Source organism: Thamnophis sirtalis, unplaced genomic scaffold (assembly GCF_051295495.1).
Source record: "Thamnophis sirtalis isolate CommonGarterSnake01/CBP01778 unplaced genomic scaffold, rThaSir2_p1.2 scaffold_1, whole genome shotgun sequence".
Lineage (NCBI taxonomy): Eukaryota > Metazoa > Chordata > Lepidosauria > Squamata > Natricidae > Thamnophis > Thamnophis sirtalis.
Genome location: NW_028261381.1, coordinates 161334173 through 161476672, shown reverse-complemented (window position 1 = coordinate 161476672; position 142500 = coordinate 161334173). Strand labels below are relative to the sequence as shown.

The window sequence follows — 142500 nt, the reverse complement described above, 5'->3', positions numbered from 1 at the left end:
TGATTTCTGATGTTTTCCATGATGGTGATGGATATATGCTCAAGATCATATTGTAGAAATCGATTGGCTTTCTTCTTCTTTAGCTTAACTTGCAACTTGCACATGAGCCGCTCTTGATCTTTTCTACAGTCAGCATCCGGCCATGTCTTTGATGCCGTAATTGAACTGCTCCACTTTCTTTTAGCAATAATAGAGTCCATTTGATTTCCATATATTCTATCTGGTGACGTCCACACGTAGAGGTACCATCTTGGTTGTTTGGCTGTTAGCTGTGAAAAATTCATTTCAATGCAGAAATTACGTCAGTCTCCTGCTTCATTTTTCCTAACTCGGACAATCCAGCTATAATATTCCTTTTATTATTTAATATAAAAAACAATGTGATTTGAAAGCGAAACAGAAAGTGTCCTATCCCAGTCCAGCTCAGTTCACCAATGCCTAAGGTGGATAATTTATTTTATTTATCATTTATTTTATATTTTTTACACTTTCTTTACTATTTTAAATAAATAAATCAAGGCAGTGAACATACATAGTATTCCTTCCTCCTTTTTTTTTTCTTTGAGCAATAGCAATAGCAGTTAGACTTATATACCGCTTCATAGGGCTTTCAGCCCTCTCTAAGCGGTTTACAGAGTCAGCATATCGCCCCCACAGTCTGGGTCCTCATTTCACCTACCTCGGAAGGATGGAAGGCTGAGTTAACCTTGAGCCGGTGAGATTAGAACCGCTGAACTGCAGATAACAGTCAGCTGTAGTGACCTTCAGTACTGCACCCTAACCACTGCACCACCTCGGCTCTTTTCAGTTCTTTCCAATTTGTACTTGTTTCATTTTCTCTTCCACCGTGTTGGTTTTTCTCTTGTTGATACTTCCTACATTCCATGTTCACGCTACATTTTTCCCTTTGCAGTTTTGACTTTTCTTTTCCTGTATTGTAACATCAGCTACTAGATGTCCCAAAGACTTTAATCCAGCCACATTATAAACAGCATTGTAACTTGACAGCTTTAAGACTTGCGGGCTTCAAATGCCAGAGTTTCTGAGCCAACATTTTGGTTGCTAAGCAAGAGCGTTGTTAAGTGAGTTTCACCACATTTTACAAGTTGGCCACGCCCACCCAATCACATGGCTGGCAAGCCACTCCCACGTCTGGCAAGCCACTGCCACCCAGTCACATGGCTGGCAAGCCACTCCCACGAAGCAGGCCACACCCACAGAAGAGGTTCTAAAAAAATTTGAAACCCACCACTGCTTTGCCATTATTATTAAAAAGTGATCTGCCTCCAGCATCTTCTTCTATTGCTGATGCCCAAAATCCATGCTTGCTTGCTTGCTTTAGCTGATGAGCTGGGATGACCTTTATGCCTCGGATGACCCTGCAAAGTATATATACCCTTGGCATCAACTCATCCTTCACCAGTCCCTTCCAAGAAGCCTCCCCTGCCACAATGAGGCAACATAACAGAACTTAGAGGCAAGGTGGGTGGGTGGATGGCGGAATGTTGTCGTCTGCAAAACAAAATACCGTGAACTACGCCATAAACTTCTTCCTTTTTTAAACAGTTTATTTATATATTTTCACATTATTACATATATAAGTGCTTAGCGAACAACGTATTGTCTGGATCAGTTTATTTTTATACAATACTTCTCCCACTCCTAATTTCTACCTCTGCTCTCCAACCATTTATAAAACAAACCCCAAGTTCGAAAAATATTCTGAATCTTCTTTTACTTTTACTATTAATGTCGGATAATGGATTAGCAAAAAAAAAAAAAGAGTTAATAAAGAGAACAGGCATTCAGATTGTAAAGAAAGCCAAATATTTAGGGATCCGGCTGACAGCAAGATGTGTAACAGTTAAGGAAGATAACTACTACAAGTTGTTGAAACTATTAATGTCAATCTAACCATTTCTGCACACGATCTGATTTTTTAAAAATTATGTCATCCTTTGTGGACTTTTTGTCATTTTTCCACTGCTGTGGAAATACAATTCTTGCTGCTGTCAAGACATGTACTATTAAATATAGAATCCTTTTATCATACATTTCAGGTATTATGCCTATCAAGAATATTTGTGGCTTATAATCTATATGTTGTTTTAACATTTTATCTACTCATTTTGTCCAATATCTCTTTGCTTTTACACATGTCCACCATGTATGATAGTACATCCCTGATGTCTGGTTACATTTCCAACATTTGGTGGACGTACCTTTAAACCTCTTTGCTAGTCTTGCTGGTGGTAGATGCCACCTATAGAATATTTCATATGAGCCATAAACTTCCAAATTTCTAAAGGGGAGAAGAGAGGGAAGAAGAGGAAGATGGGGAGGGATAGGAAGAGGAGGAGGGAGGGTATGAAGGGGAAGAGGTAGAGAGGAGAAGGGGAGAAGAAAGGGAAGAAGGAAAGGGAAAGAAGAAGAGGAGAAGAAATTAGAGAAAGGAGGGAGGGAGAAAAGGAAAGGAAAGAAAAGTAGGGTGGAGATAAAACAAAATAGGTGTATGGGATGGTAAGCAAAGCAATCCCGATCATATATTTTAATTTCTTATATGGAAAAATGAATGTTTAAAAGTGTTAAAATGTGGTAAGAATAATAACCAAGCGAATGTATACTTGTAAATGTGTGTAGGAAACTAAAAATAAAAAACTTTAAAAAAAAACCTTCTAAATTTCTTTGCCATAGTTATTTTTGAGCTCAATTCAGAGAAGGGAGATGTTCGTCCACCCTGTCTTTTCTCCCCATCCATACCACATCTTTATCTCCTTTGTATTTTTTTTTTAATCACTAAGAAAATAGAAGTTTACCAATCCAAGATTCTTCACACTACAGGAAATAAAGCTGCTCGGTGGTTTTAATTCTGGAGTGAGCAGTCAGCCCCTGCAATGCTATAGATTGTTTTGCACAAACCAGTGGTGAAATTCATTTTTTTTTTACTACCAGTTCTGTGGGCATGGCTTGTTGGGCATGGCAGGGGAAGGATACTGCAAAATCTCCATTCTCACCCCATTCCAGGGAGAAGGATATTGCAAAATCTCCATTACCTCCCCACTCTCCTCCTCCGAAGGCCTCCTCCGAATTCCATCCGCCAGTCAGTGCCGACTGGCGACTACGCGGAGGAGAGCCTTCTCAGTTGCAGCTCCGACGCTATGGAACAACCTCCCCGTGGAGATCCGTACCCTCACCACAGTCCAGGCCTTCCGCACAGCCCTCAAGATCTGGCTATCCCGTCAGGCCTGGGGATAGGATTTATTCTCACCCCGCCCGAATGTTGAATGAATGTTGTGTTTTATAGTTAATTCTTTTATTCACGTTTTTCTTTTATGTCTTGTTTTGCACTCCCTTCCCCCATTGTTGTAAGCCGCCCTGAGTCCCCTCAGGGAAAAGGGCGGCCTATAAATGTTCAATAAATCTACAAATAAATCTATAAATCTACAAAATCTACTCTGGGACGAGTCAGAAGTAGTATTTGCCGGTTCTGCAAATTACTCAAAATTTCCGCTGCCGGTTCTCCAGAACCTGTCAGAACCTGCTGACTTTCACCCCTGGCACAAACTGTGCTAATATCTGAGAATGGGATGGGTGGGTTGAGGCTGAGGTCAGAATACCTCAAGTGCCAGCAGAAATTTTGGTGGTGGGCCATTTTGTTTTCCACGACAACCGACCACCACTTAAATATTTATACTCTACTTTGAACGTCAAACGTGACATGTTTTTGCTTCTATTTGTTTCGAAGCCATTTCATCTGTTGTTTTTAATTGGTCTGTTGATTCTTTTCCTAGAAACTGTATTCCAAATGTCTAAACATTGAATGATCTCTTAACCCGACGACTCTGCTAAAGCAAGCGGCTTAAAAACCATGCCACTTGATACCATGTTGACTAATGCCCTGAGCTTCTCTTCTGAAATATTTCTAGAAGAGCAGAGTTCTCTAACCGGCTGTTGTTGTTGATGATATAATTATGCCTTCTCTTTCCTGACAGCTGACCAAGGTATTAGGACTGCAGCTCCAAAATCCCTTAGCCATGTACTATGGCACAGCATCGTCGGCATTGCAGTCCTAAAATTTCTAGTGGGTATGAGGCAAGGGAAAGCTGCTGTAGAAGTGGTACCAGAATTGCTTGTTTTGGAGGCTGGACAATTAATACTCAAAAACATGGCTGCTACTTTTTTGCCTGCTTGTTGACATTGCGAGTGGGCCAGGAGTGGGTTCCTGCCAGTTCTAACCTCTTCTATAGATCTACCGTGCCATTTAGAACCGGTTCCAGCTCCCTCCCCCCGCCCGTCTGCACCACGTTTGCCCCGCCCACCGCTCACTGATTGGCTAGCTCACCAATCGCCCTGCCTGCCTCTAACAGTCCTATCTAAACCTTAAAGTCTTAAAGCTGTCAAGTTTGAGCATCCCTGGGGGATTTTTCTAAAGGGTTAGGAGTACAAGGGTTTTGTAACTTGACAGCTTTAAGACTTGCACACTTCAATGCCAGAGTTCCTGAGCCAACATGACTGGAGGAGGAATTCTGGGAGTTGAAGTCCACAAGTCTTAAAGCTGTCAAGTTTGAACACCCCTGGGTTTTTTTTTCTAAAGGGTTAGGGGTGTAAGGGTCTTGTAACTTGACAGCCTTAAGACTTGCACACTTCAATGCCAGAGTTCCTGAGCCAACATGACTGGAGGAGGAATTCTGGGAGTTGAAGTCCACAAGTCTTAAAGCTGTCAAGTTTGAACACTCCTGGGGTTTTTTTTCTAAAGGGTTAGGGGTGCAAGGGTCTTGTAACTTGACAGCTTTAAGACTTGCACACTTCAATGCCAGAGTTCCTGAGCCAACATGACTGGAGGAGGAATTCTGGGAGTTGAAGTCCACAAGTCTTAAAGCTGTCAAGTTTGAACACCCCTGAGGGTTTTTTTTCTAAAGGGTTAGGGGTGCAAGGATCTTGTAACTTGACAGCTTTAAGACTTGCACACTTCAAATGCCGGACTTTCTGAGCCAACATTTTGGTTGCTAAGCAAGAGCGTTGTTAAGTGAATTTCACCACATTTTACAAGTTGGCCACGCCCAACCAGTCACATGACTGCCAAGCTACTCCCGCTCAGTCACATGGCTGGCAAGACACTCCTACCCGGTCACATGGCCGGAAAGCCACAAAACACGTACAGAAGAGGTTCTAAAAAATTTTGAAACCCACCACTGCGGTGGGTAATATGTGGACACAACATTATTGGAAAAAACAATCCTAGAATAGATGGATCCTGGCCTAGTCAATCAGTTTTTACTTCAGTAAGTTTTCAACTTTTTGTTTTGTTCCAAAATAACATAATTGGTCTTCTAGTCCAACCCTCTGCTCAAGCAGGAAGCCCTATACCATTTCAGACAAATGGTTGTCCAATCTCTTCTTAAAAACTTTCAGTGTTGGAGCACCCACAACCTCTGGAGGCAAGCTGTTCCACTGATTAATTGTTCTAACTCTTCAGGCGTTTCTTCTTAGTTCTAGGTTGCTTCTCTCCTTGATTAGTTTCCATCCATTGCTTCTTGTCCTGCCATCTGGTGCCTTGGAGAATAGCTTGACTCCCTCTTCTTTATGGCAGCCCCTCAGATATTGGAACACTGCTATCATATCACCCCCCTTAGTCCTTCTTTTCACTAGAGCAGACTTATCCAGTTTCTGCAACCGTTCTTCATAGGCTTTGTATATTAAAAAAATCATTTTTAAAAATTATCGGCAAGACAATGGTTAAGGAAGATATGGTCAATGATAGACTTTCTTACACTTGTTTTCTTCAACCTTTCACTTTCTCCAGCTTGGTATTTCTCTCCCTGCTCAGAGCACGAAAAAGCAGCAACTTCTGTGAAACGGATGGCATCTGGTCTGTTTCATAAAAGCAGCATAAAGGACTGTGGGTGAAGGCCTGAGAGTGCTTTTGCAATGCATAATGCAGAATTTTGTGAGAGCCTGACTAAGCTTATGGAAAAGCTTGAGCTGATTAAGTAGTATTAGAGGCAGGAAATTAGGTGTTTGAACCCTGGAGAGGATATGATATTAGGCAGACGGATATAGACCAAGAAAAAGCAAGCTGTAAAAATCCAGGAAGTTTTTATTCTTATGACTTAAGCCAGAAATGTCTCAGTAGGCAGTAATTGTTGGAACCAAATGTACTGGGTCAGCTTTTTAATTTTTATTTTAATTATTCCTGTTTTTATGCTGTCTGTCTCGCTATCCAAAGCGATTCTGGGCAGCTTACAATATACTGAAAAATAGAGATATAAAACCAATAATAGATATAAACCAGATTAAAAGTGCAGAAGATTACCGGTAAATACAAACTTTAAAAAAAAAAAACAACCATGGATTTAGAATGGCGCAGAGGTGGTAGCTTCTCTGTCACTATACCAACCAGATCCAGCTTCTTCATCGGGCTCCATGCCAACCTGAGTAGCTGGGATTAAGGCTCTTCCTGAAGGCCGGGAGGATGAGGGTGGATCTCGCCTCCAGCAGGAAGAAGTTCTTTTTTTATTATTATTAAAAAAAAATAATTTTTAATTTAAAACAAATACAACATCTTTCCTTACATGCTATAGAAAGTGTATCAGTTGGTTACAAATAGATTTTTGTGCATCTCTTCCACAGTCAGCAAACATAATTCATGTTAACTCAAGCGTTTTAACTCAAATATTCATACATGTCACCATCATCATATATCCATTTTCATTTGACTATAATTGTTATTAAAAATAATAATAATAATAATAATTTTTGTTACTTAAACAACACATGCCCACACCAGGACAAAAAAAAACAAGGCAGGGGGGGAAAAAAGGAAAAAAAAAAAAAGGAAAAAAAAAGATCCCCCCCCCCAAAAAAGAAAGAAAAACAAAACAAAACACAGGTATATATTATAAAAAAAGTATATCAGCTGTTTACAACATGTTTTGGTGCATCTCTTCCATTAATTCATATTAATTCAAATATCTTAACTCAAATGTTTACCATATTAACATCATTATACCTCCACTTTTAGTTAACTACAGTTATTTAAACATCCTTCATCCTTAACTATGCCAAAGAATTAATCCATAACCACATGCTGACATTTCATTTACTTGTTTGTAAAATCCTCTATTAACATCAAATCCTCATATCCTGTTTTAGCTGAACATCCATAATATTTAATACCAAAAATTCCATCTTCCATGCAGTATAGTTTATTATCATTCTCCCTTCTTTATGTAGTTATATCGTATATCATAACATTTTCCCCATATTAATTAACATTTAACTGTATATATTTTATTTTATTTTTTAATAGTGATAATTATTGTGATTAATAACCTTTGTATATAGTCCAAAAATATTTCCAACCTTCCTTTCTCATATCCAATTATTATTTATCATATCAACTCCACATTATATACATTACTATCAATATCAATTATTATTCAGCTATATCTATTACAAATAAGAGTAATTAGATTTAGCTAATTTTCAATTGTATTCTTCCATCTATCAGCCTATGTCTCTCCAATAACAAAACTTCCTTAGTCCTATTGCCATTCTTAGAACAAGTTCCCCAAACGTTTTTATAAGCAAGTCCAAACAGGAATATCTTCGCACCTTTTTGCTTAGGATGCCTCTGATGTAATAACGTTGTCCTTCGCTTGTTCCACTTTTCAATTTGTCTTTGATTTTCAAGGGTGGTATCGAAAATTCTGCAAATAATGTTTCATAAAGTATAGATTCTTTAGTGCTTCTCATTCCTCCTGCGCTCTGTCTTTTGAAATAAATCTTCTGTATGGCTGCCCCCCTTTCAAGCGTTGCATCTCTTTCTCTTTTTCCCTCCAAAGTAAACCAGACGCCCGACGTGTCAGCAAGTTGAGAGACTTCATTTCTGACATTCTTCATTTGTATTTCAGGAGCATTCAAACATTCAACGTTCTCACTTTTTTCTTCATATTTTAATGTTAAAAACAACAAATAGTCCAGTTTTTTTTCAGATTTTTCATATGTGTCAAACAACTTTTGAAATGCGGAGAAAATCATTTGAAATGAATCACTTGAAGCAAGTATAGACGCCATGTTGTGACGCAGAAGATATTTGCAAGTAAGAACACGCTGGGAGCTATGCAATCTTATCTGATCTTAGACCAACACAGCCAAGCAGTAAAAATGTCAAGTTATAAGAAGCCAAATTATAGTAAATTGGTTTACAGCCCACTTAAGGAGAGTCAGAGGGTATGTTGGAGTAAAGTAAACTTTCCTTTATCCACGTAAACAGCATTCAAAACATTTAAGAAATAGGGTAACCACCGGCCATAAACCCATAAAAAAAAAACCAATTCGCCGCTAGATTCTTCTGTTCTTTGGTTTCAATTAGCTTGAATTTTAATGCGGACCGTATCTCTTTGAGTAATAAAATCAGCTTACCAGTTGAAAACACTTCCACCATTCTTAGGGGCAACCTGCAGTTTCGGTTAGCTTCAGCTAATCCAGAAGGAACTGGCAATGGAGGCTAAATTCCAAGCCCCCAGGGACCTTGCGAACGTCTCTGGGGTCACTGGATCTCCCCCAACCTTTCACTGTCTTCTCCGGGACAGCTTGGGTTCAAAAATGAACCGTCCAATTCCTTCGGAATAGAGGAATTTCAGGAGTAGCCTGAAAATCTGTCTTCTCACTGCTAAGCCCCGCCTTCTTGCCCAGGAAGAAGTTCTAAAGGAGGGGGGGTGGGCTCAGCAGAAAAGACTCTTCTGGACCCACCAGCCAGTCGGAGCATTGCGGTCATAACAGGGAGAGGCAGATATGGCGGGGACTTTAGGGCTGGCCATTACCGGGGAAGGAGGGTTCGCTATATATCGCAGAGATCCCTCCTTCCGGCCCTATGAGTCCCACTCCAAGGTCAGATGGTGCGAGCAATCAGGACCTTGGTCTCAGGCTGCTGTCGCTAAATGCCAGGTCTGTTGTTCATAAAGCTCCCCTCGTCCGGGACTTGATTTTAGACGAGGGGGCAGACCTGGCATGTATTACTGAGACATGGCTGGGCACGGAGGGAGGAGTCCCCCTCGTAGAGATGTGCCCAGACGGATTTCAGGTGCTTCATCAGCCGAGAGCCCAGGGAAGGGGTGGCGGTGTGGCTATTGTAGTCCGGGAGTCTTTAGCACCTCGTAGGATCCCTGCTCCGGAGCTTGCCGGGTGTGAGTCCCTACTAGTGAAGTTGGACCTCAAGGGTCAAGTGGGCTTGCTGCTAACGTACCTGCCTCCCAACTGTGTTGCAGCAGCCCTCCCCTCGCTCCTCGAGTCAGTAGCCGAGCTAGCAATTGAGTTCCCTAGGCTCATGGTTCTGGGGGACTTCAATTTGCCTTCGCTCGGTGAACACTCTGATGGAGCGCAGGAGTTCATGGCTTCCATGACAGCCATGGGCTTGACCCAGGTAATCCGAGGCCCTACCCACTCAGCGGGGCACACACTCGACCTCGTATTCCTCTCGGAGCAGTGGAGCTATGATCTTGGTCTGAGGGGAAATGAGACCATTCCCCTGTCGTGGTCAGACCACTGCCTACTGAGGCTAGACTTCCGGAGGCCAAACCCCCACCGTAGGGAGGAGGAACCGACCAGGTGGTTCCGCCCCAGGCGACTTATGAACCCTGTTAGGTTCCAGACGGAGCTTGGGGTTATTCCAGATGCTCTCGCCCACAGTTCGGCGGAGACTCTTGCTGCGGCCTGGCACTCGGCAGCATCAGGGTCTCTGGACCGGATTGCGCCACTACGGCCCCTCCGGGTCAGCGGCTCACAGAGGCCTCCTTGGTTCACCGAGGAGCTCCGGGAGATAAAGCGCTGGAGGAGACGCCTAGAGCACCTGTGGAGGTCCGATAGGTCCGAGTCGAACTGAGCACTGTTGACAGCATGCACCAAGGAGTACATTTGGGCTTTAAGAACAGCCAAAAGATCACACATTGCCTCCTTGGTAGCGTCCACCGAGTCCCGCCCAGCCGCCCTGTTTAGGATAACCCGCTCCCTCCTAAATAGGAGGGAGACGGAGAACCCCCTACAGGGTAAGGCTGAGGAGTATGTTCAGTTCTTGGCGGACAAAGTTGCTCGGTTTCGATCGGACCTGGACTCCACTCCTGCAGATCCAGCCGAGACACAAGGGAATGATTTGGCAGACCATCTCTGGGTTGATGTTGCCTCCGGGGATGTGGACAAGGCTATGCAAGCTGTGAGCGCCTCCACCTGTATACTGGACCCGTGTCCCTCCTGGCTGGTTGCCAACAGCAGTGAGGTGACACGAGGCTGGATCCAGGCGGTTGTTACCGCCTCTCTTCGGGAGGGGTACTTCCCCACTGCGCTTAAGGCGGCGGTGGTGAGACCCCTCCTGAAGAAACTGTCTTTGGATCCAGCAGTTCTTAATAACTACCGTCCAGTCTCCAACCTCCCCTTTGTGGGGAAGGTTGTTGAGAAGGTGGTGGCCTTCCAGCTTCAGCGTACCTTGGAGGAAGCTAACTATCTTGACCTCTTCCAGTCTGGCTTCAGGCCCGGTTACAGCACAGAAACTGCTTTGGTCGCATTGACCGATGATCTCTGGAGAGCCAGAGATGGAGGCCATGCGTCCATCCTGGTTCTCCTTGACCTCTCAGCGGCTTTCGATACCATCGACCATGGTATCCTTTTGCGACGACTGCGGGAGGTGGGGGTGGGCGGCACTGTTCTGCAGTGGTTCTCCTCCTACCTCTCGGACAGGTCGCAGTCGGTGTTGGTGGGTGGGCAGAGATCGTCCCCGAGGCCCCTAACTTATGGGGTGCCGCAGGGCTCGGTCTTATCCCCCCTACTATTCAACATATACATGAAACCGCTGGGCGAGATCATTCGGAGGCATGGGATAAAATACCATCAATACGCGGACGATACACAGTTGTATCTGTCCACCCCGTGCCAACTCAATGAAGCGGTGGACGTGATGAACCGGGGCCTTGAGGCTGTTAAAGACTGGATGAGAGCTAACAAACTGGTACTCAACCCGGAAAAGACCGAGTGGCTGTTGTGTTTTCCTCCCAACAATTTGGCTAATGTCCCATCAATCAGGCTGGGGGGGCAAAATTTATACCCCTCAGACAGGGTCCGCAACTTGGGAGTCCTCCTGGACCCACAGCTGAGTTTCGACCATCACTTGTCAGCTGTGACCAGGGGGGCATTTGCCCAGGTTCGCCTGGTGCGCCAGTTGCGGCCCTACCTGAACCGGGAGGCTCTCACAACAGTCACTCGAGCCCTTGTGATCTCTAGGCTGGAATACTGCAATGTGCTCTACATGGGGCTGCCCTTGAAGAGCATCCGGCGACTTCAGCTAGTCCAGAATGCGGCCGCGCGAGTGATCGTGGGCGCACCGCGGTTCGCCCACATAACACCGATCCTCCGTGAGCTGCGCTGGCTACCTGTTGATCTCCAGGTGCACTTCAAGGTCCTACTTACCATCCACAAAGCGCTCCATGGTAGTGGATCTGGCTATTTGAGAGACCGCCTTCTGCCAATTACCTCCCTGCGTCCCATCAGATCGCACAGGGTAGGCCTCCTCCGAATTCCATCCGCCAGTCAGTGCCGACTGGCGACTACGCGGAGGAGAGCCTTCTCAGTTGCAGCTCCGACGCTATGGAACAATCTCCCCGTGGAGATCCGCACCCTCACCACCGTCCAGGCCTTCCGCACGGCCCTCAAGATCTGGCTATCCCGTCAGGCCTGGGGATAGGACTTTACTCTCTCCCCGCCCGAATGCTGAGTGAATGTTGTGCTTTTATTGTTAATTATTTTTTACTCACATTTTCTTTTATGTCTTGTCTTGCACTCCCCTCCCACATTATTGTAAGCCGCCCTGAGTCCCCTCAGGGAAAAGGGCGGCCTATAAGTGTTCAATAAAACTCTAAAAACTCTAATAAACCAGCCAAAATTCCTTGGCTGATGGGGTCGGCATGTAGGTCCCTTCTGCCAGAACAAGTGGGGTGGGCCAGCTCCCATGGGATAAAATAGTTCCTCAGGTATCCTGAGCATGAAAGTAAGAGCTCTCTCCTGTCACGCCTTCCAACATCTGGAATACATGTTTCTTATGCACATGGTTATAAGATCACCTTATTTTCTCTATGGCCCTCTGCTTTTACACTGTCATGATTTTTGTCATCTGACACAAGCTTTTAATTTTCTAATAAAGGAAAATATTTGTAACTCAGGGTTGAAATGAGGGGTCCTAGGCGCTCTCTGAGCTTGCTTGTTTTCTTGCAGATGTTTCATTACCCTAAATAGGTAACATCATCAGTGCAGGTAATGAAACGTCTGCAAGAAAACAAGCAAGGTCAGAGAACACCCAGAACTGAAGTGACCAGCTGTCCCGCTTTTGGTGGGACAGTCCCGCTTTTGAACAATTTGTCCCGCGTCCCGCGGAGTTTTTAAAAAGTCCTGATATTTTTTTTAATTTTTAATCAAGAACCCCCCCTCCCCCGGTCAATGGTGTCCCGCTTTACCAATGTTAAAATCTGGTCACCTTACCTAGGACCCCTCGTTTTAATTTTCTCACTAATGGAGCATCTACTGCACGTGATTCCTTTAAACAAAATTATTCCTTTTGGTAAGATAGACTGCTTTCCAGATAAGTTCCTTCAAACATACAGGTTGCAATAGCAGCTAAATTCAGAACATGGCTGCACAAGAAAACCTTGGGTTTTCTTCCTGCTGTGGAAAGTTATCACCCAGCCCTCTCCCAGAAAAATGAAATATCCTAGGAAATATTGAAAAGGCAGAATATTATATTTCCCTGGATGTGAAAAGGAGAAATGTTTTAAAGAGAAACTTCCTGCAGCTTCCTGCCTCCCCCAGTCCCACTTTTGTCAATGGGCCATTAAGAAGGCCAAGCCAGTCCCTTTACATAATAAAGAGTTCTCCCCATCAGCTCCAGGGAGGTGGGATTAAGGCATAATAATATTGGCCCTTTACCCAACTCCCCACATAGCATCTGAGAACTCAACCAAATCTGGATTCAAAACGCAGCCTAGAGAGTTGCCCCTCCCCATGGGAGTCTGACAACCAATCAGAATACAAGCTCAAGATCAAAGGCCAGAGAGGGCATAAAGCCAGGGACTTTCAGCATCTCCTTCCTTCCTTCTCTTCTTCTCCACCAACATTGAAGCATGTGATCATCTTTTCTGTTCAGGGCTCAAGCCATATGGTCCTGTCCTCCATTAAAACCATCTTTCCAAGCAGCCTCCAGTGTCTTTTTCCCCACTTGGAGCTGAACCCAGAAGGAAATTTCTTTCAACACTGCTTTGCAGGTGGGGAGTTGAAGCTCGACTTTTGGGACAACTTAAACGCCCCACAATTGTCATTATGGGCTTTCGCCCAAGTAAGCCTCATTTCTCCTACAGCCTGCCAAAATTTTAAGCATCTGGGAAAGGTAAGGTAAAGGCTCCCCTCGCACATATGTGCTAGTTGTTCCCAACTCTAGGGGGCGGTACTCATCTCCGTTTCAAAGCCGAAGAGCCAGCGCTGTCCGAAGATGTCTCTGTGGTCATGTGGCTGACATAATCAAACGCCGAAGGCGCACGGAAGGCTGTTCCCTTCCCACCAAAGGTGGTCCCTATTTTTCTACTTGCATTTTTTTACGTGCTTTCGAACTGCTAGGTTGGCAGAAGCTGGGACAAGTAACAGGAGCTCACTCTGTTATGCGGTGCTAGGTATTCGAACCGCCAAACTGCTGAGCCTTCTGATCGACAAGCTCAGTGTCTTAGGCACTGAGCCACCGCATCCCCCCTGGGAAAGGTAGATTGGCTTAAAATATAGAGGTGCCAAGGAGAATGGAGGATGGGCCAAGTTCACATGCGGTGTGGTGAAGGGGCAGAAAAAACCTCCCACAATCTGAGCTCTGCAAAGAAGGAATCTAATAACAGAAGATTCATATGGTGAAGCTCTGAGAAGCAATTCATAGGAAACTCCCCTACTGAGGACTCCAGGCCACTGTTTATCTCCAAAGGGATCAGATTCAGAAAGAAAGACATTACAACTGACTATCTGTCCTGGGTCCCAGGAAAAGGACCTAAACAACAGGGAGTAATGTGGAGTCTTTCTCCTTCCTGTGAAGGAAAAAAAAAGCGTGGTTGCCTGGCTAAGGAAGATAGGATTCCAAGGTTACAAAAACACAGTGTGTTTTATTTAGCCAGGTGGCAGGCCAATTAAGGAGAAAGCTTTGGAAACAGCTGGCGGGGAGAAAAAAATAGCTTTCCAGACAACCTTGCTGTCTTTATTCAGAAGTGTTTTGTTGTCTAGAATTTTATTCTGATGATGTTTCTTTGATAAGACTTATAAATGTCATTTTGGTTACAATTACATTGGCTATTGGATGGTGGAAACCTGCTAATGGAGTGGCAGTCTCTCTCTCTAAGTGTTAGGATTATAGGACGTTATTATTCCAAATACATGTGGGTCTTATTTTCTTTTTACTCCCGAAATAAGCACTTGACCTTATTTTCGGGGAGGTCTTATTATTTTTGAGGTGCAGGAAGCAGCGAGCATGGTCACCTCATGGCTGCTGCTCTGTTGCATTATTGTCAGGAAGGGCTTATTTTTGGGGGAGGGATTATTTTAGTGCATGCGCTCAAAAGCCTGGTTGGGCTTATTAGCCAGGGAGGTCTTATTTTCAAGGAAACGGGGTATTGGTATCTTATGATCATATTACTTGTTTCTATGTACACTGAGAAATTATGCACCAGAGACCAATTCCGTGTGTGTCTAATAACACTTGGCCAATAACGTATTCTATTCTATTCTAAATGCATGCCTGAGTACTCACTGTATACTCATGATAGAAGAGGCAGGGGTTATACTGAGCGTGGTGGCACAGTGGTTAGAGTGCAGTACTGCAAGCTACTTCTGCTGACTGCCGGCTGCCTGCAATTTGGCACATCAAATCTCACCAGGCTCAAGGTTGACTCAGCTTTCCATCCTTCTGAGGTTGGTAAAATGATTGTTGGGGGCAATAGAGCCGAGGTGACACAGTGGTTAGGGTGCAGTACTGCAGGCCACTTCAGCTGACTGTTATCTGCAGTTCAGCGGTTCTAATCTCACCGGCTCAAGGTTGACTCAGCCTTCCATCCTTCCGAGGTGGGTGAAATGAGGACCCAGACTGTGGGGGCGATATGCTGACTCTGTAAACCGCTTAGAGAGGGCTGAAAGCCCTATGAAGTGGTATATAAGTCTAACTGCTATTGCTATTGCTATTGCTAATATGCTGACTCTATAAACCGCTTAGAGAGGGCTGAAAGCCCTATGAAGCGGTATATAAGTCTAACTGCTATTGCTATTGCTAATAGGATGACTCTTTAAACCGCTTAGAGAGCGCTGTAAATCACTAAGAAGCGGTATATAAGTGCTATTATGACGTTCTTCTCTTTCTTTTCCTTTCGTTCAGTCAAGGAATTACCAACTCAGTAAACCACAGCCTAAATCAAGGAACACCAAAAACATTTCCACCAACAGTTGGGCAGGTGAAGCCACTTGAATATAAACCCAGAGCGAACCCCACTCCCTTCTAGCACTGATGATATTGCCTAGTTGGGTAATGAAAGATCTCTTTAAAAAACAACCAAGTTCAAAGAGGGGCCCCCAGTGCTTTTTTTCTTTGAAGTATTTGGCTTTATGCATATCTGCAGAGGAGAGCTTTGTGAGAAAAGAGTTCCTTTTTCTAAGATAGTTCCTGCCATCTGCTATTTTATAATTGCCTTTACTAACGTTGCTAGGACTATACAGGCTGTACCGTTGTAGCTCATCAACTTTCAAAAAAAATGTTTAGGAAACATCTGTCTTATGCCAAACCAGATTAATTATCTATCCAACCAACCCATCAACCCAGTCCTAATTCTTTTGACTGGCAATGTTTTTGCACAGCAGTAAGTACGGGGACAAAAGCTTTTCTTGCCATCCATTTCCTCATTTTCTTTTTTTCTTTTTTACTTAACTTAATTTTTAAAAATTTAAAAGGAAGATTAAAAACCAACCTGAAATAATATACAGTAAAAAAAGAAAGAAAGAGAAAGCTGAAAGAAGTAAAATAAACACAGAAAAGAAAGGGGGGGGGGAGTTATAAAGAAATAGCTTCTTTTCAGCAGATGTAGGTACAATTATAGGGACATGGTGGCTCAGGGGCTAAGACGCTGAGCTTTGTCGATCAGAAATGCGGGCAGTTTGGCGATTCGAATCCCTAGTGCCGCGTAACGGAGTGAGCTCCCTTTACTTGTCCCAGCTTCTGCTAACGTTGCACTTCGAAAGCATGTAAAAAATGCAAGTAGAAAAAAATAGGAACCACCTTTGGTGGGAAGGTAACAGCGTTCCGTGCGTCTTCAGCGTTTAGTCATGCCGGCCACATGACCATGGAGACGTCTTCGGACAGCGCGCTGGCTCTTCGGCTTTGAAACGGAGATGAGCACCGCCCCCTAGAATGGGGAACGACTAGCACATAGGTGCAAGGGGAACCTTTACCTTATCTTTATAATTCAACACCTCGGGCTTAAAGAAAAGGAAAGTGTTACAACTGGAGATGCTCAAAGAATCTAAAATTGTGATGGATGGAATAAGAATGGAAAGGTCAGAGGATCCTAAGATGTACAGGTACAATGATAAATTCACCTCTTACGCTGCAGTTTGAACATCATTCTCTTCTTTCTATAATCTACCTGTTTCCTCATTTTCTTAGTTATAAATGTCAAGGACTATAACAGATGTGGGGCTATTTGCTTACATCGCAGGTGCTCTGTTGCTGTGTCAACTATCTTTCCTTTTGGTCAAATCACCGTCTGACTTGCACAAATCCAGGGGACTGAAATATACACAGAATAGTGAACAAAACGTGTTTTTTTTTTCCAGGACAGGATGTGCAGAACCTGGATCCGAAGTAATTCTTAAAGAGAGGCTATTTTTAATGGGTGTCTAATCTGCCTGCTGTGCCTTTCACATTTTGGGATAAAGGCAAGCTCTCCCACACTGTAAACCTGAATGTAAAAACAGTACACAGCCCAGCCAAGCCCAAGGACAACTGGCTATGTGTTTACCAGTTGGGTCCTTCCTGCTCTGTCTGGCCCAGACTCCTTGTTTATCTCAGGCTGGAGAATTGGAGGCCCTCCAGATCTAGCCTTTAGGAATCGATGGTGCAGCAGAAAATCAACAAGTCAGCTACAGTAAGCAGATATTCTTGCTCAGCTCTGTCTCCCCCACCACAACCTGGCACATTCTGTTCTCGGGCATGGCCCACACAGAGCATATCCGCCAATCTTAAGACTTTGCAGTTGGGTCGGCTCTTTAATCTTCCCCCAATTCTATTTTCTGCCTGTACCCCAGGCCTTCTGCAAGATTCTTCCCTTATTATGAAGGAATGGGATGGTGATATTGCAAGACCGTAACGTGAAATGTAAGAGCTGAAAATGGTAAAGAATAAATGAATATTATTTAATAAATAAACCAATGAACCAATGAATGAATGAATGAATGAATGAATGAATGAATGAATGAATGAATGTTATGTGAAACCACCAGAAGGGATGGATGTGATAACTCTGAATGGAGGCAGTTTGATTTGTTGAAATCGTTCAGTGATGGCAAATCTTTTTGTAAATGCATGCCAAAATTGTGGGTGCGTGCGAGCACGCGTGCCCACACCGCAATGTACCCTGCCCACCTGCACATGCACGCACGACTCCCCACATGGAGGGGGGAGTTTTTGCCCTTCCCAATCCCTGGAGGCTTTCCTGAAGCCTGGGAAGGGTGAAGACGGCCTCCCCTGGCCCCCCAAAGACCCTCTGGAAGCCAAAAACAGATTGTTTCCGAACATCCATTTGGCCCGTTGGACCTGTTTTTCATCCTCCCCAGGTTCTGGAGGCTTTCCTGAAGCCTGGGGAGGGTGAAAATGGCCTCCCCCCGGCCCTCTGGAAGCCCAAAAATCAGCTGGCCAGTGTGCACATGCGTGCTGGAGTTGATGGCTCGTGTGCCGGCAGATATGGCTCAGCTGGCCACCTGTGGCATAGGTTCGCCATGACAGAAATAGGTTAATGAAGACATACAGAGAAGTGAAGCTCTTGATTTAATTATGAATACAGAATAATAGACTTAGAAGGGACCTTCAAGGTTGTCTAGTCCAACCCCCTGCTCAAGCATAAACTATGTCAGACAAGTGGCTGTCCAGTCTCTTCTTAAAAGCCTCCAGTGTTGCAGCACCCACAATTCCTGAAGGCAAGCTGTTCCACTGTTAATTGTTTTTACTGCTTTAGGCTGTTTATCTCCTTGATTAGTTTCCATCCATTGTTTCTCACTTGCCTCTTGTGCTTTGGAAAATAGGTTGATCCCCTCTTCTGTGTGCAGCCCCTCAAATATTGGAACATTGCTATCATGTCATCCCTGGTCCTTCTTTTCTTTAGACTAGCTATACCCAATTCTTGCAACTGTTCTTCATATGTTTTAGCCAGTGACATGCGGTGAGGTTTATGGCTGGTGAGGCAAGCGGGCAAAAGCCGCCCTATGTCGGACACAGCGGCAGGGTGTTTGGATGCCCCGGAGCTGTGTCCGACATAGAGGCGGGATGCCTCTATGTCGGACAAAGCGCCGTGGCTTTGGCGGGGCTTTCTGAAAACCCTGCCAAAGCCCTGGCGCTGTGTCCGACATAGAGGCATCCCTCATCCCGCCTCTATGTCGGACACAGCGCCGGGGTTTTCTAAAAGCCCCGCCAAAGCCCCAGCACTGTGTCTGACATAGAGGCATCCCGTGGGACGCCTCTATGTCGGACACAGCTGCAGGGCTTTCGGAAGGGCTCTATCACACCAAGGGAGAACCCAAATCCCCCCCTCTCCTACAAAACAGCATCAGAAGGAGAAAGGAGCAGATTATATTAATGAAGACACCCCACACTTAAAGTGGTTCCCCTTAGACAGGGAACGGAAAATGATTATAAACATGCCTGCTGAATGGTCACCCTCCTCGCTTTAAAGGTTTGGGTTGCCAAATTCAACTCAGATACTTCCCAGCTGAGGGATTTCCTACTGCCCAATAAATGTGTTTATTTATGGGAATGGTTCCGAAACATTAAAAGAAGTGCCAGCCCGCGTGCCAGCAGAGGCGGATAACACACACACACACACACACACACACACAAACAAATTACTTACAATAATACAATTACTTACAAATTACATTAATTTTGAATTCCTCCCCCTCCCTCCGACGACATACCTTTTCCAGCTATTTCCCAGAGGATTTCAACTCTGCTCTTGTCTGCCATGATGAAAATGTAAAAATGTAAAAGGAAAAAGGCAAGAGCTGCTGAGGTCAGGCTGGGTTAGCTGCTGCCAGAGTCTCCAATGGATGACTCTGCTTAACTGTTTAAAAAGGCTTCTTAAAAAGCACCCTCTGCAGGAGGAGGCAAGAGAACCAAGTGGCTCATCTACATAAGGAATTTTTCGGATTTTAACCCTTGCTTAACTCTGCTCGAGTGATCATAAAGATAGATTAAATGAGGCATGTGGTTCTCCCGCCTCCTCCTGTAGAGGGCGCTTTTTTAAGAGGCTTTTTTAAATAGTTAAGCACTAAGCAGTGTCATCCACTGTGACTCTGGCAGCAACTACCTCAGCCTTTTTCCTTTTACATTTTTTTTCTTTTCATGATGACAGTGGTGAGGCTTTGCCACCCCTGCCGCCCTTGAGTGCACATCCCTGGTTTTAGCCTCCAGGCCGTTAATCGTTTTAGTTGCTCTTCTCTGCACTCTTTCAAAGTCTCAACATCTGTTTTATAACGAGGTGACCAAAACTGGATGCAGTATTCCAGATGTGGTCTGGATAGTCAGATGCATATCAAATGGATATGTGGATGCATGTGAAAGTAGGAATCTGAGGGTTAATAATAAAGTTTGCTATTATCCATGGACTGTAATAGCAGAAGAGGCAGAGATGAGTTTTAGGAAAAACTCTGCAAGATTGTGAATGAATGTGATCCAAGAGAAACATACCATTCCATACCCAGTTGGATCTGGACAAATTCCATTCCTATCGACAGCCACATTTTGAATGCCGTGTGCTAGGTTTTATCCAGAGCAACAATTGTACCAAGAGAAGTTTGTTTTAAATCTGGAACAGTTAAAGACTGCTTTAAGCTGCCTCAGCTGCAGATGTGATAAAAGCAACTGGACTTTCGGGTTTTTTTTTTCTTTGAAGACCTTTTGCTTTTCATCCAAGAAGCTTCTTCAGCTGAAACCTCTTCAGAGAAAAAACCTGAAAGTCCAGTTGCCTCTTGAAAAAGCACCTTTGGGACAACCATGACCTGGATGACTAAGAATCTCCATAGACATTAGGGCACAGTATTAAATAGCAATTATTAGTCATGTTCATGTCATGGTTAAGAGGGATGAGATAATAGAATGAATGAGAACTGAGTGACAAAACAAATATATGAAGAATGCATTGAGTGAAAGGGAAACATCAAGGAAAGTTGGATTTGAATGGACAAGATCTTCAAAAAGAAGTTAAGCAGTTTAAAAACCAAAAAGCAGCTTGTGAAATGGGACATGGTGGAAATAAAGATTATTTGCAAGGGGTGAAGTGAATTGTCTTGGTATAAACCATCCAGAATCACTTGTCAGTGAGATCGGCATATAAATGAAATAAACAGATAAACATATCTCTGCCCCAAGCTGTATTCCCTTTCCTTTCTCTTCTCTTGTGAATTTATTCTCTTTGGCTCCTTTTCTGTATTTTGCAGAATGGAATGGAATGTAAACAGAAATAAGGATAATAATATTCTTTATTGGCCAAGTGCGATCGCACACACAAGGAATTTGTCTTTGGTTCATAAGCTCTCAGTGTGCACACAAAAACAAAGTCATAAATCATAAGGCACAATAATAAATCATAAGATACAACCAACAAAGTGATCAATCATAAGATACCATGAAATGATACCTTTCCTGGAAAAGAATAGCATAAAGAATATATATTATGAATTATAATGGTTGGAAGATACATCCTAGGGCCGTGATGGTGGAACCTATGTCACACGTGGCAGAAGTGCCATGCAGAGCAATCTCTCCAAGCATGCAAGCTGTTGCCCGTTGCCCTTCCGGGTTCTGGTGCGCTGGCCAGCTGGTCTTCACGCATGCAGGAGTGCCGGAAACCGGAAAAGCAGTCACCCGGTACACATGTGCGTGGTGGGCGGTTGCTCTTCTGGTTTCCAGCACATGCATGCGCACCAGTCAACTGGTTTTCATGCGCGTATGCGTGCCAGAAACCAGAAGGCCAGGGAAACTGGAAGAGCAGCTAGGGAAGATGATCTTTCTGATTTCTGGCACATTTGCACGCTCCCATTTCGGCATAGTGTGCCAAAAAGGTTCCCCAACACTGTCCTAGGGCTACAAGACCCTGTCCTGAAAAGATTCCAGGCAATCTCCAGATATAAGCAATGAGATATGGAAACCTTTGTGAATACAGGCCCAGATCTTGTAGCTCTATATTATCCAAATCCTGCTAAATGGATGTGCTTTTCCCACCTTTCACCTTAAGCCACTTAGGGTAGAGGTAAGACCAGTGATGGGTTCCTACTGGTTCGGATGAACCTGTAGTAGTTTGGAGACCTGGGTCGCGGGAACTGGCAGTGACCCAGGCCTGCCATGCCCCTGAACCGGTTCTCCAGGCAGCGCCATTAGCAGCACCATCTTGTTTTCCGCTTCTGCACATATGCAGAACGATTTTTATTGCACTGCACATATGCACATCAAGTGCGCCATGCGCCCACAAGCGAACCAGCAGTAGTGCCTGCCAGAACCCACCTCTGGATAAGACCCTCAGAGCAATGGACTGAATTTCTGTGCTGAATGTGGTATAGCTATCCCTTGACCTAAGACCACAATTTTGCCCAATATTTCTGTTGCTAGCTAAGAGAAACATTTGTTAAGTGAATCTTGCCCCACTTTGCGACCTACCTTGTCACCATTGTTAAGCGAGCCCCTGCTGTTGTTAAGGCAGCAACACACTTGTTAAGTGAATTGGACTTCCCTATTGACTTTGCTTGTCAGAAGGTTACAAACACAACCCTGGGTCACTGCCAACTGTCATAAATACGAGTCAGTTGCCGCCCGTCCGAATTTGGATCATATGACCATGAGGTGTGTGTGTGCTGCAACTGTTGTAAGTGTGAAAAATGGTCATAAATCACTTTTTCAATGCCGTTGTGACTTTGGTCACTAAAGGAACTGTTGTAAGTCGAGGACTATCTATATTCTTCCTGTTCCTCTGCACAAAGTCAGCAGTTTTGCAAATGAAGCGGTTATCAACCAATAACTGTAGCCAATGCAGCCGCGAGTCCTTGCATGCTCTGTCCTTGAAAATAAAATCGATTTCCCAAAGGCTGCCAAAGCTTTCCCCAGGACTCTGGCACAGCAGAAGGGAAACTACAGAATGAACAACAGCAAGCTAAAAAGAAGGAACAGAAACAGGGAGTTGTGTTTACAGTTTATTTTTAAACAGGTGGGTTCAAAAGTATTCTCTTGTCAAGACCCAAGAACTATAAATATGCATCCTTAGTGGGCCGTGGAGGGGTTGATGTAATCCAATCCATACATGTTTCTGCCACAACCCGGTTCATTTGGGCTGTGATACTGAGTAAACACAGACCGAGTTACTGTTACTGTGACTCAGATTGAAACTGTTGAATGGGGATTGAAGGTGATGACATGATGCTGTCTGGCCACATGATTGCCTTCTGCCTAGCAATTGGAAGCTGCTTGGATGATGCCGACAGGCTGAAAATGTCCTCTCTTTTTTTTATTGAGTTTCATAATGCTCACAAGATATTGGTTTTTGATAAGGCAGCTTGAGCAGTGGATGAATGCAGCCAACTAAGGGTCTTCCTAGAGCAGAGGGGTTAAACTCAAGGCCCGGGGACTGGATCCGGCCCGCGGGATGCTTAGATCTGGCCCACAGGGCCACCCTAGGGACAGCAAAGGACCGGTTTGTGGTGCCTCTGCCAGTGAAAACAGAAAGCATGCAGCCCTCCCAGGCTCCATTTTCAGCTGCGATGGCCTCTTGCCGCCGTGTGCCAGCTGAAAATGGAGCTCGGCGGGGGGGAGGGGGCAGCAGGAGGCCGTCGCAGCTGAAAATGGAGATCTGGAGCTTGTTTTCACTGGCAAAGCACTTGGGCCACCACAGACATTCCAGACACGAGTGATGTCATGCTGGGCACGCCCACCCTGGCCACGCCCACCCTGCCCCCAAGGTCAAACACAACCCTGATGCAGCCTCAATGAAATCGAGTTTGACACCCCTGTCCTAGAGAATTCAGTGGGACTTTCTTTAGGCAGAATAGACCCAGGAAGGATTTTGACAGACTTGAGCATTGGGCCCTAGCCAACAAGATGTAATTCAGTAGTGAGAAAAGTAAAGTCCTGCACTTAATTTTCCTTCCTTTTACAGAAAAAACAAAACAAAAACAAAGGCAGCACCTGACTCAGCAGTAGTAACACTGAGAGGGAATCCTGATGAATCACCAATGACGTATAGCAATAGCACTTAGACTTAGCCCTTGAAGAGCATTCGGAGACTTCAGCTCGTCCAGAATGCAGCCGCGCGAGCGATTGTGGGTGCACCTTGGTACACCCAAGTTACACCTATCCTCCGCGAGCTGCACTGGCTGCCTATTGGTCTCTGGATACACTTCAAGGTGCTAGTTGTCACTTATAAAGCCCTTCATGGTATTGGACCTGGGTACTTGAGAGACCGCCTGCTGCCAATTACCTCCCAAAGACCCATTAGATCACACAGATTAGGCTTCCTTCAGGTTCCGTCTACTAGCCAATGTCATCTGGCTACTACCCGGGGGAGGGCCTCCTCTGTGGCGGCTCTGGCCCTTTGGAACGAGCTCCCCGCAGAGATTCGGACCCTCACCTCTCTCCAGGCCTTCCGAAAAGCCGTTAAAACCTGGCTGTGTCGGCAGGCCTGGGATCGATGAGTTCCCTTCCCCTCTCAAATCGTGTGGCTGTTGGTTGTTTTAAATGCCCTGTACTTTTTGTTGTAGTTCTTGTGTTTCCCTTCCCCTCCTTTGAGGGGAAGGGAATAGGGCGGCATATAAATAAAATGAACCTTGAACCTTGAACCTTATATACCACTTCGTAGTGCTTTACAGCCCTCTCTAAGCGGTTTACAGAGTCAGCCTATTTCCCCCAACAATCCGTGCCCTCATTTTACCCACCTCGGAAGGATGGAAGGCTGAATCAAGCTTGAGATTTGATCTACCAAATTGCAGACAGCTGGCAGACGGCAGAAATAGCCTGCAATACTGCATTCTAACCACCGTGTATGAGCCAGCAATGTGTTGCAGCTGCCAAAAAAGGCAATGCAATTCTAGACTGCATCAAGAAAAGGGTAGCGTCAAGACCACGAAAAGGGATAGTACCAGTGGTGGGATTCAGCCGGTTTGCACCACTCTGGGAGAACCGGTTGTTAACCTTCTCAGCAGTTTGGTGAACTGGTTGTTGGAATAAATCATTTTTCAGTGCTGTTGTGACTTTTGAATGGCCACTAAGTCTTCAAGGAAAAACAAAATCCAGCTGCCTTTTGTAAAACCATCTTTGAGACAACCATGACCTGGAGACCGAGAATCTCCATAGACATTTACAATGAATGGCTAAGACAGGGGTCGGCAACCTTAAACTCTCAAAGAGACATAAAAGTCCTAAACGGAAGCGCTCTATTCAATTCTGGAGCCAATCGGAAGTCCAGTTCCCTCACCATAGAGTCTCTTCCTAGCACTGCATCCTTTTTCCTCTGCTGACCTGAAGTCCAGTTCCCTCACCATAGAGTCTCCTCCTGGCACGGCAGCCTTTTTCCTCTGCTGACCTGAAATCTGGTTCCACCACCATAGAGTCACCTCCTGGCACGCCATCCTTTTTCCTCTGCTGACCTGAAGTCCGGTTCCCCCACCATAGAGTCACCTCTTAGCACGGCATCCTTTTTCCTCTATCTGTCCTAACCAAAAGTCCTATCAATTGTGGGGCCGACCGGCAACAGGGAGCCACAGCAGAGGGATGAAAGAGCCACATGCGGCTCCAGAGCTGCAGGTTGCTGATCCCTGGGCTAAGAGAACTAGGTATGTTTAGTCTGAGAAAGAGAAGGCTTAAGGGGTGACATGATAGCCATCTTCTAATACCTGAAGAGCTGTGACAGGAAAGAGGGGGTCAATTTATTCTCCAAACCACCAGTGGGTAGGACAAGAAGCAATGGATGGAAGCTCATCAGAGGAATATCCAATCAGGAACTAAGAGGAAATTTCCTGATAGAACAATTATTTGATAGTGAGAACAATGGAACTGCATGTCTCCCAGAGTTGCGGGGCCTCCATTGCTGGAGGTTTTCAAGAAAAGATTGGACAACATTTTTTTCCTGGATGGAAGAAGGCCTCCTGCCGTCAGCAAGGGTTTGGACTACAAGACCTCTGTCCCTTCCTTCCAGCCCTATGACTCTATGATATAATTCACAAAATACAGTATATTTCCCTATCTCCCAATCCTTATGCTTCATAGCTGTCTCTCCTGTATGGCGCATGTTATTTCCATTTCTAAATGGCTTATAAGGATTTTATGAGTGTACATTCTTTGAATTGTCATACTGTATTTTTAGGGATCTCCTCCAGCTTCTCAGAAAATAGACCCCTTGTTTGGAGGATGGCTGCTGCTTGTTCTGGGATGTGCTCTGTGCATGCAGGGAATTGTCCTGTTGAGTCACACTATTTCTCCTAGCCCACAATTCTGCTTCCAGCAATGATTAACTTGGCAGAGTTCACAGGCGGGTTTTAAAAGTGAGTGTCACGGCCATCCGTTTGTTCTTTTGTCTCTAAAATTAGAGATAAATAGTGCTACAGTCTATGTAGACCCCATTTAGTGATTATGGTTATTACCCATCCATGTCTCCTTTCTTCCAGGTTACAGTGGCTGCATTTGTGACTAATTACTCAAAAGAATAAATGGCACTTGGAGTTTTAGGCTCATAGGTGATACTAATAGAGAAAGATCCTTATTATTGTATAACCCAGAAGGGAGTTCTACAAGTTATCTCTTTTGACTGCTGAATTATCATGTAAAAACCATATTTCTTCCTCTTCTGCTCTTACAGGAGATTGAGGGAAATAATTGTTGTGTCTTCTCTATGAAATTCCCATCTTCCTTGTGTTGCATCTGTGTCAGGGGTGGGTTTCTCGCCCCGTTCCAACCGGTTCGGTTGGAACGGGGCCGGCGGCGTCCTCGTGCACGCGCGCTGTGCACGCATGCGTACTAGCGTCTGCGGGACGCTCCAGCTGCTCCTGGACGATCGCGGAGGTGCTGTATGCGTCCTGCGCATGCGTGGAAGCGCAGAACTCATCAAAACCGGGTAAGGACCGCGGGCGGGCGGGCGTGCCCTTCGCTGTTCCCGGAAGTTACTTACTTCCGGGTTCGGCGACCAACCGGTTCACAGGGACCGCCGCGAACCGGTTGAAACGCACCCCTGATCTGTGTGTAGCCTTACAGATATTATAAAGTCTTCGGGGAACAGCTGAACTGCTGGTACAGTGCTTTGTAAAGGACTGTGTATGCTGGTTATGCTATACACGTAGTCCTTGACTTACGACCACAATCGAGCCCAAAATTTCTGTTGCTAAGTGAGAAATTTGTTACTTTGCTTATTTTCACCCCGCCCCCAAAATCCCAGGAGCATTCTACAAGCCTCCTAAAGGCTATGCATGCCCTTTTTGACCAAAAATGGGCCCTGTTTTTGCGAAAAACAGGCCATCTTTGGGAGGTATGCAGAGTGCAAAAACTTTTTTATTTATTTGCCTCTTCAAAATCTTGGTGCATCTTATACTCAGAAAAATATGGTAAGTGTCCCATTTTACGACCTTTCTTGCCACATTTGTTAAGGGAATCAGGGCAGTGGTTAAGTTAGTAACACAGTTGTTAAGTAAATCTTCTGACAAGCGTTGACTTTGTTTGTCAGAAGGTCACAAAATGTGATCACATGATCCCGGGGACACTGGAATCGTCATAAATAGGAGTCAAGGAGCCACTTGTGTCTGAATTTTGATGACGTGAACATGGGGATGTTCACAATGTTTGCAAGTTTGAAAAAACACTCCTATGTCACTTTTTCCAGTGCCCTTGTAAATTCAGACGGTCGCTAAACGGACTGTTGTAAGTTGAGGACTGCCTGTACGATAATACAAAGGGAAGACTGGGAAAACTGTGTTGTGTCACAGGGGATAGTAGTTTGACCTGCTGTAAAGGCACCTTCATACACTGAAAAACATTTTGAGTCTGGTATGTTTTCCCTATAAACAGACTTTTCAAAGAAAACAGTTGAAAAACAACGGGAAACACACCCAGGCTAAATGACGCTGATTATTATGGTCCAACAGTGATGCTCTCCACATCCAGCCTGTAAACAACTATCTTTTTCCGCTGTAGCTGTCATTTCTCCTACGGAGACGGCCTCTTTTGGAAGCCGCAGTTGTTTGTTACTATTTTCGTCTTTCCCTGGAGAATTGGTGCTGCAGTCGACGACTTCCAACTGTGGATGAACCTGGATCCTTTCATTTCCAAAACTGTGGGAAAACTCGTGGCCAGGGGAAAAGGGAGAATTCCCTTCCTTCGGGCTCTTCCAGCAGCACTTTAGATCAACAGTTGGCGAGACAGCAGATGTTTGTAATTTTTTTTCCCTTCCAAGCCAAGAGTTTTTGCTTTTCAGTATAGTTTTGCTTTTGCTGCTCGGGGCGATGGTCCAAGAGGCAGATGGAATTGGAGAAAACAATTCATTTCTTTGGTATTTCAATCCGATTAATTAAATCGGTGCAAGACAATTACTTGCCATAAAAGAATCTTGTTATATTTACTGATATAGATGTGGAAATCTGCCCTCTTGCCTTATATTGATTCTGCTCCTGCAGACACAGCTGTTGGTGGCACCTCTACAACAGAAGATGTTGAAGTTCTGGGCCAGGGGTTTTATAAAACCAAATAAAGCAGGGGTCTCCAACCCCCCGGGCTCTGGACCAGCACTGGGTTGTGGCCCACCAAAAACTGGGCCGCACAAACGAGCAAAGATCCATCTGCGCATGTGTGGGATCCAGGCAGTCTTCGTAACCACACTCCCCTGGTCCACCAAAAGAACACCCTCCAAGAAATCGGCCCCTGGTACCCAAACGTTTGTGGGCTGCTGATATAAGGGGTAATATAATTCAACAGGGACGAACAGTGGCTCAGTGGCTAAGACACTGAGCTTGTCGATCAGAGGGTCGGCAGTTCAGCGGTTCGAATCCCTAGTGCCTCATAATGGAGCGAGCTCCCGTTACTTGTCCCAGTCTCTGCCAACCTAGCAGTTCGAAAGCACGTTAAAAATGCAAGTAGAAAAATAGGAACCACCTTTGGTGGGAAGGTAACAGCGTTCCGTGCACCTTCGGCATTTAGTCATGCCGGCCACTTGACCACAGAGACGTCTTCAGACAGCACTGGCTCTTCGGCTTTGAAACAGAGATGAGCACCGCCCCCTTGAGTCGGGAACGACTAGCACATAGGTGCAAGGGGAACCTTTACCTTATCTTTATAATTCAACACCTCGGGCTTAAAGAAAAGGAAAGTGTTACAACTGGAGATGCTCAAAGAATCTAAAATTGTGATGGATGGAATAAGAATGGAAAGGTCAGAGGATCATAAGATGTACAGGGGGTCTCTGACATAGGCAGTTTGTTTAGTGACCATTCAAAATTACGACAGCACTGAAAAAGGTGACTTATGACCGACTTTCACACTTATGACCATTGCAGCATCCCCAGGGTCACGTGATCAAAATTCTGATGCTTGGCAACTGGCTCATATTTGTGACAGCAGAGTCCCACTCCCGGGTTCATTTGATCACCTTTTGTGACCTTCAGACAAGCAACGTCAATTGGGGATTCACTTAACCGTGCAACTAGCTTAACAATTGCAATGATTCGCTTAACAGATGTGGCAAGAAAGGTCGTAAAATGGGGCAAAACCCGCTTAGCAAGCTGTTTCACTTAGCAACGGAAACATTGGGCTCAGGTGTGGTCGTAAGTCGAAAACCACTTGGATTGGGTTTCATATCCCCCTGAATTCTTCACCTTTACTCCCAGGTTGAGTAAGCTTTGACTGTACCTTATACATGTTCAGAGGTACTATTTTTGACTGATTCCCCGACTCCTCCATCAATGAACCTTGTCCCAAATTGAGTTAGCTCCCTATCCAGGCCAAAGGCTGTGAATGTGACCTAAAGCACAAAGGTCCTCAACATGATTCCCATTTCGCTGTAGCCTTATCGTATGTTTCTGGAGGCCTCTTACAAAATGACAGCATCTCCCTTTTCCTAGAGTTGGCAAAGTTTACCTAGAAGTAGCTGTCCACAAACATTGCTCTTCTAGCCAAAAAGCTGCAAGTCACTCGGGTGAGCTGGATTTGTAGCTGGACAATAACGGCTTCTACTGTACTAGAGATTCTGTTTTATGCTGTATTTTCAGGTGCAACCTAGCTGAGATGCTCAGAGCAACATCCCTCCAAAGTCTTAGGTGAAGTGAATGACTTCCCAGAAGCTTTGCATCTTAAGCTGAGGTCTGATATATGGAATGCCCACGTTTGGACTTTGAGCAGTAGGTTCTCCAAGGGAACATCTGTTAATGAGAATGTTTACTTTTAAAGTGGCCAGTTCACTAACACAGACCCCTTAGCTGGCAATATCTCCCTGGCAGGGGTGAGTTCCAGCTTCTTCCACGGCCGGTTCACTCAGGGACCTGCTTCAGGTGCGCGCGCACTTGATGTGCACTCTGTGAGCTTGATGCGTGTTACACACGCATGCCCAGTAAGTAAAAAAGTACTTCTGCACATGTACAAAAGCTAAAAACAAGATGTCGGCACCTACAGTGCCACCGATAGAACCAGTTCGGGGATGTAGCCGGCCAAATTACTACCTACTCGGCCAAACTGGTCCGAACCTGTAGGAACCCACCTCTGCTCCCCAAGACTCTACGCCAGCGATGTCAAACTCAAGGCCCATGGGCTGGATCTGCTTGCGGGGTGCTTAGATCTGGCCCACAGGGAAACAGCAAAGGATCACTCCATGGTGCCTCTGCCAGAGAAAATGGGCTACCGAGCTCCATTTTCGGCTGCAACTGCTTCCTATAACTCTCTGCCAGCTAAAAGGGAGGTCAGGAGGGCAGTGGGCTCTGTTTTTGCTAGCAGAGGGTTGCAAGAGGCCGTCACAGCTGAAAATGGAGCTCAGTAGCCCCTTTTCTCTGGCAGAAGCATCGGCAAATGGAGCTCAGGATCCTGTTTTTGCTGGCAGAGCACTTAGGTCACCACAGGCACCCCTAGTGATGTTAAGCTGGCCACGCCCACCCTGGCCTCCCAAGGTCAAACACAACCCTGATGTGGCCCTCAATGAAATCGAGTTTGACGCCTCTGCTCTACGCAAAGGCCTTCTCCAAGCCAACTATCTGGATCATTCATTTGAAAATGTTAGCTATTGAACCCCAGACATCTGCAGGCAAAGCCTCCAGCCATGTTAAGAACAGCTGCTCTTCAAATGTTCCTGAATAAAGTACTGGCTTTCCTTTCTCAAGCTTTTTATTTGCTTGCCAAAATATATTCGCCCCTTACTTTTCCAATTCCAGAAGGTTTGCAACGCATGCAGTTAATAAACTCCTAAGATCCATTTGCAAAACCAACAATTAATCAGGGCTGTTACAACTGTAAGGAAAGCCACAGAAAATATAAAATGAATCCAAATGCTCTTGAAAGGGGACTGTTTTTGTCATCCTCTGAAGCCTGCGAGGAAATGGTTTTCCAGAGACAATTTTAAAAGTCTCTGGATTCCAGCCCCCTCAATGGATAGGGAGATTTGGTGATATCTACAATGACACGAAACTAAAGATAATAAGCAAATTAGACTTAAAACTACTAGCTATGGAGACTTTGGGAAATTGCAGTTAACCTCAAATCCCCAAATTTCTATCTGCCCAGCCAGGAGCAACTGAAAGAGTTGAGATATTGTGATGGGTGCACCATACAGGAACTGGGCATGGCTAGTCTAGTGAAGAGAAGGACCAGGAGACACATGATAGCAGTCTTCCAATATTTGAGGGGCTGCCACAGAGAGGAGGGGGTCAAGCTATTCTCCAAACCACCAGAAGGCCAGACAGGGAATAATGGATAGTAACTGACCAAGGAGAGATTCAACCTGGAAATAAGGAGGAACTTTCTGACAGTGAGAGCAATCAACCAATGGAACAGAAGTTGCCTTCGGAAGTTGTGGGAGCTTCATCATTGGAGGCTTTCAACAACAGATTGGACTGACATTTGCCAGAAATGGTGTAGGGTCTCCTGCTTGGATGGTGGGTTGGACTAGATGACCTACAACTCTGTTAATCACTGGACAGCCACCTGTCTGAAATGGTATAGCAGGGGTGTGAAACTGGCAGCCTGCAAGCTGGAAATGTCGCACACAGGCCACACCCATCCCAGCTCAACAAATGGGGAAAACATCGCACAACGCCACATGACAACAACATGACATGGTGAGTTTTGACACCCGTGGTATAGGGGGTTGGACTAGAAGACCTCCAAGGTCCCTTCTAACTCTGATAATTCTATTACAAGCTGAACGCATTTAGTAATGAAACATCAGTGAATTTCAGGGACCCTCTCTATATCAGAAGCAAAAAGGACAGCCTGGGTTGCATAAAGATCCCTAGCAGGATTGACCAGTGGAGGTCCCATTCACATTCAGAGAAGAAAATAAAATACAAACTAATCAAATATGGGAGGACATCAGACACATATGATCATCCCTAAATAGCAATGAGTTAGCAAAACAAGATTTAGTGGGCTAATAAAATCCTGAGAGGCTATTATTTTTCATTTTGGATTGCCTCTGATATTATTTATTTATTTACTTACTTACTTACTTACTTATTTATGAGTTTGATATTGCCGCCTATTCACACGTGGCGACTCAAGGTGGCTTTCAAGAACATCAAAACACGATATAAAAACAAGGAAACTCATAAAAGAGAGAATCATATATAATATAATAAAACAACCCCTCAACCCCCACCCCCAGCGACATCACATTACACGAGCCATTTCATGGGCTCCGTCCCATTCTGCATTCCCCTGGCCTGCTGCCAGAACCAGGTCTTCACAGCCTTCTGGAAGAGCATTAGAGAGGGGGCCGTTCTAATCTCTGAGGGGATGACGTTTTAGAGAGAGGGAGCCACCACAGAGAAGGCCCTTCTTCTGGGTCCCACCAGGTTTATCTCCTTAGGACTGTGATGGAGAACCGATGGCACGTATGCCAGAAGTGGCACGCAGAGCCATCTCTCTGGGCACGCCAGCCATTGTTCGTTGCTCTTCAGGGTTCCAGCACGCCAGCCAGCTAGTCTTCACATGTATGGAATTGAAAGAGCAGCAGCCCATGGCACATGCGCACACTGGGAAGATGATCTTCTGGTTTCCGGCACAGGTGCTCTTGCAGTTTCTGGCATGCACCCCTGTTTCGACACTTGAAGAGGTTCACCAACACTGACCTAGGAGATGGGATCCACAACATTCCTTGCCTCCCTGCTCTGATGGGTTGGGTAGATGAGACCAACAAGAGACAGTCCACCAGATAACCTGGTCCCAAGCCATGCAGGGCTTTAAAGGTGACAACCAGCACCTTGAATTGCACCTGGAAGCAAATCGGCAAACAATGCAGCTCCCACAGGAGAGGTGATGCATGTGCACATCGAGGTCTGCACAAAACCAACTGGAGCTTCCGGATGCTCTTCAAGGGCAGCCCCATGTAGAACGCATTGCAATAGTCAAGATTAATTAGTAACTGTTGAATTAACTCTATTTATGAAACTTGCCAGTTGTCTTTTAAAGCCATTCAGGAAGGTGGTAACAGCAAAGTTTAACTGATTTCAAACTGATGCTCCGTGTGGCTTAAATTAAATCCCAGCGTTAGTTACATATTGTAAGTAAAAGTATTTCTTTCCACCTGCCCTGGATCTCCAAAGTGTTTGCTTAGTTAGAGGGTTGTATATATTTTAGGACATGGAATTTTAGACTCTGGCTGGAATTTTGTCAGACCTACATTCCTATCAATAAATGAAATATTGAGTAAATATTGCCTTTCCTCTCCACCTGTGTTCCCGCCTGGTAATCTACCACTTCTCTGAAATCCCAATTATGTTCCTTGGCTAGGGCCTACCTTACCTTGTGATCCCACAAATAGCAAACAAAATAGGGAGAACAGCCAAGGGAGTAATCTGCCTAGTGGGCCAAAGCTGGATTAAGTGGATGTCACATCCCCAAAATGGTATCTTTGCTTTCAGACTTGAAGATACAATTTCCCTGGTACTTTTCCACCTATAACTCTGCAAAGCAGGTTCAGACTTACAATCTGTTTTTCAAGTAGAAACGTTCCCTCCAACGTTATTAGAAAACCACGCTTGCTATTTTCTAATCCTTGAAACAGCAATTCAGAAAGGCACCAAAGCCCATGTTCAACATACTTGGGCCATTCCAACTGACAGCTTGTGAATTTGATGGGGGCGGCAACAGCCGCTGGCTTCCCAAAGCACCAGAAGGCAAGAAACAATGGATAGAAACTGATCAAGGGGAGAAGCGATCTAGAACTAAGGAGAAATTTCCTGACGGTGAGAACAATTAAACCAGTGGAACAGAAGTTGCCTTCAGAAGTAGTGGGTGCTCCATCCCTGGAGGCTTTTAAGAAGAGACTGGACAAGCATGTGTCTGAAATGGTATAGGGTTTCCTGCCTGAGCAGGGGGCTGGACTAGAAGACCTCTAAGAACCCTTCCGACTGTTATTCTGTTAAGGGTCACCTTAGACTTTGCACAGCTTAATAAATAGAAAGGGGCATGATTCTTTTTCTTTTTCTTTTTGTGGGGGAGATTTCAAGACTTTCAAAGCCTGTGATTGTAAAGCTAATGTTGAAAAGGGAGACTGCATCTTCTCTAAACTGATCCCTGTGAGTTGAGAGGGAGGGACCAGTAGTGGGTTCCAGGCGGTGTGGCCCAGTACGGCCGTATCAGTGGTAGCGGGAGCAGCAGCCACCGTACCAGACCGGTGGCTCGTTTGGCCCACCCGCTCGCCCTCATTCCTTACTGGGCTTTGACGCAAACGGGCCAATTGCAGATGCACACACAGCGTATGGCACCTGCGTGACCTCTGCCAAGCAGCTGGGTGTCGCAGGGTGGTGGCGTGCGCATACATGCAGTGCAGGTGCTCAATGATGCCCGTACCGGCTGCGACAGGATCCGGAACCCACTACTGGGGCAGGGGGGGGGCACTTTGACAACCATGAATGGAGGGGTCTGATGCAATCGTGGGACTGTCCCATTTTCTAAACATACTTTGAGTAGCAGCGCGCAAAAGGTGAACGAGTGCAGCAGTAGATTAAGGTTGCAATCTGGCAGGACAATGTAAGCGATTATGGAGGCGAGACTTCCTGTCCTAGGGCCACTGTTCTTTTTATATATATATATATATGTTCCCATTTTGAAGAAGGCATGCTCCAGATGTCTGGAAGTCTGAGCAATCGGCTGAATAGAAGATATTCCCTACCTCAAATGTAAGGCAGAGTGGAGATGGGCGTAACGAGCCAGGGACACCGAGGCCTTAATGCTTGGGAAGCTCAAGTTGTCAAATTATAATTCATGTCTGTGTCACCCTTCCCTAAATAGCAAGTGCTTGGTCACAGTTGAGACCCGTCTGAAGCCTTTGGGACTTCAGGCAGCCCAATTCTCACGCCTGCAATTAGGTGAGAAAGTTGTTCGGTGTTCCCATCCCCACCCTTATTTCTGGAGAGAGAGAGAGAGAGAGCGCATCAACATATCACAAGGTTGTCCATTTATGGTAGCATTTTGGCTTTGTGATCTCGGTGGTGTTTGGGGGAGGGCATGAGACACAGATTCCCGTCCCCCTGAATTAGACACAGCGGTTCCATTTATTAGATTCAGTTAGCAATCTGAAGCATGTCATATAAACTTTCTGGCAACTTTCTACTTTGGACATGGGTGAAAGCTAAGTGGGTTAAGATGGTTTGAATGAAAAAAAAGGAAGGAAGATTCCAGCGATTAAAAAGTTGGATTAATTTAATTGCAAACCTCGTACAAAACTAGGAATTCTGAGAAACACACATTTGCTTTCAAACAGTTAAAGGCAGCCACGTTTATAAAATGCGAACCTAGAAATAGGTTTATGTCAGTATCAAACCAGAGTATACACTATAACAGAAAAGAGGTACAAAAACAAGGCCACCAGTCCCGCACGGGGGCAGAAGCAGGATGTTTACATGCTTAGAAGCATTCGGAATGCATTTGAGGGAGGGGGAATTCACTCCCCCCCCTAATCCTCTTGGGAGTCTAATTAAGACACATTTTGAAATGGGGGAAAAGCATGCTCCCAAATAACTTTTCATACCACCCATTTCTATTCTCCATTTCTGTTGAATTCATACAGCCAACATTCTAAAGGTCTTTTTTCTCTCTAAATTCTGTAACTCAAAGGGTTCGTTTTGAGAATTTAGACCCACTCTAAATGAAATTGCAAAATCAACCACCTGTTACAACCACGTCAACCCTGATAGTACAACGGCAATTCTGTTGCATTAATCAAAAACAAGTCACTCCCCCTGATGTAAGGGAGAAAAAGATGTGCATCCCTTCTGTCCTTCTCAACCATTTTTAGACTGGAGATTCTTCTCCACTCGGCCCCTGACCATTCCCATATGCCTCTGCTTGATGAAATGAAATTAAAAGGAAACCCAGCTGGGTAATCCAAAAAAAAATGTCAGAAGTGTTAATAGCGACACAGCGTCATAAGGCAGGACGTCTTTTAGCCAACTTCCGTCCAAAAGACATTGGTGGAATTCTAGGCAATGGAGCAGAAGCATCTTCTCAGATTCTCAGGGTGAGTGGGTTCCTTCTGCAGCTTCCCTTTACATAGAGTAAAAACCCCCTCTGTAGGTGTAGGAAGGACATAGTGAAATGCACCCAAGGAAAGCACAGTAGATCGGTCTAAAGTTCAAAATGCTTTTGTGCTGATCTTAAAAACAGACACCACTTTATGTGCTGGGGAAGAGCTCTCTTCTCGCTCTTCATCACCAATGCCGATCTAGCTCGCTCGGTTGCGGAGAGAGTCCAGTGAAGGCTTTCTGTGCAGAGCACCGACTAAGAATGGGCACCCCACATTTCTCCTGGGGCAAAGTCTTCTTCACCCCACCGTTGAGCTTCCACTGCGGTCATCTCTCTTATGAAAGGATTTCCTTTGATATCAAGTCAGACAGCGGCTTCCTTCAGCAAGTCATGCAACGCGGACGGATGCTGTTGTCAGAGGGAGGGTTGGGGTCCACCTAGATTTCAAGGAGAACAAGACAAGAGGAAAGTTACCAATAGCTCCTCCATGAAAAATTGATTTGACAAAACACATTTACTAGCAAGTGCTGCGGCCCCCAGCAGAGCTGGCAGCAGATTCGGACAGTGTGGAGGTTGGGGAGGAACATGGGCCAGTCTTGGAATCTGGGGAGGGCTCTGAGGAGGTCTCTGCATCAGAAGCAGAGAGGGGGCCAGAGCCGTATGCTAGTTATCAGCTGCCTTCAGAGTCAGACATCAGTGAGGCAGATAAGTAGCTGGAGCCTGTTCCCAGTGTGCACATGCACAGAGTTGCCAGACGAAGGGAACAGCTCAAGAACAGGGGTCGACGTGAGAGCAAGGCCACAAGTGGACGATGAATTGCCCCTCCCAGAGGAAATAAAAGAGGAGCGAAAGGGGAGTGGAGTTTGCAGGAGACAATTAGTTTGTTTAATTGGTTTGTGACTCTCTGAGACTCCTTGCCAAGTTTTGCAGATATCGGCCTGGCAGCTCCCCAATCCAGATAAGGTCTGTGACTGTAAATCCTCCCTTGAAAGACTTTATTGGATGTGAATGAGCAGAATCCACAGTAAATTAATAAAAGAACTTTGCCAGCAAAACAATGTTGTGCACCAGTCTCCCATGCTCACCTCAGAGTAGAGAGGAGGTGGTCGGAAACGAAATTCTTGGATGTAGGCAAAGAAAGGTCCTTCAAGTAAGGCTGGACACTCATCCTGAAAAGGAGGGGACAGGTTCTCGATGGTTTCTTCACCAGACACTACAGAAGAGTATTCTGGAGGAGCTAAAGAGAAACACAGTAGATTAACCTGAGTGCCTCTTAAGATGATTTCTGGGCTTAAATCTAGATCAGGGCTCTCCAACCTTGGCAACTTTAAGACTTGTGGACTTCAAATCCGAGGAACTCTGGGAGTTGAAGTCCACAAGTTTTGAAGTTGACCCTAAGACCCTTAACTCCGACTTGAGTGGATTCGTGCAAATGAAATTGTATTGCTTTTCACCGTCCCAAGAAAGATGGTATCTGGGTCAGCTCTTAGAATTACAGAAGGTTGCAACTTGCTACCCTGAGAAAGCTTCAATGTCCTAAAGGCACACACCTCAGGAATTCATCCCACCTGCCTTGAACTTCCCTTCCCCCCACCCTCCATAAGCCATGACAAACTTTAATATTTTAGAACAAGCAAAATACAATCCAGTAACACCAAAGAAGTCTGTTTTTTTGTTTTTTTTTACAAAAGCACAATTCTTGGAATTGTACTTGAGGCAGGCCTTCTCGGTAGAGGTGCTACAAATTCAGGACCGCCAACAAGAGAACCATCTTCCTTGCCTATTTCAATCACTCAGTCCCAAAGGTGCTTTTACCAAAACGCGACTGGACGTTGTTTATTTTGTTCCTTTGAAAACGTTTCGTGTCTCGTGCAAGAAGCTTCTTCAGTTCTAGCTGAATTAGAAACAGGGATGGGCTGCTGGGGTTTCTCAGGGGCTCGGGAGAACCTCTAGCTAAGATTCTATGCAGTTTGGAGAACCCCCAAATCCCACTCCTGGCTGGCCCTGCCCACCCCACCCCTCCCCTTCCAGGAGTCCCCAAGCAGCCCGATTTGGATGCAGTAAGTACAGGGCGTGCGTGTAAGCTCAGGGCCTATTGGAAGTTTGGGAAGGCCGGAAACAGGCCCATTTATGGCCTCCAAAGGGCCTCCGGAGCCTGGGAAGGCCATTTTTGCCCACCCGGAGGCTTGAGGAAAACCTCCGGAGCTCAGGTAGGGCAAAAATGCCCCGCAATGGTGCAGGAGGCTGACTAGGCCACGCCCACCATGACCACACCCACCCAGCAACCGGGCAGAGAACCCCTTGCTAAATTTTTTGAAGCCTACCCTTGATTAGAACTGATGAAGCTTCTCGGATGAGAAGTAAAATGTTTTCAAAGGAAAAACTCCCCCCCCCCCCGAAAGTCCAGTTGCCTTTTGGAAAAAGCACCTTTGGGACCACCATGACCTGGATGATTGAGAATCTCTGTAGGCTTTCAATCCCTAGATCTCCCCATTTGTTTCACTCTTCACCTCAACATTAAGCTGCTTACCTTCCGGGCGTTCAGAGATCCCCAACTGTAGCCAATCTATATTGAGGCTGTACTGGCTGCTGATGCTGGAAGTGCGGCTGCCGAAAGGATGCAAAGGAATTGTGCCTATCACTAGTGGCAACTCCAGGAGCAGCTTGGAGGTCCCTGGGATGTCAACACAGACCTGTCGATAATTTTAAAAAAAAAGCCCACCATTAGCTTTTAGGGAAAAAAGCATTTCCATCCAGCATTTCCAGTTTTCCTTAAATAAAGCAAGTGCAGGCTTCTTTGTTCTACATCTCAAAAGCTAAGACTGCATTTCATTTTGCATGCTTTGCAGAAGATAAAGGTAAAGGTTCCCCTCGCACATATGTGCTAGGCGTTCCTGATTCTAGGGGGCGGTGCTCATCCCCGTTTCAAAGCTGAAGAGCCAGCGCTGTCCAAAGACGTCTCCGTGGTCATGTGGCTGGCATGACTATATGCCAAAGGCACACGGAACGCTGTTACCTTCCCACCAAAGGTGGTCCCTTTTTTTCTAGCTGCATTTTTTTACGTGCTTTCGAACTGCTAGGTTGGCAGAAGCTGGGACAAGTAACGGGAGCTCACTCCGTTATGTGGCGCTAAGGATTTGAACCGCCAAACTGCCGACCATTCTGATCGACAAGCTCAGTGTCTTAGCTACTGAGCCACCACGCCCCTTTTTGTTTAGCATTAAGTGAAGACATTAAACATTTTTCTAGTTCTGGGCACTATACCTTAAATAGGATTCAAATTGCAACAGGGGAAAAGGGCAGTGAGAAAGATTGTGGGAGCAGGGGGAGAAACCAAATCCTGTGAGTCTGAGTGAGGATGCTTAGCTTCTATTTTTCCAAATAGCAATAGCAATAGCAGTTAGACTTATATACTGCTTCATAGGGCTTTCAGCCCTCTCTAAGTGGTTTACAGAGTCAGCATATCGCCCCCACAGTCTGGGTCCTCATTTCACCCACCTCGGAAGGCTGGAAGGCTGAGTCAACCTTGAGCCGGTGAGATTAGAACCGCTGAACTGCAGATAACAGTCAGCTGAAGTGGCCTGCAGTGCTGCACCCTAACCACTGTGCCACCTCGGCTCAAAGTGGGACAATGCAAACAAATGCATATTTGCATACAGTAAAAGGCAACTGATTGTGGGGCTGGCAAAGACTGGAGTATTCTTCCCAGGGAAACTCTTTTTATCACCCTAAAAGGAGTCTAGACTAGACCACCCTAAGACGTGTAGACTTCAACCCCCAGAATTCCCCAGACAGCCATGCTGCAAGTCTTAAAGTGGCCATGATTGGACTCCCCTGGTGTGAGATAGGAGAAATCTCATTTAGATATGTGCCTTCAAGTCAGTTTGACTTCTGGAGATTACGTGGACAAGTCCCTGCAGTTTTCTTGGCCACACTTTTTGGGAAATGGTTCTGCCTTTGCCTTTTTCCTGGGCTGAGAAACAAAGGTTGGCTCAAAGTCAGCTGGCTTTGTGCCTTAAGGCAGGATTAGATTTCTTAGCCTCCTGGTTTCAAGACGTGTTTAGGTGAAAAAAGAATATTTCCCCAAAACAGATTTCAACCATTCTTATTTTTCTTCATTTCACTATCCAGCTTGTGAATGATCAATTTTGGCTGCTGTTTTAAGTACCAGATTAAAACTTTGAAATAGTTCATTTCTATGAATAGCCTGAGCTCTTTTTAAGAAGAGGAATGGATGAGTAAACAAAAATGAGGTTTTTCTGGGATACAGAGGGTTAATCGGCATAAACAACCCCAAATCTTTAAACTCTGTTATCTTTACATGGATGGCCTTCTTCACCTCACCTTGAGTGCATATTCAACATGGATGATGCGGCACTGCAGGATGGAGGGTCCAACTGGTGGGATCTTCAGCGCACGGCCATGCCACACTTCTCTTGTCCCTGGTATAATGGAGTCTCCCGCAATGCTTGCCACCACGCATTTCTTCTGTTTTTTAGTGCCTCGGGCAATGAATGTCTGTGTCTGGATGATGGCAGCTTTTGGTAAGATAGAACGGTTGGTGCAGTTGTCAATTTCAGCAAAGATGGGGATGACCTCACCTGCAAAGGGAATGGGAGAGAGGTGGGCATTAGGAGGGAATCCACTACGGTTACTCGCCTGCTCTTTTAAACTTTTCCTCTAACCTTTTGCTGGTCTTTGTGAAATTTTTACAAGGGCATGCATATGTTTTGATGGCAACAGCACTGCTTCTCCCTACCCCTCTCTCTCTCCTCAAGAATTTTGATGGCCTAGTTCTTCATGAAGGAACCTTGAGAACATTTTAGCTAATGCTATGTTCGTGATTTATATAGTTATCAAATTTATACACTTCTCATCTCACCTGAGTGACTTTGGGTGGTTTACAAATAAAAAGAAAGAAAGAGACCCAATTTGGTCCAGTGATTAGGGCACCAGGCTAGAAGCTGAGAGACCATGAATTTAAGTCCCACTTTAGCCATGATAGCCAGTTGGTGACACTGTGCCAGTCTCTCTCTCTGTCTCTCTCTCTGTCTCCTCACAGAATTGTGGGGAAAATTAAGATGAGGAAGGTGTATTGGGTTATTTGTAAAAGTAATAAAAGCTTGAATATAAATTATCTATCTATCTATCTATCTATCTATCTATCTATCTATCTATCTATCTATCTATCTATCTATCTATCAATCATCTATCTATCTATCTATCTATCTATCTATCTATCTATCTATCTATCTATCTATCTATCTAAATGGCTCTGTGTGTGTGTTGTGTGTGTGTGTATGTGTGTTCCAGCATAACTCTGGAACGCCTCTAGCAATTTCAACCAAACTTGGTACACAGATGACTTACTCTCGGGGGAAAAAAAATACTGTGGGAGTAAGACACCCCTAACACTCCTTGGGATGTGTGTGTTCTGTTAAGGTACAGCTCGTGGTGCCTTAAAATGGCTTCTACTGTACTGCCATAAAATGGCTTCTACTGTACAGTGGAGTTGCCATGGTAACGGCTTCACAGTACTCCCTCTGGGGGGCTCCCCCTGGTAAGGGGGGAAATCTAACATTAGAAATTACGTTTGGTCTGGACATTTTCCCCCTTAAAATAAATGCCCGGGGCAACGCTGGGTTATCCACTAGTAAATAAAACCATATTCAAGAGACACAGATGGGGAAAAGAATTTAAGAACAGGACTAGATTTTTAAAAAGTGGAGGGAGTACCATCAAGCCACTGACCACCCCTAGGGTTGCCGCTCACTTTTAAATCCCCATGCCAGCTTTGGCATTTGGGTGACTGCAGCTGTGTAAAAAACGAGCCATTCACCAAAATTCTGCATGTTGGGCACACATCTGGGGTAAAGATAAAAAGAGGAACTATCTCACATTGCAGCCCCCTCCTAAACCATTGCCTAAAAGATCACCTGGTGTGTAGCCTTTCCGATCAATTTTGGCTGAGACCGAAACCTGACCACGGTTACAGTACCACGCTCGCGCTAGCTTTTCTTTGGCACCAGCCTGGGGAGTCTGTTGGGAAAAGTGAAAAGGAGAGAAACACATTAGCAGCAAGAAAAGAAGAATCTGAAGTTTCTTATCCCAAATCAAATGAGGAAGAGGATAAACTTGGAGAAAGATTCACACACAATAGCAGATTCTTTCTAACAAAGCACTTGGAGGGTGAAAGGGTTTTGTTTTTTATTTAGGTTTTTTTGAGTGCTGGATAAATCCCTGTTTCCAGATCCTCAGAAGTATAAAAATAAATGAACCACGGTGTGACAAATTATTAGCGTTTGCTTGTCCTTCGGCATAAATTAAACAAGCTTATGATTGGGTTGCCTAGGAGATACAAACCATGGTATTAGGAGATACAAACCATGGTGATGAGATAAACAGCTCAAAGATTAAGGCTGCAAATATTAGACAGCTCTAAGTTAGGGAAGGCAGGATTATGATATTCAATAAAAGCATGGCAATAAGCTTCACCCTCTTATGACAGAAATCTTAAAAAGGCTTCAGTTTGTTCATATTGTCACCATTCGTCCTCAACATCTCACCAGGATATTGCAGAGAATCATAAGAGAGGCAAACATGATGGGGATGCTTTTGATAAATGAGAGATCTCAGTTAAGTAGCATGAATTGAATGCTACTGAATTAATTTCTGGTGTTAAATATATATTTAAATATATTAAATATATATTTAACACCAGAACAGCTGGGTTCGAATCCCAAAAGGGTATGGCTAGCTCACAAGAGCTAAATAGCTTGAAATAGATCTACACAAATTTTTTATTTCTTTGTCAGTGAATATTAATCTAACACAAAAATGGTTTGTCGTGAAAGCAACTGCCTGAGAAGGTTTCTGGATTGGGGCTGAAAGGCGAAAGCAGAAGCAGTATGCATAGTTGGGTAGACCAGATTGCCCTGATAAAAAAAACACTTACACTTTGTGGTGTTTAAGCAATACGTTTTACACAACCATAACCTAATACTTTGGACACAAGAACAGAACAGCTGGCAATAAACTGTGCAAGGCCATTAAGCAGCTGTAGTTCTTAAGGAGAGTAAGATTGATCTTGACTGGTTTATGAGACTAGATAAGGCCTGATTAGGTCTCTTCAAAGAATTCCAAGGCTGTACCAAGACAGGAAAACTTTAACAATAGTCTGGAAAAAGGCGGCTGCAAACCACTGTTGTATGCATGACAAAACTACATGGCACTATCTGCAATCCAACTACCTCCTAGCCAATACAATCTTTTTTATCAATTGTAAATTGCTAGTGTGAACCAGGTTAGCTTTCTGAGAATAATCTGGAATGACTGTGACATCCTATCTCAGCTTACCAATAAGGCTGGTGTGTTGATATCAATGGGTTCAATGACTGTGAACTCCTTCTTGGCTCGTTTGACGGAAGACCAAGGCCGGTGTAATTTGGCCTTCACCCAGTAGCGGACACTGCCATGCTTGCCTTCAAAGGAGGTGGCCAAGGTCCTGTTTCGATGGGGAAAAAGAAATATTGCGGCTAAGAACAAGGCCAGTGTCAACCGCTCCAGCTAGAAAATGCTTAAAATGGTCACTATTATGAACCCATCCTGTGTTTGGAAAAGACAAGGACTTACCCCGGGAGCTGGAAAGTGAAGGGAAACTCATGCCTTCCTGCCTGGAGGACGGTGACATCTCCATTGTCTGTTAGGGAACAGAAGAAAGAACAAAAGCCCTTTTCAATTATTATTGTTATTATTTGCGTAAAGTTCTGCCAAGCTTTTATGCAATAGCAAACCAACAGAAGTAGGTGAAATTAAACACACATGTGCACATCCAAGAGATAGCAATCGCAACAAAGAACAGTCCAGGTAATATTAACCACAAGGGTGTTTTGTTTTGTTTTTAAAAAAAAAGACAAACAAAGCCTCAAGTCATCAAAGAGATTACAGAGCAAGGCTGGTTTATACATTTTTTCCACAATAAAATTATCCTCCTGCTTTCCACATCATTACACCCAAGGGAAATATCTTGATATACCTGTCAATGGAACCGGTCGAAGCTATACCGAATTCCTACTGGCTTACAAGAGGCATTTGGGAAACTCGCGTTTCACTTGCCTCAAAAAAGTAGGGACTTCGAAGCCAGTCACTCACTTACTCAAGAGAGCAGTGCATAACAATAATGATTGTTTATTGTCAACGCACAACATATGTACAATGAGGTTGGTTGAGCTCCCTCGGTGCAGGTCGTGTCTCTGGGCAGGCATTGCGGGCTTCCTCTTCCCTTGGTGTCCCCCCCCCCCAACATGATATAATGCGCGGTTTCCCAGAAGGGAACTGCCTGATCCAAATTTACCAGTTGCATCCACTCACGTCCGGCACGGAGCTCGGGCAACCGGCCCCGCGGGAGGAATTCTTGCAAAGGGCAGCTCCGCAAAAATCGGAGAAACCCAAGGAGGGGAGGGGGGGGTTAAATTAAATTAAAATAAAGGTCTCTCGGGCAAATTCGCCTTCCCCATTAGACCGAGCCCGTTTGCTCCAAAAGAAGCCGCCTCGGCGCGGTCAGCCAAGACCAGCCCTGCCCGGTTCCTTCTTTTTCGCAAGGAGCCCGAAACTGGTAGGCGTGACGCGCTTCCCCGAGAGTAACGGTAACAAGAGTTGGAAGGGACCTTGGAGGTCATCTAGTCCAACCCCCTCCTGCTCACGCAGGGGAATCCCTACAGTAGGGATTCGAACCGCCGAACTTTCTGATCGACAAGCTCAGATGAAGGAGCCCGGAGAGGCTGGGATCGGGGTCCGTTCCGTCCCAGCTCAGAGCAACCCCTCCCCCGAGTCCGCGGAGTTGCGCTCCGTCTCTACCTGGCGGGGCGAGGAGGGTCTCCCGGTGGTTGAGGAACTCCACCTGGTCGCCGTAGCTCTGCGTGTAGGCGGTGCTGGAACCGGCGCTGCGGGACTCGGTCCAGTGGACCTTGGCGCAGCCCTCAGCGTGGATGTCGAGGGAGCCCAAGCGCGCCTCGCCGGACAGCTCCAGCACGACGCGGCCGGTCACGGTCTCGCCCGAGCTGAAGACCGGCGGAGAGGCCAACTCCGGACAGTCCAGCACGATGGAGAAGCGCTTCAGCCGATCGAACAGCATGGCCGAGAGGAGGAGGAAGAAGATGGGGGGGAAATAACACTGAAGCTCGGGAGGGAGGAAAGCTCGACGTGCGGTCAAGCGGGGCGCAAATCGCGCTTTGGGCTCTCCAGGGCGCACGGCCCCTTTAAATACTCCGGCCGCCCCTCCGCAGCCACGCCCCCAGAGCCCAGAGGCCAATCCGAGGGTTGGAAGGCGGGGCCTAGAAGAGCCCTTTGGAAAAACAAGTTAGCAAGCAGTCGCCCCCGGCTTTGAAAGTTGGCCGGCGGGGCTGCTCGGCTGCCTGTTTGACCCCCCTCGCTTGGCTCTCAAGTTTGCAAACGGGGGTGGCTAGGGGAGAAATTTCCAGAGAGGTCAACTTTCCTCCACTGGGCAAGGGTTAGCTTAGTAAACCGGCCTGAATTTTTTTAAAAAAATGCCTTGCAATTTAGGAAACCCAAAGAGAATTGAAATAGCTCCAAGTCCGAAAAACAACAACACTGTGGGTTGTTTATTGTTGTGACTTTCCGCCTTCTTCCGGCTCGCACAATGCATCTATCCTAGGATCTGGAAGGAAGGTGTGACGTTCACTTTAGTAACAGTAACAGAGTTGGAAGGGATCTTGGAGGTCATCTAGTTCAACCCCCTGCTCACGCAGGAGACCTATACTAGGGATTCGAACCGCCGAACTGACGACCTTTCCGACCGACAAGCTCCGTGTCTTCGCCACTGAGCCACGTAATCAGGCTAAATTAAATGCTACGGTGCTCCTGGATTTGGGACCCGTCTCCCACCACCAACACCATTACCACCATCACCACACCCTCGTTGGTATTCCCCTTAAATGCCAGCGCCCAGTTTTCCTCCGCATCTTTCTATAATTAAGGTGGATGCTCGCCAGACCAGATCCGACTAGAATTTCTATTTCAGTCAACCGAAAGTGTAACTGTATTGCCCTATCTTGCCCTGAGGCTGAACCAATACGCATACCTTTATGGATACTTCCTTTTCTTTCCAGGGGAATTAACTCTGGAAACTCCCCTCTAGCTGCTTTTCCATTCCAGAACTGACTTAATCTAGTTCCCCAGCAAATGTCACTTCTGTCATTCTCTGATAAAGACCTTAGTTGGCTGGGGAAGAATTGGACTCTGATCCCTATAGAAAAAGGCTGGCTACACCTTTTTTTTTCATCACTGATTTTTGCAGCCTTTCCTTCCAACCCCCAGAGCATGCATCCAGGGGTTTTCCAGCATTAGTTTGGGAAATCCAAGGGGGAAAATAGAAAGGCTGCCTGATCCAAGGAAGGAAATTTTATTTTCTTACAAGCTCCAGTATCAAACTTAGATCTGAATCTGGGACGCACACAAGTATAGATTTCGGGTAAAAATCATCATTACTTTTTGGAAATTTGGCACTATTGTTCCTATAAATTTTTTCCCGCAAAAAGATCAAATGCAGAATGGTACAATCTCCCTCTCTCTCCAAATTTTTGGCAGGCTCACCTGGGCTAAGGAGAAACCTGCAACTTAAAAAGCAGCGTGTAGAATTGTAATGGAGAGGAGTGACAAGAATGCTAAAGATTTCCTCCTGCTTAGCTCCTATGTCGAAGAAGAACTCAAAAATTGCCAGTGGAGGATTATAAGGAAAAAGGGAAAGTAACATTCCGAGGGCTTTATCCCCTTGAATGAACATATAAGAAGGCTTCGAGTTATTGGGGTCAAATATGTGCTTTAACTCAGATAATTCTTATTAAAATGTACAATTGAAACCAGAGGTTTTACATTGGAGGGAGAAGTAGTTGAAGAAAAAAATATGGGATTGTTTATATATATGAAAACTGCAATGAGACTTTTGTATTCCCAGAGATGGAAAGATTCCCACAATGGAAAAATAGATGAAGTTAAAGGAACTGGCTGAGATGGCAAAATTGACTACTTTGATTAAAGAAAACATCTTTTGTAACTTTATTTCTAGGTGGAAATCATTTAAGATGTTTTAATAAAGATCAAAAGAAATACAGCATTAATTTTGTGATTTGAAAATTAGAAATGTTTATGATTATAGAAATACTGGGTATTATTGAATTTTAGATCAAAAAGTTAATTTATTTTATATTTCTGTTGAAGAAAATTGGAAGTTACTCTTACTTTATTTCTTTCCATTTTTCTTTGTTCCTTCCCTTCCCCTATTTTTTTTCCTTCTTCATAATTTTTGTCTGTTTTTCATATTTTATAGAACTTTAATAATAAAAAAGGGAAGGCAACAATCTTCTCATCTTGGACATCTGGTATTCAGAAGTAAACAACCTTAAGGACACGGAGATTTCTGAATACCAGGAAATATTACAAGCATTCTGGCAGTCACTTGAGCATAAAAACACCCATATTTTGCTCATAGGACATGGTCATGCCAGAGAAAAGGAAATGTCTTGCAATTTTTGGCATACACTGCCATCATATGGGGACCAGGGGGAATAACAAGTACATTTTGCATGAGGTTTTTTTTTTTTTGATTAGGTTATATATAGTTAATGGCCCAGAAATAAATAATCATAAGTAAGCAAAACAATTCTGGGAAATGATGCTGTAGTCTCTTGTGCTCTTATGGACTTTCATACATTGTACTTTTCTTCAACATTGATAGATCATCCAGCCAATAATTTCATGTGTAATGAACGGAATCTCACAATGCAGGAATCCAATTGAGGACGCGCCTATAAAATAGATTCGTAAATGGATCCAAGTTGAGCACAAATTCCACAGAGCAAGGACCCCTTTCAGTAAGCAATATAATATCTTTCTTCTCTCCCACTCTTAGGTCTAAAGATATTCTTCCTTATGGTACCTCAAAGGTTAACAGCGATTCAAAGGCTGTTTAATGAGAATGTTTTGCCAGATTAAAACTACAGAGTGGCTTTAATTCCCCCTTGATGGCTAAAAAAACCAAGGTTGGCTACCACTCTAGAATTTAATGCTTGAAAGCAGCATCTTCTATTTTATAAACATAGAAATGTAGTACATCCTTTAAATGTATTGAATTAAAGCTAAATTTCCAGCCAGTTTACGTTGGGATAGAAATTCAGTCCTGTTGCAAATCACTTAATAGGAATGAGCCAATTCTTTGGGAATAAGGGCTGGTTGTAAATCAGCTCTTGGCATGTAATGAATCGTGTGGGATTCCAGTTGAATTTTTAAAAGTCATTTGCTTTTTGTTAAACCACAAAAGGGTTTTTGTTATTACAAAAATGTAATAAATGCTAAAAAGAATATGCTAGCCTTTTTGTTAAGACCAAGGAAAAGAGTAAAAAAATATAAAAGGGTGATCTTTTAGGCCCTTCAAAACTTCCCTAGAGATGATGATGATGATGATGATGATGGCATCCATGAAGGGATATCCTGAAGCTGCAGTAATTCTTGTTCTGGAATCACTAGTAGACTAGTGATTAGAAATCAGAAATCTGTTGGACACCTCTAGTGATGGAGTTGTGGGTGCTTCATCACTGGAAGTTTTCAAAATAAACTGGACAACTATTTGACTGAGATGCTATAAGGTCTTCTGCTTTGAGCAGAGGGTTGGACTAGAAGACCTCACAGGTCCCTTCCCGCCCTATGATTCTATGTTCTACCCTAACGCTCAGTCCATCCAAAATTTTACAATTATTTGATGAACTAAAACAAATTAATAGAAGGTTAATATTTGGCCAGGCGAACCACTAATCTTTACCATCGTGTTTCTTTTCAGAAATATACTTGGATTCCATGCAATATCAGCGTGTACAAAACAGAGTATATTAGCATTAGTTAGCTTCACAGCAAATGAAGGCTTTGTGACTGTTTTTGCATGTATTGTGGCAGCCATTTTATGAATAAAGTAATCTCCCACAACAGCCATTTTGGGAATGTTTTTAATATTCTAAATGGGCCCCAAAAGATTGCCTGGTCCTAAGTGGATTAGATGGACCACTTGGCTGAATTAATAAGACACAAGAAGTCATAGTGACAGAGCCATTGATTTGTATGCAAAAAATTTAGGCCTAGCTCTCCCTACCTGACCTCCAACTAAAGGATTTTAGGCAGCGAAACTAGATAAGGCATGTTTCTACATGAGTTGTATTGCCAATATATAAAGTAGGCAGATCAATCAGCTGTTTTGATAGAAAAGAAGGTTACCCATCATGAGCTCCTGGATACTCCTGGCTTGCTGACTCATAAACTGAGGCAAGATCTGAATTGCCTAAGGATGGGTGTTGTTTACCAAGCTAGTTAATTGCTCCTAGTCAAATCTCAGAAAAAGCTTTTTATGTTTACACATCCTTGTGCAAATAGCTCCAGGCTGGGTATCCTGGGTCCCAGGAAGATTTCTGATAATGATAACTAAAGAAAATAAGAAATGCACCAGGAGATTCTGCAAACACTATGGAGGAGTGCTGAATCAGAAGCTGTTCTCTCTCTGGCTTCAAGCTCTTCCTAAAGATTCCTAAAATTCTTTCCCAAAATTGTGGGATTTTTGAATTGAGCAATTTCAGGAGTACGTGTTCAGCCACTCTACGACCGTTAGGTTCCTTCTCTAATTAAATCTCCAATTTTGCATCTGCTATGGAGGGCAAAAACTACAGACAGAATCTTTTCTATGATGGGACATGTCTTTGCAGCAAATCTTTACCCTGGGAGGTTCTTATGTTAATAGTGTTTAAATGTTAAAATGAAGTCTTGTTTTCTCCCCCCCTCTCCCTTCCTTGCAGAATGTGATTTAAATTTCATTTGAATGCACGTTGTTATTATTATTGCTGTTTTAAGACTCAATCATGTTGTACTTTGTGATACAAATTTATGAATAATAAGTATAAACATAAATAGTAGTTTATGATGATTGGACAGTTATTTCATTGATTGTTCATTGTTTGGCAAACCAAGTTGTATACTGAACATAAACAGATAAGGTGTGGCCTTTTTCCACCAAAACAGAACTTGCATTCATCTTGCATTTTATCTGTTATGCTTTGTGTACAAAACCTGGAGCAATCAATCCTTGTGTAAATTCCCTTCCTTGTTAAAAGTGCTTAGGGTCTTAAGCACCCTAAGAAGAAAACAAGAGCTATGCTGAGCGCAGATCAAGTCCATCTCTAGACCAGCAAGATGTCTTCAGGAAGTCTACAAACAGAAAATGAAAGGCAATTGCCATTTTTGGCTGTTGTTATTCAATTGAATGTATTTCATCTCAGCTCCCTTCTGAACATGGAACTTCCATTTATTTACCAAAGCAAAGGACACAACAGAGAAATCCAGCAAATGGAGAAGTCATTTAATTTTAAGAGTTTCAACTTGCTAGAGGCTTATTAGAAGCCTTTGAAAAAAGTCACTTCTATGGTTATCCTAACAAGTGTCATGTGGCATATTCTCTCTGAATATAGAGGAGTATGGGTGCCATTTTCTGCTGCTTATAGTGCCATTGTCTAGAACAGTGTTTCCCAACCTAGGCCGCGTGAAAATGTACGGATGTCAACTCCCAGAATTCCCCAGCCAGCCATGCACTGGCCGGGAGCCTGGAAGTGTGTAAAAAGGATAGAATTTTTTGCCTCAAGAGAACACAGAACTCTGGAACGATCCAAGTCATACTTTTAATCATTGCGCATTTTTATTTGACTTTCTCATAGAAGTGAGGAGAGAAATACAGAATCCTTTCTCTCTGGATTTAAACAGAAACAACGCTGGAAAAGTTAAAGATCTGCTACGTTTTCAAACAAAAGAAAGCCTTTCCACTTCCCCTTTCCCTTGCATTTCTCTCTCTCTTTTCTTCTTCTCCCACTTCTCTTGGCTCTTATGGTTGAAAAATCTTGCAAAGCCTTTTTATGCTTTCACCAGTTGCTTCAGTCAGTGGGTGGGACCCCAAGATACAAATATTTTAAATGAAATGCGAAGAATGGTGATTCCTTTGCTACTCAACCACCATTAAAGCATAGAATATAGCTATTTAGTCTGCAGCTAGTATTTTGACTACTTTGGGAGCAAAGAACAATGAATGTTTTAGTATTCATCAGCAAAAATGACAAACCAGTTGCGACAAGGCACTTTCCAGCATGCACATGGGTGTTTCAAAGCCCTGTTGCGCTTCCAGCACATTAGCGAACCCAGCTGTCTACAAATTCTCTGCTTGTTTGTAGTCCTCATTAAATACGAAGAATTGCTGCCACTCCTGTGTAGCAGCCTGTTGGCATCATGGCAAGAAGTAATTAATTATCCCAATGGTATTCTTGCCTCTGGACTGCTTCGGCCAGAAACCCTCCCTCCCTTCTGCCCCCCCCCCTTTCCTTCCTATTTCTACATGCTACTCTTCCAGCCCAAACCTAAAGTAGTTAAGGAAAAACAACAGTGTCAATGCAACAAGATCAAAACAGCCCCCACACAAATCACACTGAAAAACTGACAAGATCTGCCTGCACTAACTTTCACAATAGTCTTTCAGGCATTTAAATGTCAGCTCTTCTCAAGCCCATACGGTATCTTGGAAACCTGGTTTTTGTGTTTAGCTGACATCTGACAAACGATTTCCTGAAATCAGTTATGAAGCAACATTTCTTTTCCCTTGCAAAGCGCTTAACATGCTTAACCATAAACAAAAGGAAGGGCAAACTTGGACATTAATGAATGGGGCTCTCTTCACCCAGCCTTTTTGGGGGGGGGGGGGAGAAACCCCTGAGAACAGAAACCTTTCCAGTTTGGGGAATACTAAGTAATAAGTCTTGACACCCATTTTATGTTAAAAGACAGGGGTTGTTTTTTGGGGGGGTAGGTCAGGGATTGGGCAGATGGGGAAATGGTTAAATTGCTGTTAATTATTAAGTTCTGTTTTAGTTAGCAGAATAGTCGCCTGCTTAGATAAGGGGTGCTTTGGGGGCACATTCCATGTCTTGACTTGGACCCACTCCCCCAAATGGTGGGAGGGGACCAAAGAGACAAGATCATGAAGCTGCAAAGACAATGCTGTATTTCTACCTTGCCCAGGCAAGCCAGGAAGTCAACACGGGGAGGAAAACGTGGAGGGGGAAAAAAAAGACCCTCTCACCTCTAATCAGGTGTTGCCGTCTTCGCAGGTAGGTCTCGTAGGCAGTGTAGTCGCTGTAGACCGTGTTCATGCCGAAGCTCTTGCTCTCCAGCCAGTGGGTAGCAGCCAAGCCTCGCGCGCAGACCGCCAAAGCTCTCACTTTTAATCCTTTGGCCACATCCAATATCACCCGCCCGGAGAGTAGCTCTCCTCCCCGGTAGGCGACTCCGGGACCGCATCCGGCGTCCAGCTCCAGCATAAAAGTGCGGATCCTGCTGAAATGCTGCATTTCGGGCTGCAGGGACCTCCGATCAAAGCGCTGGAGAGCGAGGCAGGTTGGAGGCTACTGCTCGCGAAGCAGGAGTGTGGTGTTGGGAGGGTGTCTTTGTGTGTGTGTGTGCAACTGCTCTTCAGCACGTAGCCCCGAGCTGTGCTCCACAGCACCCCTGATGGGTGTCAGATCAGGCCTTCAGATGTGCAGGTGTGGCGCAGAATCCACGGGTCTGGAGATGCTCCTTATCTCAGTCGAAAGGCCCGGGGTTTGGAGAGGAGAGACCTGAGCTTTGCCTACAACCGCTATCTGCAATCACACGAGGGGGACTGGCTGGCTGGTTCTCTTTCCTGTTGACTTTATTAGGTGCATCGCCTTTGCCTTAACTGTACAACTGACAGCAACAGGCGAGGAGCGTCAGCAGCAGAGACGCCTCCCTCTCCTGCTCTCCCCCCACCCGCCAACTCTTTCTTTAAGGGAGTGTCCTCAAAGTGCAGCGTGCAAAGACGTCGCTCAGCCCAGGCACGGAGATAACAATGAACGCAGGATGGAGGTGGTGGAGTTCAAGCCAGTCATTTCCCTGCTGAGCATTTTTGACACTTGCATATTTGCATTTAACCCTTTGCGATAGGGATAGCCGCTTTTTCATTTGGCTTTTTTGGACAAGCAGAATTTGGATTTCGAAAGGGGAAATGCTCACATTCTGGATGGTTGTTGATTACCAATTAATAACTATTTCCAGGGTTAATTCTATTTTGTTATAATGTTATTAAAAACTGGTATTGTATAAGAAATGCTGCTAATTATATATCTACATATGTGTGTGTGTGTGCATGCACACTTGACACTCACATTTACCTAATTTACCTAACAGTTTTAAGTTGTTTTGGGTGTTTAATTATTGATCATTGGGTTTTATTTGCAAAAGTAGAGCAGAAAAATATTAATTGAATATGGAAGGATATGCCTAGTTGTAGACATAGTGTGTTCATGTGCAGTCATTTGTATTTGCATATGTGTGCATTTTTCTATTTGGAAGAGTGCAGATTTATCTGTTTGGAAGATTCATATACCACCAACTCCACAAAGTTTATATGCATGCTTGAATATGTTTATTTAAAGCATAGAGATCCAATCTTTTGGTTTGCCTGGGCCACGCTGGGCCAAGAGAAATTGGCATGGGCCACATATAAAATATAGAATATAGTTAATGTATATAAATCTCAAAATATAGTTAAAAGTTTACAATCTTGTGAGGCTGGTAGTTGTCCAAGGCCACATGCAGCCTGTGGGTTGTAAACACATGATTGAAATAATGAATATGGCTGCCAAAATAAAAAAGTAAGAATGTAATTACCAACTATTGTAAGTATTACGGTATAAAGAAACCTGTTTTAATTTGAATCCCTGACACCATAGTTTCTGTTCCCCATGGTCTGTGATTTGGTTGCTGCACTTTTATCTCTAGCTTTTGAATTAGTATCATTGCTCTTTGACTTATTTCAGAATTGATTGAATGGTTTAGAAATGACTTATTTTACAAAATTGTATGTTTATGGCAGCATTGCTTCACTGCAGTGAAGATCTGTTTTGTGTGTCAGTAGTGTTGTTTGGGGTCACATAATCAATTCTTGAACTCAAGGGTCAGTCTCAATGCTCCATGTATATGATTAGGATTTTATTAAATGTCCTCATTTTCTGACTGGAAAAAAACACACACACACCCCCAATGCTCTCACTACGATTCCCTTCAAAGCGTAAAAGTTAGGATTAGGATTGAAATGGAGTGGGAGAAGAAAAAGGGATACTGACTATTGGAAAGCTGACTATATGTCTTAATCTTTGTGTCCCTAAACAAATTGTTGCACTTGTAAATTTAAGATTAGGATTCTGCAACGGAATCTAGATTCAATCCAACTTGTCTAATTTAGCAGCTCATCCAAGTGCAAATTTTACTTCAGTCTAGCCACTCAGTGCATCTAATGAAGGCAGCTAACAGCTCATGAAACCTCTGAATAAACTTGGTTAATGAGAAAATGCACTACCAGAATCCTTCTGGAGAATTTATACAATCCAAGTAGACATTCCAAATTAGATAGATTGCTAAATAAATGGGACTGGATCTCATTTGGTAGCAAAGTTTCCAAGTGTCTGCAGCCAATTTGTTGATTGAGAGTGTTGTTGAGCAGAGGTTGGACTAGAAGACCTGTAGGTTACCTTCCAACTCTGTTATTCTGTTATTCCCACTGATTTCAGACAAATGCATCATACCAGGACTATGGATAAGAAAAAGTGTGTAGTTACTGAACTATGACATAAAATAATACAAAGCATGCATCCCCTGAAATTGCATTGTTTTGTTGCATTAAAAAAAGCATAAAGCAAACAAGTAAAGTATGCAACAATATTAATTATTTTGTTCAGCAGGTCATATGGTATTAATATTAAGGGCAATAGTGAGAAAAAAGGTCATATTGTTGTTCTGATTGCTGATGTAAGACAAAATGCTACTCTGGGCGCCAATTTTGCACCTAAGAGGACATTCGTAGGGCCCTTTTCTATGGTATTGAGACAATGAGCACAATATCCGGGAAAAAATGTCTATGGAGGTTCTCAGGCATCCAGGTCATGGTTGTCCCAAAAGTGCTTTTTCAGGAGACAACTGAACTTTCTTGGTTTTTCTTGAAGATGTTTCACTTCTCATCCCAGAAGCTTCTACAGTTTAAGAGTTCAACAAGGCTTTATGGATAAGAACTGAAACGTCTTTAAGAAAAATCAAGAAAGTGCAGTCGCTTTTTTAAAAACACCTTTGGGACATCCAGGAGGTTCTGACCAGTTCTGGAGATTTTTACAGTATCCTTCCCCTGCCACGCCCACCACGCCACGCCCACCAAGCCATGCCCACAGAACCGGTAGTAAAAAAATTTGAATCCCACCACTGCTCCTCACCACGTGGATATTTTTCAATAGCCAACCAACAGGCATCTGATTTATTCATTCAAACACCTCAGTTACAGAGACGTTTTTCAAGATCCAAGCTTCTTTCTGGGTTGATACTTGACCATCGTGCCAAGGGGAACATTGCTCCCTTGAAAGTCTGCCGTCGCAAGTGTGATTGGTCCGCTGTACTTGTCTGTATAGGCATCTCTCTGTTCAGTGCTGAACCAACGTTCCCCCTTCCATGGGTGGACCAAATGGGAATATTTAATCTGGAAAGGCAGAAGGAAGGTCAAAGAATAAATCCTTTACAATGTGGCTTTATTGTCATTGGTCATTCAAATCCTGCCCTCCTTCTGATATTTGCCGCATACAGGATGGACAGGACAATTTAGAAATGGTAAGATCCTGTGAGAAATTAGTACAATAATTATGAACAATACAATGATGCTGAAAATAGGTGCAAATATATTTATTTATTCACTTATCTATGTACTATTCTGCCTCAATCTCCAAGGTGGCTCTAGGCAGTTTACATACTGGGATTAAAACAACAGCAAAAGAAGTAAAGTTAACTTTACCACTTACTGGGGAGGATATTCAACACAATAGGATTAAACTATCAAAATAAACTATTAAGAAGATGACTCACCACAGCCTACCCCAGGGCTGCTGAAAAACACAGTTTTCACAGCTTTTTGAACAGAGTTTGTGCCATGTGGATTTCAGAGGCAGACGCAATTCCAGGGAAGGCATTCCTCCTAAGAGCCCCAAGATCAGACCATAGTGCTTTACAGCTCAGTCCCCCAAACCCTCCCAATCTTGATTCCATAACAGTTGGTGTCCATGGGCTGGAATGTGAATGCACAACTGAGTCAATTTTTTTTTGTAAGCCACCAGAATAAGAGTGAGTGGGTAGCCATAAAACTGTTCTAAATATTTTTTTTAAAAAACAACAACAATAAAATTAGAAAGCTAGCAAGGGAAGCAGCCACTTGAACTGAGAAGACATCCAAGTAGAGGGTCTAATATCGTGATGGCAAACCTATGGCATGTGTGCCCAAAGTGGCACGGGGAGCCATGTCAACTGGCACACACGGCGTCGCCCGTTCCGCTTCTGGGTTTTTAGCATGCATGCATGTGCGATGATCAGCTGGCCTTTTTGCATGTGGCGGTGCCAGAAACGAAGAACTCGTCTTCCATTTTCCGGCGTGAGAATGCACGCTGGCCAGCTGATCATCGTGTGTTATATGTGCTAGTAACCGGAAGGCTAGCTTGCCAGCATGCATGTGTGTGCCAGAAACCAAAAGTTCATTTCCCAATGTTGACATGTCCCCTGGGCAGCTCCTCTTCCAGGTTGCAGCCCTTACGAGCATATGTGCTTCCTTTTCAGCACTTGGTGCCAAAAAGGTTTGCCATCACTGGTCTAATAGATGACAGAGGAGAGGAAAATTAAAACACCCTCCCTCCAAGTTGGTTAATAGGAAAGGAGATCGTTCTTTGGGCAGTTTGGGCCTAGGTTAATATCCAATTAATATTTCTTTCAATGGGAATTCTTGCTTAAAAGTGAGCTCCTGATCACGCTGTGTGAAATATCCAATAAGAGCTAGCAAGAGAAGGGAAAGGAGGTGGAGAAAGAAGAGCTGGCTGGTTTTGAATTTGGAGACTGAGATACAAGTTGAAAAGATGGAGAGGGGGAAAGGATGCTACAAAAGATGATCTCCAGGAGATCTATTATCCTGCAGAAGAGGGATCTGCAAACTCAGGAACTTTTAAGACTTGTGGACTTCAGCTCCCAGAATTTTTCGATGGCTGGCTGAGGAATTCCACAAATCTTAAATTTGCCAAGTTTGGAGGTCCCAGTTTGGGATCAGTTGCTATCACATAACTAGAGTAGTTAGTCAACTCTGGTTGGTCTTAAAAAGCTAGGAAGCATCCAACCAGGTTAGTATTTGGATAGAGGCCTTATAAGAATTCAGAACAGTAGAATAGACTAGGAAGGTTTTTTTTGTTTTTTTAAAAAAACCTTCTGTATTATTGCCAGAAAGACTACACTGATGTGTATGTGGAATCATCAGATAGAATGTGTGATTTGAAGTAGACTTTTATCTTTTTTCACTTAGAGGAAGTACGTCATCAACAAGAAACGGTGTTTTTTTCATCTGGCATGGCCCAGCTGACAATGCCAAAGTGTGTGGGAGAGATATCACATGCTTCCTTAGAGTATTCAAAACAATAAGAACTTTCCTAACCTTTTGCAGATCTTCTTCTGTCAGCTGATACTTCCTCCCTTGGTGAGGAACAAGCATATCTTGAGTTGTAGTGGTGTTGAAGGTGGGCACTCCAGGCCCTGAATGAAAAACAGAACAACAGAGTAACAGATGGAAGGGGCCTTGGAGGTCTTCTAGTCCAACCCCCTGTTCAAGCAGGAGACCCTATATCAGTGTTGGTGAACCTTTTCAGTACCGAGTGCCAAAACAGGAGCATGCCCAGAGACCGGAAGATCATCTTCCCAGCGTGTGCATGCGCACCGGGAAACCGTTCTTCCAGTTTCCAACGCTCCCATGTGCATGAAGACCAGCTGGCCAGTGCGCCAGAACCCAGAAAAGCAATGGGAGATGGCTCAGGTTCCCAGAGAGATGGTTCTGTGTGCCATTTCTGGTAGGCGTGCCATAGTTCGCCATCACATCCCTATATCATTCCAGAGAAGTGATTGTCTAGCCTCTTAGAAAACAGAATATTTAAGAATCAAACATTGCTTTCTCTCCTATTAAAAGTCACAAAGATTACATAAGTGTTACGCCAAAATATATCTAGAGTGGAACAAAAAAGGGATGGAAATTATCTCCTCTCAGAACAAACTGTCATGTTCGCACACATAAACTGACTTACAGTTCATTAACCAAGCAACTAAGGAACACATGAAGCCACAGAAAATGCAGGTTAAAAATAGCTGAACTTAATCTGTTGAATGAATGCAGTCACTAGGTTTGTAACTGTGACCTGATTTAATGCATTATGTAAGCATACTTGCTGGTTATTTTTCTAATTGGGGGACTCTCATGAATTCTTCTCCTGCAATAATTCCAAACCACAACTACCGGTATACAAAAGGATACCTAGTCATTATCCTGATTTCGTGATAAACATCACCTTTATCTTTTTCATATGGAAATATTAGAGGCATATATTTTCCTGCTAATTTTTTCCTCCCCTCCCCCAAGAACATTTGTTCCTCATAGGATTATGAGCCATGGTGGTGCAATGGTTAGAATGTAATACTGCAGGCTACTTCTGCTGATCATCAGCTGCCTGCAGTTTGGCAGTTTGAGTCTCACCAGTTCAAGGTTGACTCTTACTTGGTAAAATGAGGATGCAGTTTGTTCGGGGCAATATGCTGTCTCTATAAACTGCTTAGAGAGGGCTGTAAAAACACTGTGAAGTAGTATATAAATCTTAAGTGCTATTGCTATTATCTGTTTATTTCAATGTAATATCTCCAATGGCATCTTTTGTCAGAGATGAGAATAAAGATTATAGTTTCATCCTATCTAATAAACATTATTTTTTGGCCGGGCTCCTGATGTTGGAGGGCAGAGTGCTGGTGAAAGTGGACATGATGATACAGGAGATAGAACATAGAATCATAAGGCTGGAAGGGACCTTAGCGGTCTTCTAGTCCAAGCCACTGTTCAAGGCAGGAGACCTTATACCAGTGATAGTGAATCTATGGCACATGTGCCACATGTGGCACACAGAGCCATATTTGGTGGCACGCCAGACATCAGCTCCGGTGCGCATGCACGAACCAACCAGCTGATTTTTCACCCTTTCAGAGGGGCAGGAGAGGTCGTTTTCACCCCTCCCCCTGAGCTTCAGGAAAGCCTCCAGAGGCTGGGGAGGTTGAAAAACATCTCCAACGGGCCAACCGGAAGTTCGGAAATGATACGTTTCCGGCTTCCAGAGGGTCTCCACAGGGAAGGCCATTTTTGCCTTCCTCGGGCTTCAGGAAAGCATCCGGAGCCTGGGGAGGGGTCGTGCGTGCATGCGCAGGGGAGGGGGTGTTGCATGCACATGCACAGGTGGGTTTGGAGATTGAGTGGGCACTCACATGCATGTCAGTTTCCTCTTCTCTATGGCAGCCCGTCAAGTACTGGAAGACAATTTTGCAACTTCATCATTTCATAACTGTAGAACTAAATGTGGTGCCATGATGTCATGTTTTCAAAGGGAAGTCTGGCAACCAACTTCTTTGCTGGCGATTTCTATGTACTGTTTCCATAGGTAGTCCTCCACTTACAACTACAACTGAGCCCCAAATTTGTGTTGCTAAGCAAGACAGTTGTTTTTGTTCCATTTTATGAACTTTCTTGCCACAATTGTTAAGTGAATCACGGCAGTTGTTAAGTTGGCAACACAATTGCTAAGTGTATCTGGCTTCCCCATTGTTTTTGCTTGTCAGAAGGTTGCAAAAAGTGATCACATGACCCCGGGAAACTGCAACCATCATAAATATGAACCAGTTATCAACCATCGGAATTTTGATCCCAGGGCCAGGGGAATGCTGCAGTGGTCGTAATTGCGGAAAACGATTGTGTCATCTTTTTTTGCTGTTGTAACTTCTGCCACGAATGAAACTTTCTCTTCTAACTAGGTTAGAGGTCTTCAAACTTGGCAACTTTAAGACTTGTGGACTTCAACTCCCAGAATTCTCCAGCCAGCTGGAGAATTCTGGGAGTTGAAATCCACAAGTCTTAAAGTTGCCAAGTTTGAAGACCTCTGAACTAGGTGAAAACCGCAGGAACCTTTAGTCGGTTTAATGTCAGGTTTCCCAAGTAATAGACCCATAGCAAGCAAAACTCCGAGGCAGGTAGATTCCTCAAGGAATAGCTTTATTGGAAATATCAAATTGGGACATATCTGGTGAAAACTGACTCTAAAGGCTCCTGCGGTTTTCACCTACAGTAGTTAAAAGAGAAAGTTTTCCCCACAACCCCAAATAATCTGTCACATGGCCCAATCAAGACACTGTCTGGTCATCGGGTGACCTCATTCCTCCTTCCACAGTCCAGGTGTGGGAATGTCCTTGGTTCTCAAGAGAAAGTATTTTGTTTTAGCTACACCGGGGATGTCAAACTCAAGGCCTGGGGGCCAGTTTGACACCTCTGAGCTACACAAACCTCTCTATCTCTAATCCCTCCTCCCTATCCCTCAACTCCAGTATGATAGCACTGAAGCTCCAATATGGCTTCGGTCAGGTCAGCTTCAGGTTGTAAGTCAAGGACTACCGGTGTATGAATGAGAACCCTGTAAGACTTAGCTCATGATCCCACCTGAAATAAATAGGATTGTACCTTCATAGTTGAAGAAAACGTGGCTATCAGTTGAAGTTTTGTCTCCGGAATCCAGTTTGTGTTTTTCAGGAGGTGGCTGATAGTCAGAATGATGAATACTTTGAAAGAAGGGCAACCGTTTATCTCCCAAGCGCAGCTTTTTTTGTGGCCACTTCTGTGGCTGTGTCATAAAGTCCTTAGCACTTGGCTGAGTAGAGAGAAGACATGAATAGTTTTATGTGTCCTAAATCTCTCCCCATTCAGCTTCATTCAATAATCCTGAATTTAAAAGCACATTGAGAAAACTGTTTTCTTTTCTTCATTTTCTTAACATTGTAGATGTCATAGTAAAAATGTGAATGTCATTGCTACGTGATTTACTGTTTAGATAGCTTTTAAGTTCGACCCAGATGACTTTCTTTAGGCTCTTAATTTATACATCTCTTTTCCTTGACAGAAACTGAGGATAGGAAATAGCCTAGAAATATAAAATCATAATATAAAAAATAAAATTATAAAATTATAAAATAAAAATAGGAAATAGCTAGAGCAGTGTTTTTCAACCTTGGCAATTTGAAAATGTAGGACAGACAGATTAACAGAGTTGGAAGGACCTTATCCAATCCTTATCCTTATCTTATCCAGTCCAATCCACCCACCCCCCTCAAGCAGGAGACCCTACACCATTTTTCACAAATGGCAATCCAATCTCTTCTTGAAAGTCTCGATGAAGCTCCCACAACTGTTCCATTGGTTGATTGTTCTCACTGTCAGAAAGTTCCTCCTTGTTTCTAGATTGAATCTCTCCTTGGTCAGTTTCCATCCATCATTCCTTGTCTGGCCTTCAGGTGGTTTGGAAAATAGCTTGACCCCCTCTTCTCTGTGGCAGCCCCTCAACTATTGGAAGACTGCTATCATGTCTCCCCTGGTTCTTCTGTGTGAACTTCAATTCCTAGAGTTCCTCAGACAGCATGGCTGGCTGGGGAATTCTGGGAGTTGAAGTCCACATAGTAGTGGGTTCCTATCAGTTTGGCTGAACCAGTAGTGGTTTGGTGGCCTGGGTCTCTGGAACCGGCAGCGACCCAGGCCTGCCATGCCCCCAAACTGCTTCTCCAGACGATGCCATAGGTGGCACCATCTTGATTTTGCTTCTGTGCATGCAACGAAGCATTTTTATTGAAGTGTGCATGCATGCACAGCTCGCATCAAGCACGCACACGTGCATGATGCGGCCACAAGCAAACCAGCAGTAGTGACTGCCGGAACCCACCCCTGAGTCCACATACATCATCATGGCTGGCTGAGGGATTCTGGGAGTTGAAGTCCACAGCTGGATTCAGTTAGACTCTAGGTTAAGTTCTTAGCAATGAGAAGAAGAGCTGGGTATTACCTCTTTGTAGTAAAATTGGTTGTTGGTTATACCGGTGCATTTTCTCTTCTCGTGATCTCCTAGGAGAACAAACGACTCATTCTTTTTGGAGTTAGAATTGGATGGAGGGCCTGGAAAACCACAAAGACAGAGAATAGATGGAGATTTAATCAAAACTGTGGTTCAGTCCTGGGGTTTTTAGTGCCCGAGGAGTAAAAAATGTAAATGGTGAGCAGGCCAGGATCCAAATTCTGTTGATCCCCATCTCACCTCTTCCACACCCATCTTTCAGATGCACTCATTACATAACTCACACAGGTGTGTACATAGAGAGGGGGAGTCAAGAAGTCAACCTACTTTACCTGCAGGATTATGATCACACATTGTGGCCACCTTCCTGATGTTTTGACTCTTCCGCAGACTCCCCTGACCCCATTCATGCCCACACTTTTATGTCGATGAAAAATGTAATACCGGGAGTCCTCAATGCGTGACCACAATAGAGCCCCAAATTTCCCTTGCTAAGCAAGACAGTTATTAAGCAGCATCCTCACAGTCACACAATCAAATTTCAGACACTTGCCACATGTATGACCCACGGTTGCAGCATGTGATTGGGTTTTGCCTTTTGGGGGGTCAAGTGATCGCCATTTGCAATCTTCCCAGCTGGCTTCTGACAAGCAAAATCAATGCGGGAAGCCGGATTCATTTAACGACTGCATGATTCACTTAACAATTCCAGTGATTTGTTCAACACAGGCGGCAAAAAAAAAGGTTGCAAAATTGGGTGCTACTCATTTAACCATATTACTGAGCAATGGGAATTCTGGTAAAATTGTAGTCGTAAGCTGAAGACTATCTGTATTTCCTCCACAACTATCTCTTGCCTATTTCCTCTGGGTACCCAGATAAAAAAAACAAAAACAAACCCAAAGTAATATCACAAAATTGACCGGGGGAAGCATGGCTCCAGCAGTCTATTTCTAATGCACAAGGAGCCATGGAAATAATGAGCGGTGGAGCAGAAAGAAAACGTATGTCTTTTAGGGGACGGCTCCTTTCTTCATACAGAAACTCCCTCCTCTGAGCACTTGGCTCCAGGTACAATCATTCAGGTACAAGGAGTGAGATTTGTCAAGGTCTTTCACATCTCAAGGGAAGAGGAGGAGGAGGAGGAGGAGGAAGAAGCCTCCAAGGGTGGATTCAAAATATGGACTAGAAGTTCCCGATCCTCCTCTAGTAGTTTTGAATTAAGAATAATACCTCTGAGCACGGAGAGAGTGGATTCTTCTCTTTTGCCCTTAAGGCGATCTTTTGCACATTGAAAAAAATGTGCCGTTGAAAATGGAATCAATTAGGTTTTGTGTGTGTGTATTTTACATGTTTGTTAATAAGAAAAAGAAAATGGAATTAATTGAGGGACCCTTGGTGCTCTCTGAGCTTGATTGTTTTCTTGTATAGTGGTACCTTGGTACCAGAGGTGGTATTCACCCCATTCTCTCTGGTTCAGGTGAATCGCTAGCCGCGGCTGCGGGAGGCTTTGCCCGCCCACCCACCCTGATGTATGCGCAGAAGATGGTGTGCATGTGCAGACTCAGCGTGTGTGCTCACATGTGCAAACCGGTAGGGAAGGTAAGTGAATCCTACCACTGCTTGATACTCAACTGCTTTGATACTTATCTGATTTGGCACTCAATGCATTTTGACGCAACAATTTTGTCCCAGGACTCAATGTTTGGTACTCAACACACAAGCCAAAACCTATCTGTGTTGGGCTGCCTTGTAACTCATTGTATTATTCCAATTGTTTGGTACTCGTGATTTTTGGTATTCATTGTGCCTCACAGAACCAATTAATGATTAATATCAAGGTATCACTGTAAATGTTTCATTATCTAAACTAGATAAAATCAACAGTGCTACTTACCAGCACTGATGATGTTACCTAGTTAGGGTAATGAAACATCTGCAAGAAAACTAGCAAGCTTAGAGAGCACCAAGGAGTCCCCATTTCAACCCTGAGTTACAAATATTCTCCTTTATGGAATCAACTCTTTGCCCTTATGAATCTGTTTTGACAACTGGCACAAGTGATGACAGAGAGATTTTGGTAAAGTTCCCATTGCATCTTAGTGAAATGATCTCATCTTAGTGAAATGGGTCTCTGTGAAGAAAAAGGAACTTCCTGTCTTGTTCTTCCTTCTTTTCAAGATGCCCTTTAAGCAGAAGTAAGATATTTCTATGCTTATGTGTATCTTGAGAAATCTATAATAATCTAATAGCACTCTTTTTTTTTTAACTTACAGGTGGTTCTTGGCTCATTTAGCAAGCATTCAAAATTTTGATGGTGCTGAAAAAAGTTAGGACTGATCATCGCACTTACAACCATCTCAGTGTCCTCACGTGATCAAATTCAGGCATTTGGCAACCAGTTTGACGTTATGATGGTTGCAGTCTCCCAGGGACACATTATCATTATTTGTGACCTTCCCAGATGGTTTCCGATAAGAAAGGTCAGTGGGGGAAGCTGGATTCATGTAACAACTGCATGATTGGCAAGAAAAAGGTAATAAAATTGGGATATCATTCACAACAACTGCCTCACTTAGTAATGGACCTTCTGGTCCCAGTTGTGATCATAAGTCAAGGATTACTTGTACAAGGTTTACTAAAAGGCATAATAGCAATAGCAATAGCAATAGCAGTAGACTTATATACCGCTTCATAGGCCTTTCAGGCCTCTCTAAGCGGTTTACAGAGAGTCAGCATATTGCCCCCAACAATCTGGGTCCTCATTTTACCCACCTCGGAAGGATGGAAGGCTGAGTCAACCCTGAGCCGGTGAGATTTGAACCGCTGACCTGCTGATCTAGCAGTAGCCTGCAGTGCTGCATTTAACCACTGCACCACCTTGGCTCTAAGCTTTCATGAGCTTCATCCAGATGCAGAGAATGTCTTATGTATGATTTCAGTTACACCTAATGTTCCTTTTCTTTCAAATGTCACAATTGTTCTTCTAGCATTCATTAACAGCTGGGCAAAGACCATGCTTTGCATTCAAGATCTATCTATGTCATCCATCCTCCCGCCCACATGTATGCACAGACCGTGTTTCCCCCAAAATAAGATAGGGTCTTATTTTCTTTTGACCTTATTTTCTTATTTTCAGGGAGGTCTTATTATTTTGGGGGTGCAGGAGGTGGCGAGTGTGGTCACCTCATGGCTGCTGTTGTGTTGTAATATTTTTGGGGAGGGCTTATTTTAGCGCATGCGCTCAAAACCCTGATTGGTCTTATTATCCAGGGGAGGTCTTATTTTTGGAGAAACAGGATACAGACACATACTTTGTCTCTCTCTGTGTGTAATGGCACATTGTGCTATTCAGTATTACAGGCAGTTCTCAACTTACAACAGCTCATTTAGTGCTTATTCAAAGTTATAACAGCATTGAAAAAAGTGTCTTATGATCGTTTTCACATTTACGACCATTGCCACATCTCTAGGGTCGCATCATTCAAATTTGGGCGCTTGGCAAATGACTTGTATTTATGACGGTTGCACTGTCCTGTGGTCACATGATCACCACTCGCAACCTTCTGACAAGAAAATCAAGCAGATTCACTTAACAACTGTTACTAACTTAAAAAACTACAGCGATACATTTAACAATTGTGGCAAGAAAGGCTGCTCACTTAACAACTGTCTGTTGCTTAGCGATGGAAATTTTGGGATCAGTTATGGCCATAAGTTGAGGAATACCTATATTTCACTTATCCTATTACAAGGATTCTGCTGAATTTAGACCTTTAATATATACATTGTTGAGGATTAACCAAATTGCATATTTAACAGAATTGGAGACACTGCCTGAGTTGTTGTAACCTTGGTTCCCTCCCTCTGACCATACCAGGTTGGTTCCATAAGTATGATTCAGACATGATAGTAGAAAATCTGTGCTGCCCATCTCCAGGCTGAATGTTTGAACGGTGCACCATCGCTGAGGCAACTTGTGGGTCATAGCTGTTGGAGAAAACTTGAATTACTAGTGATTAAAAATAATGAACTTAATACCTTATTAGATTTCTAAGGCTGCAAATCAAAGAAAATTCAAGAAGGTTCACAAAAATTGAAATAATAAAAAACAGTGCAGTCATCAAATCACGATAGACAAAGTTTATACAAAGGGACACGGTGGCTCAGTGGTTAAGATGCTGAGCTTGTCGATCAGAAAGGTCAGCAATTCGGCAGTTCAAATCCCTAGCGCCGCGTAACGAAGTGAGCTCCCATTACTTGTCCCAGCTTCTGCCAACTTAGCAGTTCGAAAACATGTAAAAAATGCAAGTAGAAAAATAGGAACCTCTTTTGGTGGGAAGGTAACAGTGTTCCAAGCGCCTTTGGCGTTTAATCATGCCAGCCACCTGACCATGTCTTTGGACAGCACTGGCTCTTCGGCTTTGAAATGGAGATGAGCACTGCCCCCTAGAGTCGGGAACGACTAGCACATATGTGCAAGGGGAACCTTTACCTTTTACCTTTACAAAACTGGAATATCACAAACTGCTATTAAACATTGAATACGGCAATGTTTCTCCATCTTGGCAACTTTAAGATGTTACTGTTGGCTGAGGAATTCTGGGATCTAAAGTCCCCGCATCTTAAAGTTGCCATGGTTGAGAAATACTAGAATAAGGGATGAATATCTCTACACAAAACTGTTCCCCCTCCATCTAGCATAATGACACAATGACAAAGTATTCACATACAGAACACATTAGTTCAACTATAACTTCAATAGCATTCTCCAAATATGTACTATACATTATTTTCCAAAAGGGACTAATTAGAAACCAGACTTTGTTAAATTCTTAACCTTGTTACAATATAAAACAGGCTTTAACAAATTAAGAGCAACAGTTCCAGTTAACTTTGCTGGCAGGGAATTTTATATAATGCAGTCCCAATGCATTTGAGGGTTGGGGAAAGCGGGTATAATCTTAGTCAACAACTACAACAAAGTCTTTTAATTGTATAAATTTTAAAAGGCCAAATCTCAGGAGATGCTAAGCTCTATAAAAACAGAGACAATGATGATAATGGTGATGTTGTGATAATGATGATTTAATTACCAGTAGGTGGCACTATTTAGCTGACCTTGGCTAAGCTAGGAAACTACAGTAACCGGACTACAGTAAATATCTGGGAAGCCAAAGGCTATAAACCAGTGATGGCAAACCGTGCTAATCTGGGCTGCAACCCGGAAGAAGAGCTGCCCAGGGTGCATGCGTGCCCCCGAAAATGAACTTCTGCTTTCCAGCGCGCACATGCACACCGCCCAGCTAGTCTTTTTGGCACACACGTGCATGAGATAGGTTCCACCACAAAACCGCGGTAGACTAAAGCGCGCTCGACGAAAGTGCGTACGTGACGTCATCACAGCACAACGAAAACAGCACGCTGTGAGCGGTAAACTTAAAATTAACGCGTAAATCTAAACCTAACCCCCCCCAAACCTAACCCTAAACCTAACCCTAAGCCTAACCCTTAACCTAACCCTAAACCTAACCCTTAACCTAACACTAAACCTAACGCTAACCCTTAACCTAACCCTAAACCTAACCCTAACGCTTAACGTAACCCTAACCCTAACCCTAACCCTTACCTTTACATGAATCGGCTTGCTTTAATTTAATTTTAATTTAATTTATTTTTAATTTTATTTGTCGCGCTGCTGATGACGTCACGTACGCGCTTTGATCGGGCGCGCTTTAGTGGACCGCGGTTTTGACGGGTCACGCATGAAATGATCAGCTGGCCGGCACACCAGCTCTTCCAGTTTCTGGCACTGCTGCACTAAAAAAAACCCAGGGGATCATTGTGCGCATATGCGCACCAGAAACCTGGAAGAGGAACAGCTGACGCCGCATGTGCCAGGTGACATGGTTCTGTGTGCCACTTGGGGCACATGTGCTATAGGTTCGCCATCACGGCTATAGGCTAAAACGGATAGATTTTAGACTTTAGGGTAGATATATACACACCCCACCCAAACACACCAAAAAAAGGCAATCATTTCCATATTGTTTAAGAAAACTGATTCACTACATCCATATAAATCTCCAGTAGTCAAGCTTGAGTCAAAAATAATCTTACTGTCTAATTTTTCAAATGAACCTTTTTAAAACCAGAGAGGACAGGTAGCAGCATTGAAAGGGTCATAATATCCTTGAGGGTCACACTGCTAAACCTTGTTGCGTGGCATCTTGGAAATCTAGTATCAGAAAGATAAACTATACAGATAATTCTTGACTTACAGCAGTTTGTTTAGTGACTGTTCAAAGGTATAACAAACTGAAAAAAGTGACATGGCCATTTTTCAGACTTATGACCATTGCAGCATCCCCATGGTCACCTGATTAAATTTCAGGTGCATGGCAACTGCGCCATATTTATGATAGTTGCAGTGTCCTAGGGTCATGTGATCAACTTTTGTGACCATCTGATGAGCAAAGATAATGGGGAAGGCAGATTCACTTAACAACTGTGTTACTAACCTAACAACTGCAGTGATTCATTTAACAAATGTGGCCAAAAAAGTCAGACATGGGACCAACCTCATTTAACATCTGTCTCACTTAGCAAATTTTGGGCTCAATTGTAGTCATAAGTCAAGGACTACCTGTAAACATTTTAAGCAATTGAAACAAAAACATGAGAATAACCAACGGAGATAGAATAACAGAGTTGGAAGGGACCTTGGGGGTCTTCTAATCCAACCCGCTGCTTAGGCAGGAACCCCTACACCACTTCAGACTAATGGTTGTCCATCTCTTCTTAAAAACTTCCAGTGTTGGAGCATTGAAGGCGGTCTCTCAAGTACCCAGTATTGGACCTGGGTACTTGAGAGACCGCCTTCTGCCAATTACCTCCCATAGACCCATCAGAACCCACAGATTAGGCCTCCTCCGAATTCCATCTGCAGGCCAATGCCGGTTGTCGACCACCTGGAGGGCCTTCTCTGTGGCTGCTCCGGCCCTCTGGAACGATCTCCCCGTGGAGATTCGGACCCTCACCACCCTTCAGGCTGTCCGAAAAGCCATTAAGATCTGGTTGTTCCAGCAGGCCTGGGGCTCCTGAGTTCCACCCCTACTCGAATTGTTGTGCGTGTTGTGACTTTTTAAATTGTTCTGTATTGTTGTTTGTTTTTGTCTTTTTACTTTTTGTATTGTGACCCTTCCCTTCTGGTTTGTCAGCCGCCCTGAGTCCCTCCGGGAATAGGGTGGCATACAAGTCGAATAAACCAACCAACCAACCAACCAACCAACCAACCAACCAACCAACCAACCAACCAACCAACCAATTTACAACTTCTGGAGGCAAGTTGTTTCACTGATTAATTGTTCTAACTGTCAGGAAATTTCTCCTCAGTTCTAAGTTGCTTCTCTCCTTGATTAGTTTCTACCCATTGCTTCTTGTTCTACCCTCAGGTGCATTCCATCCAGGTACATTGCTTAGAAGATTGCTTAATGTAGAAATGAGATTGTAACTCTAGGACGTTTGAGATACAGTATATTAGCATGACACACAAGAGACTATAATCTTCTCCATTGCAGTCACCCCTTTCTATCTGAGGTAAGTGTTTCATTGCTTACCGTTGACCTTCAGGTTCCTGGACAGTATATGCATGTTTCTGCTCACTCACTGTCTGGGCGTATCGAGGGTCACCAAAAACTACAGATACCACATTCTGAAATTGGAAAATGTGTGAAGTGACCCAATTCTGCAAGTAATGTCTTTCCATCTTCTATTGTGGTACCATTAGCAGAAGGTTCCTTTAAAATGTTAGGCACAATTGTGTGGAATGAATCCACCGACGGCTGTGGCATTGGTGGCATTTCTCATCTTAGAAACAGTCTACCTCTTGTGGGAAGTTATCATCCAGCCCTCTCCCAGAAAAATGAAATATCCTAGGAAATATTGAAAAGGCAGAATATTTCTCTGGATATGAAAAGAAAGAAACATGTTTTAAAAGACAGAATAGTTGCCTGTAGCTTCCTGCCCATCCCCACTGTTAATGGGCCATTGAGAAGGCCAGGCTAGTCCCTTTTACATAATAAAGACTTATCCACTGCAGCCCCAGGGGGGATGGGAGTAAAGGCATGATAATATTGGCCCTTTACTCAACTGACCACATGGAATCTGAGAACTCATCCATACCTGGATTCAAAACACAGCCTAGATAGTAAGCCCCCTGCATGGCCCCATGGGAGTCTGACAACCAATCAGAATACATTTCTTACACAGGAACAGGAAACAGAGAGGTGGGACTGAACAGGTTATAAAAAGCCTAGCAAGCCCCTTCCTCAGCCCTTCTCTTCTTCTCCACCAACATTGAAGCATGTGATCAACTTTTCTGTTCAGGGCTCAAGCCATGTGATCCTGTCCAGCAATAAACCATCTTTCCAAGCAGCCTCCATGTCTCCAGTGTCTTCTTCCCCACTTGGAGCTGAACCCAGAAGGACATTTCTTTCATCACTCTGATTAATGCTGGATTACTGCTTCCACATTTCCCTAGAAATATTCAGTTAATCACTATCAGAAGAGGAATGCTCAATTAGATGGCTCACTAGATATTCACCAAGGTTTTCCTTATGTTGGGGTGAATCTGCCAGTAGCTATTAGCCATGTTAGCTGACTTATATCTCCGTGGGTAGAAATGGTCTCCCTATGAATAATAGCATCTTGGATTTAGCATGCCAGCTGTGGAGGTTTTAGAATATCTATAGTGTTAGCACCTATATACGGTAGTATAATAGCTATATAGTATAGCGAATGGATTAAACTGATGTGCTTGACTGTCAGAAAAAATATATCTTTGAAGTGATGGGACTTTCCTCCTCCTCCTCCTCCTCCTCCTCCTCCTCCTCCTCCTCCTCCTCCTCCTCCTCCTTCTTCTAAAGTAGTTATTCTTCCCTGGGAGAAATTCCTGGTTTTTCCCTGTGCTATAAGCCAGGAAAGCTGAAACATTAAATTTGTCCTTTCAATGCATCTCCTGAACTGTCAAATATAACTGTTATGACCAGAAGTCAGTGATAGTCCTGTTTTTTTAATGAATATATGTATGTTTCTTCTTAAAAGAGTGGTAGCGATTGATCACAATAAATTCCATACTTTAATTTATGCTGTGTAATCAAGTAATTTTTGCTGCCGATGCTCTTATTTGTTTATTATTAAATTTGTATGCCACCTATCTTGCTATCCAAGTAACTCAATATAGTGATAAATCATGCCCCTACCTACAATGTCTACCCCATGGATGCTTTTCTAGCTTTCTATCATCTCCCCCTCATTTCTAAATTAAAAAGCCCTCCAAGTTTTAATCTATCCTAATAACCAAGTGTTACAGTCATTTCTTGTTAGATATCCCCCCCCCATAGAGGTTTCCACCTAGGTCCTCTGTTCTGGCGGGAACAGAGGGCGATTCCCATTGGTCAAGTGGTCTGACAGATCCCTTTAAAAGGAGATGCTGTCCGACCCGTCTTCAGCCAGATGTTTACTCAACTTGCAATAAAGAGCTGTTGTTACTGAAACCTTTGTGTGCCTCCTTTACCTGATCTAACATTTCTCATCTGTCATTGAGGGCTGGGCATTTCTCTATGTTTCTTAAATTAATTCTAGGTTCTATGTGGTTCTGTAAAGTTCTAGTTGTATTCTATCCATAGTTGGGGGGGGCGTCAAATTTTTTCCTCCATCTTTGCCTAGCAACAGTTAATCCAGAACATTTTCAGCTCCTGTTGATTTTCTACCAGTGCTCAGGTAAAAAAATTTGTCATTATTTTTATTAAAAATGCAATCTCATCCAATGGAAGTCCCCCACACCCACCCCCTTTCTACAGGCCAGCTTGTTCATCTATTTTTCTCAGGATCTGTTACAGCTAATTCCTCTTCCCTCTACTACATAATGAGACCATCTTTGCCATGTGTTAGCTGTGTGTTCCCTGTTTGATTATTCACGGAGAAGCTCTGTCTAATTTAGCTGCATTTTCCTCCTCCTCCTGTTATGGGAATGAATACTTTGTGCACCCCCTCCCTTAGCTAAGCCTAAATTTGTGACTAGGTAATACAGGTCAGAGGCCAGGTAACCCGACACACACTTACCTTATTGCAGGTCTTGATTGGAGGTGCCCATTCACCTGTGAACTGTGATTGGTAAAATGTGTTGAAATAGTTACGGCCATCACCTCTCAGGGTAAACCTACCTCCTGCCAGAAAAAGAAAAAAAGATCATAAAATCCATCATGGTGGATCAATCAGAACAGCTCTCTAACCAGGCTTTTATTCCACTCCCCCTTTGCCAGATCAGAAAGATACAGGCAACAGATCCATGTATGAATGTCTGTGTGTGAGAGATAGACATTATATTCAACAACTGAAATCTTCTTCAAATGTTGTTGAGTCACCTACCATATGCTAAAATTCACCCAGCCATTCAACCATCCAACCGTACAATCAACCCACCAGCAATAGCTTCACAATCTGTCTGGAAGAGAGAGGCTTCTGTCAATATTAACAGAGACTGAACTCCAGCACGGTTCTTGCACATCACTGCTCCATCTAGCTTAATATTATGTATTTTCCTTGGCAGCAGCTTTTCCAAACTTGGCCAAGAATATTTTATTTGCAGATCCCAAGATCACCTGCATGCCAGAGAGATGCTACAGCTCAGAGGTTGAACTTTGCCTGCCCATTTTACCTATTTTATGCCCTCTGCACATGTTCAGTGGCACTTGGCTGATAGCCCTGGTCAAAAGATTCAGTCTAGGCCCATTGCAGAGCTATGGAAACGTTCTTAAGTATTTAGAAAATTAAAAGCAGTGCTCAAAGACTGTCCAGATGCAGTTCTAGACAAACTGTCAGCGTTCCAAGTCTCATGCAGAATTAAATCAGAGTCCAAGGCAAAACGATCCTTTTTGTTCCAATTTAATAAGACATCTTAGGCACATCTGTGTTAATCCCAATACTAGAAATAACATCAGAATTCCACCCAGTTAAAAGTTCATAATCTTGTCCCCACACCCACAATCCATCACATGGTCCAATCTTCTTCCACGCTGGCATCCACACCCAGCTGCTTCCGGTCCGGTGTGAAAGTGCGGAGACAAAGGATGACCTTGGCTCCTATTAAAGAATGAAAAACAATACATTCCACAATCTCACTCCTGTCTATACCCCCCTGCCATCAACTATACTAAAGAAACAGCATAATGAAATAAGAGAATGTGTGGCAGGCCAAAATTCTAAAAGGAATATAATTGCAGGCCTGACACGTCACCATTGGGATATGTCTTCATGGACACAAACTGCCTAAGTGAACCACTGTTTGGAAGGTTTGAACGTGCTGTAGGTTTGGCAGACGCACCCAGGTGTTGGTTTGGAGCCTTGGCTGGAGGTACCACCCCTTTGTAGGCTGGGTAGGACTGCTGGTAAAGGGTCTCTGGCAAAGGTTCCTTCTCTTTGTCCCCACTGGGAAAACTGTCGTCCCACTTGTCTACACGGTTGGGAGTGGTATGCGGGAGACTAGGAGGATAAGAATAGCTTTCTCGGGTGATAGAAGTGAGGATGCTGTGGCGGGGATCTGCATGCATTTTGAAGTTGGATACAAGTGGATTAATTGCAGGTTTCGTCGCCAAAGGCCAGGTCGGATAGGACAGGTATGATTGTGAGCGAGAGTCCCAGGCATCGCCCATTTCTTGGTTTAGGACATCCGCACATTTTGGGGGCAGAATGGGTTGTCGCTGGTAGGAGCCCCATCTAGGAGGATAGTCTATACGATAAGGGGAGATTACTGTGCTACCCTCTGGCCTCTGGTCAAAGCCCAGCTTGAAATGGGAAGCCCTCAGGAAGGATTCAGAGACCAGAGGAGGTTGGTTTTTTTGGAAGGAAGTGGAGGCCATTGTGCAACCTGCGGTTAGATAGCAACCGGGAGAAGATTAGCCAAGTGCACAGGAGGAAAGGCAAAACTCTTTAAAAACTAGAAGCTCTATTTTTGGCAAGGAGGCACAGATCTAGAATGCCTATCACTTCTGGATTTCTGCTTTGGTAAGTAAAAGCTATACATCTCTCTTCAAAAAGGGGACGTGTAGCAGAAAAATAGCCTTCTTCCAGAAACGCGTGTGTGGTTTAAAGGGGAATAAGGAACTACGAATTCAATATTTGCAATTTCTCGTATGCTGCTTGAGTCAACCAAATACGCCTTTGTTTTCTGATGAGTTCTGACATTCCAGAATGGAACACGGCTTTATGAATTATGGCATCACGGAAGAGAGAATTCATTTCCAACTTGGTGAATTTTCTCATGGTAGGTTACCCCCTCTGTTGAGTGGAGAGTCAAATGGTCGCTAGAGGGCTCTCTCGGACAGCCCATGAACCATCAGGATGGGCTCTCAGGACTGCCAGGCCCCTAAGAATAAAACAAACAACATGACAACTCATGATTCAGACAAACAAAAGCCTTGTGTGGGACTGGAGAAGAGATGGAGCCAATGATGCAGGTCCCAAGCTGTGCTGGGTTAGAGGGAGGCTTGATGGGAGCTGCCACTCTCCTGTAACCAGACTTATTGTGAGATCCAGGATCCGCTCTGATTTTTGTTTTGCTAAATCAACTAGAAGCCTTGTGGTTCTGTTTTGGAAACAAACCTGTTTTATCATTGCAATCGGCTCTCCATTTCATCTGCTACAGATTAGGTTTGGGGTCACAGTGCAGCTTGTCACCAATACTGTAACCCATATTTCAATCAAGATGGACATTCCATTGCCTACACCAGTGTTTCTCAACCTTGGCAACTTTATGGGTGGACTTCAACTCCCAGAATTCTCATGGCTGACTGGGGAATTCTGGGGGTTGAAGTCCATACATCATAAAGTTGAGAAACACTGGCCAAACTGCTAAAGTCTATCATGGTAGTGGTGGTGTGTAGGTGTGGGTGTGAGAGAAAAGAAAGTGGGGGGGAGAGAAAAGGGAAGTAGACTTTTGCCAAAATCATGCTTTATTGGTTATCTGGTCATTTCTCAGTGAATTACAGGCTACGTTCTCCCCACGTTGCTTCCAGATGTTTACATCTGTTAAATGCTTATTTATTTATTTATTTATTTATTTATTTATTTATTTATTTATTTATTCCCTGTACAATTTCTGAGAATCAGCTTTAGTGAAACATCTATGTACAGGAAGTTCTTGACTTACAACCATTCATTTAGTAATGATTCAAAGTTACAATGGCATTGAAAAAAGCGACTTGAGACCATTTTTCATACTTATGGCTGTTGCAGCATCTCCATGGTCACATGATCAAAATTGGATGCTTGGTAACTATTTCATTTTTATGACGGTTGCAATGTTCTGAGGTCTATGATCACCTTTTGCGATCTTCTGACAAAGTCAGTGGGAAAGCCAGATTCACTTAATAACCATGCTACTAACTTAATAACAGCTGTGATTCACTTAATAACTGTGACACGGAAGGTTGTAAAATGCCGCAAAACTCTACAATACCAAACTGCGGATTAGAGGGTTTTTTTTAAAAGCTTAAAAAAGTTTTGTTTTTATCTTCTTCTGGGATTACAATTTTCAGAATTTCCCAAATGCTGCAAACAACATCTATTCTAACTAAAGAATTCTGGGAGCTGAACTGGAACAGAGAGCATTAGTGTAGGAAAACTGATTTATTACTTAATTCTTCTTGCAAAGTCAGCCAATTTATTCAATAAAGTAATGAATTACACAATTTATTTCTGTGAGCACAACCTAGGTGTTGAGTTTATGACATTGTGCTTTTTACACCAAAGTAGTAAAAAACCTACATCAGAACACAAACCTGGACACAGGGATACTATTCATTTGCCAAAGACCCTCAAGAACTACCTTTCATAGCCTCCAAAAGGTTAACAATAAGAGGGTGTGTTGAATTATTCTAGAGGTGATATAAAGAAGATAATAAATTAATTCTGAAGATGCATCACCTGTAATAGAATCAAGAAAGATTCTGAGTGCAGAGTGCTTTATTAAATTAAATACTCTTTCTTGAAAAAGGACAAAGTCATAAGGGGGTGGGGGGAGTAGAAAATTAAAATACTGAATTCAACAGAAAGAGGGACCTCTCCTGAAAGAATATAATTTTATAACACCCCAAGTCTGAATATTTCTGAAGATACAACCCTTACTCTCTCCATACAATTATCTAATTTGATTTCTCCTCCTCCTCGTTCTTCATATCATTCTACCTAAAATTATCTTCAACATTAAAAAATAAATTGGCAATAGAGTGATGTGCAAAACTTTAAGAAATTGATTACATGCTAGAAATGGGCTCCAACGTTGACATCCATTTAAAAAAAATGTAACAGAGTATCAGCGATTTATGGACCCAGTAGAAAGACATCTTGTAATAACAAGATGTCCTCAACTTACAACAGTTTGTTTAGTAACCATTCAAAGTTACAACGGTACTGAAAAAAGTGACCTATGACCAGTTTTCACAGTTAGGACTATTGTAGCATCCCCATGGTCATATGATTAAAATTCAGACACTTGGCAATTGAGTCATATTTATGACAGTTGCAGTGTCCTAGGGTTACGTGGTCCCCTTTTGCAACCTTCTGACAAGCAAAGTCGATGGGAAGATTCACTTAACAAGTTTGACTAATTTAACAACTACAGTGATTCGCTTAACAACTGTTGCAAGAAAGGTCATAAAATGGGGCAAACTCACTTAACAAATATTTCACTTAGCAACAGAATTTTTGGCTTCAATTGTGGTCGTACGTTGAGGACTGCCTGTATTAATTGCTGATGAACCCGCTTATCCCTGATGTTTAACTTTTACAATGAGAAAAATGTAAACCTCTGATGACAGTACATGTGTGCTGTTCCTGTTTTTAATACTCTTTACCTGTTGTGACTCCTAAAAATGTACTTCAAAACAACCTCAAACACTGTAAATATCAAAAAGTATAATTGGTTCTGCTTTCCACACTCCAAGGGACTTAGTATACTGTCAGGGAAACAATTCTGAATAAAGCTAGATTTTATAGTTTCAGAACAGAGGGAAAGAACCATTGCTGCTGTTGGGAGAATCCTAGCCATATCCTGAAATTAGCTTGGAGGCTAAATTAAATGTGTAATAGAAAGGCCAACTCTGTCATTAAACTGACTATAGTAGTAATTTTGGGCAGCAGACCAGAAAGAGCAGTGGATTGGGACAATTCTTTCGGAAGTAACTTCTTAAGCAGCTACTTTACAGCCCACCTTCTTTGTAAGAACTCAGAGCACCATATATAATAATATCAAGTGGAGGTATCAACCTCCACTTGATCCTCTCAAAAAGAGTGTAAGATAGACGATTGAGAGAGAATTGCATGATTCTCTCGTATTTGACCACGTATCCTCCCAATACACCAGCTTCTAAACCAGTGGTGGGTTTCAAAAATTGTTCGAACCTACTCTGTGGGTGTGGCCTCCATTGTGGGAGTGGCTTGCCGCCCATGTGACCGGATGGGAGTGGCTTGCAGCCCATGTGACCGGATATGAAGATGCCGACGACACTTGTCAGAACCACCTTAAATTACCTCACACACAGCACTGGCATGCATAAGAATATGATGTAAACTTGTTTTTTAATCTTTGGTTTGCATTAAAACAACTTCCAACACATGAAATGTTCTGATTGTACCACAAATGGAGTAGTCATCCTTACCTTTCACAGAGGCACTGAGTTTTATAAATATGAGCATGATAGTGTAGAATAATCATATCCAAGGACCAGTGGTGGGTTTCAAAAAAATTTGGAACCTCTTCTGTAGGTGTGTTTCCGGGTCCACTGGTGGAACCTCTTCTAACTGGTTCGGTAGATTTGACGAATCGGTTCTACCGAATAGGTGCGAACTGGTATGAACCCACCTCTCTTCTAAACCATGTTGCTTATTTTCTGAGTCAGCCTTCCATAAGCATCATTTTAAGAGGGTTCATGGTGACGTCTGTAGGGCTACCAGCTTTCTGGAGGATGACTGGCAGGGGAATGGGACAACTTGCCACAGCCAACTGATCATGGCCAACTCAACAAGGCCAACTAGCTGCTGGATGAGTCGCCATGCCCAACTCGCCATGGGATAACTCACTGCGGGGCAATTTAACAATTCTATTTAATTATTTCAAATAAATATATTTTAAAAAACTTTTTGCCATTCCCATTTCATTCTGTCCCTCCTTTTGCATCCTTTCTTTAATGATTCTATTCCACCATTTCTTTGATATTAGTGTAATTCTTGTCCTGCAGAAAGCTGTCGTGGCAAGATGGCCGTGGTAAGTTGTCCTGCAGTGAGATGGCCATGACAAGTTTGCTGTGGCGAGTTGGCCATGGTGAGCTGGCTGTGGCAAGTTGGCTGTGGTGAGTTGGCCGTGCTGAGCTGGCCGTGGTGAGTTGGCTGTGGCGAGTTGGCTGTGGCAAATTGTCATAGACCCGACTGGCAGTTCCGTTGCCATTAGAGAAGCGGTCTAGAATGAGCATCAGAAATTCCAAAATTTCCTCCTGCATCACAGGGCAGCCTCCTCTCAACTCACACAAAGGGACTTCTTGGCCTACTTCAGTTAAATATCCACAGCTCATTCCAGCATTCAAAAGACTTAATTACAACCAGGCCTTGTGGCTTGAGCCTTAGCTATTCATTTTCCCCTTCATTTATTTCTTTGCTGACAAAAGTTTTTGGGAGATTTGACCAACTTGCCTACAGTATTTTGTGCCCTTGAGCTGAGAGAAGGTATTGCTAACCTGTTTCCCTGAAAATAAGGCCTCCCCGGATAATAATCCCAATTGGACTTGTGAGTGAGTGCATGTGCTAAAATAAGCCCTCCCCGAAAATATTGCAACACAGCAGCAGCCATGAGGTGACCACACTCACCGCCTCCTGCACCTCAAAAATAATAAGACCTCCCCAAAAATAAGGCCAAGTACTTATTTTGGGGAGGGGGTCAAAAGAAAATAAGACCCTGTCTTATTTTCGGGGAAAGACGATACTACATCCACTTTAGCTCCCTAAAAACTATTTGACCATGAAGAGTCACCTTGCATAGAAAATCTAAAAGCTCTATTAGCCGAGGAGGAGATAAATGGACATATATGGCAATGCTGTAATCCTTATATTTAAATGTATGTTAAGATGTTTAAATTTAGTAGCAGGGACAGTGGGGTTGTACAATGAATCAGAACATGACATTATAACTGATTGGTTGGAGAGAACTGCATGAGACAGTCTAAGCTGTGATTGGTTGCTGTGGGTGTAGAGGGGGAGTTTCCTTGTTTCCCGCCTTTTTTTCCCCTCTGTAATTTACCTCATGATGTTCCTGCTGTGTTGGTTTACCTGATGATCCTCCTCTTCACCTAGTTTGCTGTATACATAGTTGTAAAATTTATTTATTTATATGAAACTACAAGTTTGTGTCAGTGTCTCTGACTCCATTTGGACACCAGCTGTGCAATTCCCTGTGTCGGACCTGCCCCAGTTAGGCCCTCAGGAAAGGAAGACTCTTGAATCCATTGAGTTGAATCAAAAGAACGTTTACTGAGAGTAACTGGATGTAGTAAAGTCCACACGCAAAGCACAGAGTAATTCTTTCGATTTCACAATCGCAAACCCCCCACCCCACCCAGACCAGGTCACTGGCATGCTGAGAAGATGCTTTGAGAACTCTGAGGTGCTAGGCAAAAATAATAGTTCACACTCAGGGCACGGCGGCCTTGGAATCTGGTGAAAACCGACTGGGAAGATGTCCGTCCCACATCCGAAGACAGTCCCCCTCCCTAATTCCCAAGCGAACAGCAGAAGCTGAAAAATCTCAAGCATGCTCATCCATCCCCCTCCCCGCAGCATAATGGCAGGACACCAGAGCAATGGTGGACCTGACACCCTGACAATGTAGGAATGAAAGTGTGCATTAATTGCAGAGCTTGGAAGAGGGACAAGTGATGATCAGTAGAAGGCAGGGACCTTCTGTATGTTATGGGTTCATGATGTTTCTTCACTAGCAGTTTCTACAGAAATAGCTCTGCAGAGTTTAAAAGGCCAGGAATGTGTGATTTCTTTTGAAAGCTGAGGACTACAATCAATTTTCAAGTCATATGTGAAGGATTGTATTTGGAAAATTTCCTGGGACAAAGACAGGGCCAGACCAAAACAAACTTAAACGAACTCAACCCAGCCCAACCCAAACAACAAAATTAAGAGGTGCGATGGCACAGTGGTTAGAATGCAGTACTGTAGGCTACTTCTGCTGACTGCCTGCTGCCAGCAGTTTGGCTGTTTGAATCTCACTGGCTCAAGGTTGATTCAGCCTTCCATCCTTCTGAGATTGGAAAAATGAGGACCCAGGTTGTTGGGGGCAATATGCTGACTCTGTAACCCGCTTGGAGTGGGCTGTAAAGCACTGTGAGGTGGTTAATGTCTAAGTGCTATTGCTATTAAATTCAGTCAAACCAAAATTGAATACAATTAATGGGTTACTCCACTTTTATCATATAACATGTTTGTTTTACTGACAACTTTAAAATGAATTCCATTTTATGCATCATTTGAAGATGGGGACCTCAAATTATGCCCCTGTGATGGATAGTTTTCCCCAGCCTCGTGGTCCAGAATGCTAGATCCGATGTTAGTTACTGAATCCAGTGAAAACTATCAATTGAAATATCTCTACCACATAGTTATGTGTTCCACTATTGTCAGTTTTCCAACTAACCATCCAAGATCTCAGGTAAAGAAAACTATGCAGCATTACTTCAAGACAATCCAACAAATATTATCTTCTTGAAAAATACGCTGTGTCTCTGGACTATGGTGTCTTTCCTCAGAGAGTGGTTGTAGACTGTCTGTCGGCCATTTCTTTTTTTCGATTTGCTGTCTGCAAGATAGTAAGACATTTTCTAGAAGCTCAAAAACAGTTCTGGGCTGAAGTACCATCACTGCATGGAATGTCAAATCCTTCACCTACATTCTTAATCACCACCAGTTTATCAAACAGTTTGAAAGAGAGTGGAACCTGGGACATGCATATCCCATTTTGGTCTCCAGCTTCAGTATTGTTCAGTAAGAGATGGGGACCATCACCAGCGCTTTCTTCATGAGAGACACCTACAAAATCTTCAGGTTCTTCCACCGGACTCAGAAATCTTTGCCCCTTATATTCTGAAAGTAGGATTTCATCAGAGACCACCTCATCTTCCTTGGGAGAATGTTCCTCTTCTGTTCCTTTGACGAATCCCAACAAGCCCATTGTTGTGTCAGTAACTGGCTCCTCTTTGTCAGATGAAGGTTCTACAACCAATGGTTCCATGGGGCTATTGGCTTCTATTGGTTCCATAAAATCCAACTTTATCTGGGCCTGAAAAACATTAAGAAAATATCTGTCCCAAACTATTGTTTGTTTAATTGTAGTTTATTGAATCAATGATAGTTGGGAGGTTCTTCACACTGAGATTAAGACAAATGTTTTACAAGCTACAGTAGATATGTTTAACCAAACCAATGTGCCAAAAATGAATACACCATTAAGTATCATATGGGAAGACTAGGATCTGCAGATCTTTATTAAGCTGCTTTAAGATGAGTGGTGGTCAGGTCTTAAGGAACCGTGTTTTTAACCAAATTAGGGTGTTTGCCCCTCTTATCCAGTATTGTGTGCTCTGATTGGCAATTCTGATCTAATTTGGCCATCTGGAAATGCTAGCGGAGATTAAGTCGCCTTTCTAACTTAATTGGGAGGAAACCTGCACTATCAAATTGTGCACTGCTGTATATTAGTGCTAGCTGAGGAATTCTGGGAGTTGAAGTCTACACAGCTTCAAATTGCAAGGTTGAGAAACACTGATCTACAGTGTGCAAGAGCAGAGCACAAGTCTAGGCCAAAGGGATACTCTTGCAGGACAAAAGATCCTCAAAGAAAGATTCATCCTACAGACCTAGAGTGCTATAACCATTTGGCAACTGTGTTTTTTGGCATGTTCAAAGAAGGGTCCTTCTCCCATATTACAGGTAGTCCTCAACTTACAACCACAATTGAGCCCAAAATTTATGTTGCTAAGTGAGAAATTTGTTAAGTGAATTTTACCCCATTTTATGACTTTTCTTGCCACATTTGTTAAGTGAATCACTGCAGTTATCCAATTAGTAACACGGTTGTTAAGTGAATCTGGCTTCCCCATTGACTTTGCTTGTCAGAAGGTTGCAAAAGGGGATCACATGACCTTGGGACACTGCAACTGTCATAAATATGGACCACTTGTGTAAATCGTGTGATCATGGGGATGCTACAATGGTCACGTGTGAAAAATGGTTATAAGTCCCTTATTTCAGTGTTGTTGTAACTTTGAACAATCACTAAACAAATTGTTGTAAGTTGAGAGTACCTCTATACTGTTCTGTGAGCTGCAGAAGTACCTTTTCTTAACTTCTCTGCCTCAAATACAGAGGTTTCCAATGATCAAGAGATGATCTGCTACTACTGTCTCCTACTGATAAAACATGCAGTGATGCTCATTCAATAAATAAAGAAATCAAAATATCATGATGTAGAAAAATCTTCACTTGAAGCTCACCTGGCCTGTTTCTGCTGGGGTGAGGAACTTCACAGCTTCTGTATTTGCAGGATCTGGCAATGCTTGGCACAGATATTTCTTCATTCTGGAACAATGTTAAAACAGTGGTTTGGGAAGCAGAAGCGGAAGGGGGAAATTGCTTAGCTCTTGAAAGGCCAGGAAAGGCTCAAGATACAGATGTGGTCCTTTTGCATATCTCCAGTTTTTAAAGGTTCATGCATTTGCAAATCAAGTTAAATCAGGACCTACAGCCAAGTCCTAAAAAACAGCAGCCCCCAACTTTTTGGGTACCAGGGACTGGTTCCATAGAGAGAGGTTTTTCCACGGACCAGAGAGGGAGTTGTTCTGCATTCTGCCTGCATCCCACAGATGGGGCTTTGCTTGTTGCGTGGCCCAATTTTTGGTGTGCCGTGGTCCAGTGCTGGTCCATGGACCATGTTTTGAGGATCCTACAATGGAACTGTACTACAGAGGAACAAAGCAGATTGACTTATAATGCTAAACCATCATGTCCAATTAAAAGCAGACAATAATATGCCTTGGCATAATGTGCAAACTAGACCATTGAACTTTAGTACATCTGATCGTCCTGAAAGATAGGCCAGTAGCATGATCTCCCATATTACAGTTATGGAATGCTATTGTCAGCACGCAAGACAATGCCTTTGCTAGAATTTCTATCAGAGTTTGGATAACAAGTGACAATTCCCCAGCTCATGTTCTCAGCTGCTTTAATGCATCAACTCACTGATGCCACATAGTAGATGATTAATTAGCTGACGGCTTTGGAATCAACTATCCAGGGAGATAACAGTTGCTCACAGCAGCTGCTTAGGAGTTAATTTTATATGTTTCCTAACACTAATTCTTTAGGTAATTTCAGCATAAAATGCTGCCTTATATACCAGTCAGTTTATATAGCCTAATACCATCTAACTCAGTTTACAAATTAATATTCATCAAGAAAATAGAGTTGATTTAAACTGGAATCTTTTTTTTTTTGTACAGCCGGTGCTAGAATACTACGCAAGGAGACCACAATTCAGCCCAACATTTTGTTGCTAAGTGAGACTGTTGTTAAGTGAATTTGGTCCCGTTTTATGATCTTTTTGCCAGGGCTGTCAGGTGAATCACTGCAGTTGTTAAATTAGTAACACGGTTGTTAAGTGAATCTGGCTTCCCCATTGGCTTTGCTTGCCAGGGGTTTGCAAATGGTGATCACGTGACCCCTGGGACACTGCAGCAATCATAAATATGAGTCAGTTGCCAAGGGTCTGAATTTTGTCCACATGACCATGGGGATGCTGCCATGGTCATAAGTGTGAAAAACGGCCATAAGTCACTTTTTCCAGTATCATTTTAACTTTGAATAGTCACCAAATGAACTATTGTAAATTGAGGTCTTACCTGTGTTCTCTCCCTTCACCATTTCTATATGGCCAGTTTATAGACTAAGCATCCTGTGTTTTAAAGCAGGCACTTATCTCCTGCCCTTGAAATAGTTATTGCATATGGCTTCATCATCGTTACCTGTTTTTGCCAAGGTAGAAGATGGTGGTGACAACAAGGATGCCTCCAAAAATCCCCATAAATAGAAAGCTAAGCACCAGAGGTAGCTTCTTGGGATCTAGAGAGGAAGAAAAAACACAAGAAGCTATTGCTACTGTTGGAACTTCAGAAGGAGAACTCGGCGGGAAGAGAAATTATACCTGGCACTTTGGTTAGAAATCGATAAAAAGCTTTGCAGTTGTCTTTGCTGTTTCCTGTAGAGGCCCAGATGCCAACAAGATAGACAGTGTCAGGTTGTAAGTTCTGGACCGTATACCGTGTTTGCGACACATTGACGTCATAATCTGAAGAAGAACAAGACAGTAATCAGAGCCCTTTGGTTGGCATTTTCCACGGCACCATGCCAGCGGCAACGAAGTCCTTGGCCAAATTTTAGTGGGCAAACTTGCCAGGATACTCTCTTTTTCTTCCAAGTTGTATGAACCCAAGACTCAAAGGTCAGAATCCCATACTCACATGCCATGTTACCATACTGCTCCTTTTGACAACATATGATATATTTCTTCAGTAAACCTGGGCAATCAGAGAGAGGCCTGGGAGGCTTCCACTGGATGACAGCAGAATTTGCAGTTTGGTTAGTCACATTTACAAAGATGGCATCTTCAAGAGAAGCTGCAAACCAAATTGGACAGTTATCATTGGCTCTTGAAGACCATAAATGCCATTGATTTCTTCCATCTTTGAGATGGTGGCCAGGTTCTCTCATCACTTCCCTGAGAACCTCAATATAGAGCTAAGGATGAATTGCAGTCAATTGGTGACCAGGGTAGGATAGTCAGGGTCAAGGTTTTGAAATGTTCTCAAGATGTAGAAACTGTTAAAAAAAGAATTTCAAAGCCCATGTCCCCATGAAAAACATTCCTCCAGGCCTTCCTGTCCTCTGACATCCTCTGGAGTCCATTCATGCCTACTGCTTCAGTGACTCCATCCAGCCACCTCATTTTTTGCCATCCCCTTCTTTTGTCCTCAATCTTTCCCAGCATTAGGCTCTTCTCCAGTGAGTTCTTCCTTCTCGTTAGGTGGCCAAAGTATTTGAGTTTCATTTTCAGGATCTGTCCTTCTAAAGAGCAGCCAGGGTTGATCTCCTCTAGGACTGACTGGTTTGATCGCTTTGCAGTCCAAGGGATTCGCAGGAGTCTTCTCTAGCACCATAGGTCAAAGACCTCAATTTTCAACATTACAACTGGGAAAACCACAGCCTTAACTATATGCACTTTTGTTGGCAAGGTGATGTCTCTGCTTTTTAGTGGCTAAAGGCTCCATCCCCAGATCCTGTCCTAGACTGTCCTGCTAAGGATAGATCCGGTTAGAGATGTTTCCCCACCACCAGTACCACCAACTGGTTAGTGACATTGGGCGTGAGGGAAAATAAGAGAACCATATTATTCTGCCAAATTGGGATTGAGGTAATGCACTTTAACACTATTGAAGTAATGCACTTTAGCACTATAGAAAGGACTAATGGGTGACAAAGTGTTACAGATTGAAAATGTTTGAAGTTATGGTGATAGTTTCAGCTTAAGAGGAACCATACTACATTAAGCAGTTTTTTTTTACTAATGATTAGGTGGTTTCATTCATGGGGTTGTAGATGAGATGAGTTGTGGGACTAAGGGGAAGACTGGGTTTAGCAAGATAAGATTGTGCAATGATAAATTGCAAGTTGAGTCGAATCTAAGAACTTCAAGCTGCTCTAGGCAGAAATGTTACGGTAACCAATTTAAAACTGCAACTATTCTGTCCTCTCCTTATCTATCTTTTTCTGGTAAGTACAAAGATAGAAGAAATAAACGAAATTTATCATCATCAAAAGACAACATCTAGACTACAAAATTACGTGAATGAAGCAGGCAAACATTTTTTTTTAACTCTGTCCAGACATGAAGTAACTATTTTGGGCTATTGGTAGTTCTGACTGATAGGATAAGCGGGGGAAAGTCAGCATGACATACTCACCATTTCTATGGAAAAGGTATTTATATCCAAAAGTTTTCCACTTTATAAAGTCATGTTTGTATACTGCAAAGCGATAACACCTGTTGGATTCAATTTCCCCTGGAACTGAGGAGCAAAAAGCACAGATTTCATAATCTTAGAAGAGATTTGTTGGATCAGACCAAAGCTTTCTCTTACACACCATCATATTTCTAACAGTAGTTAGCTAGATATTTCTCGAAGTCCAGTCAATGAACATCAGAGAATGTTTTCCCTCCAGCATCTGGTATCAAGCTAGATTGACTCCATAAATGACTATTTCAATTAGCTCTTGCTAATAGTATCCATTTTCCCATTTCATCCATTTCTCTAATTTCCCTTTGAAGTCGATGACCATCCCTAAAACTTCATCCCAGAGGTCTAAGAAATCAAGGCTATTGTCCTGAAGCCCCTTCACAGCTTCTTCAGAGAATCCTGAGGTCTATTTAACTATCATCTAAAGAACCCATGCACAGAGAAAGGAGCAGGGGCCACCAAATTACTACCTGCTTTCTCCTTTAGCCTATATTGTACTAGCTGTGTGTTCTCAGAATATCTCACTTTTGCGTTTTCTATTATTCCGAGATGACACGATTGACAAAATATCAAAAATCAGCAATCCTAGAGGAATTGACAGATGCACTGTGCAAAATAATCATCTTGTAGTATATTTCAGATAGTCTCCCTGACCCTGTTTTATTGGCTTAAATTAATGGCAAGGCTATTCGCTAATCCCTTCCAGTGAAACACTACCATTTTCAAACTCCTTCCCAACCCAAGCATAGCTCCAGCTAGAGATGCACTTAGGGCAGTGATGGCTAACCTTTTTGTTGTTGGGTGCAAAACATGTGAGCGTGTGCATGTGCGCACAACCCCCCCCCCCACATTCCCCCCCCATGCACACTGCACTGCTCACTTCCAAGCTGAGCTTGGTACTTCCTCCGGGGGGGGGGAAGGAAAGGAGGCCATTTTTTCCCTCCCCAGACTCCAGGAAAGCCTCTGGAGCCTGGGGAGGGCAAAAAATGGGCCCAACGAGACTAATTGAAGTTCGGAAACGAAGTTCCAGAGGCTTTCCACATGTGTGCTGGAGCTGATGGCTCACGTGCCAGCAGATATGGCTCCACATGCCACCTGTGGCATGCGTGCCACAGGTTCGCCATCCCGGCACTAGGGCAAATGAATTAGAAAGCAACACAGCAACAAAAAGTGTATGTAAGACCCACTTTCTCTTGATCCTGCTGCTTCTGCCAAGCAAGCTATGCCACTTTGAAAGTTTCTCTGATGGAGAGAGTAATATTCTAGTGGAGGAACCTGGGTGGGCCTTAGGAAGAGGTTTCAGCGTTACCTCTAACCGGGGAAATAACATCAGGTCCCATGCAGTCTTTCTTAGGCAAGGTTTCTCCAAGAGGCTGAGCTTCAAAGCAAAAGTGAGCAAAGTCCTCCTCCAGTTCCCACTCCAGAGTGTAATGCCTTCCGGATAGACTGACGTTCAGAAAATTGGGACTTAGGACTGTAGAATGATAGAATTAGAAATTAACATTAAGGTTTATCTAGAGGTAGCTGGAGAATAGCTGGAGTTGAAGTCTACACATTCTTAAAGTTGTTAAGAATAGGCAGCACTCTCTAGGCTAGTGGTTCCCAATGTGGGTCCTACGTCCCACAGGGGGGCAATTTGATTTTTAATGAGGGCAATTTGAACCTTGTTTAAGCCAAGTCAATGGCCTTTTAGGCTTCCTCTGCGTGAGTAAGTTGACTTTTTGAGTAAAGTAATAATTATATGTCAGGAAAGGTCAGGATTTTAAAGATGCTTAGGTGGGGCATGGCCAAAAAAAGGCTGGGAACCACTGCTCTACACCAACTGTGGTCAATTAATGAGCCTTCTGTGTAGAGCATCTCTGACAGATGCGTGTCCTACTTTTTCCTGAGATCTCACAAAAGAAGGGCCATGGGGCAACAGTCTTGTAATGCAATAAAAACATTGGATATATATTTATAATATGCCACTGTTATTGAAACGGAATATGCTCAAACCTGAGCTCTTAATGGGTCAAATTCACTTTTTGTCTTCTGCCAATTCCATTCTAGGTCTCTCTCTCCTCTGCTATTTCATTTCTTGAAGCACCTCAATAAACCAGGCTTGGTAAAACAGAAGGAAGCCATTCAAAGCAAGTCTATCCATGTTGCCATCACCTTTATGTTCCAACTGGTAACGAAAGCCTTGGTGAACAGTTCGCCAGGATCTTGGGAATTTCTCCAAACCCTCTCAGAAACCTACTGGATGCATCAGATCTTTGGAGCAGACCTTCAATAGGTCCATCTTTTCTGTAGTGATTGGTGCCACTGACCAGTTGAATGGTAATCAGAGAGTGACCTGATGGAGAGATGCTCCAGAGAAATTTTTCTAGGACTAAGTTGGTCATTTTACTCAATTTATACCGCGTAAACTATAAAGGAGCAATTGAGGGTCCCCATACAAAATGAGATTACTAGAAGATGGTTGCTGTGATGGATTATACTGTATTTACAAAAGAAGTGGTGGGATTCAGCCGGTTAACACAGGTTTGGGCAAACCAATTGTTAAATCTCCCCTCCCCCCCCCGATATCAAAGTGGATCCTGGGCATTGCGCTGCGCTGCAATGGAGAAACGGTAATGGAGTGGTCGGTGCGAGGGAAGGAGGAGGCTGCTTTCTCTCTTTCTTCTCCCTGCTCCTCCTCCTCCACTTGTGCTGGCCGCTCGGTTTCCCGTTTCTTCATTGCAGCACAGCACCCAGGATCCACTTTGATAGCGGGGTGGGTGGGTAATTTAATAATTAGTTCGCCCAGGGTCAGGTTGGCTGTCACGGGAGGCTCATCACAATGGAATGGCGGAGCTGGAGGACGGGGATGGGCCACGCTTCCCACGACAGCCAACCTGACCCTGGGCGAACCAGTTATTCAATTATTTGAATCCCACCACTGTACAAAGGGGAAGGAGTTGCGATGGATTACAGTGAAGCCGCCGTTTCCCACAAAGGAGGAGATCACGCTCCAAGGAGGGGGATGAGACAAGAGTCAACACTGCCCGGAGTTGGATCAAAGAAAGAGCAAGATATTTAGGATAGCTGCTCTGTAGAATCTCCCAGGGTATATTTGTTCCGATTAGACGAGTATAGGTAGTCCTTGATTTACAACATTTCATTCAGTCGCTGTTTGAAGTTTCAACGGCACTGAAAAAAGGGACTGATGACTGTTTTTCCCACAGTCATTGCCGCTTCCTCATGTGATCAAAATTCAGACAGTTGGCAATTGACTCATATTTATGACGGCCGCAGTGTCCCACGGTCATGTGATCAGCTTTTTGTGACTTTCCGACAAGCAAAGTCAATGGGGGAGCCAGATTCACTTAACAACCGGGTTACTAACTTAACAATGATGCAATGATTCACTTCACAACTCTGGCAAGAAAGGTCGTAAAATGGGGCAAAACTCACTTAACAACTGCCTCGCTTAGCAGCAGAAATGTGGGGCTCAAGTGTGACGTAAGTAGAGGACTACCTGTGGTATAGGTTTACTGTGGCAAGATTCTGTCTAAATTGTGTAAACAAATAACAAATTGAACTTTGGCTGGGATTATTCTGTGTTGCTCTTGGGCTGAGCCTGACCATTTCTTTGTATACCAACCTGCATTTTGTTCTGGGGGTAATTTAAAGGAATAAGCTGAAGAACGTCCCACGTTGTTAAATGCCACCAGCGAAATGTTATATTCAGCTGCAGAAAGAGCAGTGTGGCACGAAGTTGCACCATGTACGGTAATGCTGTACTTTTCTAAGCCAGAAAAGCACTGCTTGCAGGCCAGCATGACAAAAGTCACAATATAGTTCACCTCCCCTTGCTCCACGGAGGGTCTCTGGAAAGATACAAAAGAGAGGATAGAAAGCATTTCCCAAGCCACCAACCAATGCTTCCATTTCTACCTTTCTTTTCTGGGGAGATACCTCTTGGGCATTCTGTGTTTTCTAACCATTAGGGAGCACTATCCAATCTAAGTTGGGTGGTGTCTGCATGACAGCACTAAAAGATCTACAGAGACGTTGTGTCCGGCCTCATGACCCACTAATCCTCCTCTTTTTTAGATTCTTGAATTAAGAAACGTTGTCACCTTGTAAAATAAAAGGACAGATTCCTGTTTCATTTACAATAGGGGTGTCAAACTCAAGGCCCACAGCAGGGGTGGGTTTCAACTGGTTCGCGGCGGTCCCAGAAGTAAGTAACTTCCGGGAACGGCGAAGGCCCACCCGCCCGCCCGCGCTCCTTACTGGTCTTTGAAGGCTTCTGCGCTTCCACGCAGGCACATGGCACATGCAGTGCCTGAGCGATTCTCCGCAAGCAGCTGGATGGCACATACAGCGCCTGCGCGAGTCTCCGCGAGCAGCTGGAGCATCGCGCAGGCGCTAAGACGCATGCGTGAACTGCGCACGTGCACGAGGACCGGTTGGAATGGGATTAGCAACCCACCCCTGGCCCACAGGGTGCTTAGATCTGGCCTACGGGGCCGGCCTGAAAATAGCAAAGAACTAGACCGCGGTGCCTCTATAGGGGAACTGTGCACTTTCCTCCTGTGCCTTGTTTTCGCCCTGCAACTCCCTGCTGGCCAAAACAGGGCGCAGTATGGCGCAAAAACGGGGTTCAGCAAGGAGCTGCAAGTGGGCGTCCAAGCTAAAAACGAGGTGTGGGAGTATGTCTGCCCCCCTCCAGCACCTCATTTTGGCTGACAGGGTGTTTCAGGAGGCGTCCATCCTGTCTGCCATCTATCCCGTCTCTCCCGCACCACCCAACCCCACCACGGGCCCCCCAAAACTTTTTTTTTATTTGCCTCTTCAAAACCTTGGTGTGTCTTATACTCCAAAAAATACGGTACACTTTTTCAAACTAAGACTGTTGCAGCATCCCCAGGGTCATGTCTTCACTATTCAGATGCTTGATAACTGACTCATATTTATGACGGTTGGAGTGTCTCAGAGGGTCATGCAATTGCCTTTTGCGAAATTCTGACAGCAAAGTCAATGGGGAAGCCAGATTCACTTAACAACCATGTTGCTAACTTAATAATTGCAGTGAATCATTTAACAACTGTGGCAAGAAAGTTTGCAAAATGGGGCAAAATTCACTTAATAAATGTGTCACTTAGCGACAGAAATCCGGGGCTCAATTATGGTCATAAATTAAGGACCACCTGTATAACTTTCACATCTAAAGATAGGAGCTTAAATGTTTGCACCGCGTGTTTTTCTTGTCTTCTGTCTGCTTAAGAAACAATATTTTTAATGTTTGAAATGCAGGCAGTCCAAATGAAAGGTGGATTAGGAGTCTGAGCCCACAGGATGGATTCAGATAGCAATAGCACTTAGCACTTAGACTTATATATCGCTTTACAGTGCTTTACAGCCCTCTCTAAGCGGTTTACAGAGTCAGCCTATTCAGTGGTGGGTTGCCAATTCTTTTACTACTGGTTCGGGCATACTCATGCGCGAGCATGCGCAGGAGCTTCCAGGAGGGTGGATGGAGCCTCCTGCCTCTGCTACTACCGATTTGCTCAATCCAGCCCGAACCAGCAGCAACCCACCTCTGAGCCTATTGTCCCCAACAATTTGGGTCCTCATTTTTCCCACCTCAGAAGGATGGAAGGCTGAGTCAACCTTGAAAGATGCCCCAAAGGCTTAATAAAAGGATTCCCCTTACCGCCCATTGCAGAGTTACGTTCCTCTGGCCTTCCTTTCCCAGGGACTCCACAGTAAAATTTACTGTGGGACTTCTGAGGATTTCTAGAAGAAGAAGAAATGCATTTATTAGACTCTGGGAAACTTTGCTAATTTCTCCCCAAGCCTCTTTATACACCAGAGACAAATTCTTTGTGTGCCCAATCACACTTGGTCAATAAAGAATTCTGTTCTGTTCTCTTCTGTTCTGACAAGACAAAAACACACACACACAAATCTCACCATAAGGAACAAAGAGGGTTTCACTCCAGCTGCTCCAGTGACTGCTCCAGTGATCAGTTCGATACCGAACCTGTACCTCATAACGAATATTTTTTTCCAGGTGGCATGTGGCAACTAGACAAAGGCAAGGATACCTGGATCAGTCTTCAATTGTCTCCAGACATGAAGACTATAGTAGCTGTTAAGCAGGGTTATCTACAGAACTACTTTCTTTCCTATACCGCATCCTTCATTGTAAACTGATCAGAATTTAGCTATGAAGATGGCAACGAGCCCAATCTATCTCGTGGATTTGATTCAGAGATATCAATGGGACAGGTTGCCTCCTGGAGTTGTGAGCGCTTCATCGCTGGAGGTTTTCAAGAAAAGATTGGACAACCGTTTGTCTGGGATGGTATAGGGGGTTCCACCACAAATCCACGAAGGCCTTATCCACGGAGACATAAGCGCGAAGACTAATTCGTGCCGTTCAAAGCGCTAAGGAAAAACGCGACCCTACCGCGATGACATAATCGCGGAGGGCAAATCCGCGCATTTCCAAGCACTCAGTACCCTAAACCTAACCCTAAACCTAACCCTAACCCTAAACCTAACCCTAAAACAAACCCTAAAACAAACCCCTAAACCTAATCCTAACCCTTACCTTAATTGAAATTGGCTTTCTGCCGCGGCGCCGTTTTAAAACGCCCTTCTGTTGCTGCGCTGTTGTCACGGCGGTGATGACGCACGGTGATGATTTCGCGCCTTTAGCAATGCGCTTATGTCTCCACGGATAAGGGCTTCGCGGTTTTGTCGTGCCACGGGTATAAGGACACCCACCTTGGGCAGGACAGGAGTTTGGATTAAATGATGATTCTATATCATTCAGTTTAATGGCAGGGGTGGCAAACTCAATTTCATTGAGGGCCATATCAAGGTTGTGTTTGACCTCAGGAGGCCGGGGTGGGTGTGGCCAGCTCGACATCCTTCATGTTGCCTGTGGTGGCCCGACCGCTCTGCCAGCAAAAACGGGCTCCCAAGCTCTGTTTACTGCTGCAACGGCCTCCTGCATCCCTCTGCTAATGAAAACAGAGCTTGGTAGGGCTGCAGGCAACCCTCGTGAGTTCCATTTTTGGCTGCAACAATCTCCTGCAACCCTCTACCAGTGAAAATGGAGTTCGAGAGGGCCGCATGCTCCATTTTCACTGCCAGATGCATCGCAGGCTGGTCCAGTGTGGCCCGCGGGCCAGTTCTAAGCACCTTGCAGGCCAGATATGACTCCCAGGCCTTGAGTTTGACACCCACGACTTACGGTGTTGCATTCTGCAACTCAAACACACCTCGGCAACATCTTCTTTCTCCATGTTTCTATAATGTTCATTTCATCCCTAGCCCCTGGATGAGGCCAGTGTAACTCATCCTTATCTTACTGGTGTGAAAGGGGGTATTTTCTTTAACTGGATAGCATCCAACAACGGCCTCAAGTTTGTGACCTTGGAATGAGGTCAGGTGATTGGGAAGAAATATAACAGTAGAAAAAGAGAGAGACCAGCAAGATGATCTGCTCATTATGCCTCTGAACGAACCATCACTTCCTCTGAAGGAGCACATTTGTGACAATTGTACTAGCATGATTACAATTCACAGTGTTGGTATTAACCTATAAAATCCTTCATGACTTGGTGCAGAGGTTATCCCCAGGATTGAATTCTTCTTCATTCAATGAATCAAATTCATTCAATCAGTCTATATGGCTGCTTACTAAGAAATTGAAATAGCGGCTGGCTAAAGTAGAATTAAAACCAATGCAATTTTAGCATATAAAAAATAATAATAGAAAGCACAATACAAATCAAGGCCAGTCATTAAGTAACACCTCATTACGGATAGGCTCATCTACCATCCTGGTTCAATCCCGGGAGAAATGCCAAGTCTTCCAGGGCTTATGCTGGGTCAGGGCTAGCTGGACCTTGTGAGTTGGATTGAGCTGAAGGAACATGATTAGGTCAAGGAGGGCCAGAATTAATGCACCACTCCCATCCAGTCCCAGCACAAGTGAAATCAATGCCATCTCAGTACTGAATCCTGGTCTGAAATTTAAATAAATAGAGCAGTGATGGCTAACCTTTTGGGCACCGAGTACCGAAACTGGAGTGCGCGTGAACTGGAAGCGCCGGAACCAGGAAGACAGCAGCTGGCGGATGTGCATGCACGCGGCAGCCAGCTGCTCTTCCAGGTTCTGTCACGCACATACATGCCGGCCAACTGGACTGGCGGGCATATGCACTGGTCAGCTACTTTCTTCTGAGTTCCGGCACATGCAGGCGCGTCAGCCAGCTGGTTTTCTGGCACATGCCAGAACCCGGAAGAGCAGCTGGTGATGGCGTGCGTGCCCACAGAGAGGGCTTTGTGTGCCAGCTCTGCCATAGGTTCACCATCACGGAAATAGAGTCTGGGTAATTCCTTTCTTCCAGGATCCTCTTAAGCTGACTACCCTTCCTAAAGAGAGAAGTTTGGGGCTAGAACAAATGTTGTCTAACAACATCAGATGTAGCGATGACTTCCCGAGGAAGGGATCCACAACTGATTCACTAAGAGCCAGTAGAACTACCCTCTCCTTCAAGGATGCATCCATCATCACCTAGATGTCTTCCCTCCGTAGAGGCCTTAACCAGTCAGGAGGAACATAGATTTAATTCACAGGTGACCATGCTAACAGCTCCAGGAACTCAATCCACTTCAGCAGGACTAAGGGGCTCTCATTTGTCCCAGATAACAAGCAAGACTGTGCTTCAAGCAAGTCAAAAGGACCCGCACGGTTAGAATCCAAATTAGAGTGGATTTGATTAATTTTATCTGACAGATGCCTAGACACTTTTATCACAGCAGCTCTGCAAATGTTCCTCAGACATGTTCCTTCCTTTCCCAAAATTGGGTCATCTTGAGCAGAACCTACAGACATGTTAAGAGCAGAAAAATAGTTATGTTTTGTTAGTCTTATTGACACAAGGTGACTCTTGATAAAAGATTTGGCTCCTGTTTCATTGGATTCAACATTTGTTCATTAGTGCTCTAAGCGTCTCTTTCTACATTGTATCTCACAGTTTTGAAAACCACGAGGACCTTCATGATCCATATATAAAAAGAGGGCACATAAGCATAATCCAATTTAAGGCCCCTTCATTCCGTGCAGTGATTACAATAAGGTCTTAGCTGAACTGTGCACTAGAACCTTAGAAATAATTGTTCTTGTGTAACATTTGCAGACATTCACCTAAATAGGGGCCCTTCATTTATTTTTAAAAAAATTAATTATTGTTTTGCATTGGTGAATTAATAACTTCTATTTTTGATTAAATTTGCACCCAAAATATAATAGAAGGACAAAAAACAGAATAACAGAATGAGAGAGTTGGAAGGGACCGTGTAGGTCTTCTATTCCAAGCCCCTGTTGTATAGGACGCCCTATACCATTTCAGACATATAGTTGGCCAATATCTTCTCTTCTTCTTTCAGTATTATGTTAATAATTCAGTTATAATCCAATCAGAACAGAAATGAATACATCATAATGATTAAAATAAAATTCACCTAAATCTGAGGGAGAAAAATCAATAGTAATAGTAATATTGAGTTACCGTAATTTAATCCTTTTAACATGTTGCTAAGTCTAGACTTTATCAGTTGCTAGGTGAATAGATAGTTTTATAGATTTGATGACATATATAGGATTTATTATTTTCTTAGTAATACTACAAATCATCAGAAGACTTTTTTTGAGAATTTAGGGGTATATCATTACAGTAAATTAATAGTTTCATTTTCATTTTCATTTCATTTTACTTTATTTGTATGCCGCCCTTTTCCCTGAAAGGGACTCAGGGCAGCTCACAACTCAAGGGAGGGGAAAAACAAACAAACAAAGTTACAAAACATAAAGACCATACACAGTTAAAAAGCACAACAATCATACCATTCAAAGTGGGGCTGCAAGTCTTTAAATAGTTAAATATTTTTAGCAATAGCACTTAGATTTATATACCGCTTCACAATGTTTTACAGCCCTCTCTAAGCAATTTACAAAGTCAGCATTTTGCCACCAACAATCTGGGTCCTCTTTTTACCAATCTCAGAAGGATGGAAGGCAACCTTGAACTGGTCAGGATCGAACTCTTGGCAGTGAGAGGAGTCAGCTTGCAATACTGCATTCTAACCACTGTGCCACCAAGGCTCTTTCCTAGTGGCTCAAGGTTGACTCAGCAGTGGGTTGACATACTGGCACAATTTACAACAAGCTGGGTCATGGACGTTACATTACTGATTTGTTGCATGGGATGATTATTTTGGTCCTATTAGACTAACATCCTATCTTCCACAATGTCCTCCAGGAAGCCTTCATTTATAGCTGGAGCTTAATTTTTGCAATAAATCACGAGAGATCCGTCATTGTATTCTTTGAGGGTGAATGCCGCTTATTTTAAAACAGTAAGAATTCAGAAACAACCGCTACATTTATCAATTTACGTTTCACATTTCTGATGTGACACATATCCCTCAAAGAAGGAGTCTGCAGGTGTACAATAATACATCAAAGATCAGAAGACAAAAGGGTATATAAAATTAAAATGTTAAAGTTAAAAATTTTAAAAATTGTAAAATTATAAAAAAAAAAATTAAGGAGGCAAAATAACCCTGTTAAAAATTAGTTGCCCAAGGCAAAGGGAAACCTCATCGCATCAACCAGGCCCATAGCTTTGGTAGTCAGAGCTATTATCAAAAGCACCCAATTTTTTTAATAACTGTGTGCTTTTGATAATAGCTCTGACTACCAAATTATTAAACTTTAAAAAGTCTGAATTAGAAATGAAACCAACCTACCTATTAATCCCTCTGTGGTGTCGTCAGAGCTACAGTTTCCCTGAAAGCAACCCAAATAATATTCAGAATGAGGAGAAGGCTGGTGGTAAACTCACTAAAGCAAGAAACATATTCTTCTCAGAAACACAAAATGGAAAATCTGAGCTGTTTTTTTTTTAATTAAATGTTTTTTAATTTTAGTTTGAAACAAGTATAGCATCTTTCTTAATATATCAATCGATTACAAATAAGTTTTGGTACATCTCCTCCACAGTCAACCAACGTAACTCATATTAACTCAAGCATTATTATATATCCATTTTCATTTAACTGTAATTATTATTTAGGAGTATTGGTAGGAGTAATAATCTTGAACAATATCTACCCACACCGATGGGAAGGGAGAGAAATCAAAAAAAAAGAAAAAGAAAAAAAGAACAAATATAAAGTAAAAGTTAAGATAAAAAATAGTAGATAATACAAAAAAGGCAAAAACAATAATCAGGAAAACAAAACAAAACACAGGTGTCTGTTATGAAAAGAAAAAAAAGAAGTATATCAACTGGTTACAACATGTTTTGGTGCTTCTCTTCCATTAATTCATATTAATTCAGATATCTTAACTCAAATATTTACCATATCAACATCATTATACCTCCAGTTTCAATTATTATGGTTATTTAAACATCCTTCATCCTTAGCTATGCTAAAGAATTAATCCATAGCACATGCTGACAATTCATTTACTTATTTGTAAAATCCTCTATTATCATCAAATCCTCATATCCTATTTTAGCTAAACCTCCATAATATTCAGTTATATCATATATCATAACATTTTCCCAGTATTGATTAACATTTGATTGTATGAATTTTATTTAGTTTTTTTTAATAGTGCTAATTATTATAGTTAATACTCTTTATGTATAATCTAAAGGCGTTTTTTCATATCTAATTGTCAGTTATCATATCAACTCCACATTATATACATTACTATCAGTATCCATTATTATTCAGCAATATCTGTTACAAGAGCGAGCAATTGTGTTTAACTAGTTTTCAATTGTATTCATCAATCTGTCAGCCAGTTCCAAATTATATATATTGCTATCCATATCAGTCATTATTCTGAGCTGTTTTATGTGGCAAGACTAATAAATAGATGACGCTGATGTTTTCTTTGTTTTGTTTATACTCATCATCTAACTTGCACATGAGCAGGATGAAAACATTATTGATGTTGAATTACAAGGTGTAGATGGTAAAGGTTTCCCCTCGCAGCACATATGTGCTAGTCTCATGGTGACTGGCCCAAAGTCACTCAATTGGATTTTATAGCTAAGGCAAGACTAGAACTCATGGTGTTCAATTTTCTAGACTGATGCCTTAACCACTAGGCCATACTAGTTCTTTTTTATTGTTGTAAGCCATCTAGAGTAGCCCCACGGCAAGATAGGTGACAAATAAATTTAATAAATAAAAACTAAATAAAATTAGGAATAGAATAGAATAACAGAGTTGGAAGGGACCTTGGAGGTCTTCTAGTCCAACCCCCTGCTTAGGCAGGAAACCCTACACCACTTCAGTCCAGTGGCTATCCAACATCTTCTTAAAGACTTCCAGTGTTGGGGCATTCACAACTTCTGGAGGCAAGTTGTTCCACTGATTAATTGTTCTAACTGTCAGGAAATTTCTCCTTAGTTCTAAGTTGCTTCTCTCCTTGATTAGTTTCCACCCATTGCTCCCTGAGCGTTCTACCCTCATGAAGATTAAATAAAAAACTAAATATGGCTTTGTCTAGCGCATCAAAAAATCTAGAGCCAGCCACGGGAGCATTTATCCTTGCAAAAACATCTATTACAAACTAAATAATGAAATAGGCATTATAGCAGGGATGGGTTCCTGCCAGTTCTAACCTCTTCTATAGAAGAGGTTCCACAAATCTACATTGCTGTTTAGAACCGGTTCCAGCTCCTTCCCCACGCCCGTCTGCACATCATCAAGATGAAGAGAGAGAGGAGGAATTCTGGGGGATGAAGTCCACAAATCTTAAAGCTGTCAAGTTTGAACCCCCCTGGGATTTTTTTTCCTAAAGCATTAGGGGTGCAAGGTCTTGTAACCTGACAGCTTTTGCGTGCTTCAAATGCCAGAGTTTCTGAGCCAACATGACTGGGGAGGAATTCTGGGAGTTAAAGTCCACAAGTCTTAAAGCTGTCAAGTTTGAATAGCCCTGGTTTTTTTCTCTCTAAAGGGTTAGGGATGCAAGGATCTTGTAACTTGACAGCTTTAAGACTTGCGTGCTTCAAATGCCAGAGTTTCTGAGCCAACATTTTGGTTGCTAAGCAAGAGTGTTGTTAAGTGAGTTTCACCACATTTTACAAGTTGGCCATACCTACCCAATCACATGACTGGCAAGCCATTCCCATAAAGCAGGCCACACCTACAGAAGAGGTTCTAAAAAAATTTGACACCCACCACTGCATTAAAGCATCATGAACCAAGTTCTGACCATTTAAAAAAAAAAAGTTCATCGCCCAGAGCCACTTGGTAAGATGTGTGGCTGTACAAAATTTATTGATTGATTGAACAAATGACAAACAAATGAATGAATTGCATGCATACATATCAGTGATAGTCACAATGTCTGTGGACCCTAGGAACCCCTACATCTGTGACTGTGTTGCATCCAGAAAGACACTAAATGTAGCTTCGTTGCAAACTTCACTAAGATCGCCATTCTTTAAACATCCCTGCCCTTATTCACCAAATATTTTCCTCTCCATAATCTCTTGATGTCGTTATATTTGGAAGAATTATCTCATCTCAGCGGAAGTCCCAGAGTGGGGTAAAGATGGAGGGATTTATTTTTGCGACAGCTGGAGAGCAGCTGGCCATGGGGCGATGTGTCACCCAGGCACCTTCCTGCTCCTAAGTCTTTCCACAGGGGTAACATTTCACACAGCTGTTTGAGAGTAGCAAGAAGAGGGTGTATTCAAAAGGGTGGGGCTGTGGAAATACTGGAATCTTTAATTGGGGGGGGGGAGGAAACTTACTATGATCTGCAGAATTTCATTGTGCAATCTTCTATGATGAGAGTTTCAAAACACGTAGATAGCAACACCAACAGTGGTATACATAAGCTGCCTATCTGCTATCTGATTAAATTCATCTCCTTTTCTTTTCTCATTTCCCCTGTAGTGCGTTTTAAACAATTGTCTCTTTGAAGCAGAGAGAAGCAGTGATACATATGATCATTGCTTCAATAAATGCAATCCCCTGATTTCAACCAAGCTCTTGGGACCGTTGTCTGACTGATCGTGACTGTTTAATTGCTGGGCATTTTTATTCATTCTTCTCAGTACTCTGTTTCCCCAAAAATAAGACCTGGATAATAAGCCCAGTCGGGCTTTTGAGGGCACGCACTACAATAAAGCAATAGCAATAGCAGTAGACTTATATACCGCTTCATAGGGCTTTCAGCCCTCTCTAAGCGGTTTACAGAGAGTCAGCATATTGCCCCCAACAATCTGGGTCCTCATTTTATCCACCTCGGAAGGATGGAAGGCTGAGTCAACCCTGAGCCGGTGAGATTTGAACTGCTGAACTGCTGATCTAGCAGTAGCCTGCAGTGCTGCATTTAACCACTGCGCCACCTCGGCTCTCCCCTGAAAATAAGCCCTACCCGAAAATATTGCAACACAGCAGCAGCCATGAGGTCGTCACATTTGCCGCCTCCTGCACCTCAAAAATAGTAAGACCTCTCCAAAAATAAATCCAAGTGCTTATTTCAGGGGTCAAAAGAAAATAAGTCCCAGTCTTATTTTTGGGGAAACACTGTAGTTAAACCAAAAAACCTTCTCCCGACTGAAGCCTTTTCAAGATGTAGGATCTCAACATCTAAATTTCCCCAAACCTTTCAAGTAGAAGAATCTACCAAGGCATCCGATAGAATAGAGATAATTGAATCCAAAGCTGGACAATGAACAATTATCTAGCAAGTCTTCCCTGCCTAGGTAGAGAATCTTGGTGGAAACCACCAAACGTGGCCATCATTTCCAGTGTTCACATGCAACTTACCAGTGTCCAGTTTATATGGTTGAACTGTCTCATCCTGACTTCATTTAGTGTAGAGCGACATGTGCTGGATCCAGGCCATTTCAAGGTCAGGATACCTTTCGATCTAGAAATGGTGATGGATTTGGCTGATGGTGGATTAAACTTTACTGGAATGAAAAGACAACAGCTGAAGCTACTGAATAAGAGACAGATGTGCAAGACTACAAATGCAACATAATAGGCCCCTTCACTCATTTTTGCACACTAATTTTTCTCTCCCTTCCCATAATCTCTTATGGTCCTTTTGATTTTTAGTTCAGCTCATCTGCCTCACCATCCTTTTCATTGAAGGCTTAGGAATAGCAGTTATGAATATTACCCAGAGGAAATCACCCAGCCTTCTGCTTCTAATGATGTACTAGGTAAAGGTTCCCCTCGCACATATGTGCTAGTTGTTCCCGACTGTAGGGGGCGGTGCTCATCTCCGTTTCAAAGCTGAAGAGTCAGCGCTGTCCGAAGATGTCTCTGTGGTCATGTGGCCGGCATGACTAAACACCAGAGGTGCACAGAACGCTGTTACCTTCCCACCAACGATGGTTCCTATTTTTCTACTTGCATTTAAAGTTATTGGCATTTAAAAATATTGCTGAATATGCAGTTTCACACTCCTGCCTGCATTTATTTATGTAAAGGTAAAGGTTCCCCTCACACATATGTGCTAGTTGTTCACGACTCAAGGGGGTGGTGCTCATCTCCGTTTCAAAGTCGAAGAGCCAGCACTGAATGAAGATGTCTCTGTGGTCATGTGGCCGGCAATGACTAAACAGCGAAGGCACACACAGCACTGTTACCATTCCACCAAGGTGGTTCCTATTTTTCTACTTGCATTTTTATGGGCTTTTTGAACTGCTAGGTTGGCAGAAGCTGGGACAAGTAACAGAAGCTCACTTGCAGGGCTAGGGATTCGAACTGCCAAACTGCTGACCTTTCTGATTGACAAGCTCAGTGTCTTAGCCACTGACCCACCTCATCCCTCAGCCACTGCATCCCTTTGATGTACTTAGTACTGATGTACTAAGATCACACTAATGCTGTGTCTGAGCTTGGCATTCAAAAATGGGTGTGTTGGTAAAGTGGAATTCATAATACGTACAATCTTCTCTACCTATGATAAAAAATTGTTCCAAAATGAAGCAGAATCCTACTTACTAGGAAAGGAAACTTTGCTGTTTTCTTGGGAACCACGTTAACCATGATAAACTGAAAAGATGAATAGGGAGCCACCTCAACAGTTTTTCTTCTGGTAAACTGGAGTTGCGTGGCTTGCAGCAGTTATAGGAATGCAGAAGCCACCGCAGTTCTTCCCTGGGCATGCCCACAGCAACTCTTCAACAAATGGAATTTCCAAAATGCCAAATTCCAAACTTTCCCCAATAGTTGAAATCCCTTCATCTTGCAACATGCCCCCAGAAAACACTTAAATTTTCCTTTCTGCTTGTCTCAAAATATGACCAGGAGCAGAATCAAGAGCATTAGAATACAATAGGACAGTGCTTCTCAACCTTGGTAGTTTGATGTGGACTCCCAGAATTCTGCAACCGGTAAGGCTGGCTGGGGAATTCTGGGAGTTGAAGTCCACACCTCTTTAAACTGCCACAGTTGAGAAACACTGAAATGAGAGATACTTCATGCGGTAGGAAGTTCACTTTCTGGCTTCTTTTAACTTACTGGCTTCCTTGATCAACAGCGTATGATTCTTTGAGACCCGAGGAGAACCGTCCTTCAGCACGCTTTCTACCCAGACAGTAAAATTATTTTGAGCGTAGACACTGTCGGTGTTAAAAATAGTGTGTGTCTGGTTTACAACCTCAAATGTTTTTATCACCCGTTCTGTTTGATCCCTGTGGGTAAGAAAGGGAAAGGAGTTTGATTAGCTATTGAAAGCCGTGTTTCTCAACCTTGACAACTTTAAAATGTGGGGTCCTTAGTGTTCTCCTAGTTTGGTGGTTTTCTTGCAGATGTCTCATTACCAAACTAGGTAATGCCATCAGTTCAACCCAGAGCTACACATATTTTCTTCAATCGATATTTTAAGATGTGTGGTCTTCAACTCCTGGAATTCTCCAGCTCCTGCATGCTTCAGTCCACACATCTTAAATTTGCCAAGGTTGAGAAACATTGCAATGAGAGAAAAAAGGTATAAAATATGAATCAAGAAATATATTCCCACCCCAACCCCAAGAATCCAAGACCAGCAAGTATAGACTGGAATGTGGAACAATAGAAGCCTTTTTTTGGTAACACAGCGCACAATTAAAGTAGGGAATTTGTTGCTAGGATCTATAGCAATGCCCTCCAGATCAGATTCCTTTTCAATGAATACACTAAACCAAATCAAATTAGCCACTTCATATCTTAGGATGAGGAGAAGAGAGAGAGAGATTTTTTTTATAATAGAGCCATCAACATGCTTGGGCCAGCATTCACCTTAAGTGGAGGATATATTTGACATCTTCTTTACATTCAGCCTCCCAGGAGCAATTCATAAGACAGTAGAAGGCTGCTTCACAGCAGGGCTTGTAGCAAATCAAATTTTGGGGAGCACAATTGCTGGGATCTGCAAACATAGGACAAAGAATGATATTCCTGGAAACTTTGGAATTAGGAAATAGTAGATTAGATTACATTAACAGAGTTGGAAGGGACCTTGTAGGTCATCTAGCCCAACCCCCTGCCCAAGAAAGAGACCCTACACCATTTCTGACAAATGGCAGTCCAATTTCTTCCTGAAAGCCTCCCGTGATGAAACTCCCACAACTTCCAAAGGCAAGCGGTTCCATTGGTTGATTGTTCTCCCTGTTAGAAAATTACTCCTTACTTCCAGGTTAGCAATAGCAATAGCAATAGCAATAGCAGTTAGACTTATATACCGCTTCATAGGGCTTTCAGCCCTCTCTAAGCGGTTTACAGAGTCAGCATATTGCCCCCACAGTCTGGGTCCTCATTTTACCCACCTCAGAAGGATGGAAGGCTGAGTCAACCTTGAGCCGGTGAGATTTGAACCGCCGAACTGCAGCTAGCAGTCAGCTGAAGTGGCTGCAGTACTGCACTCTAACCACTGCGCCACCTCGGCTCAGTATTGAATCAGAGTTGAATCTCTCCTTGTTTAGTTTCCATCCATTATTCGTTGCCTGGTTTTCAGGTCTCTTGAAAAATAGCTTGATCCCCTCCTCTCTGTGGCAGCTCATCAAATAGTGCAACACTGCTATCATATTTCCCCTGGTTCTTCTCTTCACTAGACTAATAATGTAAGATGTTTACTTATTTAGGGCAATCCCTATCCTGTTTTTTCCATAGAATACGGCTCACTTTGGCCAGTTGTCAAACAACATGCACAAAAAAGGCAAACTAAAAAATAGGTTAACACACACACACACACAAACACACACCAAAGAGAGCTAAAGTTAAAGGTAATTTCTGTAGCAAGCAGAAATCATAACATCACATTGTAATCTGACTTTTACTAAATTAATAGAAAATTTACTAAATTTCTGCTGTTTCTATCGTTATGTATTTGGGTTTTTATGCCAAGTTACCTGCCCCGATTTATTTGGTTAAGATGGATGGCCAAAAAAACATTGAATAAGATTAGCCAAAAAACAAATGAATAAGATGGCGAGACTTTAAATCAAGATATTGCATTCTCCTTGTTCCTCCCACCTACATTTTTTTTTTAAAGAAAACTCCCAAGAGGATGAGAAAGTGATTCTAAAGATAATGTAGGTATTTATTTATATACAATCCAATTCTCCTTCATTTCTGTTTCATAACTGATGGCAGATTAAGGAAGAGCGTTTGAAAGCATGGAAGGAAGGTATGGCTTTTGTCTCAGCATGGCGGGTTTTATCGCTTCCTGGTCTTCCCTTAGATGAGATAAACTTACCGCTCAAGAGCTGTGGTGCAGCCAACCACACTATCCCCATCACTGCAACGACAACTTGTACCATTTTCAGTTTCTTCCAGCTTGAGTGATGGGTGATTTTCTCTTCGTAGAGGTGCTGATTATTGCTGGGTCTATCATTGCTTGCAGAGAAGTCTGCCCCTTGCTCCTGATGGAAGGCAGGTGCACCTGATTTGACCTGGTAGGGCTCCCTTGGCTGATTCAACTCAGTGGCCCCTCCACTCGAGGCACTTTCAAGAAAGCTGTGCACGTTCTCCTGTTTTTCTCTTTCACTTTGCTTTCAACGAAGCGTTGACAACAGAACCTATTGACTCAGCAGCACACACAAACACACATCCGTGTGCCTTTTATGTAGTTCATGCGTACGAGCTAATTTGCAGGAACAGCACCGCTTTTTCCTTCTCACAAGGAAAACCTACAAGAGTGTGAGATCTAGAACAGCTCTCATACTCTCTGACTTGATACAGACAACTTCTGAGTTGTGAAGTTTCATTCAGGAACCCTGTCACTCACAGACTTCACCGACGTTTTAGGCTGCGTATCTGTGGCCCATGGGTATTTTTTAAAACCAAGGGGTTTTTTTAAAGCTTAAAAATGTAATATGGCAAGAGATTTAACAAACTGGAATCAGATTTGTGTGCAGATTTTGAATTATGATCCCCTTGAGCAGATGGGTGCAATGGTGTTAACAACCATCGTTTTGGGGAAGATTAAGATTAATAATTCATCTTGTAAATTGCAGTCACAACCTATACTTTGCCTGGTTGCTGAATTATGGAATACATGATGGAACCATTAACCAAAGGTACTGGTTCTACATAACAGGCTAAGCCACAAAAAATTGATCTAGTCACTTCTTTACAAGCTCTGGTTAAACGGTTGCAGGAACTGGGTATGTCTAGTTTAATGAAAAGAAGGACTAGGGGAGACATGATAGCAGTGTTCCAATATCTCAGGGGTTGCCACAAAGAAGAGAGAGTCAAACTATTCTCCAAGGCACCTGAGGGCAGAACAAGAAGCAATGGGTGGAAACTGATCAAGGAGACAAGCAACTTAGGAGAAATTTCCTGACAGTTAGAACAATTAATTAGTGGAACAGCTTGTCTCCAGAAGTTGTGAATGCCCCAACACTGGAAGTCTTTAAGAAGATGTTGTATAGCCATTTGTCTGAAACGGTATAAAGTTTCCTGCCTAGGCAGGGATTTGGACTAGAAGACCTCCAAGGTCCCTTCCCACTCTGCTATTGTATTGTATTGTAATCATATTGTAAATATACTCAACGGCATTCATATTTTATAATCTCTTCCCCAATCTTGCTTATATACCAGGTCAATCTTGAACAATCTGGAGGATAAAACAAAGGGTACTCTGTGAAAAAAAATGGAGATAATATATTATAAATTATAATTGAGCCATGGTGGTGCAGTGGTTAGAGTGCAGTACTGCAGGCTACTTCAGCCGACTGCCTACAATTTGGCAGTTCAAATCTCACCAGGCTTAAGGTTGACTCAGCCTTCCATCCTTCCGAAGTGAGTAAAATGAGGACCCAGATTGTTGGGGGCAATAGGCTGACTCTGTAAACTGCTTAGAGAGGGCTGTACAGCACAGTGAAGCAATATATGTCTAAGTGCTTTTGCTATTGCTCTATGTTCTCTGTTTTATCTTTTCAGAAAGCAGAGGAAAGAGTCCTGTAATAATCAATTTTTTCCTTTGGTTAAAACCAAGGAAAACATCTTCTTATTCTATACTAGTGTTTTTTACACGGGTGGGGGGAAGGCCCACCTTGTTGTGGGTAGAAAGCCACATCCTTTGAATATATCAGACTTTGCAGAAAGCCTTAACTAGGTCAAAAGTGTGGTGAGTAACTTAAGCGAATCAGATTTTCCCACGTGTTCCTGTCCTGAATAAAAATAGTCTATTCACTTGCATTCTCGGAGGGGGGGGGAGAGATATTGACCAACTAGAACTGCAAGAGACTATATCAGCCAATGACACATTTTATTTATTAATATATTATTCAATATATTATTTGTTAAATTTATATGAATATTTATATTCACTAGCTTATTTTTATTTATTTATTAAATTTATATGTGTAGGAGAAGGCAGAGCTGGGGGCGGAATTAAATGTGATTTATTAAATTAAATAAATCTAAAAGCTTAGAATCCTTGCACTGACTGTTTCAGGAAGTCCTCGACTTACAACGCTTACAATGGCGCTGACAAAACTGATTTATGATCTTTTCTCACATGACCATGCCCTCTTCAGAGTCTGAATCTGCGGGAGAAGATCAGCTGGAACAAGAGCTGGCAGAGATTGAGAGGCTGGCGCTGTTGGCCTTGGAGGAAACTGGGGAAGGGCAGAGAGTCAGGCAAGGCTTTTCTGAATTAGTAAGGCCTGCAGACAGGGAGAACTCAGGAGAAGAACAAAGACTACTCCCTCCTGATCCGAGAGCAAGGAGGGAAGAGAGATGGAGAGGTCAATGCAGATTGTATTGCCGGCTATGAGGGAGGAGAACGCCCCGCTCCCTTTCACAAGGCACACCTGGGCACTGAGATGTAAGGAGGTACCAGTGGGAGGGGCATTTGATCTGTGGAGCCTCGTATGCACTTGCCAATGCCTGGAAATTGCTGTACTCTGTTGTGGGGTTTGCCAGTTTGCCTGCTTCGCTGAATTTCTTCCTCTGGTTGCTGTTTGAGCTAACCTGGTTTATTGGAGTGCTGGCCCTGGTTGCTGTTTGGGCTAACCTGGTTTATTAGACCGCTGACTCTGGTTGCTGTTTGGATTAATCTGGCTTACTGGACTATTGGTTATGTGATCAAAATTCAAACACTTGGCAATGACTCATATTTATGATGGTTAAAATATCCTGGGGTTCTGGGGCCTCTTGTGACTCTGACAAGGAAAGTCAATGGGGAAGGCAGATTCACTTAACTGCCTTGTTACCGTTACTGCAGTGATTCGTTTAACAACTGTGGCAAGAAAGGTTGTAGAATAGCGCAACACTCACTTGACACCTGTTTTGTTTAGCAACAGAAATGTTGGGTTCAGTTGTGGCCGTAAGTCGAGGACTACCTGTAGTTGACGAGAGTCTTGTATATAGGCTTGAATGAATATTCTGTGTTGCACCTCAACTGTTATGCATTGGATATAGTGCATATAGTTGTTGGTTGAAGTTTTCATTCTGATCCTGTGTGGGAGCGGGAAAATTCTCTCTCCTGATTGGTTGTTTGGCCGATCAGTTCCCTATAAAAAGAGCTGTGCCAGCCAGACAGTTCAGTTGCCTCACAGGCTGTATTGAATAAAGAGCTGTTAGAAATCACTCTGGCCTCACCTCCATTCTTCGCCCGGAACTTAACACTAACATACGGTTCTGATCTTTTGCGCTTGATGATAGGTTTTGTTTTCTGGATTGGCCAAACTGTTACTGTTCTATCTGGGAGAACTCGGGTGGAGGGAAGGACTGAGGCAAGCCAGATCTCTTAATGCTAACAGCTTATTGCTAACAGGTTGCCAACGTGGCATTTCACTATATGCATGTCTCAGATAACGGCGACACTGAGACCCTGCTTGACAGCTCTCTATATATGCCGGCTGTCAAGCAGGAACCAATCAGAACCGAGTATGGCACTCCCTAGTGCAGTGTTTCTCAACCTTGGCCACTTGAAGATGTCTGGACTTTAACTCCCAGAATTCCCCAGCCAGCATTCGCTGGCTGGGGAATCCTGGGAGTTGAAGTCCGGACATCTTCAAGTTGCCAAGGTTGAGAAACACTGCCCTAGTGGAACCAGGAAACTGCCATACACAACAGTCACCTCTCTGCAGGGGTGGGTTCCAGATTCTTTTACTGTCGGTTTGCTCAGAGACGCGCTTAGGGCAGCTCGCGCTTGAGGCGTGCTATACGCACATGCACAGTAGCGAAAAAACAAGATGGCGGCACCTATAGTACTGGTTCGGGGGTGAGGGCGGCCGAGTTACTATCTACTCGGCTGAACTGGTCCAAACCAGTAGGAACTCCGCTCTGACTTTCTGATGCTTGAGGGTGAGAGACATGCCCCCTCTCTCCACCTTGCAATTGGAGGCATGCTGCCCCCAACCCTGAAGCAGCATTTAATCATAAAGACCCCTTGATAGGCCAGTCCTTTGTAAATTTATCCAATCGTCTTTTAAAATCATCCAGGTTGGCAGCCATCTGTCATGACTGCTGGAGTCTAATTCTGGACTGTGAAACAGAGTGGTTTCTGTTCTAAATCTCCTTCCAATCAGCCTCCCTATTCCTAGCGTTTTGAAAGAAGATAATTCTCTGCTGGATCATTTCCTCCATCTCTGCATGATTGCATAACCTTAATCACATCCTCCTTCAGTTTCTCTCCTACCCCCCAACTAAATAGTCCCAAAAGATTTAGCTTGTCTTTTGGAAGGAGTTTGCACCTGCTGTTAATATAAAGTGCCCTCTTCTGCACATTCCCAGCTGCATGGCATCCTATATAATACAATACAATAGCAGAGTTGGAAGGGACCTTGGAGGTCTTCTAGTCCAACCCCCTGCCTAGGCAGGAAACCCTATACCGTTCCAGACAAATGGCTATCCAACATTTTCTTAAAGACTTCCAGTGTTGGGGCAAGCTGTTCCACTGATTAATTGTTTTAACTGTCAGGAAATTTCTCCTCAGTTCTAAATTGCTTTTCTCCTTGATTAGTTTCCACCTATTGCTTCTTGTTCTGCCCTCAGGTGCCTTGGAGAATAGTCTGACTCCCTCTTCTTTGTGGCAACCCCTGAGATATTGGAACACTGCTATCATGTCTCCCCTAGTCCTTCTTTTCATTAAACTAGACATACCCAGTTCCTGCAACCGTTCCTTTTTCAAATGGAACAACCAGAATTGCATACAGCATGCCAGATGTTGATCAGGGGTGAAATCCAGCAGGTTCTGACAGGTTCTGGAGAACCTGTAGCAGAAATTTTAAGTAGTTCGGAGAACCGGCAAATGCCACCTCTGGCTGGCCCCAAAGTGTGGTGGGAATGGAGATTTTGCAGTATCCTTCCCCTGCCATGCCCACCAAGCCACGGTAGTAAAAAAAATTGAATTTTCCCACTGATGTTGATATCCCCTACATTCATATAAGAATGTTAGCATGGTTATTCTTGGTCTCATTCCTGATGAGAAGGAGCAGTGGGGTGTTGTAATTAAGGCACCAGGCTAGAAAATGGGAGACTGGGAGTTTTAGTCACACTTTAGGCACAAAGCCAGCTGAGTGACTTTGGGCCAGTCCCTCTCTTTCAACTCTAAAAAAGGGGGCAATAGCAAATCTCTTCTGCAGGAAACCTTACCAAGAAAACTTCAAAGATCTCTCCAGACAGTCAGCAAGAGTTGATACCCACTTGAATACACAGCCACAAAAAACCTCTAATGGCTCCTAGCATAACATTTGCCGGGTGTTTTTTTTGTTTTTTTTGTTTTGCAGTTGCTGAATACTGTGCCGACATCTTCATGAAATTATTCACTGTGACCCTGAGATCTCTTCCCTGAGCAGACGTGCAGACTGCTCAAACTCTGTTAGTGTACACGTGAAGTTGGAGGTGTTAGTCTCAGAGTATATAACCCAGTGTTTCTCAACCTTGGCAACTTGAAGATGTCCGGACTTCAACTCCCAGAATTCCCCAGCCAGCGAATGCTGGCTGGGGAATTCTGGGAGTTGAAGTCCAGACATCTTCAAGTTGCCAAGGTTGAGAAACACTGATATAACCCATTTCCAATTTTAAACCTTTTATTAGGTTATAAGGTAAGATACCATGTTTCCCCAAAAATAAAACATGGTCTTATTTTCTTTTGACCCCTGAAATAAGCGCTTGTCCTTATTTTCGGGGAAGTCTTATTATTTTTGAGGTGCAGGAGGCGGCGAGCGGGGTCACCTCGTGGCTACTGCTGTGTTGCGCATCGCTGGGCCTGCCGCTCTTTTTGAGGTGGCCATTAGTGTGACAGAAGGGGCGTGTTGACCTGGGTTGCAAGTGTGGCCATTAGGTAAGGGTGTGTGGGGTGCATGAGGCATGTCCCCCTCCCCTTCCCCTGGCCCCGCCTCCTCACTTCGTGTTGTTTGCGTGGCAAGCAAGCAGAGCAAATGGCAGGGACCAGCTGTGCCTGTGGTTAAATATTTCCAGGGAGGGCTTATTTTCAGGGAGGGCTTATTTTAGTGCATGTGTTCAAAAGCCCGATTGGGCTTATTATCTGGGGAGGTCTTATTTTCAGGGAAACAGGGTACAAAATACAAAAGTAAATAGAAAAGCAGTGGGGGGAAAGTGGAGGAAGACAAGTGAGGAAGAATTGGGAAAAAGAAAAAAAAGCATTGACTTCCAACTTCCTCTGTTGCAGTAAAATAAAGCATTAACATCAAACCACAACTTTTTGCTTTTTCATAATAATATAAACTAGCCATTTCTATAAGCATCTCTCAATTTAATCGGTAAAAATCAAAATCAGAGTTTCATTTTTTTTCCACCTCAACCGCTAAGTTCAGAAGCTGTCTCCTTGTGGAAACAAAAGAATTTGTATTCTTTTCTTTAATCAAAGTAGTCAGTTTTGCCATTTCAGCCAACTTCATCAACATTAACATCTTTCAGAGATCCTGGAGCATCAGAGAACTGCCAGAGGACTAGAAAAGTGCTGATGTAGTTCCCATCTTCAAAAAAGGGAAAAAAATAGATCCAGGAAATTACAGACCTATCAGCCTGACCTCAATGCCAGGAAAGATTCTGGAAAAGATAATCGAGCAACAAATTAGCGTAAACTAGAAGTAAATAAAATAATAGCCAAAAGCCAACATGGGTTTGTCAAAAACAGATCATGCCAGACTAATCTTATTGTATTCTTTGACAAAGTGATAAAATTAGTGGACCAGAGGAATGCCGTCGATATAATTTCCTTGGACTTCAGTAAGGCATTTAATAAAGTAGACCATAACCTACTACTAGATAAAGTAGAAAAATGTGGGTTAGACAGCATCACCACCAGATGGATTCATAACTGGCTGACCAACCGCACTCAACGTGTAGTCCTCAATGGAACTGCATCTGCATGGAGGGAGGTATGCAGTGGAGTACCCCAAGGCTCTGTTTTAGGCCCAATACTCTTCAACATCTTCATCAATGATTTGGATGAGGGGATAAATGGGGAACTCATCAAATTTTCAGATGATACCAAGCTGGCAGGAATAGCCAACACACCAGAAGACAGGCTTAAGATACAGAAGGATCTTGACAAACTTGAACATTGGGCACTATCTAACAAAATGAAATTTAATTGTGAAAAAGTAAGGTTCTACATTTAGGCAAGAAAAACAAAATGCACAGGTACAGTATAGGTGGTGATAGTAGCTCAATAGTAGTAACTGTGAGAGGGATCTTGGGGTCCTAGTGGACAACCATTTAAATATGAGCCAGCAGTGTGCAGCAGCTGCCAAAAAAGCCAACACGAGTCTAGGCTGCATAAACAGAGGGATAGAATCAAGATCATGCGAAGTGTTAATACCACTTTATAATGCCTTGGTAAGGCCACACTTGGAGTACTGCATTCAGTTTTGGTCGCCACGATGTAGAAAAGATGTGGAGACTCTACAAAGAGCGCAGAGAAGAGCAACAAAGAGGATTAGGGGACTGGAGACTAAAACATATGAAGAACCGTTGCAGGAACTGAGTATGTCTAGTTTAATGAAAAGGGTTTCCTGCCTAGGCAGGGGGTTGGACTAGAAGACTTCCAAGGTCCCTTCCCACTATTCTATTCTATTCTATTCTATTCTATTCTATTCTATTCTGCAACCATTCATGCATAGTGGGGATCAAAGTGTCCTTCCATTTTTATGAGTACAATAGTTTTGCTGCTATTAACCTATATAAGGTCAAAGTTCCAAATTTTTCCTCCAACTCTTTTTGCATTAGACCCAAGAGAAAAGTTTCTGGTTTCATCTTTATCTTCATTTTCAGAATTTTCTGTATAAGAATATGAATCTTAATTAGTATAACACATTCCCAAAGGTCTGATAAAAGGCACAAATGACCAAGCTCAAATTGTTCTACTTCGGATTCATTATGTGAAAACCCAACTCTTTGGAACAGGCTCTAATGCTGGGAAAGGTCAACGGAAAAAGAAGAAGATGTCCAGCAATAAGACAGATGGACTCAGTAATAGTGGAGATGGGGTATGAAGACCTGAAAGTTAAACTAAGTTAAAGGCTGACTGCCATGGAAAATAATCTGTGTATCATTAAGAACAGGCATTGATTTGATGGCACTTAATAAACCAAATATTATTTCATGTGTACTTAAGGGTAAATTGAATTGAAAGTGAATTACAGGTCATCTTCAACTTATGACCACAATTGAGCCCAAAAGATTTGTTGCTAAGCAAAACATTTGTTAAGTGAATTTTGTCCCGTTTTATGACATTTCTTGCCACAATTGTTAAGTGAATCACTGCAGTTGTTAAGTTAGTCACACAGTTGTTATGTGAATCTGGCTTCCCTATTTTGCTTGCCAGAAGGTAGCAAAAGAGATTGCATGACCGTGGGACACTGCAACCGTCATAAGTATGAGTCAGTTACTAAGCATCTGAATTTTGATCATGTGACCGTGGGCATGCTACAATGGTCGTAAGTGGGGAAAACAGTCATTTTTTCCAGTGGTATTGTAAATTCAAATGGGCACTAAATGAATGGTTGTAAGTTGAGGGCTATCTGTACTTGATTAAACGGCATTTTTAATTCACACAGTTTAAACACAGCTGTGGGCTGTCACAATCATACTAACACACTAACAATGGCAAGAATCAATCTGGCACAACAACAGGAAAAGAGAAATCCTGCAGGGTATGTGTCTTTGGAAGATCAAAACCAGAGGATATGAAAATATCCATAACAGAAATCTAACCAAATTCAAGCAAATTCTTTTAAATTTAACATATCACCCAGCCAGGCCAGTTAAAACACCTAGAATTGAGTGTTCGATGAAAAAAAGAGAAACTGTTCAAAAATAAAACAATCTAAATAGAAATGAGTAGCGATCATTGACACTTAAACCTTAACTATAAAAATATTGAAGTAGCAATTAGTGGTCAAAGAAAAGAAAGAAGATAGAAACAAAAATAAAAGGGTTTTTCCCCTCTTTCAGACACGTTTTTTGTTAAAAAAAACCTTAGTATATTAAATCTCATCTTCTGAATGTCCACTTCCACCCACCTCAGTGGAAAGTTTAGGCCACAGCAATAGCAATACTAATTCATTTTTTAAAAGATCAATAACAGATGAATTAGCAATGAGACCAGGATGTATATACATATAATTATTTACTTAAAGTCACAACCCCTGGTATGCCCAAGTATGGGAGGAAGGTCACACTTCCACTCTCTGTCATTAGGCTCGTCACAAGAGACCATCCAGACAGAAACCCAATATTTTTTACTGTTGCCTTTTTTGTTACATTTGTTATATTTATGCTGATGAATAAATAAAGGGAGACTAGTATAGATCTATTTCAAGCTATTTAGCTCTCATCAGCTAGCCATACCCAAGTTTGGGAATCGAACCTGTGCTCACAAACTTGGGTATGGCTAGCTGATGAGAGCTAAATAGCTTGAAATAGATCTATACTAGTCTCCCTTTATTTATTCATCAGCATAAATATAACAAATGTAACAAAAAAGGCAACAGTAAAAAATATTGGGTTTCTGTCTGGATGGTCTCTTGTGACGAGCCTAATGACAGAGAGTGGAAGTGTGACCTTCCTCCCATACTTGGGCATACCAGGGGTTGTGACTTTAAGTATATACCTCCCACCCTGGCTGGCTGATAAAGGAGTCGTTCTCTGTAGCTCAAATGGTTAACTCCCTGCCTGGGAGGCAATAGAGCACAGGTTCGATTCCCAAACTTGGGTATGGCTAGCTGATGAGAGCTAAATAGCTTGAAATAGATCTATACTAGTCTCCCTTTATTTATTTATCAGCATAAATATAACAAATATAATTATTTGTATATATATACTTTGTTCCTTTCCTCTTTCTGGTTTTTTTTTCCCTTTCGCTTTTGCTTTTTTACTTAAGGTCATTCTTTTTTTTTTTAAAAATGCATATAACACAAATTACTTTGGAGTTTTCTGACTTCTGTTCCCATTACATGCAATATTGCTAACAGAAGGCATTATTTATTATGTATGTCTGTGGCAAAGTATACAAGCTTTTCTTAAATACAGTATTTGGTGTGTGTTTAGACTTTTATTAAAAACACACAATTAGAAGCAGATTTACAAAAAAATAAAAAATAAATCCACCCCAAAGTACCATTTATAATGTTCAAAGAGCCCCAAGTCACATTTCTGTCTCTCTCCTTCCCTTCTCCAGAGATAGGGAATACTGAGCTAGCGCCAGCAACTTCCTAGTTGACACAACTGAGTGTTGTTGCTATTCATCAGTAGAAACCAAGGAGCAATATTCCAGGAGGGTTGGAGCTATAGGCTGGGTTCAATGGTGGGTTCCGGATCCTGTTCCAACTGGTACGGTTGGAAACGGGCCCGGCGGCGTCCACATGGAGGTGCACAGTGCGCGTGCATCTTAGCGCCTCCACAATGCTCCAGCTGATCAGTGGAGCGTCGCACAGGCGCTGTACGCGCCATATGCGTGCTTGGAAGCACCGGAGCCTTAAAAAGACAGGTAAGGAGCTCGGGTGTGCAGGTGGGCCCTCTGGAGCACCGTACCAAAATGGTATCCGGTGCTCCAGGCAGGCTCCGGTATGCCCGTACTGGGGCGTATCGCCTGCAGCTCACCATTGGTTGGGTTGGACAGAGAGATCTGTTCTTGGGATGAGTGTCAAGCTGAAGGGTTCTACAAAGATGCTTTGATCTCTGCAGGTGCAGAGCGAGAACAAGGCATCTCAGTGATCACCGCTGTTTCATCCCCAGACAAACAGAGCACAACCGCACACTCGAATGGGTGAGTCACCCAGCAGCCTTAGTGACATTGCCAGGCACTGAAACAACTGTCAGCAGAGCAAATGGTGCCAGGAAACGGGGCCCAGCAAAGGCAACTCAACGGCGGAGAAAAACAAGCTCCTCATTCTAAGTTGAAAGTAAAAACATCTGGTGTAACTGGGAAATTTAAATGTAGGGCAGGAAGCAGAATGATTGACCTGTGATCACATTGCTAACATCCAAGCAGTAATTGAAAGGACAAAGGAGCTCCCTCAAAATATCTAGCTTTGCCTTACTGATTATACTAACCCTCTTAACTGTGTAGACCGCAACAAATATGAGTCTTTCTGTCACTTGTGCCACATATACAAAAAAAGGTAAATGATGACTAGCAACAACAATTATAGTCTAGCCACTAAATACACCTGATGAAATGAATTACAGTATATGGAAATTGATGCCTTTAAATTGATACCTTTTCGGACTAAATTTATTGGTTAAAAAAAGCTGCCGCCAGTCTCCTTTGATCCTTTGCCACTAGAGACTAAGAATATAGAGAAATTAAACATTTTAAACTTAGAGAGAGTGTAGCAGGGTTGTATAACACCCATTTACTAATTCAGCACAAGCAGAATACATGAAAAAGGCTGAATTATGAGCCATTGAAATTAAAATTTCCAGGAGACATATCAGCAACCCAGGGGTGGTTTCCGGCTGCTGCTACTGCTGGCTTGCTCAGGGATGTGCTGCGCGCATGTGCAGGAGCAAAAAACAAGATAGGCGCTGCCAACAGAAACAGTACAGGGGCGTGGCAGGCCAAGTTACTACCTACTTGGCCAAACCAGTAGGAACCCATCTCTGCAGCAACCTCAGAATTGCTGTGATACCACTTGAACAGCTAAAAGCAAGGAAGACCCAAGAAATCTCTCATTGAAGGTAAAGAAAGACTACAAAAGACAATTGGCTGGTTAATCTACTGGGTCAAACTCAATTTCATTGAGGGCCGCATCAGGCTTGTGTTTGACCTCGTGGGTGGCCAGGGTGGGCGTGGCCAGCTCAACATCACTCGTGTTAGGGGCCCAAGTGCTCTGCCAGTGAAAATGGTCTCTCAAGCTCCGTTTTTGGCTGCAATCTCCTCCTCCAACCCTCTGCCAGAGAAAACAGAGCTCGGGAGGACCGTATGTCATGTGCGACCCTCCCAAGCTACATTTTTGCTGGCAGGGGCACTGTGGGCCAGTCCTTCGCTGTTTCCAGGGCAGCCCCATGGGCCAGATCTAAGCACCCCACGGGCTGAATCCCTTGGGCTTGAGTTTGACACCCCTGATCTACTGTGTTCCATTATGTCAATTGAAACCATCAACCCAGTATAGTCAGCAGGAAGTAGTAGAGGCTTTATTTCCTTAGCTTCAAAAATTGACAGGAATGGCAACTGCAATGATGAAATAAAAACACATCTACTACTTATGAGACTATGAAAATCGTAGTCATGTGCACTGCAGAGACATTGTACCTACCAAAAAGGCATGCATTATCAAGGCTATTTTAATTGCAACATAAAGTTGGAAAGCTGGATCAATAGAAAAAGTGCAAGAAAAAGAATTAGTGCCAGGTTTAGTCTGAGAGTGACACTGATTAGCCCAAAGTCACCCATCTGGCTTTCATGCCGAAGGTGGGACTAGAATTCACAGTCTCCTGGTTTCTAGGATATTGTGGGGCTAGGAAATTTTTGAGACTATCTTCGATGGATAAGAACAAATAATCAATGTCTGACTTGTTTTTGCTGTACAGTGTCCAGAGGTTTTGTTTCTTTTACTTTGTTGTACACCGATTGGGAAGGTTTATAAGTTCAGTAAATAGATAAATACTACATTAAGTAAAACTTGACTGCTTACTGGAAGCACTAAGGATGAAGCTGAAGCTTAGATACTTTGGACACAGAAAACAAAGGCAAAAGTCATTGGAGAAGATCCTATTGCTTGGAAAAATGAAAGGCAACTTAAAATCCAACATACTAGGGAGATACTATAATTGATGACCCAAGCAGAAGCTTATAAGAACTTAGTAAAACAGATACTGACTTGGTGAAGTGATATCACAAAGAAATAAGAAGTAGCTGAATGAATGAACAATAACTTAAACAAACATGGGTTTTGGGCTGAGTTGACAATTTGGGGAAGGGGAGGAATTGCGTTTTCCAGCAGGCTACTGAAAGACCAATGTGCAGTTCAGGTCTGATCTGATAGATCTCAGAAGGCAGAGGTTTCCTCAAAATGTTGGTTTTTGAGTTGGGAACTGAAACTTTATGGTAAGTCAGCTCACCAAGAGTCTAACCAACTTCCCCCCTTTCAAAGCCCTTCATCTGTACTCCGGCTACAATTCTCATTAGCTATTCTGTCTTAAAACATTAGAAACTGTAATTTCAAACCACCAGATTCAGATTCTGATATATTGTGTAGTCACACAATGAAAGCTATATAGGTACTCCTCGGCTGACAAGCATTTGTTCAGTGAACGTTCAAAGATGCAGTGGCACTGAAAAAGGTGACTTATGATTGTGTTTCACACTTACGACTGCTCTCTCAGCATCCCCAGGGTCACGTACAGGAGTAGGTTCTGGCAGTCACTACTGCCGGTTCGCTCGTGGGCACACTGCATGCTCATGCGCAAACTAATAAAAATTGCTTTGCGCAGAATCAAAAAACAAGATGGCACCATAGGCGCCACCGGGAGAACGGTTTCGGGGGCGTGGCAGGCCTGGGTCGCTGCCGGTTCCAGTGACTCAGGCCATCAAACCATACCGGTTCTGCCAAACCTTTCCAAACCGGTAGGAACCCACTGCTGATCACATGATCAAAGTTTGGATGCTTGGCAATTGGCTTATATTTATGATGGTTGCAGTGCCCCAGAGTCATGTGATCATCTTTTGCAACCTTCTGACAAGGAAAGTCAATGGGGACGCCAGATTCACTTGACAATCATGGTTCTGATTTAACAACTGCAGTGATTCACTTAACTACTCTGGCAAGAAAGGTCGTAAAGTGGGGCAAACTCACTTAACAACTGTCTTGCTTAGTAATAGAAATTTTGGCTCCATTGTGGTCATAAGTCGAGGTCTACCTGTATTGTGCAAAACAAATCTTCCATTCCCAGGATTGGATCTACCTTAGAGAGCAGGGCAATCTTTCAGGTGGCAAAAAGATGGATACCTGTTATTCTAGAGATGCTTTGCTACACCTGATGTAAATCCAGCTGTTGCTTAGATATGAGGACATTTTCCATTGGAGGAATTTAAGAAGCAGTCAACTGAAATCAAATTAATTAACCAAATTTGTGAAATGGGGCAATTAAAAAATTAAAGATGACAAGTACATCTACAATTACCAAAACTGTAAAGAAAACTACACCAATGGATAGCCTCCCCAGCAGGGCAAAAAACAATAGTGGATATGTCGTGTAGTGAAAAAATAGGACCCACATCAAGCCTACAAACCATGCAAGTGACCTTAAATATGAAGTTATGATGAAGACACAAGAATCAATAACTAACAACCATGAGGAAGTGAAAGGCGATTTGGGTGAAGTGAAAGGAGATATAAGGAAATTAAATGGAGAAAATTCAGGAAATAGCTAAAAACAAACAGGAAATAAAAATGGTAGAAGCAAAAGCAGAACAGACTAAGAAGAAATTGGAAGCAACGGAAGAAAGGTTGACAGCAGCAAATAGGAATCTGGAGAAGGCAATAATCTATCTGGAACTGGAAAGATCTGTATTCTACCTGAGATTTCAAAATATAATAGAGGCAAAGGAAGATTTATTTAAACTCACGTTAGAATTGCTGGCCAATACTCTGCAGATGGATAAAAGCGAACTGCGAAATAACATTGACGAAATATATAGAGTGCACACAAATTACGCACGATGACATAGATTGCCCAGAGAAATACATATAAGATTTGCAAAAAGGACCTTCGGAGACGAAGTCTATAAAAAAACAAGAGAGGACCAATTAACTTACAAAGGAAAAGAAATTATAATACTCAGGCAGCTACCCAAAAGGATTAGAAAGCAAAGAAGAAACTACCACTTCCTCACTTCGCAATTGATAAAAGTATAAAATAATATATTGTTGGTTGATTTCTGAAGGCGTATTAATATCCTGGCAAGAAAGACAAGAAAATAAGAGTCAATACTTTAGAGAAAGCTCAAGAATTCTATGAAAAATACATAGCAACAGAGGAAGAAATGCATAGTAGAGAGGAAACTAGTAGAGCTGGAAACTAAAAGTCAAGAGGAACAGCAGGTGGAGGAAAGAGAATTGGATCAAGAAAGAAATGCTACGATACCACTTAAACAGCTAAAAGCAAGAAAGACCCAAGAAATCTCTCATTGAAGGTAAAGAAAGACTACAAAAGACAGTTAGCTGGTTAATCTATTGTGTCAAACTCAATTTCATTGAGGGACGCATCAGTCTTGTGTTTGATCTTGTGGGTGGCCAGGGTGGGCGTGGCCAGCTCAAGGTCACTCATGTCAGTGGGGCCTGTGGTGGCCCGAGTGCTCCTCCAATGAAAACAGTCTCTTGAGCTCCGTTTTCGGCTGCGATGGCCTCCTCCAACCCTCTGCCAGAGAAAACGGAGCTCGGGAGGGCCGTGTGCCATGTGCGGCCCTCCCAAGCTCCATTTTTGCTGGCAGGAACATTGTGGGCCAGTCCTTCGCTGTTTCCAGGGCAGCTCCAGATCTAAGCACTCCACAGGCTGAATCCCGCAGGCTTCAGTTTGACACCCCTGATCTACTGTGTTCTATTATGTCAATTGAAAATATCAACCGAGAACAGTCAGCAGGAATGGCAACTGCAACTATGAAAAAAAACTGCATCTTCTACTTAGGAAAAGCGAGGACTTTTTCTCCTACTTTGCCTCAGACTATAAAATACTTGGGGCCGGCTCTTTCATTCAAGACCTAGAAATGGCACACTTTCCATTCATCCCAGTTTGGTCTAGTGCAAGGGTTCCCAACATGGGGCCTATGCCCCATAGGGAGCCAATTTGATTTTTAAGGTTCAATCTTAAGGTTCAAGGTTCAATCTGAACCTTGTTTAAATCAAGTTAATGGCCTTTTAGGCTTCCTCCGCATGAGTAGAGTTCACTTTTGAGTAAAGTAAGAATGATATGTCACGGGGGCGGGGCGGGGGCACCAGGATTTTAGAGATGCTTAGGTGGGGCATGGCCAAAAAACAGTTGGGAACCACTGGTCTAGTGGTTAGGGTACCAGACTAGGAACTGGGAGAATGTGAGTTCTAGTCTTGCTTTAGTCATGAAAGCTGGCTGGGTGACTCTGCGCCAGTCATTCTCTCTCAGCCCAATCTATAGGGTAGTGGTTGTTGTGGGAAAATAGAAGGAGGAAGCAGTATTCGATTTCGATTTTATTGTATTTCTATGCCGCCCTATTCCCAGCGGGACTCAGGGCGGCTCACAAACCAAGTCGGGTGGTGGTGGTGTACAAACAGGAAAAAAAGACAACGGACAACACAACACCACAATTTTAAAAACAATCAACAGCCACACCATTCGAGCGGGGACAGGAACTCATCAGCCCCAGGCCTGTCGGAACAGCCAGGTTTTTAAGGCTTTGCAGAAAGCCTGGAGGGTGGTGAGGGTCCGAATCTCCACGGGGAGCTCGTTCCAGAGGGCTGGAGCAGCCACAGAGAAGGCCCTCCTCCGGGTAGTAGCCAATCGGCATTGGCCAGTGGATGGAATTCGGAGGAGGCCTAATCTGTGGGATCTAATCGGTCTGTTGGAGGTAATTGGAGTATTGGAGATGTACATCTGTCTTAAGTGATTTATAAAAATAATAAAGGCTGGATATTTTTTTAAAAAAACATTTAAAAGTTAAGAGTTAAAAGTTAACATGTTAAAGGTTTTTTTTTTAGAGGAGGCTGTGGCAGAAGCAGCTTTATCTTGTGTGCTTTCAATGCAAAGGGCTTTAATTTTTACAACAATCCTGCCAGGTAGGCAAACCTTATTATCAACACTACTGTTGCAAGAGAGGCAGGAAGGTTTAGTCAACTGAGGGGGTCCTGAGATTACAAAGTCAAGGCACTTCAGGAGTTCTTATTAGGAGAAAGCCCTATTCCTTGCCTCATTAGACGAATATAGGTACAAAAGGCATAAAAGAATCACCCTGGTCTGAAATATCTTTGGCGGCTAAGCGAGATCTTAGAGTTCTAGTCAGCGATCACTTAAACATGAGCCAGCAGTGTGCGGCGGCAGCTGAAAAAGCTAATATGATCCTTGGTTGCATAAACAGAGGCACAGAATCAAAATCACATGAAATATTGGTAATGCTATATAAAGCCTTAGTAAGAGCACACCTGGAATACTGCATCTAGTTTTGGTCACTACATTACAAAAAAGATGTTGAGGCTTTGGAAAAAGTGCAGAGAACTAGGATGATTAAAGGCCTGGAGACTAAAGCAGATGAAGAACAGTTGCAGGAATTTGGTATGGCCAGTCTAGAGAAAGAAGATGGGTCAACTTATTTTCCAAAGCACCAGAGGGGAGGAGAAGAAACAATGGATAGAGACCAGTGGTGAAATTCAATTTTTTTACTACCGGTTCTGTGCGCGTGGCTTGGTGGGCGTGGCAGGGGAAGGATACTGCAAAATCTCCATTCCCTCCCCACTCTGGGGTCAGCCAGAGGTGGTATTTGCCAGTTCTCCAAACTACTCATCATTTCCACTACTGGTTCTCCAGAACCTGTCAGAACCTGCTGAATTTCACCCCTGATGGAGACTAATCCAGGAGAGAACCCACCTGGAATTAAGGAGAAACTTCCTAACAGTGAGAACCATTAACCGGTGGAACAGCTTGGCTCCAGAGGTTGTGAGCGCTCCATCACTGGAAGCTTTTAAGAAGAATCCGAAATGGAATGGGGTGTGCTGCTTGAGCAGGGGTTGGACTAGAAGACCTCCAAGGCCCCTTCCAGATCTATTCTGATTGTCGCGATCCTTGGGAATCTCAGTTCTCAATCCCTACGGCTACCTCGCGCCTGTCTCCGCCGCTCCCCCCTTAGTTATTGCAGGGCTCGGCTGACTCGCCGGGAGCTCCAAGCCTCGTTTTCTCCACAAGGGAAAGATCAGATCAGCTGATTCCCCACCAGCCAATGCAGGCCGGGGGATTTCCGCCTCCCGCACGGTCCGGCCTCTCCTCCAAGCGTCGGGACCACTTCCCACCCTGCGGACGAGCTCGGAGAGGCATGGAGGAGGAGCAGGAGCAGGAAGAGGAGGCAGCATGGACGAGTCCAGCATCTTGAGGCGCCGAGGGCTGCAGGTGAGCAGGGTGGGAGTGGAGATCCATCGCGGGCAGGTACAGATGGGGAAGAAGCTAAGGAAACCGGAGCCCTTTTGCAGATAAGCCGGGGAGGAAAGGATTTCCCTCGATTCCTAGCTGAAGACCACTAGGCGCGCCAGCCGATCTCCTTGTCTCTTTTCTGCAAACCGATCTGCTGCGCTTTTCAGGGTGTTGCTTGAGCGAGGGGGGCAGAATTGATTGGGGAGGGCAGCAGAAGGTGAGTGTGCAAGGAAGGCACTGAGAAGGTGGCTGGGTGGGCGACTGTGTCTACCAGCGTGGGCATCTTTTCGCCGGGAAGAGCCCTGTTGCAAAAGCGGGGCGTGTTTCGTGCCGGCTGGACGTTCCCAACGGCTGCCGATAAGGGGCGCTAGTGAGCTGCAGCGAAAAAAAAGGAACTCGGTCCTCTTCTTCCCGCTCGATCTCCGCTCGGCTCTTGCGTTGGGCAGCGGGATCGGGGTGCCTCCGGCTGTCTCGAAACGCTCGGTGGCTTTCCGCCGCCTCTGCTTTTTATGGGGCTCCCCCATCGGGGCCGCGCCGTAATGAAGAACACGCCTTGAAAGTGGATGGAAACCACAGAGAAGCGCAGGGAATGTTGTGGCGATCCACCCTAAGAAGAGAAAGATGCTGGAATTCTGGAGGAATGGGAAGAAAATCCCTGGTTTCTTAGTGGCTTTGAGAATCTGGTTCAGTCCGGTGTTTCTCGGGCAGCAGCGAAATAGAGAAGATTCGGCCCCTTCAGTTTAGGTGGGAGGGTAGCTGAGCCATCTCCCCTCACTACTCTCTGATAGCCAGTATTGGAGATCATGTGTCCTAAGTCACCAAAGTATTTGCTCTGTAAATAGTCACCAGGAGCAGATCTTTTTCGACCATTTACTGTTCATTCATTTAAGGCAAAATGAATAAATAGAGGAACGCAGTGGCTCAGTGGCTAAGACGCTGAGCCTGTTAATCAGAAAGGCCGGCAGTTCGGCGGTTCAAATCCCTAGCACTGAGTAACGGAGTGAGCTCCCGTTACTTGTCCCAGCTTCTGCCGACCTAGCAGTTCAAAAGCACGTAAAAATGCAAGTAGAAAAATAGGAACCACCTTTGGTGGAATGGTAACAGTGCTCTGTGTGCCTTCGCTGTTTAGTCATTGCTGGCCACATCACCGCAGAGAAATCTTCATTCAGGGCTGGCTCTTCGACTTTGAAACGGAGATGTGCACCACCCCCTCGAGTGGGGAACGACTAGCACAATATGTGTGAGGGGAACCTTTACCTTTACATAAATAAATGCAGGGGTGTGAAACTGCATATTCAGCAATATTTTTAAATGCCAATAACTTTAGATAAATGAAACCGTTCGATAGTCAGAGCTGATATGAAAATGCTAAAATCAGCCTGAATGATGTAGGTCCAGAAATGCATGTGTGATTATTTATTAAATTTATGTGCCACCCATCTCCCTGTCAAATGACTTTGGGTGGCTTACCACATCATAGAACAACAACAATATAAAACAATGAGCATGTTAAAGGCATTAGAAATTAAAGCATTACATGTTAACAAAAAGTAGATTAAAAAGGAACAAACACACAAATGGGGTGGAAGTGGGATCTTAATGTACCAGCCACCTCCTCCTAAGTGGGATGCCTCCTTGGGGCCCCAGACCAATTAGAGTCAGGTTTTGAGGCCCTTTTGGAAGGCCAAGAAAGGGAGGGGGGCAGGTCTCACCTTGAAGGTCATTATATTTCTTTTTTAATTTTTTTTTATTATTTTTTAAATTACAAAAATAAACATTCCATCTTTCCTTATGCAGTGTGTCGTGTGGGTACAAACATCTCTATGCAACATCGTTCCTCTTTTGCCACATCTTTCACATTCATATTAACATTATTTCCCTAAGTTTAGTATTATAATATATTGAGCATTTAAACGTTATGGAACTCTCCATTTTTCTTAATATCTTCCAGTAATAACATCATATCAACATTAAACATCATTATTCTCATCATAGACATACTAACAGTTTTCATCTTATTTATATCTCTATCTAAGGGTCATTATATTTCAAAGGGCCAGACACAAGTCAGGAAATATTCTTTTCCTAGGCCCTGCTGCTGAAATTCCTTGACTGATGGGGTCTGCAGCATGCCCCTTCTGAGATGGTTCCCCAGGTAGCTTGGACCTATGCCATAAGGGGCTTTAAAGGCGATAACCAACACTTGAATTGAACCTGGAAACAAACCAGCAACCAGTGCATTTCATGCAACAATGGTGTTACTTGGGCCATCCTTGGGGCTCCAAGAACTATCCACACTGCTGCATTCTATGCAAGTTGTAGCTTCCAAATATCTTCAGGGATAGCCCCATGTAGAGCACATTGCAGTAGTCCAAACATGAGATGACCAGGGCATGAGTGCCTTGAGGGCAGGGCCTCATCACTCTGGAGAGGTTGCAACTGGTGCACAACATGAAGTTGTGCAAAAACTCTCCTAGCCACAACTGCCACTTGCTCATCGAGTTTAGGAGACCTGCCAGATTGTGTGCAGGGTCTGTTTGAAGCAGTGCAACCCCATCCAGGACTCCCAGATCCTGAAGTTCCACACTTCCATAGCCACTCAGTCTTGCCAGGGTTCAGCCTTTTGTCCCCCATCCAGACTCCCAAGCCTCCCAGCTGTGTGAGAGGGCAATGATAGCAACTCTGCTGTCACCCAGAATGGAGATACAAAGTTGAGTATCAGCGCAAAGGAGAATATTTGTAGCTCAAGGTTGAAAGGGGGGTCCTTGGTGCTGTCTGAGCTTGGTTGTTTTCTTGCAGAGAATAGAGTAGAGAGTAGAGTAGAGTAGAGTAGAGTAGAGTAGAGTAGAGTAGAGTAGAGTAGAGTAGAGTAGAGTAGAAATAGAACCAAACAGAACGGAATAGACTAGAGAATAGAGAATAGAATAGAATAGAATAGAACAGAATAGAGAATGGAATGGAATGGAATAATAGAATAGAATAGAATAGAATAGAATTCTTTATTGGCCAGGTGTGATTGGACACACAAGGAATTTGTCTTGGGTGCCTATGCTCTCAGTGTACATTAAAAAAAATACAAATTAGGTAACATCATCAGTATTAATGGTTGCATGCTGGGGGATTCTGGGAGTTGAAGTCCACAAGTCTTAAAAGTTGCCAAGTTTGGAGACTCCTGGAATAGAAAATTGGAAGTTCCACAGGGCCAGAGGGATGGTACAGCAAGCATGGCTAAAATGTCTGAACAGTGACAATGATTGAAGCGTTTCAGATCTCAGATTTGTGTTTTATAGACATGCTGGTCACCTATCTGGTTGGGATTGTGGGAAACTGTAGTCCAGTGCATCTGAAAAACCCCAGTTTGGGAAAGTTTAGCTAATCCACTTTGCAGATTTGTGACAAAAATGTGGCAGCTGAATGCCTACATTTGAAAATTTCTTTCCCCTGAAGTGATGGGAATTTGCTTCTGCCTGTCAGTCAGAGCACCAATGATGTTACCTGGTTGGATGATAAAACATCTGTAAACCAACAATTAAGCTCAGAGAGCACCAAGGCCTCCGTAGACAGAGTATATCAATATGGGGATTTATTTTTCCCCCTCAAAGGCTTCATTGATCAGAAAGTGATGTTTATTTACAGCTACCATATCTGGACTAAGAGATCCAGCTGAAAAATAGACACTTTCACCTCTTTGCTGCCATCTAGTGCCCATATAGATTTGTTCAGCCCAGATACCATATAGCAGAGATCCTCAACCCCCAGGCTCCATCTGTGGCCTGGTAAGAACCGGGTCACACAGCTGGAAGTTAGCGGCAGGCAGGTAAACAAAACTGTGCAAGCGCAGGATCTAGGTCGCATCCTCCCCCTCATCCATGTGATCTCCAGTCCATGGAAAAAATGTCTTCCACGAAACCCATTGCTGGTGCCAAAAAGGTTCGGGACTGCTACCCAATAGCATACTGTTCATGATGTATCTGTCAAAAAGTCCATACTGTTGGGAGAAGTTAATGATGAACATGAGTGGGGTTTTCTTTCTTCCCTTTCTCTTCTTTCTGCCACTTGCCTCTCTTTCCCTCCCCACCAGCAGGCAGCTAAAGGAATACCTGATCACTAGCAGACTGCTTCTGAATTTAAACCAGCTGTCCTTGTTGAGTGCACTGTTCTTACTCAGGGTAAAGTCCAGAGGTGGGTTTCTGCCAGTTCTAACCTCGTCTGTAAAAGAGGTTCCACAAATCTACCGTGCTGTTTAGAACCGGTTCCAGCTCCCTCCTCCCGCCCGTCTGCACATCATCAAGATGAAGAGAAAGAGAGGAGGAATTCTGGGAGTTGAAGTCCACAAGTCTTAAAGCTGTCAAGTTTGAACACCCCTCAGTTCTTTTTCTAAAGGGTTAGGGGTGCAAGGGTCTTGTAACTTGACAGGTTTAAGGCTTGCGTGCTTCAAATGCCAGAGTTTCTGAGCCAACATTTTGGTTGCTAAGCAAGAGCGTTGTTAAGTGAGTTTCACCACATTTTACAAGTTGGCCACACCCACCCAGTCACATGACTGCCAAGCTATTCCTACCCAGTCACATGACTGCCAAGCTATTCCCACCCAGTCACATGGCCGGCAAGCCACTCCCACCTGGTCACATGGCCAGCAAGGCACTCCCACCCAGTCACATGATTGGTAAGCCACTCCCACAAAGCAGGCCATACCTGCAGAAGAGGTTCTAAAACAATTTGAAACCCACCACTGGTAAAGTCCCAATGGTGCTTTTCCAAAAGGCACGTGGACTTTCTGGGTTTTTCTCTTGAAAATATTTTGCTTCTCATCCAGGAAGTTCTGAAGAAGAGGCTCCTTGGATGAGAAGTGAAACATTTTCAGGGGGGAAAAAACCAAGAAAGTTCAGACGCCTTTTGGAACAACCATGACCTAGATCAGGGGTGTCAAACTCGATTTCATTGAGGGCCGCATCAGGATTGTGTTTGACCTCTGGGGGCGGGCGTGGCCAGAGAGGCATGGCTAGCTCAACATCACTCTTGTCAGAGGCACCTGTGTGGTGGCCAAGTGCTAAGGCAGGACTTCCCTCAGACCCTCCCTTCCTCTCATAATAATCCTCCCTTCCTTCCTTTTTCCCTTTTTTCTTTTTCCTTCCCTCTTCTTTCTCCTTTCTTCTTCTTCATTTCCCTCTTTCCTTTTTTCCCTTCCTTGCTCTCTTCCCTTCTTTTTCTTTCCCTTTCTCCTTTCCTCTCCCTTCTTGGATTCTCAACTACAAAAGGGGATTTTTTCCCCTTTTGATTTGTTCTTACTTTGTTTTGCTGTCCTCTGCCAACAACAATGGAGCTGGTCCCTCGAGCTCTGCTTTTGCTGGCAGAGGCACCACGGTGTTCCCAGGCCGACCCCATGGACCGGATCTAAGCATCCTGCGAGACGGATCCAGCCACTGAGCCTTGAGTTTGACACCCTTGGCCTAGATGATAGACACTCAGGGTAAAGGTATTAAGTAACCCCTTTGTTTCTTCTCCCAAATAAACTGGGAGCAAATCATTCCCTTCCTGTTTGCTCTGGAGGAGACAGGAATTTTTTTTGCTCTCATCACCCACCAAGGCAGATCTGGTTGCCAGGAAAGAGCCTTTCAAGGGTTAAGCAAGCTGCTTCCACCGAGTTACCTTAAGGGCAGAGTCCTGCTGTTATTGGTCTTGGCAGCTCCTAGGAGCACAAGGCAGACGGTTCCCCTGTGCACCCTCTCCTGCCTGATTTAACTCATGGGAGAATGACAGAAATTTCTCTTGGCATTTCATGTGCCTCACTGCTTGGCTGAGAGTCTGGGGCGGGGTGGGGACACACGACCCAAGCCTCAGAGATCAAAGCTTCAAGGGAGCTTGAGTGACATTTTGCCTGTCACTGAGAGACCAATCTCAGCCACAAGACAGAAACATAGGGCTGACAGTAATGAGCAAGCAAGAAGACCAGGATCCTTTGCCCTCCCCCCCCCCTTTTCCCCCCAAACCTGGGTGGCTGTTGCAGGCGAAGATGTCCACAATCATGTAAGAGTTGGTGAAACTAGGAAACAATTTGCCCAAATTATACTCCTGTCTCTTTTCTTTCCCTCTGCCTTGCCGAAATCTCCCTCTATCTGAGCATCTTGCTTTCTACCTTGGTTGGTCAGACCTCTCTGGAAAGCTCACAGACCAAGGAGGGAGAATTCTCTATTGCTTCTCAGAGAGGGATGGATATCTGTAGCCCTGTTGACGGGACCCTCCAAATCTGTTACAAGATTCTTTCTTTCTTTCTCTCTTTCCTTTCCTTCTTCTTTCCTCCTCCTCCTCCTCCTCCTCCTCCTCCTCCTCCTCCTCCTCCTCCTCCTCCTCCTCCTCCTCCTCCTTTTTTCTTCTTCTCATAGATTCTCCCAATCCAAGTCCACAATAGCCCCCTTGCTGCTATTCAGAAGCCCCCAGACCACAGAAAGGAACTGCTGGCCCCTATTTAACCCTAAAGTCAACTGGTGTTGAATAGAGAGGTTCGTTTTAGACATCATAACTAGTATCCTTGAATGGAGAGGATGCAAGACGGTTGAGATACAATTGTTGGCTATTCCCAGAATTATACCATCTGCTTCTTGGTTTGGAACCTTGGGGCATTCTGGGTGTAGACAGGCCTCGCATGGCATCTGAGATGAGGATTGTTCAGGCTACACCCACCTCTTTCTTAAGTCAGGCTGTTCCACAGCTAGTGACAAGTGGAGTGTGACATCATTGGTTGCCATGGCAAATGCTTCCTGCAGTTGTTGTTTTTTTTTTTTGCCATCCCAGAATGGTTGAAAAGCAAGAAAGCATTTGGAAGGGGATGCTTTGGAGGGGGAAAAAATGAATAGCAAAAAGGCAGCTTTAAGAGTTCTTCCATGAAAGTTTGGCATTTTTAAGGATTGGATATATAAGGTGTTTGTGAGTCATTGCATTGTAGCACTTTTCTGAGTGAATGCCCTTTGTGCATGAATGTGCGAGCTGGCTACTGATATAACAATGAACAAGTATGTATGAAGTATGAACAAGTTCATGCATCATATAATTAAGCCATCCTGGGGCTCTGGAGCTACACACAGGCAATGAAGCCAGCTGTGGTCACGACAGACTTCTAGAAGTCTTAACCAAAGTGGAAATTTTAATGTGAAGGGAAAATTATTAGACATATGGCTAGAGGGTATCTATTCTAACTGCGCTTAATTTTAATTAAACACAAAGCCAAGCCAATGTTATTTTGTTTTTGCCCTGGATTTGCTTATTACTATTACTGTCATAAAGCCTAAAAATCAAGTCTGTCTCTTGGATTGGAAATGACCTTAAACCAAAAGCAAGCATACCACATTTGGCTTATTATTTGGTATGTGAAAGGAGCCAACATGTTCTCTGCATTTCTTCTTTTCATTCAAAACATCCTTGTTTTTGATAAAAGATCCCACAATTTTGTTGGAGAATACAAGAGTTTCCCCTTTTCTCTGTTGTATCCCTACAGCAAATTCTGACAATACATTTGAGAAGAGAAGGAAACAGAGAAAGGAATTGTGTACCAAAAGTCTTGTGATGTTATTCCGTTTTAGCAAAAACAATGCTTGGACTGATTCATTTCTTGTGGGAGAATTTTTTTATGTCATCAAATACTGTTTCAAAATATTTATATTCCACCCTTAAATAAAATCATTTCCAGTTTGGTTTGTGATAAAGGATTAAACTAATCTTTCCCAATCCACTTTTTAAAGAGTTATTTAAAAATCACCATTATTTTGGGGTGTTTAGGAACTAGAAATAAACATTCATTTCTTCCTATAAGCCCATGGAGACTTTTAAAAAGACCTCTGAGGCACTTTTTGAAATGTCTATCAAAACTCTACCAGCTCCCAAATGAGAAAGCTAAATTTTCACAAAGTCTCATTAATTAGGTTACCGGTAATTCCAAAGAAAAGGGCCATTGGAACATATATCCAATTTTCAGCCACCTGTGAGTTGATGACTTTCATGCTCTTTTGAATTGTCTCTTAATTAAGGAGGAAGTTGCCTATCCGTTAGTGGCATTATGAAAAGAATATCAGTCTGTTCCAGCCTACCATATTTTGAAAATGCTCACTCCTGTTTCCAGATTCAATGAATTCTGTTATAAATCCCTGGAAGCCAGTCCTTTTTCTGGGAGAAAATAACCCTTCCTGAGAGTGGATGGATTCTGTTCTCCAATTGATAGCCATTTCTTGTGAATTCATCTATGCTAGAGGGGTTTGAGACAGAAAAGAGTCTTTGGGGCTCAAAATCAAGATCCTAAAAGCCTCAAAGACTCTTCTATCACAAACGTGCTTTATCAGTTCAGGTGAGGTTACACAGCTTCATAATCTTGATTATTATGTCTTGGTGAAATTCTTTGTGGTTTGACAGTTGTGCAAACCCCAGCACATTGCTTAATTGACCATCCAGGACAGCGGTCACCAATTGGTGGTCTGAGGACCACTGGCGGTCCATGAGAAAATTTTGGTGGTCTGCAGAAAAATTATTTGCATTTTTTATATTGCACAAAACCAGGGGTCCTCAAACTACGCCCCCTGGGCCAGATACATGCAATGAACGTTTGTGTTGCTGCAGAGAGTCTCCCTCTCTTGGGTCTTTTTCTGCAGGTCAGAGGGGGGCAGAAATTCCGACTTGGGGTCTGCTTCAGCCTCCTGATGTGGAGCTTTGAACGAAGGCTGGAGGGAAATGCCACTAGTGGCAAAGAGTCGGAGAGCCTTGTTCAAGTAAGACTGCATCCTGGCCTGGAACAGGCTGACCATCTCAGCCCACTGAGCCTCCAGGTGCTGGCACCTGGCCTTGCACTCCTGCAGGTCTTCCCTCTGCTTGGAAAGCCTATGCTCATAGTCCTCAGTGAGATGCTTCTGCTGAACTGCCTTCTCGGTCAGATCCAATTTGAACTGAGCCAGCTGTTTTGTCAACTCTTTCTCATGGTGATTGCTTAGCTCCACCAACTGCTTCCTGTTGGGGCCCTAAGGAGCCCAGGTGGGCAGACAAGGAGCGACGAATAGAGGCTTGTAAGGTGCCCCTCAATGTGAGTGACATCAAGTTGGTCACGCCCATCCAGTCACATGACCACCTTGCCACGCCCACCCAGACGGTCATAAGGCAGATCATATTATTGGTTTGTGGGATTTAAAATTATGAATTTAGTGGTCCCTGAGGACCACTAAAAGGTTGGTGACCTTGATCCAGGATATTGTGTGAGCCCAGAAAAGGGCTGATGCAGCAATCAGGTGATGCATGTTGTGTGAATACAGCCAGAAAGTGGGAAAAGGATTGTAAGTGCTAGTTAGCTCTTAACTTGCATGATTTCCGCTTTAAACCTTTTATTTGCTAATTGGGAGTTAAGAGTCCACATCCTGTTGTTCCTCCCTCCAATTTTTTTTTTAAATGATGGCTTCCTGCGTAATTTGTATTTGAAATTTTTATGTGGAAGAAGAGGAAAATAAAGGAATATGTAATGCATTTAATTTGAATTAATTTTGGTTTTTCTTTGCCTTGCCCATTTTTTGATGCTGGGCTATATTCAGCATAGACCGTCATGGGGAAGATTAGGCTTGATGCAACCCTTGGTATCTCTCACTGTCCCACCCCTCACCTCCCCAAAAAAGGAAGTGCTTCCTGCTTTTACAATCTAGGACTTTTGAAAGACTCCATTTAACTCATCTCTTTCTCATGGAAAAAGGCAAATTGACATGCTAGCCCTCACACACTCCAGATGCACAAATATAGGTTCCCTATGCCAGTCTGAATTTTTACAAATTTCTATATAGGCTAAATTGGAATTATATAGATTTTAATGTCCTATAGGAATCTAGACATTATCTAGCATGAATCAGGAAACATATTAAGCCAGGTTCAGGCATACTGGATGCCTCAGCCCATTCACTGAATTTTTCTACACTAGCCACCTTGGTAGTAAATTTATTCCATCTACAGCAAGATGTTCTTCCCTTTTCTTGTTTATTTATACTCAACTGCAGGAATATTGTAGTGTAGAATGCCACCTCCCATTTTATCCAACAGTGCTGCAATAGGAAGGGCTGAATTGGAGAAACTGGTTCATAGTCACCCAGTAAGTATTGCTAGCTGAGGAACTGAACCAAGATTGTATATAGAGGGAATGCTCTGGATTACAGCGGGCGTCAAACGGGCTGGATGAGTCACGTGCAGTACACACCCACCCCAGCACCAGGACTGGGAAAATGTGACGCTGCGGGTTTGACACCCGTGCTCTGGAACATAAGAAGAGTATTTTTTTTCTTTCCTAACAAATACAAAGAACATGCTCTTGCTGTAAAATCTGGTGCAAGAATCCCAAGAAAGGAAGATATCGGTGCATATTGAATAACCCTCATTGTTTGAAGAGAACAACACCGCTTTTCCCATTCATCCATTCAGGCCAGCAGAAAGCTAAAAGAGCAAAGACTAATCGAATAAGAGGGTTAGAAGGGACCTTGGAGGTCATCTAATCAAGCCCCGTGCTCAAGTAGGGAACCCTATATCAGTGATGGTGAACCTATGGCATGGCACACAGAGCCCTTCCTCCGGGCATGCGAGCCGTTGCCCCAGCTCAGTTCCGCTGCGCATGAGCGTGCACCTCCTGCCCGGCCAGCTGATTTTCATGTCTCTGCTGCACAGGGGTGGGGCACATGCAGGAGACACCTGGGTGGGCATGCATGCATAGGGAGCGGGTTGCGTGCAGCGGGGTCATGCACAGTGGGATCACGCATGCATGTGTGGGGTGGACGTGGTCATGTGTGCATGCGGAGGGATGGGGCACATGTAGAGTGCATTGCATTATGGGTGCATGCATGCATGCTTTGGCACTTGGTGCCCAAAAGGTTAGCCATCACTGCCCTATGCCATACCTATATTCCATTGATGGCTAACCTTTTCGTCATCAAGTGCCAAAACTGGAGGGCATGCACCCGTGCACGGGAGCGCCACAACCCAAAAGAGAGCACGCATGACAGCGCACATGCCCACAGAGAGGGCTCTGCCTGCCACCTCTGGCACTCCTTCCATAGGTTTGCCCCCCCCCCCCCAACCTACACTCTCTACCATTTCAGGCTAAGATCTGGGGAGTCTGAGCAAAGGCAAAGAAACAAGATTTGGGTGATACAGAATGATACAGCCATGTAGACACTCTTTTATTTTCTGTTTTCTTCATCCAGAAGGAGCTGAGCCTGCCACGCCGAGGGAAGATGTGAGTAAAGGGCAATCAGCCCATTTTTTTTCTCTTCATTATGCTTCATTTTCATCCTCCCTTTTGGAGTTTCATTCCTTTTCCATGTTGGTAGCTGAGCCTCTTCTGCAAACCACGTTGGGGCCCCCTGCTTGAAGAGGGGCCCAGAAAGATCTGGAGAGTTTTGTTGACACCCACAAAAACAAAACTATGTAAAAAAAAGAAGTGTGGTTTGACTGCAAAGTGTGGTTGTTGCCCTCTTAATGTTGTTGACTCCCTCCCTACGTGGACATTCATTACTTTGCTACTTGCAAGGGGTCCTCGCTTGGCAACCACTTATTCAGTGACTGCTCGAAGTTACAACAGCACTGAACAAGTGATAGTTATGACCAACTCTCAAATTTCCAGCCATCTAAGCATCTCCAAGGTCACATGAACACTATCTGGGCACTTGGTGACTGGCTCACAGTTATGACATTGAAGCATCCCACTGTCATGTGACCGACATTTGCAACTTTCACTGCTGGCTTCTGACAAGCAGAATCAGCGTAAAAACTGGCAAGAGATCCCAAAGTGTGATTGTGTGATGTTGTGCTTAACAATGGTGCAGGATTCTGTTAATGACGGCCACAGGAAGCACCGGAAGTGCTGTCGCTAAGCAGCATGATCACATGACATTACTTTACAACTCTGTTGCTTAGCGATGGAAAATCTGAACCTAATTACCATAGTTAACTGTTCTGACCGCCCCCTCCGGCCTGTGAGTAACGCAGACACAGGCTTGGCTATTTACCACTCTTTAATCACACGAATTACAACTCGGTTGGCTGAAATCCCAGACAACACTCTCATGCAAGAAGGGTTGCCAGCAATCCAAACCAAACAGAACGGAAATACAAAACAGACCAGACAAGAGTTCCTCAAGACTGTTACGAACAGTTGTGTCCTGCAAAAGGACTCCTCCCAATTTCTCACTTATATACTCTCTTAGGAGGGGCCAAGCCACAATCACCTGGGCTTGATTATCTCTTATGAGTCTGCCTCCGTAGCTGCTACTTCCGTTTCTCCACCCTCCTTTCCCTGGTGTCAGGAACAAACTGCCTTGAGTCCTCCCCACTGCTCCATGCCTCAGGCGCCTCCTGGTGGCCAACTAGCCTCTCTGGTCCCTGCTCTGAGTCTGAACTCTGCCCAGGATCCTCCACATCTTCCATAGCAGACTCATAGGGGTCCTCGCTATCCGAGTCCATCAGCACCTCAACCGGATCCTGCTGGGCCACAACAGTTAACCAAAAACTACCTGCCTTTGTTTTTCTGCCAGCTGCATCTTAATTATTCATTTTATTTATTATTAAATTTGTTTGCTGCCCATCTCATCCACGCATTATAGGAATAGAGAAGTTCTGCTTCCTTGGGCCACAAAAAAAAATTGTGTTCCATTTCTGGCATTGGCAGGTCAAATAATTTGGGCCAGGAAAAAAATAGTCTCACGCTCTGGTATTAGACACGGATGGCCTCTAAGAACATTTTGCTGTCATGTTGTCTTCGTCACGGATAGAAGTTGTCCTGAAATATCTTTGAATAGTATTATTAGAAGTTGTCATTTTGTTTAATGATTGGTTTGCACCATACTTTGTGGCAGATTATACTGATTAATTGCTTTGTGGAGCAGTTGCTTCTGTAGTTGTCCAATTTACGTTTAGTATTCCTGTAAATGTAAGCATTGGTCATATCCACAGAAAGATGATAGCAACAATGGATTGGTTTCACAGTGCATTTAACACTCTCCTATTGTCCCTCTGTCTTTTGTTAGAATGTTTTGGGTTTGGTAAATAATGTATGAAGAATTGTCATCCGATGTTCAAATGTATTTTTACAATACAATAGCAGAGTTGGAAGGGACCTTGGAGGTCTTCAAGTTCAACCCCCTGCCTAGGCAGGAAACCCTATACTGTTCCAGACAAATGGCTATCCAACATCTTCTTAAAGACGTCCAGGGGCATTCACAACTTCTGGTGGCAAGCTGTTCCACTGATTAATTGTTTTAACTGTCAGGAAATTTCTCCTCAGTTCTAAGTTGCTTCTCTCCTTGATTAGTTTCCATCTATTACTTCTTGTTCTGTCCTCAGGTGCCTTGGAGAATAGCTTGACTCCCTCTTCTTTGTGGCAACCCCTGAGATACTGGAACACTGCTATCATGTCTCCCCTAGTCCTTCTTTTCATCAGACTAGATATAACCAGTTCCTGCAACAGTTCCTTTTTCAAATGGAACAACCAGAATTGCATACAGCATGCCAGATGTTGATCAGGGGTGAAATCCAGCAGGTTCTGACAGGTTCTGGAGACGTACCCAGTTCCTGAAACCTTTATTCATATGTTTTAGCCTCCAGTCCCCTAATCATCTTTGTTGCTCTTCTCTGCACTCTTTCTAGAGTCTCCACATCTTTTCTACATTGTGGTGACCAAAACTGAATGCACTATTCCAAGTGTGGCCTTACCAAGGCATTATAAAGTGGTATTAACACATGATCTTGATTCTACCATCTGTTTATGCAGCCTAGAACTGTGTTGGCTTTTTTGGCAGCTGCTGCACACTGCTGGCTCATATTTAAATGGTTGTCCACTAGGACTCCAAGGTCTCTCTCACAGTTACTACTGTTGAGCAAGGTACCACCTATACCCAGGATGGCGAACCAATGGCACACGTGCCACAGGTGGCACACGGAGCCATTTGTCAGGGCACATGAGGCGTGCTGGCCAGCATGTGCGTGCTAGCCAGCTGGGTTCAGCCTTTTTTAAAGCCATTTTTCGCCCTCCCCAGGCTCCAGATGCTTTATAGGAGCCTGGGGAGGGTGAAAAGAGGCTCCCCCCCCCCCAAGGCCCTCTGGAGGCTTCAGGAGCTTCCCTAAAGCCTCCGGAGCACCAAAAAACGGCCCTATGGGCAAACTAGAAGTTCAGGAATGGACTTCCGGTTTGCTCGGAGGGTCGGTTTAAGCCCTCCGGAGGCTTCAGGGAAGCCTCCTGAAGGTCCCTGAAGCCTCCGGAGGGCTTCCGGGGGGGGGGGCAGGGGAGGTTGTTTTTGCCCTCCCCAGGCTCCTATAAAGCCTCTGGAGCCTGGGGAGGGCAAAAAAAGCATGCAAAAAATGGGGGGGAGTGCCTCTCATACGTGCATGCACACTGGGGGGGGGGTCGCGTGTTGCATTATGGGTGTAGCACGCCTGCACATGACCCCCCTGCGCTCCCCCCACTTATGGCACGCAAGCCAAAAATGGTTCACCATCGCTGACCTATACTGTACCTGTGCATTTCGTTTCTCTTGCCTAAATGTAGAACTTTACTCTTTTCACCATTGAATTTCATTTTATTAGATAGTGCCCAATGTTCAAGTTTGTCAAGATCCTTCTGTATCTTTAGCCTATATTTCCTACTCTGAAAGTTATTGGACTGGATACCAATCGTGCTGAGCATTGCATTCTTATTAAATCACAATCTTGGCTCCCCTTCCCCGTTCTTTTATTATGCGGAGCTGCTGTTTTCTTTGTAAACTGGCTTTTGACACACATCTGCGGGTGGGAGATGTGGATGACAGTATGATCTCAAATAATACAGAACAATCAAACATCTCAGTCTTAGGTATGGAAATACGTTTTCCTGGGCAACTTGCTATAATGCATATCCAGGAGAAGAGCTCCTCTACCCATGTACAGAGTAGCAATAGCAATAGCAATAGCAATAGCAGTAGACTTATATACCGCTTCATAGGCCTTTCAGGCCTCTCTAAGCGGTTTACAGAGAGTCAGCATATTGCCCCCAACAATCCGGGTCCTCATTTTACCCACCTCAGAAGGATGGAAGGCTGAGTCAACCCTGAGCCGGTGAGATTTGAACCGCTGACCTGCTGATCTAGCAGTAGCCTGCAGTGCTGCATTTAACCACTGCGCCACCTTGGCTTTCTTCAACATCAATTTTGAGCTTATAGGTAGAGGTGGTGCTCGACTTACGACCGTTCGAAGTGCAATGGCACTGGAAAAAGTGGCTTACGACTGGTCCTTGCACTTACAATCATCGTAGCATCCACATGGTTGCATGATCAAAATTTGGACTCTTGGCAGCCCGCATGAATCTATGATGGTTGCAGTGTCCTGAGGTCATGTGATCACCATTTGGGACCTTCCCATTCAGGTTCCAGCAAGCAGTCAATGGAGAAAGTTGGATTCGTTTAATGACTGTATGATTCACTTAACAACTGCAGTGATTGCTTAACACTGGCACAAAACATTGTAAAATGAGGTGCGACTCGCTTAACAAACGCCTTGCTTAGCAACTGAAATTCTACACCCCAACTGTGGTTGTTAAGTCGAGGACAACCTATTCATCCATAATCTGCAGAAGAATCCATGGCATATGAAGTATCTCTGTGCATATCTCTTTATTTCCTTTTGTAGTGACTTCAATAAATCAATCGACCTATGACCTTCTGGGAACCACCCTAAGGATCAGAAAATGCCTGTTTGAAACAGAATAGCTTTTGGTACATATGCAGGAAGTGCTTTTTAAAAATTACATTTATTGGCCTTTCGAAATGGCATGACATGCCATGATCATAATAAAGATTGGCCTGATTTGATTAAATGGCATTAAGCCCCACTTCTGGTTAACATCATCGTTTATTTGAGCTCTGCTGTGATTTTTCTACCTAAAAAGGGTTCAAGGCAGTTGAGATCAGCACTCTAGGAGACTTTCAGTCTCTTCCTTGCTACAGGTAGTCCTCAACTTACAACAGTTCATTTAGTGACTGTTCAAAGTTACGACAGCACTGAACAAAGTAACTTACGACCATTTTTCACACTTAGGACTATTACGGCATCCCCATGGTCACATCATCAAAAATTCAGATGCTCAGCAACCGACTCACTTTTCCGACGGTCGGAGTGTCTCAGCGCCACGCGATCCCCCCTTTTGTGACCTTCTGACAAGCAAATGACGAGGATTCATTTCAAAGAACCGCGTTGCTGACTTAACCCCTGCAGCGGTTCCCTTAACAACGGTGTCCAGAAAGGTCGTAAAAGGAGGCAAAACTCTCCGAAGGGTGGGGCTCAGTTGTGGTCGTAAGCCAAGGACTATAGCTGTATGGCACCGAACCCTGGAAAAAGCATTAAAAAAAAGCGGATGCCTCACTCCTTTTTTTTTTTAAACCATTCTTCCAAAAAGGGTCAGCATTTCTGGTCAGCTAGAAACGACCAGCAGTTGTGGAAATTTGGGATCAGGGGGAAAAAAACCCACACCAGGGTGAGAACTGTACATATGCTGCTAACCTTTCTCCCCCCCCCAAGAGTCTGTTTCACCCCCTTTTAAAGTGGGGGGGAGGGGGCTGAGCGGGGGGAAGAGGTGAGGAATAGCTAGGCGCGCGCGCGCGCGCACACGGAGGGCTCTTCCTCCGCCCCCCCTTCCCCTCCGAGGGCCGCGGGGGAGGAGTGGCAGGTGGGCGGGCAGCGGGGGAAGCCGGCGAGCAGCCTCGCCTCCTTTCTTGCGGCTGGTTGTCGCCGCTCACTCGCTGCCCGAGCGAGTTGGCGGGCAGAGAGGAGAGAGGGTCGCGCACACCGTCGGGGCGGCGGCGGCGGCGGCGGCGGCAACAACCATGCAGGCACGCCGAGCCAAGCTGAAGATTCCCTCGCTGACCTTGGTGGAGTAAGTGAGGAGGGAGCTGTGGGGGGGGGGTCACTGGCCGGTGGCGGAGAGGGGAGGGAAGGAGGGAGCGGGGGGGGGGAACCCTGAGACGAAGGGTTTTTGGGGAGGGGACCGGAGGGATCGAAGCACCCGGGACAGGTGAAGGGAGACAAAACTGCGCCGGGGCGGAGGAGGCGCGAAGGAGGGTGGGCGCTTCCCCCTGTCTTCCCCGCGCGCTCCCTCCTTCGATCCAGGGGTCTCCAATGACGCATGTTTCGGTTGCCAGGGAACCAGGCTGGGAGGCAGGGGGGCGGGTTGTTCCTAAAAAGAAGCCGGAGAAGAGCTTCACCTGCCTTCTCCATCGCTTCCATCGCCTCGCCAGCTTCACAGTTCTTCCCAGCATCCTTATTCACCCACCCTGTTTCTTTGCCTCCCGCCCCCCCCCCACTCACCCTCACCCCAATAGTACATAGTTTTTTTTAGCAGCAACTGCTTGAGAGTAGAAACGAAGCAGGTGGAGTAGACCTGCCAGATTCCTCTCCCCTGGGACCTCCATCCTGGGGAAGGTGAGAGCCTCACCTGTTGGATTTGCACTTGCTTCTCTACCTTTTGGAGGGTCCACCTGCCCCGTGGAGGAGCTGAAAGAGGAAATGGAGGAAGAATTGGGGGGGGGATATTAAACCTTGCAAGCTTGGGAGGATTTCCTAATCTAAACAGCAAGAGTAGCTATGTATCAGGAATCTGGATTTTCCCCCAGCAGCCTCATCAATACCTGGGAAGCCTACCTTCCCCTGTATCTCCCCCCCCACACCTGTTGTAATCACTCCCACACAAATTTTACCCCAGGTTACTTGATCACAAAAGAACCACTGGCTTCTTGCTGTTTTGGTAATCCTTGGATTTCTATGGTTTAAGAATCACACAGCCCTGGTTTTAGGATCTTCAGGCTGAAAGAAACCTCTGAGATAATCTAGTCCAGTGGTTCCCAACATGGGATCCAGGCCCCACAAGAGGGCAATTTGATTTTTAATGGGGACAATATGAACCTTGTTTAATTCAAGCTAATGGCCTTTTAGGCTTCCTCCATGTGAGTAGAGTTCACTTTTTGAATTATATGTCGCAGGTGGAGCATCAGAATTTTAGAGATGCTTAGGTGGGGGATGGCCAAAAGAAGGTTGGGAACCACTGATCTAGTCCAATCCTGCCCAGGGTAGAAATTCTGACATCATCCCTGAGAAATCACTCGAAAACCTCCAGTGATGGAGCCCACGCAACTCCAGAAGGCAAGCTGATTCACTGCCTAATAGCTGTCATTCCTCCTTATTTCAAGTGTGGATCTATTGTTTGGATCTAGTGTAAAGCTTCCGGCATAGATTCTTACCCTGCCTTTAGGAGCTGTGGACATCTTCCCTTGACCGCATTTCGTACATTCCATGTCTCCCCTTCTTGAGGCTAAACCCACCTAATGAATCCAACTTTCATAGGATTAAGAGAACTGAGTATGTTTAGCCTCAAGTCTTTTCGTGATGGAATTTAATAAGAGGAATGAAAGAATTCAACACAGCATCCTTTCAGGCTAGATAAATAAAATTGAGAACAGGGTTCAGAGTTCAAATTTAAAGCTTGGCAAAGGGTGGCCCAATTTCCCTACCGGTTGGGAATGCACTAGCTAGCATCTTTCAAGGCAGGTCATTAAGAAAGAATATAGGGCTGCATATAGAGAGGCAGTTTGGTGTGGTGGTTAAGGCATCGGGCCAGAAACTGGGAGACCATGACTGTCTAAAAGACATTTTGCTTCTCATCCAAGAAGATTCTTCAGCTCTGAGGTTCTTGGATAAGAAGCGAAATGACTTCAAAGAAAAGCTAGAAAGTCCAGTTGCTTATTGTCACCTTTGGGACAACCCTGACCTGGATGACTGGAAATCTCCATAGACAATCAAGATCTCCCACTTTCTGGTCCGATGCCTTAAACTGACTCTCTATATTCAGCTATAATGATCTGCCCTGAAAGATGCTAGTGCATTCCCAACTAGTGGCGAAATTGGATTACCCTTTGCAAGCTTTAGAAAAAAAAAGCACCTTTGGGAGACCACAAGTTCGAATCCCACCTTAGGCCCAAACCCAGCTGGATGACCCTGGGCCAAGTCATTTCCTCTCAGTCCTAGGAAAGAGGCAATAGCAAACCTTCTGAAAAACTTGCCAAGAAAGCTACAGGGACTTATCCAGGTAGTCTCCAAGAAC

The 142500-nt window shown here is 43.7% G+C and overlaps 4 protein-coding genes across 5 annotated transcripts in view; 1 reads left to right on the top strand and 3 right to left on the bottom strand.

Moving 5' to 3' along the window:
- Window positions 1–35167: 35167 nt before the first annotated feature.
- On the bottom strand, window positions 35168–52781 carry ARRDC2 (arrestin domain containing 2). 2 transcript variants are annotated; one of them, XM_087701807.1, is made up of 8 exons: window positions 52179–52781; window positions 43640–43706; window positions 43364–43511; window positions 41944–42046; window positions 40352–40608; window positions 38538–38700; window positions 37093–37244; window positions 35168–36444 (listed from the first exon to the last, which is right to left on the bottom strand). In XM_087701807.1, the coding sequence occupies exons 1-8, from the start codon at window positions 52444–52446 to the stop codon at window positions 36388–36390; spliced, it is 1215 nt and encodes a 404-aa protein (XP_087557933.1). In that variant the 5' UTR covers window positions 52447–52781; the 3' UTR covers window positions 35168–36387. The 2 variants fall into 2 exon arrangements, with proteins under 2 accessions (XP_087557933.1, XP_087557928.1); XM_087701802.1 differs by lacking the exon at window positions 52179–52781 and adding an exon at window positions 44864–45389.
- Window positions 52782–55281: 2500 nt separating this feature from the next.
- On the bottom strand, window positions 55282–74018 carry SAXO5 (stabilizer of axonemal microtubules 5). Its single transcript, XM_087704845.1, has 8 exons — window positions 73484–74018; window positions 72223–72326; window positions 69717–69811; window positions 65975–66087; window positions 62089–62198; window positions 60720–60906; window positions 57618–57715; window positions 55282–55637 (listed from the first exon to the last, which is right to left on the bottom strand). Exons 1-8 carry the CDS (start codon window positions 74016–74018, stop codon window positions 55455–55457), a joined length of 1425 nt encoding a protein of 474 aa, XP_087560971.1. The 3' UTR covers window positions 55282–55454.
- Window positions 74019–80623: 6605 nt separating this feature from the next.
- On the bottom strand, window positions 80624–105416 carry IL12RB1 (interleukin 12 receptor subunit beta 1). Its single transcript, XM_014059497.2, has 15 exons — window positions 105064–105416; window positions 103608–103737; window positions 102849–103021; window positions 101142–101287; window positions 97086–97125; window positions 92229–92342; window positions 91969–92051; window positions 89911–90136; window positions 87595–87759; window positions 86232–86336; window positions 84732–84887; window positions 84416–84559; window positions 84237–84333; window positions 82707–82791; window positions 80624–81493 (listed from the first exon to the last, which is right to left on the bottom strand). The coding sequence occupies exons 1-15, from the start codon at window positions 105125–105127 to the stop codon at window positions 81044–81046; spliced, it is 2178 nt and encodes a 725-aa protein (XP_013914972.2). The 5' UTR covers window positions 105128–105416; the 3' UTR covers window positions 80624–81043.
- Window positions 105417–140147: 34731 nt separating this feature from the next.
- MAST3 (microtubule associated serine/threonine kinase 3) overlaps window positions 140148–142500 on the top strand; it is a 75093-nt gene continuing 72740 nt past the window's right edge. Inside the window, exon 1 of the mRNA XM_087701790.1 lies at window positions 140148–140280. Coding sequence (XP_087557916.1) covers window positions 140231–140280 — 50 coding nt within the window. The 5' untranslated portion in view covers window positions 140148–140230. The remainder of the gene's footprint in view (window positions 140281–142500) is intronic.

What these genes read in the sequence shown, in the direction of transcription:
- SAXO5 (XM_087704845.1), bottom strand. Translation starts at nt 74,018, where the DNA reads ATGGCCTCCACTTCCTTCCAAAAAAACCAACCTCCTCTGGTCTCTGAA. An exon ending in CAATCAAGACCTGCAATAAG is followed by an intron (nt 69,812 to 72,222) that starts GTAAGTGTGTGT and finishes TTCCAATTTCAG; the next exon opens with AATGTGGTATCTGTAGTTTT. An exon ending in CAGAAGAAGATCTGCAAAAG is followed by an intron (nt 55,638 to 57,617) that starts GTTAGGAAAGTT and finishes CTGCCTTTCCAG; the next exon opens with ATTAAATATTCCCATTTGGT.
- IL12RB1 (XM_014059497.2), bottom strand. Translation starts at nt 105,127, where the DNA reads ATGGTACAAGTTGTCGTTGCAGTGATGGGGATAGTGTGGTTGGCTGCA. An exon ending in ATACCTTTTCCATAGAAATG is followed by an intron (nt 84,888 to 86,231) that starts GTGAGTATGTCA and finishes TTTGGTTTGCAG; the next exon opens with CTTCTCTTGAAGATGCCATC. An exon ending in GCAGTATGGTAACATGGCAT is followed by an intron (nt 84,560 to 84,731) that starts GTGAGTATGGGA and finishes GTTCTTCTTCAG; the next exon opens with ATTATGACGTCAATGTGTCG.
- ARRDC2 (XM_087701802.1), bottom strand. Translation starts at nt 45,140, where the DNA reads ATGCTGTTCGATCGGCTGAAGCGCTTCTCCATCGTGCTGGACTGTCCG. An exon ending in ATGTTGAATATGCACTCAAG is followed by an intron (nt 38,701 to 40,351) that starts GTGAGGTGAAGA and finishes AATTATCGACAG; the next exon opens with GTCTGTGTTGACATCCCAGG. An exon ending in CACCTCCTCTCTACTCTGAG is followed by an intron (nt 36,445 to 37,092) that starts GTGAGCATGGGA and finishes CTTGAAATCTAG; the next exon opens with GTGGACCCCAACCCTCCCTC.